General features: G+C 26.8%; 24 protein-coding genes and 1 pseudogene across 25 annotated transcripts in view; 11 read left to right on the forward strand and 14 right to left on the reverse strand.

Moving 5' to 3' along the window:
* The window catches only part of MKS88_001135 (secreted protein with altered thrombospondin repeat domain), a gene marked incomplete at both ends in the record, with an annotated part of 1514 nt that extends 23 nt beyond the window's left edge, over positions 1-1491 (reverse strand). The window contains 2 exons of the mRNA XM_067219793.1: positions 1-515; positions 1265-1491. The exon at positions 1-515 is cut by the window's left edge and continues 23 nt beyond it. Of these exons, the coding sequence (XP_067075064.1) occupies positions 1-515; positions 1265-1491 (742 nt within the window). The remainder of the gene's footprint in view (positions 516-1264) is intronic.
* A 2145-nt stretch (positions 1492-3636) lies between these two features.
* MKS88_001136 (uncharacterized protein) lies at positions 3637-14624 on the reverse strand (the record flags this gene model as incomplete). Its single annotated transcript, XM_067219794.1, has 2 exons — positions 3637-7989; positions 8175-14624. The coding sequence occupies 2 exons, from the start codon at positions 14622-14624 to the stop codon at positions 3637-3639; spliced, it is 10803 nt and encodes a 3600-aa protein (XP_067075065.1).
* Positions 14625-17094: 2470 nt separating this feature from the next.
* Positions 17095-29069, forward strand: MKS88_001137 (uncharacterized protein; the record flags this gene model as incomplete). The annotated part of the gene is made up of 3 exons (XM_067219795.1): positions 17095-22938; positions 23272-28374; positions 28548-29069. 3 exons carry the CDS (start codon positions 17095-17097, stop codon positions 29067-29069), a joined length of 11469 nt encoding a protein of 3822 aa, XP_067075066.1.
* A 1032-nt stretch (positions 29070-30101) lies between these two features.
* MKS88_001138 (eukaryotic peptide chain release factor subunit 1) lies at positions 30102-32289 on the reverse strand (the record flags this gene model as incomplete). The annotated part of the gene is made up of 3 exons (XM_067219797.1): positions 30102-31156; positions 31591-31745; positions 32213-32289. 3 exons carry the CDS (start codon positions 32287-32289, stop codon positions 30102-30104), a joined length of 1287 nt encoding a protein of 428 aa, XP_067075067.1.
* Positions 32290-34735: 2446 nt separating this feature from the next.
* MKS88_001139 (ribosomal protein L12) lies at positions 34736-36761 on the forward strand (the record flags this gene model as incomplete). Its single annotated transcript, XM_067219798.1, has 5 exons — positions 34736-35447; positions 35613-35651; positions 36039-36140; positions 36521-36558; positions 36738-36761. The coding sequence occupies 5 exons, from the start codon at positions 34736-34738 to the stop codon at positions 36759-36761; spliced, it is 915 nt and encodes a 304-aa protein (XP_067075068.1).
* Positions 36762-37692: 931 nt separating this feature from the next.
* Positions 37693-43578, reverse strand: MKS88_001140 (uncharacterized protein; the record flags this gene model as incomplete). Its single annotated transcript, XM_067219799.1, has 1 exon — positions 37693-43578. One exon carries the CDS (start codon positions 43576-43578, stop codon positions 37693-37695), a length of 5886 nt encoding a protein of 1961 aa, XP_067075069.1.
* A 1826-nt stretch (positions 43579-45404) lies between these two features.
* Positions 45405-48138, reverse strand: MKS88_001141 (GDP-fructose:GMP antiporter; the record flags this gene model as incomplete). The annotated part of the gene is made up of 4 exons (XM_067219800.1): positions 45405-45546; positions 46237-46441; positions 46906-47106; positions 47448-48138. 4 exons carry the CDS (start codon positions 48136-48138, stop codon positions 45405-45407), a joined length of 1239 nt encoding a protein of 412 aa, XP_067075070.1.
* A 1329-nt stretch (positions 48139-49467) lies between these two features.
* On the forward strand, positions 49468-51096 carry MKS88_001142 (pseudouridine synthase; the record flags this gene model as incomplete). Its single annotated transcript, XM_067219801.1, has 3 exons — positions 49468-49473; positions 49628-49707; positions 49905-51096. 3 exons carry the CDS (start codon positions 49468-49470, stop codon positions 51094-51096), a joined length of 1278 nt encoding a protein of 425 aa, XP_067075071.1.
* A 451-nt stretch (positions 51097-51547) lies between these two features.
* MKS88_001143 (asparagine--tRNA ligase) lies at positions 51548-53335 on the reverse strand (the record flags this gene model as incomplete). Its single annotated transcript, XM_067219802.1, has 1 exon — positions 51548-53335. One exon carries the CDS (start codon positions 53333-53335, stop codon positions 51548-51550), a length of 1788 nt encoding a protein of 595 aa, XP_067075072.1.
* A 2435-nt stretch (positions 53336-55770) lies between these two features.
* On the reverse strand, positions 55771-59768 carry MKS88_001144 (tyrosine kinase-like protein; the record flags this gene model as incomplete). The annotated part of the gene is made up of 2 exons (XM_067219803.1): positions 55771-58018; positions 58093-59768. The coding sequence occupies 2 exons, from the start codon at positions 59766-59768 to the stop codon at positions 55771-55773; spliced, it is 3924 nt and encodes a 1307-aa protein (XP_067075073.1).
* A 2446-nt stretch (positions 59769-62214) lies between these two features.
* MKS88_001145 (UDP-N-acetylglucosamine transferase subunit ALG14) lies at positions 62215-62838 on the reverse strand (the record flags this gene model as incomplete). Its single annotated transcript, XM_067219804.1, has 1 exon — positions 62215-62838. The coding sequence occupies one exon, from the start codon at positions 62836-62838 to the stop codon at positions 62215-62217; it is 624 nt and encodes a 207-aa protein (XP_067075074.1).
* Positions 62839-62868: 30 nt separating this feature from the next.
* Positions 62869-65522, reverse strand: MKS88_001146 (WD repeat-containing protein; the record flags this gene model as incomplete). Its single annotated transcript, XM_067219805.1, has 8 exons — positions 62869-62910; positions 63206-63292; positions 63574-63650; positions 63818-63890; positions 64022-64229; positions 64380-64794; positions 65071-65307; positions 65480-65522. The coding sequence occupies 8 exons, from the start codon at positions 65520-65522 to the stop codon at positions 62869-62871; spliced, it is 1182 nt and encodes a 393-aa protein (XP_067075075.1).
* A 1636-nt stretch (positions 65523-67158) lies between these two features.
* MKS88_001147 (GAF domain-related protein) lies at positions 67159-72044 on the reverse strand (the record flags this gene model as incomplete). Its single annotated transcript, XM_067219806.1, has 2 exons — positions 67159-71096; positions 71192-72044. The coding sequence occupies 2 exons, from the start codon at positions 72042-72044 to the stop codon at positions 67159-67161; spliced, it is 4791 nt and encodes a 1596-aa protein (XP_067075076.1).
* A 1867-nt stretch (positions 72045-73911) lies between these two features.
* Positions 73912-76567, forward strand: MKS88_001148 (beta-ketoacyl-ACP synthase III; the record flags this gene model as incomplete). The annotated part of the gene is made up of 8 exons (XM_067219808.1): positions 73912-74059; positions 74224-74315; positions 74734-74865; positions 75156-75291; positions 75433-75551; positions 75722-76102; positions 76232-76300; positions 76475-76567. The coding sequence occupies 8 exons, from the start codon at positions 73912-73914 to the stop codon at positions 76565-76567; spliced, it is 1170 nt and encodes a 389-aa protein (XP_067075077.1).
* Positions 76568-77290: 723 nt separating this feature from the next.
* MKS88_001149 (ubiquinol-cytochrome-c reductase complex assembly factor 1) lies at positions 77291-79139 on the forward strand (the record flags this gene model as incomplete). Its single annotated transcript, XM_067219809.1, has 6 exons — positions 77291-77514; positions 77928-78234; positions 78340-78413; positions 78642-78770; positions 78905-78975; positions 79066-79139. 6 exons carry the CDS (start codon positions 77291-77293, stop codon positions 79137-79139), a joined length of 879 nt encoding a protein of 292 aa, XP_067075078.1.
* Positions 79140-80068: 929 nt separating this feature from the next.
* Positions 80069-80845, forward strand: MKS88_001150 (ras-related protein Rab-5A; the record flags this gene model as incomplete). Its single annotated transcript, XM_067219810.1, has 1 exon — positions 80069-80845. One exon carries the CDS (start codon positions 80069-80071, stop codon positions 80843-80845), a length of 777 nt encoding a protein of 258 aa, XP_067075079.1.
* Positions 80846-81385: 540 nt separating this feature from the next.
* Positions 81386-84664, reverse strand: MKS88_001151 (uncharacterized protein; the record flags this gene model as incomplete). The annotated part of the gene is made up of 1 exon (XM_067219811.1): positions 81386-84664. The coding sequence occupies one exon, from the start codon at positions 84662-84664 to the stop codon at positions 81386-81388; it is 3279 nt and encodes a 1092-aa protein (XP_067075080.1).
* Positions 84665-96493: 11829 nt separating this feature from the next.
* On the forward strand, positions 96494-97357 carry MKS88_001152 (uncharacterized protein; the record flags this gene model as incomplete). The annotated part of the gene is made up of 1 exon (XM_067219812.1): positions 96494-97357. The coding sequence occupies one exon, from the start codon at positions 96494-96496 to the stop codon at positions 97355-97357; it is 864 nt and encodes a 287-aa protein (XP_067075081.1).
* Positions 97358-100231: 2874 nt separating this feature from the next.
* MKS88_001153 (uncharacterized protein) lies at positions 100232-102356 on the forward strand (the record flags this gene model as incomplete). Its single annotated transcript, XM_067219813.1, has 6 exons — positions 100232-100282; positions 100411-100454; positions 100564-100637; positions 100715-100855; positions 101206-101494; positions 101576-102356. The coding sequence occupies 6 exons, from the start codon at positions 100232-100234 to the stop codon at positions 102354-102356; spliced, it is 1380 nt and encodes a 459-aa protein (XP_067075082.1).
* A 1339-nt stretch (positions 102357-103695) lies between these two features.
* MKS88_001154 lies at positions 103696-104805 on the reverse strand (annotated as a pseudogene). Its single transcript has 2 exons — positions 104744-104805; positions 103699-104641 (listed from the first exon to the last, which is right to left on the reverse strand). Coding segments are annotated over exons 1-2 (1005 nt in total).
* Positions 104806-106804: 1999 nt separating this feature from the next.
* MKS88_001155 (protein CERLI1) lies at positions 106805-109964 on the forward strand (the record flags this gene model as incomplete). The annotated part of the gene is made up of 6 exons (XM_067219814.1): positions 106805-106818; positions 107307-107350; positions 107577-107761; positions 108292-108667; positions 109042-109229; positions 109494-109964. The coding sequence occupies 6 exons, from the start codon at positions 106805-106807 to the stop codon at positions 109962-109964; spliced, it is 1278 nt and encodes a 425-aa protein (XP_067075083.1).
* Positions 109965-110677: 713 nt separating this feature from the next.
* Positions 110678-114715, reverse strand: MKS88_001156 (uncharacterized protein; the record flags this gene model as incomplete). The annotated part of the gene is made up of 1 exon (XM_067219815.1): positions 110678-114715. The coding sequence occupies one exon, from the start codon at positions 114713-114715 to the stop codon at positions 110678-110680; it is 4038 nt and encodes a 1345-aa protein (XP_067075084.1).
* A 1126-nt stretch (positions 114716-115841) lies between these two features.
* On the reverse strand, positions 115842-116829 carry MKS88_001157 (50S ribosomal protein L33; the record flags this gene model as incomplete). Its single annotated transcript, XM_067219816.1, has 4 exons — positions 115842-115863; positions 116084-116174; positions 116286-116365; positions 116663-116829. 4 exons carry the CDS (start codon positions 116827-116829, stop codon positions 115842-115844), a joined length of 360 nt encoding a protein of 119 aa, XP_067075085.1.
* A 1443-nt stretch (positions 116830-118272) lies between these two features.
* Positions 118273-119978, forward strand: MKS88_001158 (monocarboxylate transporter; the record flags this gene model as incomplete). The annotated part of the gene is made up of 3 exons (XM_067219818.1): positions 118273-118704; positions 119037-119703; positions 119848-119978. 3 exons carry the CDS (start codon positions 118273-118275, stop codon positions 119976-119978), a joined length of 1230 nt encoding a protein of 409 aa, XP_067075086.1.
* A 57-nt stretch (positions 119979-120035) lies between these two features.
* On the forward strand, positions 120036-120443 carry MKS88_001159 (uncharacterized protein; the record flags this gene model as incomplete). Its single annotated transcript, XM_067219819.1, has 1 exon — positions 120036-120443. One exon carries the CDS (start codon positions 120036-120038, stop codon positions 120441-120443), a length of 408 nt encoding a protein of 135 aa, XP_067075087.1.
* Positions 120444-121896: the final 1453 nt, after the last annotated feature.

Genomic DNA, 121896 nt, shown 5'->3' on the forward strand with positions numbered 1-121896 from the left:
TTTCTTCAATTATGTTACGAGGAATTTTTTTTCCATTCCATAGACAAAAATTGTCATTGTTTTGGTTAGAACGTAAAACTTTCCTCGTTCGTCTTTGTTTTTTACCATCACATGCACTCCAGTTCGACCAGGGACCATACTGACAGTTCACATTGTCATTCTCAACTTTTCTACATAAATAAAAATTATTAACAGTACATTTACGAGGGACATATGTTAAATCTTTCTTCATTTCCTCAATAACATGTTCATTTGTAATATAACCAGACGCTCCGATTATTTCAAAATCCGCATTTTTGTTATCATGTTCATCTTTGCAAATAACAGCTAGTTCGTAATCTATGACTACAGACATACTTTTAAAACCTATCTCTTTTGAATTATCACAAAGCCTTTTAATCCATGATGGAGTTACCTTACTCCTTTCGTTTTTGTCTTTTATTTTACTTAGTTTTGTTTGCAAATCAAGAACGTCTTCTTCACTACACATGATATATCCTCGGGGGCACCAGCAACTGAGAATGAAGTGGAAAGCAGAAATTTTTTTTTTTTTTTTCTAGCTTTTACAAGTAGGTGGTGATATGCCAAAAGGGGGGGGGCATATACACACACGTACATACATATATTTATATACATGTATTTATATACATATATAATATATATATATATATATATATATATATATATATATATATATATATATTTGTACAACTCGTACTTCTCTAAATTGCTGTGAAAAGGTGAAATATTGTGTATATATATGTATACATATATACACATTTAATATGTACACTACGAGTAATTAAAAGGGAAATTCTGAACAGTGCATGTAAATGTGCGTGCATTTTGCATGAACTGTGCAGGATGTTTTACACATTTCATACACATACACAATCGCACTTATCAGAATAAAACAAAAAGTTTTAAAATGGTGTGGAACAAATAATGCACTCACAGAATTAAGCGAAAAATAGTCAGTTTTATTAAAATAATAATATGTAGATATATATAAACGAATTATGTGTACACTAAGCGTACGTATTTTTAAGAAAAGGTAAAATGGTGGAACAAATATGGTAAAAAAATAAAAGATGGCAAAATTGTGCAAAAACGAACAAAATTAAGCAATCCAACGAAGAGTTGTATAAAGCAAAGAAGAATAAAGCAAAACAATAAAAAAGCGTAGAATGAAACAAAATTATGCAATTTAACGTAGTGCAAAGCGAAGCAGAATAATGCAAAACAGAATAAAAGCGTTGCTCACTTTTGGGGGTCTCCCTCTATAGCTGAAAATATTACACATGTATCTCCATCAATCTCAGGTATAGTATCCATTTCTCTCATGCGTGTTCTTTTCTTTTCATTTTCTTCATTTTTTTCATTAATATTTTGAAAAGAAATTATCTTTGTATTTTTCCAACTGAGTTCCAAGCTACTATTCCGTGTCAAATAAAAAAAAATGGAGAAGAACAAAAAGCGACTGTTTTTCATCATATAAAAATATTCAAAAAAAAAAAAAATTTGTCATGCATTCTTCTTCCTTTAATCAAACTTTTACAAAGCACTTGAAAAAATTGCTATAGCTTGAATGTTAACATGAAAGCAGGCCAAAACATCGCTAATAAAATGTTAATGAAAGAACAAATTACGGTGAAAAGAGAAGCAATTTAAAAAAATAAAAAAAAAAAAAAAAGAGAGAGAGAGAGAGAGAGAGACTATTCTCAGAGTCAGTCATAAAATCGCTTTGCTTTTATATAATGAGTACATACATAAGTACACATATATACACATACGTACATATATATATACACATATATACACATACGCACACATATATATACACTTATATGTATATATACGCGTGCATATGTCCGTATACATGCCTGTTATGTACAACTATGAGTTTTATTGAAACAGTAAAGGTTCTGGTGCGAACTCCGCAACACCAGCACGAACATATTTAAATATACACATATGTATGTATATATATATATATGTATTATACTTTTACACATATGTACTTATATATACCTATACGCATTTACACATATACATATGTTCCCTTTTTAACATTACTAATTTTACTTTTTATTTGCCCATTTGCATTGAAGTATTAACATGAGGTGTCAATTTTTTCGTGTTTTAAGTTAAACTCTTTTTTTTGCATGCACAGTGTTAGAGATAGAGATGAACCTTTTTTTTTTTTTTCTTTTTTTTTTTTGCTCCTTACAACGGTTACACAGCTTATATTATAGAACAAAAAGTAAAATAAGATATATAAAAAGCTAATTAAAAAATGGGATATATAAAGTGAGGAGGGAAATGAAAAAGGCGAAATATAAGCTAAAATAAAAAACAGCAAAACAATAAAACAGTAAAACAAAGGGTCAGTTTTTTTTCGATTTAATTTCCATTTTTACACAAATTTTTTTCAAATAGAAAAAAAAAAAAAAAGAAAAAAAGAAATTCTCGATTTAGAGAAATAACAAAAATAAGGCTACCCCCTTTATTTATATATTTATTTATTCCATTTTCTTTTGTTTTATTTTTTTTTTTTAAATTAGCAGTAAACCAAAAAGCTGTTAATCCTACTACAAAAAAGGAAAAAACAGTTGAAGGAAGATTCTTTCTCTTTTGAAGGGATAAAAAAGGGATAATCAGGTGAAGAGAGGAAATTTAATTTACAATATTAATGTTTTAAAAAAAAAAAAAAAAAAAAAAAAAAAAAAAGATTTAACACCTCTAGGTGTGTACCATTTTGTACATAATGAAGAATTTATAAAAAGTGGAAATTATTTTTAAAAATATTAATGTAGTACTGTTTAAGAGAAGTTTCAAAAATATTAATGTAGCACTAGTTAAGGGATATTTTAAAAACATTAATGTATTGCTACTTCAAGAATGTTTCATAAATATTCATGTACAACCGTTTGACGAATTTTTCAAAAAAAATTCTCGTTTGAAAAGGTTACACATATGTATTTGTACGTGCACGCCCAACTTTTGTGCAGTGTACACATTTTTTCTTTCGTCTCCTTTTATGGCAAAAATTAAATTGTCATACGAGCAGATGTGGGAAAAAAAAATATGAACAAGGTCATAAAAATTGGCTCAGCAAAAAAAAAAAATAAAATAAATAAATATAACAAACATACAAGTGAACAAGCACAAACGTGAACAAACAACAGCATAAATACTTGCTTGGCCTGCAAATTTTGCGCAGTACCAATATGTTCTTAAAAAAATTAAAAATAAAATTGCAAAAAATTTGCAAAAGATTTGCTATAAATTTGCAAAAAATTCGCTATAAATTTGCAAAAAATTTGCTATAAATTTGCAATAAATTCGCTATAAATTTGCAATAAATTTGCTATAAATTTGCAAAAGATTTGCTATAAATTTGCAATAAATTCGCTATAAATTTGCAATAAATTTGCTATAAATTTGCAAAAGATTTGCTATAAATTTGCAATAAATTCGCTATAAATTTTCTACAAATTTTCTACAAATTCAAAACAAAACCGCCGTTTTTTCAGACGGTCAAGTAACGCAATGCGAAGGTATACGAACTTCTCCGTGCTGTGCATTTCTCTGTGTCCATATCTGACACTTAACACATGTTCCCCTGTACCTTATTCACATGTAGTTCGTCTCATTGAGAGTAATCCTGCATGTAATTTCTTCCAAGTATATTTTAAATTTTTTCAAAAACTCATTAATACTTTGAAATTCTACTATATGATTTAAAAATGGTATCTGAATCAGTACTTGATTAAAAGTAGCATATATATCATGAAAAAAAATTTTCAAAAGATCGACGGATGACTTTTTAATTTTTTCATTTACATATATAGATGAATCGAGAATGATACAACTAATATCATAATTTCTCGAAGCAGCATCAGAAGTATATTCAAAATAAAATTCTGCTCTTGATAACAATTCTTTTAATAGTGTTATTAAGGAATAATTATTGACATATTCAAGTTTACCATCTTTATCTTTTAAAAAATAGCCTATATTATTTTTTTCATTATAGCACTTTTCTTCATTGTAAAAGAAAAAGGAATTACTATTCTTATCTGCATTGATCCATAAGGTAAATAAGTAATAAATGATTATTGCTATTTCGTAATCATCTTCAAGTTGAGAAGCTTTTCTGTGCTTTAAACTGTTATGTATCTTTAAATATACATGTATTAATGATTTATAATCAACCTTATGATTTAACAACAAATTTGATATCCATACAATATAGAAACAATAATTTTTATAGCTTAACACTATTAACTCTGGGTGGTTTAATGATATAGCTTGGTCACGCTCGTTTTCATTGAAACAGTAATTCACGTTGTACAAGTAATACAAAGCTTTCCTATCGTTTCGGTCTATGGCCATGTTGCTGCTTTTTATTCTTTCTTTGAGCGCTTCCTCGTTCAGCTCATCCCCCTGGTTCGTGGTTGCGCCGTCTACACCTCCTGCACCGCCTACACAGCCTATACCATCAGCACGTATTCGCTCCTCATCCGGATGCTTATCGCGCTTATCATGCTCGTCCTGCTCATCGTCATCACTTCCATCATTGTAGTCATTGCTGCCACTGTCGTTACCGTCAATATCGTTACCTCCTCTATCCCCCCTGGTTTGATAATTTTCCGTGTAGTCGTGGTAGGAGTACACGCTGCGCAGATTGTTATTTACTGCCTTGCTGACTAGTGAAAAGGGAGATAGTTTAGAGAAAATTATTTTATCCTGATTCTTTTTGTGCTCATAAGACTCATTGATTAGAATGACATTCATCTGAGGATCTAAATATATAAGAGGTATACAATTTAAAAAAGAAATTAATTTCATGCGTTGGTTATATTTTCTATTTTTTAAAGCATCAATTTTGTTTTTTAGTAAAGAGCGGATTTTTTTAATTTCAAATAAATTGTTCATAAACTTATGCATTTTTATAATAACTAATAAATAGAGACAATTCTTAAAATTAAAATCATATAACTTGAGTATATCTCCTATGTAATTTATTATAAAGTTAATATTTTCAAAAGATATGGTTAGAGAGAATGAAAAGTCTAACAAGCGCTCAAAGCAAAAGGAATATTTGGAAAAATAAAAAGAACCACACCTTGAGTTATTCTTTAACATATTATTAACAGTTGAATAACAATTTGAATTAATTGTATCAATTTTATTTTTTTTTTTATCACATAAAATAATTAATTTGAGTAAATTAAATGATGGCAAGAAATTTTTAAAAAGAAATTTACTCTTTTGAAAAATTTTATTTTTTAAATCTTCTTTTGTGTACACACTTTTCTGGATGATCATTAAATAGTCTTTAAATGTATCTATAACATCTACAATACGAGATATATTAATTTTATATTCTACATTGTTTATCTTTTTATTATAATCAGTTATAACATCATCTATATGTTCATTTCTTCTATTAGACATATAATTATACATGTTCGAAGAAGATTTTCTAATCAAGTCCATCTCTTCTTTATTTAAATTTTCAAAATATGCAAGTACTTCAAATGCATCTTCTCTTTTTCCATTCATTAATATGTTAAAATAATTTTTCACAATATCCCAATGACAAAATTTGTATATATAAAAAACAAATAAGTTTATAAGTTCAACAAATAACAACCTTTGATAATTCAACGAAGTTTTAAATTTTTTTATCTCTTTTAAATTTAAATAATTACTACTCTGATTTGATAAATAATCCTTTTTCATTTTGAAAAAACATTTATTTTGGAAAAATAGCTTCTTTACAGCATTGGAAAAAGATGTATCATATGATATATTTTTATCTATTGTGTAATAATTTTTCAAAGTATCCTTCTTAAGAGTACTGTTAATGTTAAGCAAGTCATGCACATTGCTTTTTTTAAACGAATCAACAATATTGTCTAATTGGTCTATGTTACCCAAGTTGTTTATTTTGTTTATGTTTCTCTTCTTTTTTTGCTCCGTTGAAAATGAATCTTTTTCATGTTGACCATGGAGATAAGTATCTACAACGTATTCATTCAATAACTTGTTCTTCTGATAATCATTCTTTCTAAAACTACGCATTTTTTGAATAAGAAAAATTTTCGTCTTCATACAATTGTCCATGTATTCCATTCTTTTCTTCAAACTAGGAAAACAAATCATCCGCAAGAGATATTTGTAAATGTTATAAAATATTTCCTTAGTTTCACTATTGTACAACGGGTTCAACATAACGTAGCTATTACCAATGAAGTTCTCTTCATAAATATAATTGTTCCTTGACAACTCGCTCATCAAAATAGATTTATCAATGCTGTCCAAATTTTGATAGTAATCCCCATCGCACTTCACTGCAGTAGAGTGGAAAAGCGCACCCTCCGCGTTTGTTTCCTCCATTCCGCTTTTACAACTATCATTGATATGGCTTCGACTGGTGTAACCTCCATAGCTGTACTGCTGCGCCTCGCTTTTCTCGTCGTCGGCGAAGCGAGTTCTTTTCACTGGGGCACTCCCCCGTGCTCCATCCCGCTCATCCTTCCCGGATTTGGTAACGTCCGTAGTATTCTTCTTGTTATTTTGTATCGCATTCAGCTTCACTACATCCTTGTATATCGCTCCCAAGTTGAGATCACCCCCTGGTGGTAGCTTCCATGCGTAGAAGGCTTTCCTTGCAAAGTATATAGCCACATCCTGGTACTTACCCTCCTTGAAATAGTAAATGTACGAGTCTGCAATGTTTAGTTCATTGAATTTGACATAATAGTAAAGGTAGTGGGATATGGTTAGTTCAAATATAGAACATGGGAAATGATTTTTACATTTATATAAAATTAAATTAAAAATGAAGAAATGAAAATTTATATCATTTGAGTATTCTAACAGTTTAGTTAAAAAAATTTTAATTTTTTTTTTTTTCCTTTCATTATTTTTAAAAAGATATTTCATATAATTGACATGTACTATTCTTTCAATAGGTAAGAAGCAATTCGTATATAACACATAATAATCATAATTGTACTGCACATCTATGTTACTAATGAGTAGCTGCTTATTCGAATTGTTGTACTGTTCTATGTTGAACTGTGTATCTTGTATAAACGTTAAATTCTTCTTCTCATCAATAAAATGTGTATGTTCATTCATCTTTGCGTTCATCTTTGCATTCATCTTTGCATTCATCTTTATATCCGTCTTTGCATCCGTCTTTTCATCCGTCTTTGCATCCATTTTTTTATCCTTTCTTCCATTCTCTTTATCATTTATGCTCAATATTTTGTAGTACCCATCTATGTATAAACTAATTAACGAACTAGCACATCGGTAATAGTCCGCCTTATACAACAATATGAGTAATTTGTGTATATTTATACTCGTCAGTGCATCTTTCAAGTGTTCATTAATAAAATGCTCTGCTCTTTTTTCCGATGCCAGTAGTTCATCAAATTTGTCATATGTAGTACTAGTACTAGTATTCTCATTTTTTAAATAGTACTGATCATAATTTGGTCCCTTTGTTTTCATTTTTTTTTTTAAAAATACTTCTTCTTCTATTCGTTTTGTTAAAAATAAGGCTAAGAATTCGTTTTTGTGTATTATATATCCTTGGAAAAGTTCTACTGGTATATATTTGCCCGTTTTAATAATACTAAATAAACATTGTTTTAGTATATCTCTATAAGTCTTACTCAAATAGGTTTTCAAAAAATTGCATTTAATAAGTAAATCAAATAGTGTACTAGGTAGATATAAAAAATTTTCCTTAGACCCAATATTTTTTCTCTTTATAATACTCTTATTTTTATAATATTCACAAACAATAATACAGTAAATTAAGATATATTCTATGCTAAAATTAATAAAATTCAGAACTGCATAAAATAAATTTATTTCATTCAACATAATAACAGTGTAACTATAATATATATTTATAATGGATATATCTTGTATTCCTTTAATTTTATTCGAATAATCATTTTTCTTTTTCATTAAATTTGTTAAAATAATACTTACACATAAGCTCAAACATTTTAGTTTCTCTATCAAGTTTAAACAACAATCTAGGGGTACATTACCAATAAGTATAAACATATCACTCTCTTCATACATACTTCTACTCCTTTTTTTTTTTTTTTTTGAAAAAATAAATCTTCATTCATTCTTACTATGCAGAAATTTTTCATATTATAAAATGACTCTTCTTTTTCTTCATTCATTTCTTTCGTTATTACAGAAATGCTCATATCCTTTTTTAAATAATTAGATACCTTCATATATTTGGTACTCCTCATATGAATATTATTACTATTGGAAGTACACTTAAAAACATGTGTGTCTCTATATTTCTCATACGAAAATAAATGAATAAACATAATTGGTTTTAACAAACGACTAAGTAGTAACAATAACCCTCTAGAAAGCATATGTATCGAACTATTATACATATTTACATTTTTTAAAAACATAAAATCAAAATTTTTATTCGTTAAATACTCAAAGGCAAAATTACCACTCTTATTATTCTCGGCTTCCAACAATTTTTCTCTTGTCCTTTTTTTCTGATACATATTAAATAAATTATAATATCCTGTGTCGTTAAGCAATAATTTTTCATTCCCATTGTCAAACCCGTAAGATGCACCACTCCTTCCTCGATCATTCATGCTGGACCTGTTACCAAGGATATCATGGATATCGTTGTTATGACCACTGTACATACCGCTGCTATTCTTAACGAGATCGCCCTCCAAGTCATCCATATTATCATTAAACAAATGATTCATGCCCTTAATCTTTCTCGTTTTAATTTCTAATTCCATTGCCTTTTGTAATTTCCCCTGTTTCATAATATAATCTGCATTTTTATCTATAAATCCAAACTTAAACGGAGTAGGCTTATATATTTTATTTAATATATCGTACTCTATATGATTGGTGTTACTAATATTGTTGTGTGCATCCTTCAACTTTATGTATTTACCATCATCAACTTGATGCACATTTTCATTGAACATAATTACTTTATCCGAGTAAAGCTTTTGATCTCTCATGTTCTTTTTATCTAAGTTTAAAGAAGATGTCAGATAGTCCTTAGATGTTCCAGTTACTGCGGAGGCGGTCTTTCCTTTATCATCTTTCATGCTGAACCGTGATAAGAATAAATAAGGATTGTAGTATTCCTCTGCTTTACTTCTATTCATCATCTCCTTGTTGTTACTTTGGATGTTATTAAAACACATTATTTCATATTTATACACATGATTAAGTAACATGCACCACATTATAAACAAAAACTCGTCATTAGATGATATCTGTGCTATTTGGTTTATGAAATACTCGTACACTAACTCGTCATTGTTTTTTTCCTTCGAAAGGATCAGTGGATAAGGCACTTTCCCTCTCGAGTTTCTCCTCTCATGGTTGGCTCTGACCACTTCGACGCCATTACTTGGGTAGTTACTATCATAGTTACTGTCGTAGTTATTGCCAAAGTCATTAACGCAATCATTAACGCAATCATTAACGCAATCATTAACGCAATCATTACCGCAATCATCACCGCAATCATTACCGTAGTTACTATCGCAGTTATAATCACTACTGTAATATTTGTAACTGCCGCCTTCACTGCTACTACCACTACTGTCGTTGTCAAGGTTGGTCCTCCTATCACGCTCCCTATGACTTAAATTTTGCTGCATACCTTCAGTTAAGTGATCCATGCTGTTTTTCAAGTATCCCCTCATTTTCATCTCATTAAAAACAATGCTTTTTATATTTCTGTTTTGGAACGAAATTTTATACGGCACACAGTTATTAATCATTTTTTCAATTTTTTGCGTTTTAGTATTTTTATTAATATAATAAATATGACTCTTTGTTATTATTAACAAGTCATAATATTCCTGATATTCACTTACCGTATTTTCATATAAATAAAAAGGGGGGATGATACTATCTCTTTTTTCTCGTTGTTCCCTCATGGTCCTTTCATTTTCCTTGAACATAAAATTTTTGTTCATAATTAAATCGTTATTATTACTGTTCACTATGTTCCTTTGTTCATAAAAATGTGGCACGTTATTCCTTCCGCTATTTCCGTAAAGAATGTGCATGTTGTCTTCACCCCCGCAATTGTAATTGTAGTCATTGCCATAATTGTAATTGTAATCATTATCGTAACTATAATTATTGTTATAATTGTTATAATTGTAATCATTACCGTAATTGTACTTGTTATTGCTACTTCTGCGCATGTTCCCAAAATTACCTGCACAGTTCAGGTTTATTGACCGTTTTTCATTTTTTGCCATTCTACTGTTCACACTGTCATATTTCATCTTATCCATGTACAAGTCTTTTATTATATTATTATTCTGCGATTCTTCAAAAAATGTGTGCAAGTAGTAATTTTTCTTTTTATATATAACTCCAATTATTTCTTCATTAATGTAATATTCGTTTAAATGTTTAAAGACGAATTTATTTTTTTTGTAGTTCGACGACTGGCCAGTACTAGTGCTACTTCCTATTTCGTCTGCACTTGTTAATAATTTTAGTGTGTAACGCACTTGCTTCTTTGCAGTCCCGTTCTTGCTGTAGTTATCGCTACTGTCTCCACTACCGTCCTCTACTTCATCCCCTTCTTCATAATCACTCCCACTACCCATATAATGGCTACTATCTTCTCCTTTTCCCTCCCCTGTGTGCATTATATTTTTTTTTTTTTTTTTTACCTGAACGTTCATAATTTTTTCCGCATTTTTTTCTACATTTCCTTCCGCCTTTTTTCTCATATTCTCTTTCATAAACGCAAAATTTCCAACTTGCCGATGGACCGCACTTTCCATTCTATCCTTTTTAATGTCCCTTTTTTGTTGATCTGAAAATGTAAATGTATTTTCTTTTTTTTTCTTTTTTTTTTTTTTCTTTCTTTCTTTTTCTTTCCCCCCCTTTGGATGATCATTATGTTGCACCATTTTACCCTTATCACGTGGCTTACAATTATTATTTTTTTTTTCTTTTAAAATAATATATAAATTTTTCAAATGATGAGTAAAAACAACTTGCGAGTCCTTTTCATCAATTTTTAATCCTTTTTTGTGAGGAAAATTTTGAAAATCTTTCAAAATAATTTTAAAACTGTTACTATCCACATCCTTAACGAGTGATAAATAATATATGTTAAAATTATTATCAATCATTTTCAAAAAGATGTTACTCCTTTCGTGTACATAATTTATGTGCATATCTATGATTTTTAATTTGTTTAGTACACTTGGCTCTAAGTTCGAAGGATATGAAAATTTATTATCTTTGCAATTGGTATCATATCCCTCAATATTATTCTTATATATGTTAATGTAGTTATCTCTTTTGGGAACATTTTTTTTACGGTTATCATTTTTATAATTTTTCATATTTCTCGCGTTTCCACCATTGTTGTAAAATGGTTCATTATCTGCTTCATAAGGCGATTCATAATTATCTCCATTTTGCACGTCATTCCTTGTGCCATTTTTCAATCCATTTCTCATACCATTCCTCGCTTCTTCACCCTCGGAATACCCTCTCTGTTGAGAAAAACCACTTTCATCGACGAAATAAATATTACTCAATTCTCTTACTAGATCACTCTTGCTAAATACAATCGTTTCAGACAAATAATTTCTCGTATTATCTGACACACTTGACAATATTTTCACATAGAGATCGCTATTGTCATATAAAACATACAATATGGATCTCTCGTTGTCGACTAAAATCTTCTTCACTTTACTCTTAAAGAAGGAAAAGTATTTTATAAAATAGGTGCTAATAATTTTTTTTAAATAAAAATTTAAAGGAAACTGCTGTAAGTCATCACAGTATATATTTTTCTTATATTCATCTATATTTTCTCTGCCATTCAAAATAGTACAGGTACCTTCTTCTCCTTGTGTTTGTACATTCATACCATAATGACGACGTAGTACTGAACTGTTATGACTCTGTTCATGCGAATATGGGTGGTCATCTCCTCTAAGTGAGGATCCCTCGAGACTGTTATTAGTGATATTACGAGAAAAGATGGCTTTATTCACACTATTCACTAGTGTGCTAAATGAACTTACCACTAATTGTTTAAATAAATTTAGGGGTTTATATAAATCCTCTTTTTCATAAACAAACTCATATATATCTCCATCATCCTGTGCTAAAAATATGCGCTCATTCTTTTCATTCGATTGAATGTGTTCATATATTTTCTTCACTGGTTTTGGTACTTTAAATAATAGAAATAAATATATATTAAAATAAAAGGGGTATATACTTTGATATATCACTTGCTCACTCACTGAAATATTATAATCCTCTTCACAATTAAAGTATAAATGAATATTATAAAAATAAAAAGAATTTACAGTTATTACCATAATGTAATAATTTTTAACCGAATTGTAAAAAGAATCCAAAGGAATAAGATTATTTAAGAACACTGTATCTATACATTCTATAGGAGAATCTACCACTATTGTCATTTTTCGGCTACTCAGGTTATTTAAATTGTACAGGTGCAAATAATGCGTATTATCATGTTTATCATAAAACCACAGAAGGTTGATCTTTTCCACTATTCCTTTTTTTGTATAACGTATTTTTTCCAGCTCCTGATCTCGCTCCCATCTATCTGACCCCCCTACTCCTTGCTGTGTATCTTGCCCCATTTCCCCCCCCCTTTTTTTTTTTTTTTTTTTTTTTTTTTTCTGTTCATTTGTCCTTTCCAACTTGCGCTTTAAAAATAAAGCACCAGCATTCCTACAGTACACATTAAATAGAATATCTCGGTTCCTACTACTACTGAACAAATAATTAATTTTGTATAAATTATTATAAAATAAAATATTTTTCTTATTACCCATGTGGACCATCTTTTCATCATTTAGGATAATTCTACATATCCTTAAAAATAAATTAAAATCACACGTTAAATTTAGTTTCTCTCTTTTCTGTTTCTCACTTTCATCCTTTTTTTTCTGCTCTTCATAATTGTCTATTAACGTATCAACAGCACTATCAAATAATTCTGCAAATTTTTTTTTTATATCAATTTTATCCTCTTTACTATTCTCTTGAATATCCGACATATATAATAATGAATTTTCTATCACATTTAATTTTTTCTCCACCGAGTTGAAGTAGTCACCTAACTTAATTTCTGACAGCAAAATTTTATATTTATCATATATATAATTAATATTCATCATTCGTTTCTTTTCCATTTTGCACGTATCATACAAATTGTTGTTATACTTGTTCATTTCTTCATACACTGTTCCGACATGTGTGTCTTCTCTTATGTTTAAAGGCACGCTCCCTTCAACTACTACTTCTGCTGCTGTTCCTGTTGCTCCTACTGCTCCTACTGCTTCTGCTGCTCCTATTGCTCCTGCTTTTCCCTGTACTTCTACTCCATATCCCGCTTCTTCACCCCCACCACCTTTACCCTTCTCATGAGTACTTGCAAAATTAGCTCTGTTATAGTACATATCCATGTTATTCTTATCAGGCAGATTCAAAATATTCTGCATAATTGTTTCACTTTTTTTTAAATCTTCCTTTATCTTCTCTGTATCTCTCATTCGGTTATAATCATCCTTTAAATTTACTTTAATTTCATTCGAATTTGACAAAATATTTAAGAGAAATTCTTTCTTTTTGTTTATACTGTCCATACGTTCATTTAAAGAAAAGCTAGTTAACTCTCTACTATTATTATTCATTATTAAATTGCTACAAAACCGTTTAATGTTATTAATTATATGTGGATAATTTTCCCTTTCTAATGAACCATGTTCTGTCCTATTATCAATGTCTTCATAGGATTCTCTTTCGCTATCTGAGCGGGATACTTTGCTTTTACTTGATTCGCGTTCATAGTACCTGCTTTTCCTGTTACTTGTGCGACTATCCTTTCTATAACTACTACTCGATAAGTTACTTAACGGGGATTCACCCTTATCAATCTCTCCACCTTTATCAATCTCTCCACCTTTGTCAATCTCTCCACCTTTATCAATCTCTCCACATTTATCAATCTCTCCACCTTTATCAATCTCTCCACATTTATCAATCTCTCCACCTTTATCAATCCCTTCATCCCTATCACCCTGTTGCCCATAATTTTGCAGTCTTGAAAAAAAAGAACCGTCCGCACTCTCATCGTTAAAGATAGAAAGATCATACATGTTTTCATCATTGAATTTGTTGGCAAACATCTCTTCATTGTTTTTTACATTCCTCTTTTCAACAGCGAAAAAGTTTTCTTCTGACCCTGATTCTAAGGAGTTCTTTTTTTCCCCCTTCACCTTACCATATATACTACTCCTACCGTTTTTACCTCTACCATTTATACTACTCTTTCCATTCTTACCACTACTATTTTTACCGTTCTTACTACTATCATTCTTATTGCTCTTACTTCTACGTCCATGCGTAAAATAATTTTTAAAACTATCTCTTATCGTTCCTTTGTGTGGTTCATCTATTTGTGTATTCTTACCTGACTTCTTCTTAGCAGTTTCGTCTATCTCCATATTTTTTGTGCCTTCATTTTTTGTATCCTCATCTTTCATCATATTTTTTTTAGTACGTGCAAAGTTATATCTGTGGCATGTACAATCAAAGGGGAACAGTGGTACAGCGCCTCGTGTTTGTACACCCACATGTACTCGCATATAAATGCAAACATATGCATATGCATTTACATATACATGTACACATACACTTACATACAAGCATACAGTGTTAAAAGTGAGTCCCGGCTCTTATTTTCCTGCGCCAAGAAACGCGCGCTTTGGAAGTTAAAAGCGAGGATACAAGTAATGGGTACAGAGAAAAAGAAAAAGAAGAAAAAGAAGAAAAAAAAAAGATAAAAGATAAATTCGAAAAGGAAAATAAAATTATTTTTTAGGTCCTTTTTTCCCCTTTCGCATTCTCCTTTCATAAATCTTAATACGCATGAGCATATACATACAAAATTCATACATTACATACATGTACCCGTTAGAGGTCGCATTAAATGCGCTCCTTTAACGAATATTCAAATATGCAAGCACTTGCTTAGCTCTTTTTGCCCTTTTTAAATATATCTTTTTTTATAAGTGCCTAGTTGCACAGAACAAATTAAAAAAAAAAGTAAAAAGGCGAAACGAAAAAGGAAGAAAGCGAGAAACGAATAATGCTAAGCATATAATGCTAAAAGAAAAATGAGAAAATATTCAAAAAAAAAAAAAAGAACAAACATTTAACCAAACTGGCGTACATGAATAACTTATATCAGAAAAATGGCAAAACGAGCTTACGCGTATATGTAATCATGTAAACAATGAACGAAATAGTGAACGCGCACTTTTTTTTTTGAATTAAACGGAGAGCAACAGACGTTCATAAAAGTACGCATAAATATAGCCATAAGTATAGGTATAATAAATGTACGCATAAATATAGCCATAAGTATAGGTATAATAAATGTACGCATAAATATAGCCATAAGTATAGGTATAATAAATGTACGCATAAATATAGCCATAAGTATAGGTATAATAAATGTACGCATAAATATAGCCATAAGTATAGGTATAATAAATGTACGCATAAATATAGCCATAAGTATAGATATAATAAATGTACGCATAAATATAGCCATAAGTATAGATATAATAAATGTACGCATAAATATAGGTATAATAAATGTAAGCATAAATGTAGGCTTACGTGTATATTAAGTGTAAACATAAGTGTAAGCATAAAGTTAAGCATAAATTCGTGCGACTATGTGTACATATGTATATATATTTATGTATGTATACACGTATAATGTATATACATCCTTATGCACGTATACCCCTACACTTAATTTTTTTTCGAAAAAGGCTCCTACATACGTGTCGTATAATGCCAACGCGAGTTCAAATGAAAAACACAAATGCAAAAATAATTGCGTGTAACTTTATACTTTTTTCTTTATTATAAATAAAATCAATTAATGCTTACAAATGTTGACTTCAAGAAATTTCAAAAGTGCTCGATGAGCTTACCAAAATAAAATAAAAAATAAAAAATAAAAAATAAAAAACAAAAATAAAAATGAAAATGAAAATACAAAATTGTACATTCGAGTAATTTTACAAAGAAAATGGAATTTGCAAGATTTCTTATTTCGTTTTGCATATTTATTACCTAGTACTTCTTACTTCCAACTTCTTCCTTTTTATTTTTTCTTCTCTACACTTTTCAACATACATATAGTACATATTACACTGTACGCAAAAAAGGAGCGTACAATTTTGTATATGCATGGGAAAACGAAGCTATTTTTTTTTTTTTTTTAAGTGAAAACATAAAAAATAGTAGTAAGTGAACATTTTAATGCAATTGAGGTTGGAGGTGCCGCACTTATTTAGCTATTGCATGTACCCGTGAAGAAGCTCGTGAATATATGTATGTATGTATATATGTATGTATGTATGTATGTATATATGTATGTATGTATGTATATATGTATGTATGTATGTATATATGTATGTATGTATATATGTATGTATGTATGTATGTATATATATATATTTTTTTTTTTTTTTAATATTTTTGCATGCATGTGCATGTTACATACGTGGACATACATATAATATACGCACCACTCGGCTCAATGCACTTCCGGCCCCTCTCACTATTGAGACCCACAACATAACAACATAATATATAATCCTGATTAAGTTGTTATTACAATGATCTCATGATTTATCTTTCTCCTTCTGTTTCTCTTTCTGTTGTACATTCCTTTTTGAAAGGAGCCATCGTTTAATTCTTGCAAAGGATTATACAAAAGAGTGGAAATAGAAACACAACACTATATATGCAGCCGTGAAGCAATATTTGTGAGTAGCATAGTCCAACTTGTCAACAGCAGAGTAGGCCGATTTCTAATCAGCGGAGTAGACCCATTTCTAATCAGCAGAGTAGACCCATTTCTAATCAACGGAGTAGACCCATTTTTTGAAAAGCAAAAAAAAGGTAGTTATCTTAAAGACACACAGAAAGACGATGCGAAAGGTACTCCTGTCGAACAAAAAAGTTTATGAGTTAATAGCCACAAACAACTATAGAGGATATGAAGAAGATATTAAGGATATAGTTGAAAATAAATATGCAAAATTGTTAACATACCTGAGCTCAAATAACAAGTACCACGAAATAGTATCATTAAAGCTGCAGCAGTATATTAATGAACATCTAAGTATTAAAGAGTCTAAATCATATTTTTTCGGTTTTTCAAAGGAACTGCTAGTTCATTGTTTGAAGGTTTACTTTTACGATGCCCTGTACCACGAAAATACACATCATTTGAGGTGCGAATGCGCTCAAGTGGGGAAGGAGCTGCAAACAGATCAGAGGAATGGACATTGGAATGGAAAGCAAAATGGAAAGTCGATGGAGCAACCATCCCAGGAGGAAGCCCTCCTCAAAGAAATAGAACAAAACGCGCATTTGATTGAGATGGACAGGCTACATTTATTATACTGTGATGAGTATTTTTACATTTTTAAAAGCATCCTACATATATTGAAAGAGTGTAATATCTTTTATTTTTATCAGAACTACAACACAGAAGACTTTTCATATGAGCATAATTTTATGTATGAACTTTTTTCTATATTAGAAAGAAAATTAAATATACAGCAATTGATACAAATATATTTTGACACATATAAAGACACGAACAACTATTTCGAAATGATAAAACAAGTAGATTTAGAGAACAACGGGTATTGGGTATATAAATATATTTTATTATTTCTAAATGTGCAAACGTTTTGTATTAATATTTTTTTTTTTCTACAATTAAGATTAAATATATTGGAAAAGTCTAATATCAAGTCCATTCTTAGTATATTTTTAACGTTCTCTAGTATTAACTTATCTAATAGGTATTATGCTAACAATGATATAATAACGAATGCACTTCAACAAAAAGAATACTCAATTATATTTCTAATAGCATCTGTAAGTAATTTTTTAACGTTAGAAGATATTAATAAATATGTGAAATGTTCCTCTTCTATCAATTTTTTTAAATTAATTTTTCTTTTTAAAAATAATATTTCAACGAATAACTATCAGCAAAATGTACGGCTTCTGTCATATTGTCTAAACTACTTTGATGATATGCTTCAAAATTTTTCATTTATTGATTATAGTTGTGTGTATAAGAAAGTTCTGTTGAATATTTTGGATAACGCCCTTTGTCCCGACGAGATTAGTGAGCATCTAAGGGAGGAGGAGCACAGTGGGGGAGGCAATCCTGGAAGTGGTATTGGAAGTGGTACTGGATGTGGTACTGGATGCGGAAGAGCCAGCCAGACCAACAATGGTTATAGGAACGATGGTTGCAGTAATGACAGCGGCTCTGATAACACGGAGGAGATCGGGGTGAAGCAGCAATTCACTACGTATCAAGAAGAGAGGAATAGCAGCTGCTACGTTACACCCACTGGAGGGGTACTGGATGAACGTGGCTACGTAAGTTATAATGGAAGTGGACATTTATATGATAGCAGTAGTAACCACAGCACCATTGGTTATAGTATGCATTTAAGAGGTAAAGGTTTCATGTATAAAGAAGGTAAAAGGATAAAGGATATAGAACAAGGGAAAAGACATTCCCTTACTGAACGGGATTTACACTTTTCACTTATAAAAAATATAAAAAAACATATAGAAAAAAAAGAATTTTTTAAGAAAACAATCAATAGTAATCTTTTTTTAAAAATATGTATTAGTTTATTTAAAAAAGAAGATTTGCTTTTATTTTCCTATGAAATAAAAAAAAATTATAAAAATATAAAAACTTGTATAGATTATCTTCAAGGGGATGATTTACAGTATGATATATACTCGACGAGTTATTTCTTCTATGACTATAATTATCGGAGCACAGAAATTGTTATTACTGAGGAAGAAAGGAAGAAAATGGTATCTCCCTTTATTTCTATTGAAAGCAAAAATATTCTGCTTGAAATGTCGACTCTATTTTTTTCGTACGATTACTTGAAGGTTTATTCTGTGAGGGCGAATCGAAGTAGGGAATTATCGAGGGGGCTGGGGCGTCTTCGTTGTAAGAGCGGTAAACAAAAGAGAAGCATGCAAAAGAGAAAGCAGCATAAAAGCAGCAACATATACCATCCAGTCATATTGCATAATGTGAACCGACTTCTGTTAGAGTTCTTTTGCAGTAAAATATGCAATTCTTCTATTAATGCACTGATAATGTTTAACCATAACTTGTTATCGATATACAGAATTTTGAAAGCGTTAATAGGGACAAGCGCTAATCTAATTAACTTCAGTGAAGTTACTAAGGCTGTTCAGTCCTTTTCAAATAGATGTTATGAAAATGATGACAATACTGTTACAATTTTGGAAGATACAATATATTATAAAATATTAGAAATTTTAAAAAAGAAAAATTTAAATAAAAATAGTATTTATATTACATATATTGAATACTACTACATTTTGTTGGACTACTACTGCAAATTTCTGTATAGTAATTATTCGGATAGGAATGAGAGCAATAATTTTTCCAAAGATGGCATGTTTTTCTTTTTTAAAAATATAATTAATTTTTTTTGTAAAATTTTAAAAATAAATAAATGTTTTCATTTACTAATCGAAATAAAATTGAATAATTATTTTAAACTGTCGTATGATATTAGAAATAGTTTTATAAGTTTATTTACTTATCTTTTTTTTTTCTCCATAAGATTTAAAGAATTGACATTATTAAATTATGATATAGTAAGCTGTTTACTTTTTTTATTAAAAAAAATTAATATTAACAAATTAAATGCATATATTTTTCAAATGTTTTCTTATGTTGAACAAGAACAACTATTAAGGAAGGAAAGGAATGAACATCTTTATATAAACAAAGGAAGGAACATTTTCACTTCATCTGATGTAGATACAAGTAATGATCTTAATAGCAATTATAATTATGAAAAAATATGTACAAATAATTATAACGACCATAGTGTTGAAAGCTTTAATATTAATTATGATAACCTTACCAATTTTAAGTTGGAAAAGGATTATATCGACATAAAAGACAAATTTAGAATTGATATTTCCTTTTTGAAAATTTTCTTTCTCCTGAGTGAGGTCCGACGAGTGGATCTAACTGAGGATGGAGTAAAGACTAGTGAAAAGGATAGTGGAAAGACTAGTGAAAAGGATAGTGGAAAGACTAGTGAAAAGGATAGCGGAAAGACTAGTGAAAAGGATAGTGGAAAGACTAGTGAAAAGGATAGTGGAAAGACTAGTGAAAAGGATAGTGGAAAGACTAGTGAAAAGGATAGTGGAAAGAATAATGACAAGGATAGTGGAAAGACCAGTAACGATGATGGCAGCAAGACTAGTAACGAGCACTTGAAGGAAGACAATTCTTGCTACAACGTTAACGAGAAATACGAGAACAACAGCAGTAGTGGCAGCAACGTATGCAGTAGTGATATGAGGGGGGGTAAGCCTTCCCCCCTGTACGGAAGCACCGTCCACCCTATTATCAGAGTTCAACGTTATGATAAGCACAATGGTAGAGGTGCTACTGTATACCGCAGTCAGCAGGGGGGTAGAGTAGTTTCACCTTGCAGTTACAACAACAGCAGCGGAAGAAATTGTGGAGGAAGCAACGGTCGAAGAAGCGGTCAAAGCAGTGATCGAAGCAATGGTCAAAGCAGTGATCGAAGCAATGGCCAAAGCAGTGATCGAAGCAATGGCCAAAGCAGTGATCGAAGTAATGGCCAAAGCAGTGATCGAAGCAATGGCCAAAGCAGCAGTCGAAGCAGTGGAAGGCGTAACAGCCACGTTAATTACCGGCAGCAGGATCTGTGGAGGAACCAAGAGAACGCGAGGAGTTACTACACCACGGAGTGTATAAGCCTGGAAGAAATATTTATTATCACTCTTATGGAACTGTGTGCAGTGGAAAATTATAGGTTTACATTTGTAAACGACTTGTTAAGTTTGTATGAAGAGGAAAAAAGGAAAAAAATATATATTAACACAGAAATCATTTTAATATTATTTAAAAAGGTTATAAAGAGAAAAAAATTAAATTTTTTTTTTTTTAATATTTACAAAACTTTACAAAATAAAGTAAATCATATATTAGCAAGTATAAATATTTTAATAAAAAAATGGGTTAAGTGGACTTTTAAAAATTGTAATAATACATTTAAAAGAGAAAAGAATATTAATATAAAAAAATTGGTAAAATTATTTTTTATATCTTTTTATAAATTTGTAAAAAATTATTTTGTACAAATACATGACTTTATTGACAATTTGAAAATATATAATAGTAAAAACAATTTTGATGATTTTTTTTTTTTAATTTTTTCAAAATATGTAAACAGAGTGTTTATCGACAATTTCTCTGCTTCATTCATATTTAGCTTGTCCAAGTACGCAATTTTAAATGAATGTATGTCTATAATTAATTATATGATAAAAGTGAGTAGTAACGTGAATATTGAGCAAGTTAGACAAATACATGCGGAGGTAATGAATGCAGTAAGGAAGAAGCACCCCCAAATGGTTGAAAATGATAGCACACGCAATGCAATTAATGGAATTAATGGCAATGAGAACAATAATGGCAATGAGGACAATAATGGCAATGAGAACAGGGATAATAATCGTAACAGTTATAACTGTAGTAATAATAAAAATAAAAGCAGCAGCCGTAATAATGATATCAGTAATATTAAGAATAGCAATGGATATGGAAATGGTAATGGAAATAATAATAATAATTATTATTATAATGAGACAGCAGACGAGGGAGTACACCCCTTGTCAACGTACAGAATGACAAACAAAATGAACGAATTGCCTGTGAATCACACAGTGAAACCATATTCCACCACTACCTTCAACAATTTTATGAACAACATAATTATAAGTCATAAAACTCTGTTAAATAAACCTGATATGTACATAAAAAAAAAAGTAAATATATTTCAAATTGATACCATGAGTAATGACCAGTATTTGCACAATCATTATACGATGGACTATATAACGGATCTGTTATTACTAGAAAAGCAGGCAAAGGATGGACAGAAGGATTTCTGCACGCACCACGGGATGTTCCATGCGCACAGGAATTTTTGTAACATGGACAGTAATAGAAGCGGCGATATAAGTGGTAATAGGAGCGGCAATAGGAGCAGCAATTACAACATCGATTGCAAGGACAATTACATGAGCAATCGCAAGGACCTCCACAATGGAAATATTGAAAAACTGCTTCGACAGTCAACCATAAACTTTAATTTGATCGATGAATCAACGAACGAAAACTCCGTTAATCAGCATTCCATGTTCAGCCAAAGTGAGTACCTTACTAAGTACAATTTAACATTTTTTAAATATTTCTGTCATATAAGAAATCTATTAAAAATAATTTTTCAGAATAATTATGTATTTTTCTTAAGTGATTTTTTACTTATGAATTATGAACAGTCAGGAAAAAAAAAAAAAAAAAATATATTTTTTTTTAATTATAACCTGAACATGTCAGGTGATTGCTTTTCTTCTGTATTTAATCTTTTCATAAATGAATACAATGCAATTTATTACAAAAGTGGGCATGCCATTTTATCCCATTTCAAGGAGATAAATTACAGAAAGTTGTACGAACAAGTTATTAACCGAATATTACTCATGTATTCACTCTTGTTGGACCCTTGTTATCATTTCATATTTCTCAAGGAAGTAAAAGTTATATGGACAAACATTTCAAATCAGATATTCTCTCTATTCAACACTTCCCACCTTATAAGTAACTTGTTTTCAAAGGCGTCCTTCAGCATCATTCAGAAGGTGAGTCTGCTTCGGCTTCCTTGGGTCGCGTTTCCCTCGTGCATGTGTATTTGTGTGTGTATTTGTGTGTGTATTTGTGTGTGTATTTGTGTGTGTATTTGTGTGTGTATTTGTGTGTGTATTTGTGTGTGTATTTGTGTGTGTATTTGTGTGTGTATTTGTGTGTGTATTTGCGTGTGTATTTGCGTGTGTATTTGCGTGTGTAATTGCTTATGTATTTGCGTGTGCAGATGCATGTACAGCTACGTATAAGTATAAATTTGCATATACGTACACACTTACATATGCATACGATTCGTCGCATTTCATACGGTGTTTTTTCCCGCTTTACAGAACGACGTTGTGAGCAAGTCCATAAACAATGATATCCAGCGCATAGAGAAAAAAATGTTTGAAGGAAGAAGAGAAATATTGAGCATGTCTTTACTATATTTTGTTTTATATAATTTCAAGAATGTGTACATGTTATACGAAAAATTAAATACATATTTTAGGATAAACAGTTTTAACAATATTTATTTTTTATGTAAATATAGTAAAGGTTATTTACCTCTAGCAGATATTTTAAAATTGTTTACAGATAAATTGTTATACTATTTTGAGAAAGTGAAGGAAATAAATTTTATAAATTTAAAATATGAATATACAAAAAAAATTTTTAACATCTTAAAGTTTTTATATTTTTTTATAAAAAATAATGATTTAATACATGTAAGAATATATGAAGACATATATGATATTCTTTTTTACATAATAAAAGATTTTGTTGACCGGGACAAGTATGTCCACTCTTATAATATAAAGGAATACACGTTTAACAAGTTGAAAATTTTAAATTTGTGCCTGCACTTTGTTAATGATATTTATTTTAATCTGTTCAGTGATGATGCTAAGGGGGGAGGAAGAACAGAAGTAGGAACAGGAACAGAAGTAGAAACAGGAACAGAAGTAGGAACAGGAACAGGAACAGAAACAGGCATAGGTATAGGTGTATGTGTAGGAAGTGAAAAATATTCTGAAAAGAAAAATCATCTGTGGAATTGCATGGAAGAACTTCTCAGCCTATTTGCAGTTAGATTACAAAAAAATGCTTCTCTTTTTTTACATTCACAATTGTTTACTTGTTATAGGAAAGATATGAAGAAGGAGCTGTACAATTACATATATAACATGAACGTAATGAGTGAATTGTTGGAACTCATTATCAAGGGGATATATATAAAGGACAGTTGTATATACAAATTAATTATAAACATATGCTACGATAGAAATATATGTCGTATCTTTTTTAATATCAATTTTAATAATTTGAATGAATTGTTAAGGAAATATTTAGATATACATAAGAGAAAAAATGACAGTGCATATAACATAAAACTTCTTCTAAGTAACAATAAAAATATACTCATTGAAAAACATGGACTCATAAATGATGATGCGTTAATAGAAAACATGATAGAAGTGTTTAATGAAAAAAATATTTATTACAAGTATATACTCAACTTAGCTGAAAGTAAAACTGCGCAAAATGGACGAAGCGAACAAAATTATGATAACATTTTTGAGGATAATAATGACTATATATCAGTTAAAAATATGCTGCAAAAGAAAATTGAACTGCTGGATGACGATTATGTGAGTTTGAAATTTTTTGAGGGGAAGTCCAAAATTTACGGAGAAAGAAATTTTCTCTTTGACATAAATAATTATTACTATTTATTGAATGCTTATAATAATAGTAGAGTTTGTCAAGAGTGTTCATACGAGAATGATGATTATACTTACACAGATAACGACACCATTTTTAGTGGGAATGCAAACAGATTTGATGAATATAAGACAGATGATAAACTAAAAAAAAAAATTGACACGAACATTTTGAAAAATATGCACACCATTTTTCCGCATGACCATGGTCAGGCAAAATCGTCAAAAGGGGGAACCAATTCAGATGGGAAAAAGAAAAAGAAAGAGGAGGATATTACAAAGCGGGGAAATTTAAGAGGGGAAGAAGGGGGTAACTCAAGTGACAACAGTAGTAACGTTGCTCTTCAGCGGGATAGTAATAAAAATCGAAATGACGATTTTACTATACTAGTGGCCGGGGGTATATGGACGAATGATGAGCTAGGGAACTCGATTGGAAGGTATATCTTGAGAGATGAAAAATTAGAAAGAAAAAAAAAGAAAAAAAAAGAAAAAAAGAAGCATATATTTTATATTGGTAATCATGCTATACCAACAGTATTTATTTTTGCAAAATATTTTAAAAACGAGATCAACTGTATGAAATATATTAATTTAACCCAAAGTACATATGATAGTAAGCTTCGTTTATTACTAATTTTATATAAATTTATAATTATAATTAAGCATAACAAAATATTCGAAGATGACAACTACAGAAAGATGGAGAAATTGTATTTGCAAAAATGCCATATTAAAAATAGTATACCATTTCTTTTCTTTGTATATGAATCTATGATAACATTTCTTGAGCCGTCTGTGCAGGTAAAAAAAAGCGCGTTTTACTACATTTTAGTTATTAATATTTTAATAAACCTCTTTTCGCTGATGAATGTGCATGATCGGGGAGGGACTAAAAAGAGGTTCCCTCGAGCAAAAGGGAGGAAAGGTGAGAGTGAGGGTGAGAAGCATAACAAGAGTGAGAATGAGAAGTATAACAAGAGTGAGGGTGAGAAGCATAACAAGAGTGAGGGTGAGAAGCATAACAAGAGTGAGGATGAGAAGTATAACAAGAGTGAGGATGAGAAGCATAACAAGAGTGAGGGTGAGAAGCATAACAAGGGTATGACTTATGTACATGGTCATAATTCGGGCAAATGTGGATCCCCCACTGCAAACGATAGAAACGTGCATAATAAAAAATCCCGTGCAGAATTGATGGAGAGTAGTAGTGAAGACGATATGGAGAAATATTCGAACTACTTTGATAGTAGTGTAGACGAGGATGAACAGTATAACACGGATTCGTGTCAAGGCAGTTTCTACTGCGACCTGTTTATTGATAAGTCGTTTATTGCTAGCATAAAAAATAGGAAAAACAGTGCCGTATTTTCCATTCTGCATAACATGTCGAAGAAGGAAATTGACAAATACAAATTTATTGGAAAGGAGTTTGCTGGTAGTATATGGGATAATGATCACGAGGGGAATGGAAAAAACGAAAAAGAAGTCGAACATGTGTATGGAAACGTGCATGATAAAGAGGACGATAAGGCGGGTGGTAAAGCGGATGGAAAGAAATACAAGGAGAAACTAGCCAAAGAGAGAACAAAAAAAAATGGATTGGATAAAAATAGTTTAATTTACAATATGCCTCTATTCCTGTCCCTATTCGTTAGAGCCATTACTATCCATTTGCATTATTTTAATTTTTATAATAAAAATGTGTATATATTAAAAAATTTCAACGCCTTGCATGTGCCAAATTCTATTATGAAGTATATTTATCCTGCAAATCATTTTAACATCAACTTGTTTGTAAGCATGCTAGAGCTTTTTTATGTGTCTGCTAGGATTTATAATAATTATTTTATTAGGATAAACAGAAATGCGTCCATACGAAAGGGTATTGAAATAGAGGAGGTTGTAGACGTGGTGAAAACGAGAACAAAAGGCAAAAATAGTGTTAAGATGATACATACGGATTATTATAATACCACTAGTGAAGGTGAAAAAAGTAGAGAAATAGAGAAACAAAGTGGCGATAAAGAGTGCATCAGAATGAACAAAAATAGATCATTGAATGAACAGAACGGATATACTCCGGATTATACAGGAAAATCGCTTTACCTGAACATGTACATAATTACACTAAAAGAAATATTAAAAGAATGTTATGAATATCATGATATACATATGAAAGATGAAGAAAGCATTCGAAGATGTTATTATCTTGAGCACATGCTTCTCTACTTCTTGTACAATCGGGTTAATACCCTATACGAATTACTTTACAATTTTTTTTTTAAGTTTCTGAAGGGAAGAAACAGTAATATTTACAGTAGTAGCAATCACTACCATCTTCAACATCAACTCCAACATCAATATCATCACGAACGTCGACATGGGCAGCATCATAGTAGCAACGTTTTTGATAGCGTTAACGAGAATATATATTTGATTTTGGAAAATATTATATATGACCAAATAAACAAAATAAATAGCTTTTTGGACAATAACGAGTATTATTATTTTTACATAAATACATTAACCTTCATCACACTGAACACACATGTTTGTTTACATATGCTTAAGAAAGATATATTGACAAAATTAATTTATGTTCCTTTGATATATCATTCCCTATTTGACAAGAGCAAAAGCTTTAGTGCTATTTATTACGTTAGTGATGACCAATACATACGGAATAAAAATCATATTATTTTCTGTTCTTTAATTGTCTTAATAATTAAAATGTTGTACATATTTATAAATACTGTGATATGTAGTGGTGGTGCTGCTACTGCTGCTAGTATTGGTGCTAATAATTTATACTATTACTCCGAAAATGCTCCATATCACTTTAGAACAAATTTCATGTACAGCATGGAAGGAAGTCTTGTACCAAGTTTTGCTACTGCAGGGAATGTTATGTATAGTTTTACGTCGTCTGTAGGTGGAAATATACCAAACAGCAATGAGCTCGAAAGAAACAACAATTTTCTTAACAACACAAACATAAACAGCAATTATGCAAATCTTGATGAGAGCGATTTAAATAAGATGCAAGGAGGGAGGCAGATGAACAGAAAGGATGACAAAAATTACCACAATGATGAAATCCACCACAAGAACAAAAAAAAATGGGAAATAAAAATGGATGGACATCCCATCACTGACGATGAAATTGACTACTTCCTTGATGCTATAATAAATATAATAGAAAAATTATCAGATAGAATAAATTTTATTTTTTTAAAAATTGAAAAAATAAACTGTCTAGCTATATTTGAAGAATCTTACTTATATGTGGAGCTACTTACAAAGCTTTCTTATTATTGTACCATATATAATATAAACAATTTTCTTATATCATTAATGGACAAAGGGGGAGTAGAGCATCATATATATTATATAAATAGAATATTAGAAAAATTTATTTATGAAAAAGAGATTATTATTAATCCATATAGCCCATATGAAATAGCTGCGTCGTCAAATGTAGCACATGTAAAGGGAAAAAAAAAAATTAAAAAAAATGATTTCTCTTTATTTACTCAAAGAGTTTTATACATATGTTATAAGTCTATTCTAAATTATAACACCATACTGCTGAACATAATTCAAAGTCCTTACTTCACGTACTCGTACTTTGTTTTGCATCTTTACATCATGATACTTAAGTCTACTAGGCTCGTCACCACGTTCATTGAGCACTTTGGAAGGAGGAACACGACCCTCATAAGGACGGTAGGGCGAGCGCTAGCCTCACAGTGTGGTTATATGTATACCATTTTTCATGTGGTTATATGTATACCATTTTGCGTGTTGTTATATGACTGCATATTTTTTTTGTGCGTGTTATTCCCCCACCCTTTTATCGTCATCCGTACCTCTATTTCCTATGCTGCTTCCCCTTACAGATTAAGACCAATTCGGGGTTTTCCTATGTACCTATCTGCCTAGACATAGTGAACACGATGAAGGTAAAAAAGAAAGAAAAAATTTATTATACTAGAGGAACAAAGGGTAAATCGAGTTTCGACTATTACCTTAGTGAGAGCAAATCAGAAAGCAGTGAAATGTCGAATTATTCAAATGAAATATACCAATATAATAGATCGATTGATGAATATATGAACACGACAAGAATTTATAGGAATGATTATTTGTTTAATTTTTTACCAGAAATGATTCATCTAAAATCTTATTATAATATATTAAAAGAAATACTTGAAAGAAGTGCCTATTTAGGGGCTTATCTTTTGGATAAGTTAAAATACTCATGTGAAGACTCTTGTTTGAAGCAAATTTTATTTAGTAACGTTTGTTCTTATTTAATACATATCAATACAACCCTACTTCCGTCTAATATATGCTCGAATAATTTAAAAAAAAAATGCACAATTGTTTATAATTACGTCGTTAATATACACAAAAAGTAAAGCCTCTCCTGGTGAGAGAAAATAAAAAAAAAGGAGCACCATATGGATGGGCGTTCATATTGCATATTTGTATATACTTATGTGCGGTAAAGTGATACAGGTGAAGTGGGGGTGGAGGGGAGTAGCTATCGCGGAAAGCGATTACGCATCTTCCCCCCGAGCAATCATCCACGTTTTGGTCATTTGTACTGGTACACAAATTATTGAGCATATTTATGAACGCTAATATGTTAACCTTTTTACATTTACGTAAAATAAGTTCTTTTAAATAAGTTCTTTTAAATAAGTTCTTTTAAATAAATTCTTTTAAATAATCTTTTTAAAATAATCTTTTTAAAATAATCTTTTTAAAATAAACTTTTTAAAATAAACTTTTTAAAATAAACTTTTTAAAATAAACTTTGTAAAATAAATTGAAAATGTGACTTTTCACGCTTTAACAATTTTTCTGCTCAATTGAAAAATAAATAAAAAATTCGAACAAAGGAGGGGAACAAAATGGGACGAAAATACATAGAAATTATAAAAAAACATATAAAGTAAATATAAAGTTGATATGAAGTTGATATGAAGTTGATATGAAGTCGATATGAAGTCGATATGAAGTTGATATGAAGTCGATATGAAGTCGATATGAAGTCGATATGAAGTTGATATGAAATCGATATGAAGTCGATATGACGTAAATGTGAAGGTGAAAAAGATAAATGCAGCTCAAAAATAAGATATGGTAATAAGAAAACTAAACAAAACAAATGACAAAATAGGAGGAAAAAAGTGCACAAAATGAAGCATAATAAATGGGATTATTATTATGCCATACGGAGGAAAACCCCGCTGGAAGTAGCGCTGTTACACAGCTACACCGCTGCACCTTTACGCTGGTATTTTTTTCTCGTTTACAAAAACAGGCACGCACAAAATTATTTTTTTCCATTTATTTATCATCTGTTCACCTGTGGGTAACTAGGAAAGGGGATAACTTGCCACACGCACAGTTAAAAAGCTTCTCCCTCTCATCAACACCCTTTTTCAAAACAGCTTGACATCACTTTCCACATCTTCATCATACAAATTGAGGTCTAACTTATACCTAAGCATTCCTCCAAACCCACCAAACCCCTTCTGAAACTGAGCCCCTTCTTGTGATTTATTTGTAACAAAATCTAAGGAAGCCCCATACTTTTTATAATTGTTTATAACCCAATCAGTTAACGATATTTTTTCAACCACTTCTAATTCTACATTATTTTCTTTATATAAAGATTCTTGTTTTTCATCATGTGGTGATATATGAATAGTTTTTGTCTGATTTGTAACGCTATTTTTTGTAGTCAGCCTAATAATATCCAACCCTTCATAAAGAATTAATAACTCAACTGCACCTATTTCTAATGCTTTTAGAGTATCTTCTATTCCATACACAACTTTTCCAGTATCTTGTGCTATTTCTTCAAAAAATTTTCCTATTAATTTTTTTTCCTGGATAAACTTAACATTTTGTAAAGCTTCTGCACTTAGCTCAATAGCTTGATTAAATCCATTATCACCTCCATACGATATATCAACAATTTTTATTACTTTTGCAAATAATCTTTGGTCAAACATATCACTATGTAATAAATCATTTTTAAAATCTGCACTACCTGCTAATACAATCCCTGTAACATTTACTTTATCATTTGTTATAAATACAGATGTAGCTACTTCAGCCACTTTCCTTACATAGTTATGTCTTTTTTCTAATCGTAAACGTGCAAAACGTAATGCACTTTGACCTCCTCTACCATGTTTTTTTGGTAAATCTACTGTAAATCTTCTTATTACTTCTCTTGTATTCCCTTGAATTGTTCCAAACAATGCTCCATTACCATCTACTATTATAAACCCAAATTTATCATCACTCTCTAATAACTCTTTTAAAGCTTCAACGTGAAATTTATTATCACATAAATATAAACTCGTATTTATTGGTCTGAATGGCTCGAAGTCTATGGACATCTTTTTCTCTTTCCCATCTTCTGTTATGACTGTTCCGCAGTACACGACTAGTCCTTTAGGTGGAGTCTTGCTATATAGCTTTAACTCTGCACGGGTAAGGGGAGTAATCAAAAAAAAAAAAAAAAAAATTAACAAAATAACAAAATAAATAACAATAACAAAATAACAAAATAAATATCAATAACAAAATAACAAAATAAATAACAATAACAAAATAACAAAATAAATATCAATAACAAAATAACAAAATAAATAACAATAACAAAATAACAAAATAAATATCAATAACAAAATAAATAACAAAATAACAAAATAAAGTAACGATATTGCAAATGCGCGCGCATTTACATGCACTGGTCAGGTAAAATTTTTTTGCGCGCATACACACATATGCGGACAAGTACCAAACCGATTTGCATTTTAACGTTAATTTGTACAGTTATATATAGTCAATTTTTTGCCAATTTTTCACTTATTTTTCACTTATTTTCCGCTTATTTTTCGCCAATTGTTTCCTTACTTTGCTGCGTGGACGTAATAGCCGACAACACACTTAATCTGTTAACCCTGCTTTTAATATTGGACGCAGTTCCCAGTTCGTCAGCCAGCATTTTATTTATGCGTGAAACTTCATCCTTGTTTTTTATAATTAAGCTTATCATACTCGTTCCATTTCTTTAAAGCAAAAGTGAAGGGGAAAAAAAAAAAAATTTTTAAATAAAACAAATACAAAATAAAACATAACAGCACTGTACGTGCTGATGAATCGATGGTGAAATATGGATGTACAAACAATTGCAAGATATATCACATATATGAAAAGGAGCTTCTAAGAGTAACTAATACTGGGCATGTAAAAAGGTAGAGCAACAGTAACTCCTACTTGTTGCACGGACACACGTGCGTGTATGCATGTACATATATATATATTCATATATATGGTTACACGGCGAGCCTACGTAACTGCTCTAAATGCAATATAAAAAGCTAAAAATAAGCTTAACAAATGCTTTAAACATGCTTTAAACAAGCTCTAAGAGAGCTCTAAACAAGCTGTGGTCAAGCTTCATAACAGTTTCCACATATCATCACTCATAACGTTACGTAGTCATAAAGTTGTTCATTTAAATATTGTCCTATACCCTTTCGCATTCTCTAATTTTTTTATCAGTCTCTTTATTTTCCACTGCTCTACATTGGCATCACGATCCTCTTCCATTGTTCCAGATCTGTTCAGGTATACACTTTTTAATATTAAACAGAGTCAATATGAAAATAGTGTAAATGCTATATATGGTGTTAATATAAAAAATAGAGTGAATAGTAAATAATGGGAACGCAAATTGATGTTTATATAAAAATGATATCACTATTAATTATAATTACTACCACGTAACATTACTGCTACTCAGTAGCACGACTGTGTAACAATAATAATAATAAATTAATTATTTAAATGGGGGATGGAAGAGGGGGGGGGGAAAAAAAAATGCAACCGGAAAATAAACGAAATGATAATAATGGCATACAGTTTATCATAAAAAAATAAACAAGAATTTATGGGTTTAAAAAAAAGAAGAGCTTTGTAACTCTTATGGCATATAGGTGTTTAAATAGCACACATAGATACACATAGCTCTATACAGCTGCACACAGCTCTATATAGCTGCACATAGCTCCATGTAGCTGCATATATAATTTCTATATTTAAAAAATAAATAATATAGGATAAAAATAAAATCTATTTTTCTCTATATTTTGAAACAGTTCACATCTTCATACAAGCTATTTTCCTTTCAATAAATGACATTAAATCTTCAAGTACATTTTATATTTTTACGTATATATATACATATACATATATATATACATATACATATATATATACATATACATATACATATACATATACATATACATATACATATACATATACATATACATATACATATACATATACATATACATATACATATACATATATATATATATATATATATATATATGGGTGTAAAATAATTACATCTTGATATAAGATTTATAAATAATTATGATTTTAACTATGCCCCATTTGTTGACTTTTTATAAATTTTGTTCTTTTCTCATTTTTATTATTGCTGTACTTTTATGAGGCGGTTCGCTTTAACTTCAGTTTAGCTTTTGCTATAGCTTAAAACTTTGATTTCTTTTTTTTTTTTTTTAATTCATTTCAATGTTTTTGTTTTAAGTTTTTTCAATGCTATTTCGCGTTTTTCTTAATCGTTTTTGCTAATTCTTTTATTGACATTTACTTTATCTCATTTTGCGTTTTTTTGCTATATTTTGCTTATTTTGCTTATTTTGCTTATTTTGCTATATTTTGCTTATTTTGCTTATTTTGCTATATTTTGCTATATTTTGCTATATTTTGCTATATTTTGCTATATTTTGCTTATTTTGCTATATTTTGCTATATTTTGCTAAATTTTGCTATATTTTTTTATTTATTTGTTTGCTATATACAACTCACTGTTCACTTCTCATTACGTTTTTTAAAGAAATAGAAAAAAAGAAAGTAAAACGTTTGAAGTAAAAAAAAGAAATGCAAAAATGAATAGGTAGAACGAATAAATAGATTTATTTTATGTTTTCTAATTAATCTTTCAAGAAGGTTACAGTATTACTCATATATAATATGCGTATACAACGACGTAGTGAAAAAGAGAAAAAAAAAAAAATAAAAAAAAAAATCATGTTATATGTATAAATAATGTATACATAAATGTACATAACATAATGCTATGTACATATATAAAAAATTATACATTTATAAATATATTTCCACATTTGTTTTATTTAATTCTTTATGACATTTTTACTTTGTTGTATGTTAAGAAACAATTATCAAAAGACTTAAAAACTAAGAAGCGTTACGATGTACTAATAAAATATATAGTGTATGTTCGTAAAACATTAGGGGTATATACACATACCATTTGTACATATGTACATGCTTACATACGTACATACATGCTTACATATGTGCATACATACTTAAATATGTACATACATACTTACATATGCACATGTATACTTAAATATGTACATGCATACTTAAATATGTACATACATGCTTACATATGTGCATACATACTTAAATATGTACATACATACTTACATATGTACATGTATACTTAAATATGTACATGCATACTTACATATGTGCATACATACTTAAATATGTACATGCATACTTACATGCGTACATATGTATGTACGTATAATATTTACATATAATAAATAACATAATGTATACATAAAATACACCAAGTATTAAACATACTAAAATAGCTCGAAAAAAAAAAATTTTTTTAAATAATGAATAGTGTGAGAGTGGGTGGCCGTTCATATTATGTGAGTACACTTGTGCAAGTACCTACAAATGTAGCAAGCCAATCAGAATTACTATTTTAGTTCTTCTAAAGGGGGGCAAACCTTTTCTAAATTTCCACATACATAGGTATATATGTATATATGTATGTATGTATGTACGTGTGTATGTATGTACGTGTGTATGTGTGTACGTGTGTATGTATGTACGTGTGTATGTGTGTACGTGTGTATGTGTGTCCGTTTATGTATGTGTGCGAGTGTGCGAGTGCGCACTTAGAGAACGTAAAAAAGCAATGAAAAAAAGTAAATTCCCTATGAGGAAATATTTCAGCATAGTCAACCTTTACGATGTGATTGGATGTAACAGCATTTCTTCTGTTGACAAATGCAAAAGAAGTAGTAAAATAATTTTTAAAAAATATTATAGTAGTAGCTTCAATATTTTTGATAAGATAAAAGATGTTAGTGGTAACAATACAAATGAGAATGAAGAGGATATAGATTTAAAAAAAAGAAAACCATCTAAAAAAGTATTAAAACTAGTTGATGAAATTTTGAATTTAACTTTAATAGAAGCAGCAGATCTTTGTGATATTTGTCAAGAAAAGTTAGAGGGCAATAAAAATTTTAATAATTCTTATCTTGTTCATAGAAATCCATTTCCACACCCTTCTAATTTTTTTGGAGCAACACATTTTCCCCCTTTAAATAATAGCCAAATAAATATGAATAATAATAATAATAATAATAATAACAACAGTAGTGTCTATACGGGAAGTAACAGTGAACATATGAATATGGATACTACAAAACTGGAAAAAGATCCAACAGGAGGGACAAAAAAAGAAGAAAAAAAAAAGACAAAAAGCACATTCAACATTAAGCTTGAGCAGTTCGATGTTAAAAATAAGATTAACACAATTAAAGAGATACGAAAAATTACCAACGTCGGATTGAAGGAAGCGAAGGACATGGTTGAAAGCGCCCCCTTCTACATCCAGAAGAGTGAGTTACCATTGCGTTGTTCAGCTTATCATCGTTCTGCATCGCTTTGCTTCATATCATTCTGCTTTGCTTTTCATCGTGCAGCTACATTCCGCTTCTCATCATACGGCTTCACTTCTCTTTACATATCTTTCCCTTTTTTTTTTTTTTAAGACGTCCCGGCAGAAAAAGCAGAGGAAATGAAAAAGAGGTTTGAAGAATTGGGTGCAACAATTATTTTAGATTAACGGTAATTGTTTTTATTTTAAAAAGGAAAAAAATAAAATAAAATACACACATATGTGTGCATTATATGTATGTACGTACTGCATACGCGAGTCTGGTGTGTTCTCTTTTGCTCATCGCTAAATGCTGTTTTTCAGGATTTAAAAAACTACAATTAATAAACATGCATAAATGTGTTTGTACATATGCATGTAGGAGTGCGTAAAAGAAATTAAAGAAAATATATAAAATAAGGAAAATAAGGAAAAAAAAGAAGATAAATAAAATAAATAAAACAATTTTTTATTAAAAATTAACTTAAAAAAAACATACCATTAAAAGTATCTGTTTGTGAAGTTTTAAAATATGCAACATATTTTGCTACAGATTTTGTTACAGCTTTTGCTACAGATTTTGCTACAGCTTTTGCTACAGCTTTTGCTACAGATTTTGCTTCGGCATTTGTGGCAGCTCCTAATATTTACAAAGGTGCGCGTGCATATAGAATTCATGCGGGCGTACATACTCTTATAAACACATACATACTACGTACGTGCTACAAACGTACTACATAAAGGTCTACATACGTACACAACGGACACTAGTGGGGTTAATTGAAAAAAGTTCATTTTGTCATTGCAAAAACGTCGCATTTACGAAGAAAAAAAGGCAAAAAATGTGCACTGTTCATACGACGTATTTCTTCTCTATTTTTATACGTTACACACGTTTTTCCCTTTATTTTTTTTTATTTCCTTAAGACATCATCACACGGTGTTCTCACAAAATAGACTTCTTTCATTATTTATGTGTGCGTGTTTAAACAGTAGCTTTTTTTTTTTTTTTTTTGTTTTTTTGTCCTTTTGTAGTCGATGTGAGTAATACCTCGTACATGCATGCTCAAACTGTATGTTTTATGTTCACTTCATCCCTTTCGCTTTTGTAGTAGCCTTTTTACACTCTTTCACTTGACACACAACTTCAAATAGCTCCAATAAATTTCAAGACATTTAAAAATAATTCAAGGTTGCAACGAATTTTTTTTTTTTTTTTTTTTTTTTTTTTTTTTTTTTATGACATTAATAGGAAGGTAGCGATGATGAGTTGTGATAAAAAAAAAAAAAATAATAATTTTATTAAAAATAATTTTATTAAAAATAATTTCATTAAAAATAATTTCATTAAAAATAAATTTATTAAAAGTAATTTTTAAAAAATTGTTATAAACTTAAACCGCTGGCTTTACGTAAGTGCCTTGTTTATTGCGTTACTCCAAGTGTAGCATTATTTGAACTAAAATTACATAATATTTGAATTGAATTGAATTGAACTGAATTGCATTAAATTAAGTATACGTCAAATTAAATAAAACGACATTACAGTAAATCACATTAAACCAAATCAAACTAAATTAAATTCATGTTGAATTTAAGTTTAAATTAAATATAAAGCAAATATGGATTTGATTTTAATTTTTAATATAAATGTGAATTTACATTTTTATTTAATATTTAATTTTTTTTTTTTTTGCATAAGACCAACCTCTACACTACACCTTTACAAGGACCATTCGTTGTTACCCTTTGTACTCTTTTCCGTTTATCTTCATATCCATTTACCGTTACATTATTCGAATTTATCTTCTTTCTTGATCCTTTTTAAACACATTTTTTTTTTATATGTACATGACAATGTTTAACACTCTTAGTGAGCCTTGTCAGTTAACATTCTTCTCTTTCACTTTATATATCTCATTTTACAGCACTACAACATACTTGTTTAGCTTCTTTTATATGTTCCTTTCTTTTTTTTCACCTTTGATTACTCTTTTATGTTCTATCAAACTTGTCATTCACTTGGGTACGGTTACATTATTCGTAATGTTACTATTCTCTTCTATTTTATTTTTTTCCATCCATTTTTCCCTTCTCTCATTTGAATTATCTTCGACAATACTATATTTTTTAAAAAAAGCTATTATTTATTTTTTTTTTTTTATTATATTTTATATGTCCATATTTTTCACATATTTTTCCTCCATTCAGCTGGAGTTATTACGCTCCTTAATGTTATCAAAATTATGATTGTTAAGGCGATTTTCCTCCATCATGTTGTCAAAATTATGACTGTTATGGCGATTTTCCTCCATCATGTTGTCAATATTATGACTGTTAAGGTGATTTTCCTCCATCATGTTGTCAATATTATGACTGTTATGGCGATTTTCCTCCATCATGTTGTCAATATTATGACTGTTAAGGTGATTTTCCTCCATCATGTTGTCATTATTATGACTGTTAAGGTGATTTTCCTCCATCATGTTGTCAATATTATGACTGTTAAGGTGATTTTCCTCCATTTCTACTATTTTGTTACCATTTGAGTATATTGCAGTGCCATAATTTAAGAATGAAAAATTTTCCCCATTAACGCCATTTGTTATATTATCTTGCAGTGTGTTACTATTATAAGGAATATTTTTAAAATTTTCACTTTTGCAAATTATTTCTTTACATTTAACATTATCATCATCATCATTGCTACTACTGCTGCTAACGTTGCTGCTGTTGTTACTATGCATATCGGTAATCGGCCGTGCACTACTCCCGTATGTGCTAGCCGACAATTTTCCCAATTTTTTCTTATCATAGTTTTTTTTTACCTTGTCTTTAAATAAACAAATTCCGTCATTACTATAATTATTGCTATTGTTACCATTTACAATGCTATTGTTATTTTTTAAAAATTCTTCATCCATCTCTTCCACTTTCACTTGGTCCATTATTTCGTAAGTAGGCCTGTAACATTTCACAAAGGGAAAATGCTTCTCAAAATAGTTTCTTACTGCCAATTCATTCACAGTATTGAAATTAAAACTATATATATTTTCTAAAATTTTTTTATGCTTATTTATTATCCTCAGAACATATAAAAAATTATTGATAAGCACATTAATTTCTGAATGACTGTTTAATGAATTTTTTACATTAAAATTATTTAATTTACATTTTAAAAAATATAATACATTCTTTATACTATGATTAGCAAAATTATTCTGATCACAAAGAATACCATCATTATTTTTTATTTGATTATAATATAGTATCATTTCGTTATTCAATTTTTCCAACTCCTCCTTCATTTCATACGATTCTTTTAATACCATTTTCTGCATATTTTCTCTTGTAGTCCTTTCTTTATCCTTTACAATGTTAATATATGGATCAAAATATATTTTCCTTTTTCTTCCTTTACGTTTAACCTCCTTACAATCATTTCTTAATTCCGTTTTTACCGTTTTACAATCAAAACTTTTGATTTTTTTTTTTCTTCCTCTCTTTGAATGTTCCCTTTTCACCGGCATTACTTCCCCCAAGTCCTTAGCATCCACGGGGGTGCAAAGATTCTCCTCCTCTACCTTGGTCTGTGTTTCTCCATCTGCTTCTACCCCCCCATCAACTGCTACTGATACTGATATCGCTTCTGTTTCTGTTTCTGCTTCTGCTGCTTCTGTCTCTTTTCCTTCAACAGGACCTGTTTCATGGAGCTCACTTAATAGTGCTTCACTCTGTTCATGCGTTTCTTCTCCCCCTAGTTTAGTCTTCCTACTCTCACTCGGTTCAGCCACCTTTACCTCAACCACATCATTTATGTCTAACTCAACCAATTCACTCTTCTTCACCTCTTTCGACTGGCTCACCTTTTCAACTCCCCCACCCTTGGCATTATGCTTCTGTTTACTCTTACTTTTATTCCCCTTTACATTCATAGTACCCCCTTTATTACCTGAATTGTATTTACCCCTACTACCATGATGCCCCTTGTTGCTAATATTTTTTTTTTCTTCTAATGATTTTTTCCTTAAATAGGATGAACTGACATTCATTAAGTAATTCGTGTATGCTAGATTTATATTTTCATTAAAACTTTTATCCAAGGAATTTTTATTATTCCTTAGTATCATTTCTATTATGTCTTTATTTAATGTAATATTGCTATTATTATTGTAGTTATAGTTGGAAAGCCGTCCCTCCTGCAAATTGAGATTTTCCTTATTGCTCCTTGAATTTATATTACTCTGTAAGTTATGAATATTATGCACGTTGTTCAGGTTGTTCACGCTGTGAAAATTTTTTTCCCGCTTGTAATATATCGGACTGCTATTCATCAATTCATTTGCATTTGATGTATTGGGAACATTAGGGTAGCCCAACACATATTGTCTTGTAGTGGGGTCATAAAAATAATTACTACCATTGTTACTTAGACTGCCCACGTTCAGGTTGTTCAAGTTGCCTACACTGTTCAGAATTTCCATGCTGTTTAAATCGTCTAAATTTTCCAAGCCGTTATAATAATTAAAATTGGGATTACCCTCACTCAAACTTTTTATGTTACTCGTCCTATTTCTCTCATTTTCCACTGTCCTCTTTATTTCATCATTACTTTCTTTCTTTTTTTTCTCTTCTGCATAGAGATGGTTTCCTTTTGTTTTATTTTTCTCTAACTTGTTCATTGCATGTATGTAAGCATTGCCATCATCATGCAAGGAATCATAATTATTCTGAAAGGGAGGAGCATGTGCATGCGGTTGTACAGGTATATGCAAGTGCTGTTGCAAATTCGGAAGATGTGATGGATGAGAGGGGGGATTTGCCTGGGGCTGATACTGATGCATTTGGTTCATGTAATACGCTTTCGAATAATACTCACTTTTGTTTAATTCTTCCTTAGTGATAGGGGGTATATAATCAACACATGCGTTCATAAGGATGTTATTACAACTCATTCCCTCCCCGGTGTTAACTTTGATGTTACTATTACAATTAATATTATTCCTAATATTATGAACGCCATTACTAACATTGTGAACATCGTTACTTATATTATTACTGCTGTAGTTCAACATGTTATTACTACTGTTCATGTAAGAAGGGGGTTTTGCAATACCACTCATGTTATTACTCTTTATCTTGTTTTCATCATAAATACTACTATCAATATCACCTAATAAAATATTTGAGTCTGCGCAATTTTTATTGTTAAACATATTGCTATTATGATTATATGGGACGCTGCTATCAATGGCATAACTGTTCATCATATTAATGTTTCTATTAATATTCTCTACAATATTGTTCTGCTTGAAAGTATTATTCTGATCATAACTGCTATTCTTCCCTAACATCAATTTGCTACGATGATCACTATATAACGAATGACTGTATGGTAGTTCATTCGGTAGAGTGTTCTTATTACTACAACTGTTGACACAGCCTCCAATGTTAACGCACGTGCTAATGTTCATACTACTGCTTCCATTTCCGTTGAAGTTTGAATTACTGATATCGTTCCCACTGTTCCTTCCACTAACCTCTTGAGTAATTTTGTTGTTTTCATAAGTTATACTTGGGTGTGTACTATGAATCATTTGCGGATTCATAACTGTGCTATTTGACACTGTCGGAAAATTCATTTTACTTTTTATGTACGAGTTTTTTATGCTCTTATTTCGGATATTACTATTACTACTACTGCTACTGCAGTTACTATTGCTATTACTATGACTGTTACTATAATAATAATAATTAAAATTATTATTATTATTATTATTATTACTATGCACATTACTTTTTATGCTATTGTTAATGCTAATGCTTCCATTGTTACTACAACCCTCAGGGGGGGTAGTGTTACTAAACACATTATTATTACAATTATTATTAATACTATTACCATTAATGTTATATGATAATTTCGAATTATTAATTCTATCATTGTTAGGCAAGTAGTCATTCATGTAGAAAGAGCCATACTTAGTATTACTACCTAACTGATGAAAACTGCCTGCATTCATAATATTCTTTGTGCTATTAGTACTACTCATATTGTTGTTTACATGACTTGTTCCTACCATATTGTTTGTACTGTTCATGCTGTTTATATTTTGAATATTGCTGAACCCGCCTACACTACTTAAATTATTGTAGCTGTTTGACTTTCCCACGTGTTTTACACCGTTAACCATGCCGCTGTTAATTATACTGCTGGTCATATAGCCAGTCATGCCTTTATTACTTACACCGGTGTGCATGCTGTTACCATCAACAATGCTTACATTTTCGTTACTCACTAACTTACCATACTCACTGTCGTTTTTTAAATTACGAACACATGATGCTGCATTTGAATGAATACAATTCAAGTTCTGCATAGATGGGTTTGAATTACTCATGCTCGTGTTGTTATTAAAAGTGTACATATGATTTATTGAGTTAAAACTATTACTTTTATTTATATGTTCATTTATTTTGTTTACATCCCTTAAATTTTTATTTCCTACTGCATTTTCTATTCTATTTAAAACGTTAATATCATTTATGGTGTTATTATGCATATTGCTCATATCACCCAAGGTATTTAACCGATTCATGTTGTCCATGCGGTTCATACCATTTGCATTGGTCAGGTTGTTCATATTGTTTATGCCACTCGTATTGACCAGGTTGTTCACGTGGTTCACATTGCTAAAATTGCGTAAACTATTTACATCGTCCACATTTCTACAGTTACCAATATTATTTAAATCATTCATATCGTTTAAATGATTCAAGTTATTCATCTCATTGATGGCGCTTAAACCATCATATATATTATTTATATTCACACCCATATTGTTTAAAACTTGTAGATTGTTTATATTACCTAGCTCATTTAAGTAATTCATATTCTTGCTGTTCATATTATTATTACCATGAATGCTATTATTTTCACTCTTATGAACACTCAAGCTGTTACTGTTATTACTTCCATCATTGCTGTTATTATGCCTTTCCCTATTATTACTGTTACTATTATTACCATCCATGTTAAAGAAACTATTCATATTTGCATTTAAGAACTCTTCATGTACATTTTCATTCAGCCCATATTTGTAGGTATCGCCTATTCTGTTATTATGATAGCTATTGCTCGGCATGGCCCTTGACACACTGTTTGTTACTCTACCTACGATATTTCCCTTGATATTACCTACAGAATTAACTGCGCAATTAACTGCGCAATTAACTGCGGAATTAGCTGCGGAATTAACTGCGGAATTAGCTGCGGAATTAGCTGCGGAATTAGCTGCGATATTACCTACATCATTCCCTCCAACCCTGCCGTTGAAGCTACTCTCATCAGATATTCCATAGTTAAAATTTTTTAAATATGGGTTACCGAAGTAATTATTTTCGCCTGACATGTTCATATTATTTTTTTGAAACACTCCATTTATGTTATTTGGTAAAATATTTTCTTCTTCTTTTGTCCTTATATTATAATTTTTCATACCAAAATTTGTATGATCATTCTGTTCATTCATATAATTCGCATTCATTAAGTTTAATTTTTTGTGCATACTATTATTACTCTTTTCAAAATGTACATTATTGTTATGTATATTATGATTAAGTTCATTGTTGTTATGTGCATTATTACTGAGTACATTATTTTGTGTAATATTGTTGAGTATATTATTATGTGTAATATTGTTGGGTATATTATTATGTGTAATATTATTGAGTATATTATTACTATGTATATTATTATTATGCATACTATTATTATGCATATTATTATTATGCATATTATTATTATGCACATTATTATTATGCATATTATTATTATGCATATTATTATTATGCATATTATTATTATGCATATTATTATTATGCATGTTATTATTTCTTGCTTTCTTCATAAATTGAATGGTATTACCATTATTTGCAAAATTATTACTTCGTTCATAATTCATAAGTGTTTCCCTACTTGTCCTCATATCATTACTTGTTACATCCGAATTGTTTAAAAATATGTTTACACTGGAATCATCATTCATCGAATATTCTTGAAATTGCCCATTATTATTTCTGTATGTGTTCATTTTTTTTTTTTTTTTTACACACACATATATATATATATATATATGTCTGTATGTAGGGCACTTTTAATCTGTTGGTGGGTTCGGAGGGGAAGGCAAGCAATACACACCTATTGGAAGTGGCAGAGAAAGAGGTACAGAAGGAATAACAGGAATAGGAATATGATGAGGAATAGGTGATGGAATAGAAATTGGAATATTAATAGGACTCGTAACAGGAATCGTAAGAGGAATAGGAAATGAAATAAGACGAGGTCGAAAAGATGTACTTAATTCATTGCGTTATGTTATTCTCTTCCTTTGCAATTTTTTAAATTATGATCTACTAATCATTCATTAAAATAGCTTTCAAAAAGATGGTGATAAGATGATGAAAAATAAGTAATAAAACGGACGCGACGAAGGCAATTGATAAAGAACGAAAATGAAGGATTAATAATGCAATAAAATAAAAGCAAAATTTTTTTTAAAAATATAGATTATTTCAATTTAAAATATGTCAACAAAAATATATACACATATGTAAATAAGCATAGGAATAATATGTGTACTTATACGCGTGAATATATATATTACCTGTATATATGTGTGAATGTATTTGTAAATATATATATATATATATATATATGTATATAGAAGGGCGCATATGTAAAAAAAAAGTTAAAGTGAGGTAATAATATTAAATTAAAGTACGCATAAAAAAAAATAATGAGTGAGAAATATAAGAATATAAAAATGCATAAACATATAACTACTATAACTGATGTTTCACCTGCACATGTTAAGGAAACTTTCATTTACCGTGGCTATTTCATTCGGGGGGATATAACAAGGTTAAGTGACTTTACATCACAATGTACGTATGTAAGAGTATGTTTGTTCATTTATACATACGTACATATATACATATGTTTATTTATATATATGTATATAGATATGCAGCATATTTTTTTCTGTTTTATTATTTTTTTTTTTAGAATAAGAAAAATTTCACATTGTAAATAACAAAATTGTTGCTTTGTTCAAGATGCTTAACGCTTTTTACACAAAAAAAAAAAAAAAGAAAAAAAGAAAAGAAAAGAAAAAAAAAAAGGGGGATAACTATACGCATAGTAGTACGTATAAATCACTAGCATAGCAGTATGTTTACTACAATTTGTATATATGTTATTTGTAATATATTGTGTACATTTTTTTGAGAAGCGTAAACTATTCAAGATTTAACAGGTACGTATGTATTATATATATATACTGCTAAATAATATGTAAACAAAAATTAAAGATTGGAAGAGTAGTAATATAAAAGTACATATATATATATATATATATGTATAAATGTATAAATGTATTTATGTATAAATGTATTTATGTATAAATGTATTTATGTATAAATGTATTTATGTATAAATGTATTTATGTATAAACGTATTTACGTATAAATGTATTTATGTATAAACGTATTTACGTATAAACGTATTTACGTATAAACGTATTTATGTATAAACGTATTTACGTATAAACGTATTTATGTATAAACGTATTTACGTATAAACGTATTTATGTATAAACGTATTTACGTATTTACGTATTTACGTATAAACGTATTTACGTATAAACGTATTTATGTATAACAAAATTGTTAGTTAAAATGTGTTTTTGAACTTGTCATTATTCTTTTATTTTTTTCTTGGACAAATCAAAAAAAGAAAAAAAAGAGAATATTGAAAAATAATAAAAATAAATTAATAAATCGAGATTTTTTTTCTCTTATTGTGTTTTTCTTTCAGTTCATTCTTTAACCTTTTTTTACTTTTTGTTTCACTCTTTGTTCAATTTTTATTTTCTATTATTTTTTCATTCAACTTTTCATTCAACTTTTCATTCAACTTTTCATTCAACTTTTCATTCAACTTTTCATTCATCTGTTCATTCATCTGTTCATTCAGCTTTTTATCTTTTTTTTTTTTGTCCCTATTCAAAACATTATTTTATTACAAAAATGTTGTTATCATAAAACTTACACATAAAAAAAAATAAATAAAAATAAATAAAAATAAATAAAATAAATAAAATAAATAAAAATAAATAAAATAAATAAAAATAAATAAATTAAAATTAATTGAATAATTAAAATAAAGAAAATAATTAAAATAAATAAGGTGAAAAAACAAGGTGAAATGTTGTATAAAAAGAAGTACAGTATTATATTGTAATTGTGACATGACATCATATATATACATATACACATATATATATATATATATATATATATATATATATATAAATAATACATATATAAATAATACATATATAAATAATACATATATAAATAATACATATATAAATAATACATATATAAATAATACATATATAAATAATACATATATAAATAATACATATATAAATAATATATATATAAACAATATATATATATAGATATGCATACATATATATATGTGTATATGTGATTAAAGTGGGAAAAAATTAAATAATAAGAGAAAAAAAGAAAAAACAAAACAAATATTCATATATGTGTACTTATATGTACATATATATGCACAGTATTCTAAAGGTATACTGTTCAAAATTGATAGTAAATTGTACACAGTTTATGTAGATTTTTTTTTTTTTTTTAATTCTTTTTTTTTTTTTTTGGTGTACTCGCAAGAATATGTATATATAAAAGATCCTAGTGTAGTGAATATTATTCCTATCATAGTATATAAGTTCAAGTGCTCCGAGTTATAATATTTGCTTAGAAATGTTTGCATGGTGGATTTAACGTTCCCGAACATATTATAAACAACATTGTCCGTATAATAAATACACAAAAAGGAGGAAAACGTTACGCATATTGCTGATACACCTAGGAAAAAAAAACACGTACATGGGAAAAACTATAAAACCGTTGGCCTCACGCATACAGAGATATATACGTATGGATGCACGGATGTGTACTGTGCGTATAAGTGTACGCCCGTGTATATATATATATATATATATAAATATATATATACATATATATATATATATATATGTACCTATGTACGTATGAATGTATGTATATGTTCCACCTTTTCAATTGACCTAGCTTTTTGCATTTTTTTTTTCCATCGCCCCGTTTTTTTTTTTTTGTTCTTTTTTTCCTTTTTTCTGTTTCTCCTTTTTTCTGTTTTTCGCTTTTTCCTTTTTCGCTTTTTCCTTTTTCGCTTTTTCCTTTTTCGCTTTTTCCTTTTTCGTTTTTTCCTTTTTCGCTTTTTCCTTTTCCGTTTTTTCCTTTTCCGTTTTTTCCTTTTCCTTCTTTCCTTTTTTTTTTTTAAAAAAACTTACAAGATAGGAAGAGAAAAAAGGCAGCTCGGTAGTTCAGATTAAACACAGCAAAAATGTCTCTTGTTATGGTCAGGTAAATGAACAAAATGATAGATGAATATATCAAGTTGTAACGTAGCATAATCATTTTATTTTTGTATATCAGTAATTTTTGTTTTAATAAGTTGAGGTGTATGGCTTGTATTATGGAAACAGTTGTGCCTACAAGATGAAATGGAAAAAAAAAAAAAAAAAAAAAATTTGCATATATATATATATATATATATATATATATATATATGTACATGTACATGTACATGTACATGAGTATAAATGTAAAATTGTAAAAATATACGTAAAAGGCAGAAAAACAAACAGATATATGCGCGAAGAACGAAAAACAGAAAAAAAAAAATGGCTTAAAAGAGAAAAAAGAATTCTCGCAAAGAGTCCATAATGCGCAAATATTTTTTACAAAGAAAACGTTTGCATTGTACAACGTTTAAAACTGCGATATATAAAATCATTTTTTTAGTGGAAGATGAGTTCTTCATGGAATTTACTGCACTCATTTAGTCTAAAGAAATTGTTCTCGTCACGCTCCAGTGTTTTATCAGTTGCATGCACATATGTATTTATGTGCGTGTTCATGTAGTTATACTCATGTATGGGCACGCCACTGTATTCACGTATTGCATGAATGTGCAGGAGCATATGGCAATGTATTGGACAGTTCACCCATGCATTCGTTGTAGGCGAACCATATAAGACGGATCTGTAGTTGGTGTTTACGGCGTCTATTGAGAAAATGAAAAATCCGATGGAAACAAGAATGCATGAACATATCATTAAGATATTAAATTTAATTTGTTTAAAATAAAAATAAGAAAAAAAAAAATTAAATGGTAGTGTCATAGATCTAGCTAGCTGATAAGATGATATATTTGTATATTTTAAACAAATATTCCCCAAAATTAAAGTAAAATTAAATGATATTATTAATAACCACATATGTTTTATTCCTTCATATAACGAAAAATTTTCCCCTTCTGTATTATTATCATTTTGTAATTTTGTCAAATATTTTTTAAATAAAAATAAAAAAAGTAAACATGATAAGTGTTGTAACAATATTAATAAAACTGTATCAATAACATCATCCATTAACACATATTTATTTACGAAAACTGATGTTATTGACGACAGGAGGTACATACCTATTGAAAATAATACGGCAAGATCGCTTTTACCCATTTTTTCGAAATGGTGTAACAAAAAAGGTTTTTACTTTGTACACATTAAATATGTCTACGTGTGTATACCTAGTGCTTGTGCATACATACACATGTACATATATAAGTATCTATGTTTACACACAAATAAAGAAATAAACAAATACACATACACACATGCAAACATGCAAATTTGCTTATTGCTACTGTTCCCCCTGCTCGCGCGTAACTACAAATATATGTGTTTAAAAAATTTTTTATTCCAAAAATATTCAACTGCTTATGGTTTTCCGCACTTGCTATCTACATCATTTTTATTTAATAAGAATGCAAAGAAAAAAAAAAAAAAAAATGAAATGCAATGCAATGCAATAAAACGAAATAAAAAAATAAATAATGACAAAATATTCAGTAAAATAAAAGGCGGCCAAATAAAATGAAATAAAATGAAATGAAATAAAATACAGCTACATATAAAGAATAAAATTTTCCCTAAAACGTAAAATTTCTTCAAACATATGCTTGCTGCCCTGCAGAAGGTTTTGATCTTACCTTTATTTTTACCTCACTATGACTTACTATTTCCTCATTTACACATGATGAAAATTTGTTCGTATAACCGACAATTCAAGCGGATCGAAAACGTCAGCACAAATGTAGCAATAAGCTGAACTGTTCATGTAAAAGTAATTACGTTGCTGTATACAAATGTGAGCATTTGCACGTATAAATGTGCACACGTTCATCCGTGCACGTATATATACATATATATGTATATATATTTATTTATATATATAAATGTACACAGGGATGTAGGTACAATATGCATAATTTTGACGAAGCCTGCTTCATGAGTGACTCCAGTTATCGTTAATATTACAAGGGTAATACGGAATGCACTTTTTTTCTTTTTCTTTTTCTTTTTCTTTGCGTTTGCTTTTGCTTTTTATTTTTGTTTTTGCTTTTGCTTTTTGTTTTTGTTTTTCCTTTTTTTTGCCCTATAATAGTTTACTTTGCCAAAGTAGTCACATGCACTTTCGCGTAGGAATTCTTTTTTTTTTTTATGAAACCAAACAATTCTACACAATGAATGATAGTTTTATTCGTTTCGCTGTTAAAGAGCACTTAAGTAAAAGGACAAAAGTAAATATATGCAGATATGGGTACATCACAAACATATGACTGTTAGCAGTTATATATATATATATTATATACATGCATATAAGTACATATGTAATACATGCCCATACGTACGTGCTTATGCGCATGTGTTTGCATTTGTGCATGCTACGTTTTCCTCGTTTAAAAAGGCATACACCCACCCTTTTGTCGAAGCGCGAGCGGAGGATAAATGATGGTATACTTGTTTTACACATGCTGATAATTCGTAGACGTTTTATTTTTCCCCTTTGCTATTTCTTCAGTATGAAAGGAGTATATTACTCCTACATGTGGATAAAGTACGAACAATAATTATTTGAAAACTCTTTTTTTTTTTTTTTTTTTTACAGCTAAAAAGCCGTTTTGTTTTCATTAATTCGATTAGAAGAGGAATATCAAGCACAAAAAGTTCGCTTGACATGAACAAGCTGTAAGAAGCGGCTTGAAATAAAGCAAGGCTTTCTCTTTTCTTTTTTTTTTTTTTTTATTTCATATATTTCTTTTACATCTTTTCCTTTCCTTTTATTGCAAATTTTATTTGAGCACCATGTTCAACACGTGTGCAGAAATTTACACACACACACACACACTGATCAACTTCGTTCCGTTCGTTTTTCCCCCATCCAGAGTCCTTTATAATGATGATGATTATCTGGTAATTGACAAAGGGTATGGTATATCTACGTTTGGAAAAAGAAAAGAAAAAGAAAGCATAATAAAAAATCTTCATCAGTTAAATTTGGAGAATGCACATAATGTTAACATTGTATACAAATTGCATAGCAGCATAGGAGGGTGCTTACTTGTATGCAAAAATAAATTTATTAAAAATCATATGTATGAAAATATATTTATAACATTAGTTTATGGTAAAATAGAAAAAAAAAAGGATAGGGAAATAAAATTATATTTAAAATATTTACCAAATTCAAATATTATGATGCCTACAAATAATTATGAACATGTTCATAATTTAAAAAGTGTCAAATATGATGTTATTAGTAATACAATATTACGTAATAAAGAAAATTTTAGTCTTTTAAAAATTTTTACAAATGCTAATAACTGTAAATATATAAAGCCTTTACTGTTCTACTCCTTGAATACATGTATTGTAGGTGATAATGAATATATTAATGTACATAAAAAATTTAAAAAGAATTTTTTTTTCCCATTTCATGATGAAATGTACAGAAGAAATGTTTTCAAAAGCAGGAGGGAATTGTTAAAAAGGGTATATAACCCAAACAGTACTAATGAACAGTTAAAACTGCACCTCCATTGTTTTAACGTTACTTTTGAGTCCAAGTGTAATAAAATTGTATCTGTATCAGCACAAATACCGAAGCATATAAGTGACACGCTCTGTTTGTTAGGGGCCTCTAACTTAATATACCAAATTGGTGAAACTGTTAAAAATTGCGAAACTGTTAAAAATTGCGAAACTGCTAAAAATTGCGAAACTGCTAAAAATTGCGAGGGGACAAAGGACTTAAAGGATTGCCCCCATTCTCCTACCGGGAACAGCATACTAAGCAGAGTACAGACTAATGAAAATTTCTTAACAGCTGAAAACTCCCAACAGAGTAAGATGAAGTTTGATATGGACGAAAATTTAAAACTCTATGATATAATGCAAGACAGCAATATGGCAGAAAGACAAAACGAGGAACTACTAAACGAAATATATAAACAAAGTTATCCTAAACGTGAAGACAAAAGAAGGGAGAAAAGAAAAACGAGAAGGGGAATATTAGCAAAGGATGTTACGCAGCTATCGAAGTTCGATGCACCGATTTTCTTTGCACATGATCAGTGAGTTGGGACTATTGGTAGCAGCTACAGGGCATGCCCCTAAATGCGGTGTTCTTACCGATAGATATACCTCATAAGTACTGCGCATATTTGCGCTCATTGTTATACCGTTGCACGTTGGCGCATATGAACATTTATATAGGCACTCACATATAGGGGTTGGTTGGAAGGGGGGGGGGGCGACGTCGCCCCGTTTGTCTGACCAGTATTGTAGCTAGCGAGGAAAAAAGAAAAAAAAAAAAAAAAAAAAAAAGGAAACAAGTAATGAAGCTGCGAAGTTAGAAAGGCAGAATAAACGCACGAATGACAGCATTATGGAATGATGAAAGGAACGTAAAAGGGGTAATATATATATCATAAGGATACAGTGAGAGAGAAGGGGTCCAGGGCTCCGCCATGGGGTAGCTCTATTAAATGGAGCAGATAAAATGGATGCATTGATTTGAGTGAACTAGCTAAAACTCCGCATTCCCAGGGTATCTCGGAAAAGGAATGGTATCCTTAATATTATCGACACCTGTTACTAACATAACTAGTCGTTCAAAACCTAAGCCGAAACCAGAATGAGGATGGGATCCATATGTCCTTAGTTGTCTATACCACCAATAGCTATCCATATTTAATTTCTTTTCAATAATCATTTTGTCTAATATCTGTAAGTTATCTTCTCTTTGTGAGCCTCCTATAAGTTCTCCTATTTTGGGAACGAGTACATCCATAGCAGCAACAGTCTTTTGGTCATCATTTAATTTCATATAAAAAGCTTTTAAATCCTTAGGATAATTAAAAACGATTACAGGCTTTTTGAAAATTTGTTCTACTATAAATCGTTCATGCTCTGATTGTAAATCCATACCCCACTTTACTGGTACTTCGAACATGTACGAAAATTGTAGTAACAAATCAATAGCATTTGTATAAGTAATTTTTGCAAATTTCTCATCCAGTATATTTTTTAATCTCTTTATTAACCCGTTTTCCACATTTTCTTCAAAATAATATATATCATGAAAATTATTATTTAATACATACGATATACAGTATTTTATGTACGCTTCAGCTAATTCCATATTATCGTATAAATCAGAAAAAGCAATTTCTGGTTCGATCATCCAAAACTCCGCTAAGTGTCTCGATGTATGTGAATTCTCAGCGCGGAAAGTTGGACCAAATGTGTATACATCCCCCATGGATGAACACAAATTTTCCAAGGACAGCTGTCCACTCACTGTTAAAAATGCCTGCTTACTAAAGAAATCCTTCTTGTAATCTATCTGACTCTTTTCCCCACCTTCACAACCATGGGATATAGTGGTAGTAGAAGCAGAGGTAGCAGCATAGATAGGCGTATCAGTTGTATGAACCGTAGAAATGGTGTCAACTGTGGAAGCAGAAATTCCATCTTCGCGCTTTTCCCCCTTTCTTTTCGTCCTTGGGATCGCGTTAACGTTTCCATTTTCCGGAAGCAACGTGGTTACTGTAAACATTTCCCCTCCGCCTTCACAATCGGATGTGGTAATTAAAGGAGTATGAATATATAAGAAGCCTCTACTTTGAAAAAATAAATGAGTAGCTATTGCTAAAGCATTTCTTACTCGAAAAACAGAACTGATAAAATAACTACGTGGTCTTAAATGTGCAACTTCTCTTAAAAATTCTTTTCCATGATTTTTTTTTGAAAGAGGATATTTGTGTGGATCAAGATTTTCACCATATATTTCAAAAGAGTGTTGACTATTATCATTTAATGCTAATTCTACAGATTGTTTGATTAATCCTTTTTTTTCTTCATTTTGAATAGGTGATAATATTAATTTTCCTGTAAAACGAAAACAACATCCTACACCACATTTTAACAATTTCTCATAATTCTCTATATTCTGATTAACAATTATTTGTAAATTTATATGACAAGAACCATCATTTAGATTTACAAAACAAAATCTACCGCCTCCTTGTTTTCTAACTGCTTTACTCCAACCACATACTGTTATTACTTTGTCAATATATATATTTTTTCTTGAATCATCTTTATATTCCTCTTCATTTGATGGTATATTTAAAACGTTGCATATTTTTATTCGGTTCCTGCATCCTTTTTCACTTACTCTTAACAAATTCAAACCAGGACTTAATAACCCTTCTGTCAAAGGTTTTAGTTTCTTCAATTCGATCTCTTCTTCATTTGCTTTTTGGAATTTTTTTGCTTTCTCTAAAACTGCCTCGTCTATTTTTATACTCATTTTGCAAATTGCCAGAGAACGTAAGTGGTATAATATAACTGGGGTACGGACGGTGGAGGAGAGGATGTTATGAAAAATAAAAGCAGCAAAGTAGCGGCAGCAAAGTGGCGGCAGCAACGTAACGGCAGCAACGTAACTGCAGCAACGTAACGGCAGCAACGTAACGGACTGCGAATTGTGAACTACACTGTTCAGACTGGGATTATAAAGTGATTGGATGTATATGTTGTCAGGCAAAGTTGAACGACGATATGTCCAATGGCAAATATAATATATTTTTTTTTTTTCTTTAATACTAAGCCACGTCAAAACGTTACACCATAAAAGTGGTTTACTTCTGTATTCGGTGTTTCACAGTGGGTATATATAAATATATGTACGTAAACGCGTAAGTATATATGCGGGTATATATACGTGCACCTGTATATGTATATATGGAGGATATATTACTGCAACGCCATTACATTTGCTTTACTTAGCTCGTGTGAACTTCAGTGCATACATACATGTAGTGTCAATGTGCACTTATACGAAAGTACTCATGTATGCTTGTACGCATGTGCTCATGTACCAATGTGCGCTCATACCAAAATATAACGCAAAATGCAACTGCTTTAAAAACTTATTCTTATATTATGGATAAGTGTGTCATATAAAAAAAGAAAAAATTAATGCTCTATAAGGAGAAAACAGGGTAAAAAAAAAAAAAATAAATAAAAACTGTAACAAGAATGCGCCAAATAATTAGAGAAATTGATACAATAAATTCTTATGTAGTGGTATTACATACATGTATAACATACATATGTTTATTCTAAAAAAAAAAAAAAAATTCAAAATTAGTTCATTTTTAATTTTTGCAAAAACCCTAAAATAAATGTATTATTTTTTTTTATTTTTTTATGAGGGACGAGGTGTTAATATATGGGCTCGATTTTTTTTCTTTTAGCTCTCGTGCGATGCCTATTTTTCTTTGTATGTACTTTATCGCATTTCATTTTATTTCCTTTTTATCTTATTTTATTTTATATTTTTATTTTTTTTTTTTTATTTTTATATGCCCCTTCCCCGTTTTACGTAGATTTCCCCTATTTTTTGTGTTAATAAAAAATAAAAATAGGTGTACACCTCATCTCATACTTCTTAATAAACTTATTTTTAAAAAATTAAAACAGATTTTTTGTATTCACTCATTTAATGGAGAAATGTAGAATGTGCTTAAGGGACACGTAGAGAAAATAGAAACGTTACATACCCAGGAAAAGAAGTATTACATATAAATATTATAAAAAAAAAAAAAAAAAATTAAATCCAAGTTTTTTAACGGAACAGAAATTGTTATCATACATATAGTGTAAATCGCATAAATCGTATATATAACGCATTTATCATATCTATATTGCATATTCCCCATTTTGAGAAAATTTCACTTTACCAAATTGTTGACGGTATTTCAAGTTATCATGTAGCGCTACAACTCAAAATGTAGCGGTGTTTTAAATGAAATTGTCAGGTTTGTTCGTGCACGTGCGCGTGCACATGGTATATATAAATAGGTAAACATATATACGCATATGTACGCATATGTACGCATATGTACGCATATGTACGCATATGTACGCATATGTATATATATGTGCGTGTTGTGCGTGTCGTATATGCAACATACCCACCTAAACACACACCTTTTCTTCTCTTAACGTTTTTCACCAGTATGAAAAGTGAAAGGCCTCAACTTCAGTAAAGGCTCACAGCGGTGTGGTATCAAAAAGAGGAATATTTTTCAACAAAAAAATTAATAAATTAACTAAAAATAATTGAAAAAAGAAAACTTAAAAAAAATGCAAAAGCTCCACATAAAAAAAAAAAAAAAAAAAGGAAAAAAAAAAAGAAAAAATTTACAGAATACAAAAGCATTCTTAAAAGAGGAAAACAATTTTGAATAATGCACTAATTATGAGCCACATAACGGACACAAGGAAAACAAAAATGGAAGATGAAAAATGGAAGGTGCTAAAGGGTGAAAAGGTGAAAAGCAAAAATTGCTACGTAAAAAAAAGCAAGGCAAATGTTCGAAGAGAAAGGTGTGCAGCAAAAATCCTAATGCAAACCCTCTTCTTATCAAGGAACGCATACGAATAGAAAACAAAAAAATATTTTTATCATCATTAATTAGTGACATATTGAATATTCTTTTTGATTTTTTTTTTTTTTTTTTTTTTTTTTTTTCAGTACACAAAAAAATGAGAAATTCTTAACCTCCTTAAGAAGAGGACAAGAGGGCATACGTCTGGGATGCGCATACATACAAACAAAAAGCTCGCGCATATGCATATATAAATTATATGCACACACATATATACACAAAACGCATACAAACAATCCCGCCCATATAACACACGTTCGCACTTCCGCATACCGGTAAAGCAAACGGGCTAGGCAAAGAAAAAGTTCAGACGCTCCTCTACATCAACCGAGTACATTTTGTGCAGCAGGTCAAAGTACTCGGACCAAAAAAAAAAAGATTTTCTTTTACGTTTATTTCTGTGTAGGCATCTGTTTAGTATATATCTAATATTTTTTGGTAAGTTTCTGTTAATAGCTAGCTGTTTATTAGCATAACCAACATGTGCAATAATATCTAAAGGATGTTTTAAATCATTAAAAGGAATTCTACAATGTAACAACTCCCATAGAATTACACCAAATGAATATATATCTGCTTCTTGTGTATATCCCTCTCCTCTTAATATCTCGGGAGCTGTCCACTGATATGTACCAACAATTCCTAAAAATTTTGGTTTTTGATAAAAATTCTGAACAGACAGGCCAAAATCACAAATTTTTATTTCTCCCGATACAGAAAGTAAAATATTCGATGATTTCAAATCACAATGTAAAATACCTTTATAGTGCAAAAAACACATAAATGAAGTTATGTCTTTACACATTTTTATAATATCATAAATTTTTATTTTCACTTTATGTTTATGTATTATATCAAATAAACTACCACATCTTATATATTCTAATGCAATTCCTTGTGGACTTTTTAAACCACCTAAAAATAAAGAAACATTTGGGTGTCTTAAAGATGATAAAATTTGCAATTCTGAAAAAAATTCATAACTATATTTTTTATCTATACAAATTTTTAAAGCTATATTATTAATTGAATATTTTATATAAAAATAATCATTATATGTTAACAGCTTATCACCATATATACATCTGTACACATTACTATATCCTCCTCTTCCAATTAATTTTATAAACTGTACTTTTTTTTTATTTAATGTAAAATTTTTATCAATTATTACATTTAATCCTTTACTTTTCTTTTTATATTTATATTTTTCTCTTAATCTTAGCAAATATTGAATAGACAATAGTATATACTTTTTAATTATTTTATCATATATACCCATTTTTTTTAATACCTTATTTTCTAAGTATTTTAAGCAATACCCATCTATTTGATTTATTATGAAGATTTCTATTATTTTCTTTGGTATACTTATGAGGAACAGGAAGTAGCTTAACTCAAATACGTTCCAGTATACACAATTCTGAGCACGGGAAAGGCATTTCTGTCTTTTTTCCCTCCTCAAATATTTAGGCAGTAAACCCTCTATTTCTTTGCGCACTCCTTCATCGCTCTTCATATTCAAAAAAGAATTACTATCACGGATGCTTCGACTACGACTGCAACTGCAACTACGACTACAACTACGACTACGACTACGACTGCAACTGCAACTACGACTACAACTACGACTACCACTGCAACTGCAACTGCAACTGCAACTGCAACTACGATTACAACTGTAATTGTAACTCTTATTATTCTCATTATTATTATTGTCGTTACTACTACCGCTGCTGCTACTGCTTCCTCCTCCATTCCCATAATTCCTTTCGCCTTTACTACTCTTCCTCCCATATTTAGCCCTATATTTCCCATTCACATGACCAACACAACTATTATTCATCCTAGTTTTACCCCAACTACTATTATAACTGCCATTTCCATCATCAAAGCTTCCGCTCTTCCCCTGTCCACTATCCCTTTCGATTATATGCCCTTTTTTTTGGCAATTAATTCCGATATTATAATCAAAACAACTGTTATTACTACTGCTACTACTGTTGCAACTGCCACTACCATTGTCAATATAATCGTCATCACAGCCACCACTACCAACACACCCGTTCACTTCGCTCCCCACACAGCTGATTCCACTACTGGTGTTATTCCTTGTTGTGTCATTATATGCATAATTATTCGCATAATTTCTCTTTTTTTTAATTAAAACACTGGTACTGTTATTAATGCTGGAGTGTCTCACACTAGTGCAACTCTCCACATCTTCTGGGAAATCTATTTTACTATTACTCTTCTGTAACATACTATTATCTAGTCTACCTCCTTCTATTTCCATTTTTATTTCTCCTTCCATTTTTATTTCTCCTTCCATTTTTATTTCTCCTTCCATTTTTATTTCTCCTTCCATTTCTGTTCCTCCTTCCATTTCTGTTCCTCCTTCCATTTTTTTATTTTTATTTTTTTTCGATGAGATAAACTCAAAGTTGCAAAAGGACAAAGAACTATCATCACAGCCCTTTTCATTTTCTGTGTTACTTAGGACAGTAGGAGTTGCTATCTTTTCTTTACTAATAAAACTGTTTTTCAATTTATCATTTTTTTTTATTTTATATTTTACACAACTATGCAATTCTTTTGTATTTGTTTCAACCAAGGTAATAATTTTTTTTTTTTTTTTTCTTTTCCGTTCAATTCCTCCTTTTCCTCACCATCAACTAAGACGCATGCTTTCTTTTCATCATCTGACAAATTATTCCAGTATGCTATTGATATATCTTTACCCATATTATAAGAAATTATATTATTATATGTACTTTTTTCCTCATACTCCTTAATTTTAATCAAATGTTCAACAGATTTAGTCATATTCAAGTTATTATTATTACTACCACCCCTTCTAGTATTACCTCCATTACAAACTAGTGGTAAGCTATTATTTTCATATGTATCTTCGTTTTCTTTCATAATTTCGTTTGTTACTCCACTGGAAAGAAAATTATAAGCATTTTTCTCCTCATTAGAAAGTGGACCAGTTGATTTTATTTTTCCTATATATTCTATCATTCTTTTATTCACTTGTACATTTTCAAAATTATTTTGTAACTCCTTATTTAAAAAAAACTCATTAACCTGTTTTTTATAAAAAGACTTTTTTTCTTCATCATTTTTTTGCTCCATTACTTGTTCATGTGTTTCCTGTATGTTCATGCCATTTTTATACTTATTATACATAAGCTGCAACTTATTTGTACAACTGCCTTTTTCCTTATCTTTCCAATTTTTTAAAAGAACAGCATCATCACGTACAATTTTTTTTTTTTTCTCCTTTTCTATTTTCTCCTTTTCTTTATTCTCTTTTTTTTTATTTATCTTTTCTTTTTTCTCCTTTTCTGTTCTCTCTTTTTCTTTTTTTTTTTTTCCTTTTAAATCTTCAAAATATACCTCTTTTTTCAACTTGGAATATGAAAACAATTCATTGAAGCCTACCCTTTTCATTTTTTGCATTATATGTTTATAAAAACTGACATAATTAAAAATGTTCCTTTTATACTGATTCTCTATAAATACACATATATCGTTCTCTTTTTTACTCTTTTCATTCGCACCTGAACTGTTCATAATAATTTTTTTTTTTGCTCTATTTTTATTACTGTCTGTGTTAAGGTGTGCGTTAATATTCGCGTTCATGTTCGCGTTCATGTTCGCGTTCATGTTCGCGTTCATGTTCGCGTTAATATTCGCGTTAATATTCGCGTTAATATTCGCGTTAATGTTCGCGTTCATGTTAGCGTTAATGTTAGCGTTAATGTTTGCGTTAAAATTTGAAAAAATATTGTTCTCTTCATTTTCTTTTTTTTCATAAAAAAGGGAAAGCGAGTTCGATTTGCCATCCTGTGATGGGAAATTAGGAACTGACGAAAATAAAATATCTTTATATATTATCTCATTTCTTAGAAATATGCAGCTATACATAGCATAGGAGTTGTAATCAATTAAAATTCCATTTCCATGTTTTTTTCCTTCTTTATAACTGCCTATATATATATATCTATTTTCGTAAAGACATATATTGCCTTTTTCAAATTCTTCTTCACTATTTTCTTCTCCACTTTTTCTTTTATATTTATAATTATGACTGTATAAACAGCACAACAATTCTGAACCAAATAAATTTTTCTTATCATTTTCAAATAATCCCTCATATTTATTTCCATTATTATTAATATTTATACCCCAACCATTTTTTTTTTCATTTTCTATACATCCTATAAACACTCCTCCGCTTGTTTTTATATAACTGTTTGCACATCTTGTTCTTTTTCCCATATCATTTTTAATAAAAATAGTAAGAAGTACACTCCTTATTGTTTTTATAATACATCTTACTTAAATTATGTACAACATATACAATATACAAGCGTACTTATGTACATATATAAGCACGTAATATATTATAACTCGTACATGTTTGGAATAACTTGTACATGTTTTTTACGAAATTCGTCTATATATTTTGACTTGTACATACGCAATATATAGCGACTACTCACGTGTTAAGAAATGTACATATGTATACATACAAACAAACATATACATGCATACAAACAAACATATACATGCTTACAATACAAACATATACATGCTTACAATACAAACATATATATGTTTATTCCTCCGCTTTCTAACTAAATATGCCTGAATAAGTTAAAAATTTTTATTCTCCTTTTTTATAAATACGAATTTTCCGAGAATCCGCATATGCGCAAAATAAAATATATTTATGCATTCATAAAATTGAAAAAGAGGTTAGTTAAAAATAAACGCATAATATACTTAATATTTTATTATTTTTTTTTATTAATATTTTTTACTAATATTTTTTACTAATATTTTTTACTAATATTTTTTACTAATATTTTTTACTAATATTTTTTATTAATATTTTTTATTAAAATTTTTTAGTAACTTTTTTTAATTTTTATTTTTTTAATTTTTATTTTTTTTATTTTTATTTTTTTTATTTATTTTTTTTTTTTTTTAGCACTTAATATAACTTGTATAAAAGCTACTTTTTTTTCTTTTCTTTTTTTTGATAAAATCAATATACATCTTTTTTTTAAATGGCATAAAAGTAAAAGAATAAAGGGTTTAAACAAATATATATATATATAAAACTTTCTGTTTTTCTTCAAAATAAAATTTTTATTTTGTTTATATATTATATATTACAAATAATATATTAAATATATTATTTTAAATATAATATATTTCATATATAATATATATTTACTTATCTCATATATTACATATTATTTATCCGTGGTAAATTTGCATGAATGTTCATAATTTTTTATAACCCCACAAAATACGAGTGGGGGGGAGGAAACAAAAGCAAAAAAAAAAAAAGAATGCTAAGAAAATACTTTTAAAAGCAAATAATAAAAATAAAAAAATGCATTTTTTACGCATGATAAACCATTGTAAAAAACAAATATTTATTTTATTGAATCTCCATAAAAAATATATATTTCCCCTGTTGTTAGAGGAAACTATATATATATATATATATACAAATGGATAAATTAAGCGATAGATAATTTAAATAAATTTTATAATGTCTGTTATAATAACTTTAACGATCCGTATATTTTGGTATGTATTATTATATATATTATTACATTAAAAATGAAAGAAAGAAAGAAAGAAAGAAAGACCCAACATATTTTTTTACCACAAAATTAATAAAATAGCAGATTCATGGTTAATTATCTAAAATAATTTAACCACTGACATATTAACAGCTTAATAGCTTTTTAATACCATATATATTTTATTATTTTATTTTTTATTATTTTTATTTTATTTTTATTTTATTTTTATTTTATTTTATTTTTTTATTTTTTTTTTATTTTATTATTTTTTTTTATTTTATTATTTTATTTTTTTTTTTTTTTTTTGCATCCAAGTTCAAGAACTAAAAGATGAGCAGATAACGTAAAAATGAGTTTATGTACTAGTAAAATTCTCTTACGGAAAATACAAAAAATATATAGAATAAATTTTGTTTTACATAGTTAACTTTTGAAAAATATGCGCTAGTTTGCTCCATATATATATGTATATATATGCATATTTAGAGAACATTCTCAAGTTCAGAACAACAAGAATATGTTTACGTAGGGTTACATAGTAACAGTAACTGTCCTACTTGTCCGTACTTTCCAAAAATTGTATTATATGTCAATCTGTATATATTATTTTTTACATATATATATGCTTGTATTTTATGTTGAACGGTTTTAAGGTTAGATCGAATTGCCATGTACCGATTATTTTTGCTCCCTCTTGTTTTTACATAGCATTTAGGGGGGGAAGAAAAAGGGTATTATATATATTATACAATATGCATTTAAACTATGTTTATTTGTTTAGTATATTAAAAATTTTCTTTTTTTTTTGTTTTTTTTTTTTTGCAATAGATCATATGTACTACAATTTAAAAATACCGTAAGAGTCTTTTATTTTAAGTATATGAGTACATAATGTAATAGTACTGATAATAATGCTTAGGTATATTTTAATTAGCAAATTATGAAGACAGAAATTACATACGTGAAAAACGTTTTGTGTTTTGCTGCAAAAGTTCATATGGCTAAAAACAAATATGCGTGCGCATGTATATCATTAAAGATATAAGCACATATACATATATATACATACATACATACATACAAATATCTTTTAAAAAATATATAATTTTACAAAATGCCAGCTAGAACAGGTAACCATAAAATTTAGCTTTTTTATATTTTTTCTGTAAGTGCTCAGAAAAAACAACAAACAAATCGCTAAAGTAATATAGAAGTTTGGCACTAAGGGATAAGGAATATATTCTGCAAACACTCTCTAAGTAAACTATTTTAATTTGTTTTAAAAAAATATATTTTCTGAACAGTAATGAAAAAACAACAGGTACGCATGTTCCTGGACCATTTACTATAATTAAATTCATATTATTCATTTTATATGTTATAAATATACAATAAATAAATGTAATAAAAAATTTTACAAATGATAATAGATATGATTCACCAACATTTCGACACCTTGGAATTGGTAAAAAGTTCTTTTTATAATTTTTCAACGTATTCTCTGCTTTTATTTTACTAAAATTATCATTACTTGCGTAAAATAAATGAAAATTTATATTACTATTTTTTATAATCTTCAATATTTCCAATATTTCAAATGTGTGTCCACCTGATCCTAAGACTACCCCTATTTCGACATCATGGTTTTGTACTTTATTTTGGATATACCAAAATTTACTTTTCAAATAAATTAAAATAAACCATAAAAAAAAAAATACATTAACGTAAAGGAAAATGATACTCATTTTTTTTTTTTTTTTTTTCTCCTTTCATTATTATATCTTTGATATATTCCATAATTTTATGTAGCCATCATTCTGTTAAAAAAAAAAAAAAAAAGAGAGAGGGAGAATAAATATGAGTATTTAAGCCATTTATATTTATGCAAAAATTTAGTAATGCTTTTTAACTTCATTTTATCCGAAATCGCACTAACTTTTTTTCACCCTATTACATATGCACGTAAGTATGTAAGGAAGTATTGTAAGTGTGTGCAATTATGCGTTCACGTGTTCATATATGCATATATATATAAATATATATATATATATATATGGGCACTGTTTTTCTTTTTTCTTTTTTTTATCTGATCTATTTGAAAATTCAACTTACTGCCCATGTAAGAAAAAGGGAAGAATCAGGAATTGGGAGGACCCCAAAAATTTCACACGCATGAGCATTAATTATTTTATTTACGATCTGAAAATTGTTAATATATGTATATATATGTATATATTATATATATGTATATGCATATGTATAAGCACGTATAAATTTGCAGAAGGTGTTTTATATATCGCGTACTGCACTATTGTTAAACAGGAGGATATAGAGACGTACTTGCACTTAAAAGCTAAGCGAATATGTATACATGTATGAGTAAATATATACTTACATACGTATACGTATATACGTGTATGTGTATATGTTTATGTGTGTTTATATGTAAACGTATATACGCGTGTATGAACGCAACGTACTTGTAAATTTTCCTGCCTCAGAATTATCAAATGAAGACCAGAAATTACAATTAAATGGTTGGCTTCACCAGACATACCTACGAAAGAAAGTTGCGTAATAGTTAATAAAAAGAAACGTATCATTAAGAAAAAAAAAAAAAAAAAAAAAAAAAAAAAGACTTCTATATAAGTTGATATATACATATATATATATATATGTGCACGTATATGTATATGAAAATGTATATATTCATATTTGCAATACAAATTCTTGAAAAATCCTCAAAATTGTCTTCCTTGAGGTCCTTTTGATACAAAATTTTGGACTCTTCTTGCAGCTGAAAAAGTTAGGGAAAATGAATAGCTTATGTGCCTATTTTGTTTACGCCTGAATATATATATATATGTTTGTTTGTATACACCGTGTGCATGTATATACGTACGTATTATATTAAGGATAAAGTTATACCTTATATCGTATGTTCAGGTTATAAACTGCTAAAATTCCATTCTTGTCAATAAGAAATGCTTTTTCTTCATTATTACTAAAACATAAACATTTTGTCCCTGATTTAGTTTTTAAGTCTATAACTTTCTCTATATTTTGAAATACATTTTCTTTTAGTTTTATCTCAAATACTTTAATATCAGCTGACCAACAGGCAACACCGAAAAACCTTTAAAAAAAGTTAATCGTACACGGATGCACGTAGTCGTGTACAAATATATATATATAAATATATATGTGGTTATGGAGGTACATGTTCACAAAATTCGCTCCTGCGCATGTATTTTCTATACATTTTTGAGCAGTTTAAAATCTTTACCTTGGCGTTTTGGATATAGCATAATCATGATTGTATACTTGTTTAATACTTAAAGTTTTTAAAAGCTCTCCTTTCATATTCCATAGTTTTACTTCTGTGTCATCTAACTCTGCTCCCGTAAGAATAAAAGAATTATTATGAACATAGAGAAATTTGACATTTCTTTTATGTAATTCTTTTCTTCCATTTAATGTTAAGTGTAGGTTTTTGATTCCATTTTCGGTTGTCTCTATTTTGAATATCCTTAATGTCGAATATAACTCACTAACAGCAATTAAATGACATGCATCTTTATCTATATCGATGCAGCTAAACACTTCATCTAATTTTTTCGTTAAAATAATGTTGTTCGTCCCTTCCTTTTTAATTTTATAAACTTGTAAGTTGCCATTGTTACAGCTGACCGCAATGATGCCTACGTGGTACAAAAAAGAAAAAAAAAAAAAAAAAAGTAAAAGTAGTAGTATAGTCATAATAACAGTGGTGGAAGTAGCAGTAGGAACAATATGAAAAAATCTTTTTTTATATTTAATTTTTTTTTTCCCTTTTTTCCTCTGTTCCTTTGTTCCATTTGTTCCATTTGTTCCTTTGTTCCATTTGTTCCTTTGTTCCATTTGTTCCTTTGTTCCATTTGTTCCTTTGTTCCATTTGTTACATTTGTTCCATTTTTTTCTTTTTTTTTTCTACTAACCATATTTTCCATTTACGCATACACTCACAGGATAGTTGTTTCCCTTTAAAGAAGCAACACATCTATCGAACATAGAATGTGGAGTGCTATTTATTGCTGTTTTTGTAATCGAAGCATTTTTATTAGTACTAATGGCTGTCATTTTTTTCTGTTTAGGTAATTCTGTACTTCTACGCTTAGTTTTATTATCTGTTTTTATCTTATGCGCTTTTGTTCTCCTTTTGTCAAATAGAATTCCTAACAGAATAGTAAATATAATAATGCAAATGCTGAATATAAAAATTGTCGTCATTTTTATCAGAAGAAAGGAGTTGTTATTACTGCTGTCGTTGCTTATCAGCTTATCGACTTTTTTTTCTTTTTCTCTTTTTATGTATTTTTTAAAAAGCGTATAGCAAAATACATTTACCAATTTTTAAACCATCATTTTTTATTGCACAGTTTTTCTGCATACGTTTCTTATACTTTTTCTTCCTCACAAAACTGGAACATATTTGCACAATGAAAAAGAAATCTTAATGAGAAGGAAATTTAACAAAAAATTTCTCCTATTCAATCGCAATTGCATTCGGAAATGCTTTTTTTTTTTTTTTTTTTTTTTTTTTTTTTCTTCCGCCTTTTTGAGGCTTAAAATTGCACATCGTTTAAATGGCTAAAACAGATATATTTCTAAATTATTTAAAAAAAAAAAAAAAAAATGAAAGATTGAATGAAAGAAAGGACAGAACAGTAACCGCAAAAAAGGTAATAACGGAAGGAGCAGCAAAAACATGAAGAACATTAAGAACAGACAAAACTGAAAAAAAAAATATTCTTAAAATAAAGTTTCCCTTTCCGTTCTTACTATTTGTGCATTCTTCTTACATGTACAACATCTGAAATTTTGAAAAAGACATTAAACATAAAAAAAAAAAAAAAAAGAGGATACACACACGCGTATGTGTATGTATATATATATATACTTATACTTATACACATAAAACGCATCTTCTTCAATTTAGTATACGTTTAAAGAATTTTAAATAAATGCAGAAAATGAAAAAAAAAAAAAAAAAAAAAGAACAGTTAAATAAAACGAAATTATGATATAGGGTATCACACATGTCAAACAATGTACAATGACGAAAAATTGGGAAAATTAACAACAAAAAAAAAACAAAAAAAAATGGAATTATGTAACATAGAAATGAGACAAGGTGCGATACAACATGTTTTATATAAATATGGTAAATGTAAAGGCATATTTCTTGTAGCATAAAAAAAAAAAAAAAAGACTAACTTAAATTTAAAAGAATGAAGTTGCATATGTAATTGCACAAAATTTACGCGTTTACATATATTAATTTACAAAAATATAAAATAATCATATCACGGAAAAATTGCAAAACAAAAATGAAAAATAGTATGTGAGAATCATAAATATATCGACATAAACAAAATAAACTTAAGAGACATAAGAACATAAGTATATAAACAAATTTTTTTTTTTTTTCTTTTTCAAATTGGGAAAATGAGAGTTCTCCTGATTTGTGGATGAAAAGAAGGAGAAAATATCCACGAGCATTAATATATACATATAAAGGACCCCCGAGTGCACTTCGTACGAATAAACAGGCACAAATCATTTTTTGCCATTAAACGAAAACTGCTAAAAATAAAAAACTTCCATCGAACGGGCGTAAAAAATAGGACGGGGGGGGAGAAAAAAAAATATTAAGAGATATTGGGAAAAATTATGAACTGTTACGAAATACTGGGAAAAATTATGAACCGCTAAGAAAAATTGGGAAAAAATGTGAACCGTTAAGAAAAACTGAGAAATTTTATGAACTGTTAAAAAAAAACTGGGAAAAATTATGAACTGTTAAGAAAAATTGGGGAAAATGACGTATTAACATTTGTGCAGAAAAACGTAAAGCGATATTCCCCTTAAGTGATAGAAATACAACTCTTGCCAATTCTATAACTAGTATATTAGGGGGACTAATGGAACAAATATATTAGTATATTTCTGAGAGCCCAATTTATGGTGTGTTTTTTTTTTTTTTTTTTTTTTCCTCCCCTCCCTTTTTATGCTTTAATACGTCTCTACCTGTCTACTGTAATAATTTCACTCTTCTTTCCCAAATCGTCTTGTAATATCTTGGGTACCTTTTTCGTGTGTGTATTTTGTCCAAAAAAATTTTGGGCTATATATAAATCTTGATAGTTGTAATTATAATAATTAAATCTTTTTTTTTTTAATTTTTTTTTACAATAGTAAAATATGAAATATTTGTAAATAATATGGTTCATTGTCGTTTTATTACAAAGATACAAATCATCTCTAAAGAAAAAATCAATCGTCCTGATGTTACAACATGTACTTGGAGTAATAAAACTAACGGCTGCATTTTCGTAAATTTTATTTAATATATAATTGTTAATTAATTTAAAATCTATTATTCGTGAATTGTGTAAATTAACAATAAAATTCAGGTTTTTGTAAAATAATTTTTTCAGTTCATTTTGACAATATATAGTAAACCAGAAATGACACAATTTATATATATCAAAATATTTAATGGTATAACAAAATTTCTTTAATTTTTTTTTTTTCTTTATTATAAAATATTTATAATGGTTACTAAATATTTTATATACATTATATTTGTATATATTTTTTACCATTTTAAAATTTCTTATGTCCATTTTTTTTTGAGATGATACATAATTAAAGACTCTTCCAAAATTTATGTAAGAAAATGTTTTTTCATTAAAAGGGCTAATATTATGTACTTTTATAACATTATCTAACATTATTATTTTTTTTTTAAATAATAATTTTTCCACATGTTCCAAATTTTTCAAGTATATCTTAATCACTTCTTTGTTAATCCTGTTAATAATTCCAAGCGCACAATTTATGTGTACACTTTGCACACCTTCGTTCAGAAAAACATTTAAATTGTAGTTGTAATTCTGCTCGTCCTTTTTTTCGTTTTTCCCTTCCCTCTCATTTACATTATTGTTCTCTTTACTCCCCCTTACCACGTTCATGTAATTATCATCGATACCCCCAACTTCAATATTAACCCCATCCATACCGCAACCATCATCAGTTCTTCTATACGTCTCTACGCACCCCCTTTCATGTACATTATTTTGGTTCCATACATTACTTTCAAAACTATTTCTTCCATTAAAAATGCTACCAAGACCACTACATATTTTCCATTTTTTAGACAAATTTATTTTCTCTTCATAATTCTTTAAATAAAATACGTAGCTCCTTTTCTTTACATTAATAAAAAACTCATCTATATTTTGAATGATACTTACTAAATAAGAATTAAAACATTCATTGTACTTATTAATATCATATATTTTGACATTTGAAAATTTAGAAGGTCCATGCTTTTCCTCTTCCCGGTAAATGTTAGCAGTACTATTACTACGCCCCATATGGCGTGAAGTATGACTCAAATGCATATATCTATCCTGCTCCATTAAATGTTCGTTATCTTTACTTCTATTAGCAATCCCATTTCTATTTGAAGATGCAGCACTGATGGATCCAGCGTTCCTTGGTGTATTTTTCAGTACAAACGCTTCTTTCTTTGATTCGTAGTCTGATTCTAAACATTTCACCTCTTTCAACAAATCATCACTTAGATTACTATTGATATTCAGGATGGGTACGTTGTCTCCCTTGTTTTCCCCATCAGACTGAACTATACCACTAGAATTTAATACTCCACTAGAATTTAATACTCCATTAGAATTTAGTACGCCATTAGACTTGATTACTCCGTTAAACTTTGCTACTCCGTTAGACTCTACTATATCCTTTGGCGTGATTGTTCCCTTTTTGTTATTTATGAAATTTCCCCAATTCATGTATTTGTTACTGACACCAAAGGAATTGCTTTTCTCGTTACATTCGCTCGATTTGTTATCATTATAATAACTGCTATCATTGAAGTAATTTTCCACTAACATGTAATTAGACATTTCCTCATCATTTTTTCCTGCCTGTTTTTGCTCTTCGACTGCTTTATGTTCAATGTTTTCTTCTTGGACTGACTTGTTCAGTATTTTTTCTTTCCCACGTATTGTCCAATTTGCTTCCCCATATGTCGTCCCATCTGATGAGCCACGTTTTCCCGCATCTAATTTTCCAATTTCTTTGCTTCTCTTCATTTCCTCTTCCCTTGGTTGCCTTAATATGTACTCGCTATCCCCATTTTCCGCAAATTTCTTTTCGTTTTTTTTCTCACTTTCGTATATCGTTTTTCCCTCATCTTCGTGCTCCCGCTGATGATGATCATGGTCATGTTCCTGTTTCTTCTCCCGCTCCTGTTCTTGCCTCTCCTCCTCCTCCTCCTCCTCATCGTCATCGTCGTCGTAATCTTCATCATCATATACATCGTCTTCCTCATCAAACTGTTTACCGTTATCATTTTCATTTCCTTCGTCGAAAATCTTATCATCATCATCATCCTCGTTTATTTGTGAAATACTATAATGGCTTATTTTATCTTTGTCCCTTTTTCTTTTTTTTACCTCTTTTTTTTTGTTTTCTAATCTTTTTCTTTTCACATATTCCTCATCACTTACTATTCCATTTTTTGCTGTGTCGTTTGCTACACTTTCTACTACATCGTCTACACTTTTTTCCACTAGCATGTTAAATTTAGTATTACGTCGTTCAGATTTCTTCTTTCCCCTGTTTGATTTCTCTCCTTCCATTGCTACGTCTACTTTGTCTTCTTCGTCTGTTTCGTCTCTTTCTGTTGCTTCATCTTCCTCCTCCTCCTCCTCCTCTTCCTCTTCCTCTTCTCCCTCCCCCTCTTGCGAATTACCCTTCTCTTTATCAAAAATAATCATTTTTTTATCCCCCTCACTGATATAATTAAACTTTTCCATAAAGATGGAAATATGTTTACTCATCATTTCAGCTAATTTCTCATCATTTGTAGTAAAATAACCACCATGAGACCTTAATTTATTTAAAAACATAAGTACACCAACTACTTCATTGTTTCTGTCTAAAATAGGTGCAGCTAAAATTGTTCTTGTTTTAAAATTAAATTTTTCATCATGTGCAGGATTGTATAATTCATTATTTAGTACATCCTTACAATTAATAATTTCTTTATTTCGGAGAACCCATAGATTGAAACTTTTCTCATTACTATTAGCTGAAATTTTTATAATATTTTTCCTACCATGAATAGCTTTACTCCATAATTCATTTTTTGCTTTATCATATAAAAATAAAGTAGACGTTTCACAATTTAATATATTAGAACAATCACACATAACCATTTGAAAAATGAAATCGAGCTCTTTCTTTTTTTTCATCCGTTCACTTTTAGTAGTATCAATAAATATAAGTTGTAACATACCAAGTGAGCAACCAAGTAATATTCCTAAAACTGACCCTATTAACGTATAATATTGATATACTTTATTTTTTATATCAAATTTTGTAGGCTGTATAACCTTATATTTCTGAAGTAAATAATTTATAAAACAACCAAAAAATATTCCAAACGTATCACTGCAAAGTTGACCTATAGATGCTGCACACAGAGTAGAAATACCAAATGATACACCAATGGATGCATCAAACATATCACCTAAACGAATCATAATAAACTGATCTACAAAACCAAATCCTATCATAGGAATAGATGAACAAAATATAATATTTAGCACTTTTTTTATCTCGATATTCTTTCCCTTCAACTCGTCATCTTTTCCCTCCAACTCGTCATCTTTTCCCTTCAACTCGTCATCTTTTCCCTTCAACTCGTCATCTTTTCCCTTCAACTCGTCATCTTTTCCCTTCAACTCTCCATTCTTTCTCTTCATCTCATCCTTTATTCCATCTCCCTCTTCATTGCTCCTGTCGTTATCATCCCTCTTTTGTTGTTCCCCATTTCCGTCATTCAAATTTTCCGATTCATTGTATACACGTTCATTATTTATAGTTTCTTCCCTGGATATTATTCCTTCGTTACTTTCTCTACGACTGGTAGCTTCTTCCCTCTGGAAGTGGTCACTACTTATTGTGTCCTTATTATTATCATTATTATTATTATTTTTTTTTTTTTTTTTTTTTTTTCCGCCCTACTGTCTCGTTCGTTATTCGATTTTTCCTTATTTGAATTGTTGTAAAGATACATTATGTCTTCCTTTTCTTTTTCAGACATACCAACTTGTGTACCTTCCTCTCTTTTAATAGTTTCCCCTGGATTATTTTTTCCTTCCATTTCATAACTACCCTCATTTAAACTACCATTAAATACGCTACCACTAATTATGCTACCATAACCAACATTCTTTTTTTCTTTTTGGAAATCTCGCTCCCCATCCTTTAATCTTTCCCCTGCACCATCGTCATTTGTAAATGTTGAGTAATAACTCACGCGCCGTCTGTTAAACGAGGTACTAAAATTATTATTATCACTGGTACTATTACAACTGGTACTATTACAACTGGTACTGTTACAACTGGTACTATTACAACTGGTACTATTGCAACTGGTACTATTACAACTGGTACTATTGCAACTGGTACTATTGCAACTGGTACTATTGTTATTGCTACTATTACTGGTAGTATTCTTCTCTGCGTGTAAAACATGAGTATCTTTATCAAAATGAAATGAACAGAACTTCCCCTTAAGACAGCATGTTTCGTAAGTAGTGCCGATTTTCAAGTCGTAATTTCCAACTTTACAACTTTCTTTTGGGCATTTGCTCTTTTCATTGTTCATGTGTACTATGTTGTGCGGCTTTGTGCTCCCGACTCTTCTCACACCACTAACACTGCTAATACATACAATGCTACTTTTTCTTTCGTGTAGTAAATTAGTACAATATGATATTTTTAAAGAGGTAAATAAATTCAAGTTCAAATTTTTTTTGCTTAATAGACATGATGATTCACATCTCCAAATATTCTTTAATATTCTTTCATTCATAATTTAAAAAAAAAAGAAATTTATATATATACAGTTCTCTTCCTTTAAAGGAGAACAAGTATAAAATAGTTTCTAATAACATTATATTTGCATTATATTAAAAAATGCTTCCTCTTTCGATATGTTCATAAAATTAATATAATCTCTCTTCTTTTGTTTTCCTATTTTTTACACTTAAATCAAACATAATTCCATATATACATTTATTTTCTCAGGCATACACGATAAAACGTATCAATATTTCTTTGCCTTTACCCAAATCCTTAATTTTTCTAACTCCCTCTTTAACACATTGTAAATGGGGTAACATACACATATTTTTAACAAAGGGAAACAAAAAAACATAAAAACATAAAAACTAAAAAACTAAAAAACTAAAAAACTAAAAAATATAAGAACTAAAAAACATAAAAACTGAAAAACATAAAAACTGAAAAACATAAAAACTGAAAAACATAAAAACTGAAAAACATAAAAACTGAAAAACATAAAAACTAAAAAATATAAAAATATAAAAACAAAAAAACAAAAATATAAAAAAATAATGAGAAATGTTTTTTTTTTTTTTTTTTTTTTATTTTTTGCTTTATTGTTATGGATACATATACATACATATACATATATATATATTTTTTTTTTTTTGCAAAAAAAATATTTGAACTTTCATTTTCGTCTCCTGGTCCTCTTGTCACAAATATACATAGCACCTTTTACAAGCGTAACTAGCTTCACATTGTATGTAATAATTATTTCATCGTGTAATATAATTTTTTGATAACATATAACCCTTTTTCTCAGAACGCGTGACGTCATATATGCTTTATATATTAGGATACAGGTATTTTTCCTTTTATGCTTTTGATAAATTCAACAAATTATCATATTTTACTGCTAAAAATTTATTTTTACGTAATATAGAATTAAAGGGAAAAGGTAGTTTCATTGTTTATGCCTAATTTATGAAGGAATATACCCTTTTTAATTTTTTTGTGCTATATAGAAAAAACTGTTTACAGCAAAATGAACATCTTTAACTAGTACTTTTTATTTCGTAAACTAAAAAAATTTCTACAGTTCCCTTTTTTTTTTTTTTTTTTTTGAACATTATGAATATGTATAGGTAATTAAAATGGATTATTATTTGGACAAAGAATAACCTAATTTTGGTTATACTCTCATGCATTTATACATATATGCTTGTATATATATTAACACTGACAACTAAATAATCTTGCTTTTTTTTTTTTTTTTAACCCATACAACTTACACATTAAAAGATACTGTGAAATACTAAATAGATTTCAAAAAAAAAAAAAAAAAAAATCATAACAGAGATGAAACAAAATTAAAATAAAATTAAAGCAAAATTAAAGCAAGATTAAAGCAAAATTAAAGCAAAATTAAAGCAAAATTAAAGTCAAATTAAAGCAAAATTAAAGCAAAATTAAAACAAAATTAAAACAAAAATTAAAACAAAATAAAAAAAAAATTAAAACAAAATAAAAAAAAAATTAAAACAAAAGGCAACAGATCATTATGTTGACCGCACACATGTTGAACTCTATTATCCGTAATTGCAGCCACTTTTATTGCATTTTATTTTTTAAATAAAATTGGAAATAATAAACACATTTTTAAATTTACGAACAACTGTCAATTAAAAAACACATATTAAGGAAAATGTACTATATGCGAACATGTACATTTCCTACTCTTCTCTCGTTTTCATGTTCTTTTAAAAACACAGATATAACAGTAATATATACATATATATATGTATTTTTTCTTTTTTTTTTTATATTTTTTTCAAGAACTGTTAAAAAACATATATAACCGCACATATATACACAACGAAAAAGAAAAAAAAATGCTTCTTTACATTGTTATATTTTTGTTTGTTCATCATGGTGCCTTTTTTTCTACATTAGAAATAAATAAAAATAATAAATATACCTTTATAAATAATGTTCATAATATACAACATACAACAAAATTACGCGCCACAGGAGGGAAAAGTAAGATATAAACAAAAACAAAATTGCATAGACAGAATGTGGGAGATGTTACAATATATGCCTACTTATGAGTAAGGACTTGAATGTATGCATATATATATATATATTTATTTATTTATATTTATACATATATTTATAATATTCCTTCTTTTTCCCCACATTAGTTGGAGGTAAGATAATAGGATATGGTCATTCTTACCCATCAAATGAAATTGATAATGACGAATTAAGAAAATATGTTGACACAAGTGATGAAGTAATATTTATGCGTCTTTTTCATTTTGCTTTTCATACTCAAAAAAGATAAAAAGGAAATAAACAATAAAATAAAACAAAATAAAAAAATGATAAAATTATAAAATGATAAAATGATAAAATTATAAAATGATAAAATTATAAAATGATAAAATGATAAAATTATAAAATGATAAAATGATAAAATTATAAAATGATAAAATTATAAAATGATAAAATGATAAAATTATAAAATTATAAAATGATAAAATTACAAAATGATAAAATTACAAAATGATAAAAATATATAACAGAAAGATCTGCGCGAAAATTTGAAACCTGCACTGTTCATAACAAATGTTTATAAAATCAGATTTAAAAGTTGGCTATTCTTCATGTTTACAAATGCACACATATATATATGTGCACATATTTTGCAGTGGATAACAAGTAGAACAGGAATAAAAAAAAGGAGGATACTAAAAAAAAATGAAAATATATCAATGCTACAAATAGAAAGCGCTAATGAGGCTTTTAAAAGTTGTGCATTAAACCCCCTAAATGTAGATATGGTAAGAATATATAAAAAGATATTTATTTATTTTATACATACATACATACGTACATATATATATATATATATATATATAAATGAGTTTTTTCACTTCGTAAATATAATTTATTTTCAGTGAGGATCTCTGTTTTATTATAAAAACAATTAGTTCACTATATTTTAAAACGCACCCCTTTTTCTATTTTTTTTTTTTTTTTTTTCCTTTTTATGTCTTTTCTGCAATTTATAAAAAAAAAAAATATATTTGAAAATAACTACCTGAACAAATTTATATGTCTTTATTCTCAGATTATCAATGCATCTTCTACACCTCAAAATTTATTTGGTGATGCAAACAATATTAGCAACAAACTTGGGTGTAAAAATAGTGTTAATATGGATTTAACAGCTGCTTGTACAGGATTTGTTTTTGCCTTTGCTACAGGTTTTTTCTTTCCACTACATGTGTGTGCGCGCTTATATATATATGTATACATATGAAAACAATAATTTGGCTAGCTGGGAATTTTTTTTTTTTTTTTTGCCTGTACCATTTTTTTTTCCCTATTTTGTTCAAAATTTTCAGCATATAACTTTTTGCCCAGATATAAAAATATTCTCATAATTGGCAGTGATGCACTGAGCAACTTTGTTGACTGGAGAGATCGTAACACTTGTGTCTTGTTTGGTGATGGTGCAGGTTATGTATATATATACAATTTATATCAAAATAAAAAGCGCACCATTATTTTGTCATAAATCAACTATTTTCCCCATACCAAAGATTACATAGTCCGCTACTATAAAGCTGTTATTTTGTGAAGCACTTGTTACTCTCATTCTTTTTTTGCCTTTTTTTTTTTTAACATTTTTAGCACTTCAATGACGCGAAATTACATAACTGTGTCTTATTCTTTGTAGGTGCTGTTGTATTGCAAAGAACAGACCCCAATGAAGAAAATAAAATTTTTAATTATTACCTTGGATCGAATAGTGAATTAAATGATCTATTAACTATAAATTTTGAATATGATAAATATAGCTTAGACAGTCCTAATGCAAATAAGTATGGAAAATTAAATATGAATGGGAAGGAAGTATTCAAATATACCATAAGCCATATACCTAAAATTTTACAAAAAATTGCGCAAGATTCCAATATAAAAATGGAAGATATAGATTATTTTATTTTCCACCAAGCTAATATAAGAATTATAGAAACTGTGGCAAAAAATTTAAACATACCTTTATCAAAAGTACACATTTGTTCCAAACCATATGGATATATAAATATATAAACATATACATTACTGTTCTTTTGTTTTTCCTTATTATCATTATTGCTATATTTTAAAATTACTTTTTTTTTTTTTTTTCCTGAACAGGTTTTAGTAAATCTAGATGAACATGCGAACACTTCTGCAGCTTCAATACCTTTGTGTTTCTCAGAAAATGTAAAAATATGCGACAAAAAAAAAAGAAAAAAAAAAAAAAAGAGCTTATTAATAGTATGTATAAATATAAAGTAAAAAATCTATCAAATTGTTCATAACCCTAACTTAACACGTTCATTATAACATTATTCATAACTTTGATTATATTTATATTATTTTTTCCCCTTTTCACAGATACATAAAGGAAAAATAAAAAGGAATGACATCATTTGCATGTGTGGCTTTGGAGCTGGGATGTCTTATGGATGCGTTATATTTAAATATTAATTAAAAAAAAAAAAAATTCGGTCAAAAACACTAGATTTTTTACAACTTTTAAAAAAATATTTTTTTCTGGATAAGTTTGAATTATGTTGTTTTTGTGTGTTTACAATTATTTTTAAAAAATTATTTAGAGTAGTTGATAATAATTTAAACACGCACAGATAATAAAAAATTAGTGAATGGTTCGATTATTCAAAAATCTTATTTTTTTCATTTAATTTTTTTTTTTTTTTTTTTTTTTATATTTTATTGTATCATTTGGTAATATTTTGTCACAATTCATTTTAACTACAATTTTTACGTAGTTTGTAATATTACAAATATTTTGTTTTTTTCATATAATATCTATTTATTTCACATTTCACAAATTTATGTATACATATTTCATTCTTTGTAAAATAAAGGGAACCTTATTCTTATAAACCTCAAAATATATTGGGAATTAATAAACAAACAATTAAATATATGTACATCCATATATATATATATATATATATATATATATATATATAGTACGTATGTAATTATGTATGTACTAATGTATGCTCGTATGTACATAGATGAACTCATGTTTACCCAAAGAAAATTAAAACAGATAAAAGCAAAAAGGAGACGAGTCTATGGAATATTGAAAAGAAATATCAGAGTTTTTTTTAATTTGTGAATTTTCTCATTTTCACGTTCTTTTTATAATTTTTTTTTTTTTTTTTTCTTTACTCCTTTGTGATGTGGAATAAAATTAGAGTATTATTACTAAATAGAAGATACTTGATATTTCGATATTTTACAAATGAAGTAAAAGTTTATGATAATTTAAAAATTGCAGAAAGTAAAACATTATATGAAGACAAAAATACAAAAATTAGCATTCGAGAATCCTCAAAATATGCTGTACCCATACCTCAGTGTGACCGTTCCATAATAAGTTCCTTTATTTACAGAGTATTCTTGTAAGGCTGAATTATGTTCATGTGCACTGGATATATTTATATATATATTTACGTACACATACATGTACATATACATGTACCTTATTTATTTAGTTAAATATACCGAAAAATGCGCAAGCAGAAAAACAAGCGCACATATTGTTATTGCCTGCATATTTTTATGAAACCGTAAGAGTAAAAATGTCTATGTGAAAGAATGCCCCTGTTGTAATGACACACTTATAATTGAGTGGATTTCAAAAATGGAAAAAATGGAAATGAGCGAACAGTATGTTTGTCTGTTTATCTTTTTTTCCTTATATGATTACTTCTTTTTATCCCTTTATCTTTCTATCTTTTTAATTATTTTCTTATTTTTTTCATATTTTTTTCATATTTTTTTCTTATATATTTTTTTTCTTATAAAATCTTAGAAAACATACCGAATATGGAGAATGTGCATGGAGATTAGTTCATCTAATTATTGAAAGATTGGAAAATGAAGAAATATTAAAAATGTTTCATATTGATGAATCTTTTAACATGAAAATGTATTTTTATATTCTACATCTATGGATAATTAACAAAAGATTAAGACATGAAAATTACCAAGGAGAAATAATAAATACTTATATTTTTGATATTACCTGGAGAATTGTGCGAGATTGGATGCTTCTAAAAAATGTACCAGAATATTCTTTTAACGCGGAGCTTTTAAATTGTCAAGAATATGCCTTTGGGGTATGTTATTATTTTTTTTTTTTCTCCACCCATTTGTTATATTAATCATATTTTACCCATTTTCAAATATATAACTTGTATTAATTTACCGTTTTTTGAATTTAGTTTTTAGTATCCTTAGATGAAGCAGCTACAAATGTGGAAATATTCCCCGCACACTTAAAAGACATATTATGGGAGTTAATTTACTTAAATCGTGAATATATTTTATATATATGTATGTATGTATGTATATATATATATATGTATGTATGTATATATATATGTATGTATATATATATGTATGTATGTATATATATATGTATGTATATATATATGCATGTATGTATATATATATATATGCATGTATGTACATACATGTAATGTAAAACAAAATGATGATAACGGCACCCCTTATTTTTTCGCAGGCACTTATATGAAAGAAAAGTAAAGAAAGGAGGGGACATAGTCACAGAGTTGAGTAAATATAGTGTATTCCAAATGAGGCATATTTTTAATTTTCCTAGTGACCATTTTTTACAGGCATATTTTATATGGTTCGTATTTTTTTATAATATAATTTATCATTAACATATTTCTACTGTTTGGTATATAATCATATATACAATTAAAATACATGTGTTTCAGGAAAAAATATTATCTTGAATTTTTTTTTTTTTTTTTTTAATAGGGCTGATTTTTACAACCAAAAAAAATCAAATCGTCGCTTACCCTCCTTATGCCAACAGATATCATATGGAGGTAATACAAAGCAGAATTTCATAATCTTAGATATACAACTAAACATATAACTTTTTTTTTTTTTTTTTTTTTTTTGCGACAATGTTTCAGGCTACCGTCCTAAGGAAAAAAGCAAATATCTTCCATATGATGATGGGAAAAAATTATTACCAAGGAATTATTAGGAAAAAAAAATACATATAATATAATTTAATATAACCCAACAATTTTCCTTCTATTCATTTATGTGTATTCAATATATATTTTTTTAAATAATGGAACACACATTTTTTCCATATTAAATATGTGTTTGGTATTACGCATCAATCGTTCAGTTATTATTATTATTAATTTTTAAACATGAAAATACCTAAAAAAAAATTTGGAATTATCCTTAATGAGAAAAATACAATATAACAAAATAAAGTAAAACAATCAGAAATTTTAGTGATATATTTTTATCTTTTCACATTTAAAAAATTTATTTTTTTGTAAACTGCACTTTTTTTTTTTTTTTTTAACAATTGTACATGTATATTTAAAAAAATAGTAAGTTTTAAAATATACATTTATTTTTTTAAAAATGTGTATTTTTTTTTTTTTTTTTTTTTTTTTTGTTTTAGTACAAATAGCATTTTTACTTCGATTATAATTTTTTTCATTTTATTCTTTTCATCATTTAAATGGTAGTTTTATGTAAGTGTAAAAAAACGATAATTTGTATTTTAATTTTTTTTTTTTTCCTTTGTTTTCTTCATATTTTTTTTCACTTTTTTTATTTGCCTTTTTCTTTTCTTTTTTAAATATATAAAAGTAGAACACTTTTCAACCTCAGCATTATTCACGTTATTTTTACATTTTTTCCTTTTTTTTTTTTTTTTTTTTTTGGCAACTTTGGAAGGATATATAAATTTTATATTCGTTAACATTTTTTTTAATTCTTTTGTGTTTTAAAGTAGTTTTAATGTTATATATCATCACTACATGATATAATATATCGGAACTTTGCATTTTATCTTACTGTTTTTTTTTTTTTTTTTTTTTTTTTTGTGTTACTCCTTTCTCGATCTTTTTTTCAGCGTTTATAAATAATGTTTTAGTTTAAAAATGAAAAATGGAAAAGAAGAGTAGTTACAAAACCGTGTTGCTAGGAGAATCATCAGTAGGTAAATCAAGCATAGTTTTACGTTTAACAAAAGATACGTTCCATGATAACACAAACACAACCATAGGTGCCTCTTTTTGCACATTTGTCGTTAATATAAATGACTTAAAAGGGAAAAGTTATAATAGTGGTAGTAACAATAATAATAATATAAACACAAAAAGTAATAGTAATAGTAATAATAATAATAGCAATAGTAACAGTAATAGTAATAGTAATAGTAGTACTAACAATAATGACAGATTTACGTTCAATGAAGAAAATTTAAAAAATAACGAAAGTTTATATAATATAAAATTTGATATTTGGGATACAGCGGGACAAGAAAGATACGCGAGTATTGTTCCTTTGTACTATAGGGGCGCAACATGCGCCATAGTGGTTTTTGATATTAGTAATTCGAATAGTTTAGATAGAGCTAAAACGTGGGTAAATCAGTTAAAAATTAGTAGTAATTATATTATAATTTTAGTTGCTAATAAAATAGATAAAAATAAATTTCAAGTGGATATGTTAGAAGTGCAAAAATATGCTCAAGAAAATAATTTACTTTTTATTCAAACAAGCGCCAAAACTGGAGCTAACATAAAAAATATTTTCTATATGCTTGCGGAAGAAATATATAAGAATATTATAAATAATAATAACACCTTAGACAGTAAAACAATAAATAACAACTTAATAAACCTTGATAGTGAAAAATACCCAAAAAAAAACTGCTGCTAATTGTTTTATATGTATGTATGTATATATATATATATATATATACATTTTGTACGTGTGTGTAATAACTAGTTTGCAATTGTTTAGAGAAAATTTTATATTTTCTTTTTTTCCTTTATTTATTAATTTGTATAAAACAGTAGATTAGTTCATTTTTTTTTTTTTTTTTTAATTTAAAAAATTTATTTAATTAAAATAAAACACAGAATTAATGTCGTTCTACACTGCATAATACGCAATTCATGTTTTACGTGTATTTATATATATAATATACATATATATGCACACTTATATAATTTATATATATATACACATTATAAAATGCTTCATATATTTAGATACATTTGAACACAGTTTTTTTTTTTTTTTGCACAAGAATTTTTTTATACTATTTTGAATATATAAATATTTTTATATACTTTGATATCATTAATATACCGAAACTGTCTTTTTATACTTTATAAATATATAAGTATATGTAAGTATAAACAAATTAAATAACATACTAGGTTAAAATAATTATATTTTTCTTCACATATTTACTCACAGCAGTACTATATCGACTGTATACAAAAAGGCACCTTCCTCATTTTTAATTTGAACATTTTGTAGGCATAGCAAGTACCTTAAATTCATGTTCTTTAAAATATTAAACACTTCTATGTGAAATGCTGACGATGATGTATTAGATTTTTTAAATTTTGTGATGGTAGTAAGATATAAATAAAGTTGAAATAATATTAATTTTTTTTTATCTATCTTTAAAAATTCAAATATGTTTATTATATCACCTATAAAAATATCAACGTCATCCCTCTTCTTTTTTAGATTATCCTTATTTGTACTCTTCTGATAATAATTACTTATAGCCCCTACGTTAATAATATTATTTACAGTGTTTTCAGTACTCACATTATATGTAGTAGTAACTGTTTTAAAATTATTTCCCTCAATGCATCTATTATTGTCTAATAATAATGTATCAATTTTTTTATTGCCCACATGCTCTATTTTAGCAAAATAGGTGTCACGTATTCGACTAGGGCTTAACACATTTTTGTGTTTTTCACAATTTAAAGTTAATAAATAATCATAATATAACATAAAGAGGGTATTTGAAATTTCAATATAATCATCTTCCGATATATAACATATAATTTTTTCGAACACCTTATTTTCTACATTTTTATTAAAATTATATGAAAAATTTTTGTATTTTTCTCCTAATGATTTTTCCAACATTACACATACATAGGCATATATATGATATATATACAAGTTATTAGCTATGTACAGCAATTTTTTAAGTATATTTTCTTTCAAATGTATATTGCAAAATGCTTTCTTATATAAATATAAATACGTGCTTCTTTTTTTTAAATATAAAAATATATCTAACTTTATTAAGCATTCTATAATTTTACTCATATTTATAAATAGGCTATGCTTCATATATTTAGTATTATTTTCTTCCAACTTTTTATTTGAATTAGTGAAACTTGATATGCAGCTATATTCATAATAGCCTTTTTTTTCTCCCTGAACTTTTATAATTTCATTTTTCAAACTTTTTAATAGTAAAACTTCATTAATTTCATATCTGAATTTGGAATTCGATAATGATATTAAAACTTTTGACAAATTATCTAAAGAGATATATTTATATGTACTTAAATAATTTTTAGTTAAATCATCAATGATCCTATACTTTATATCCATCAGTTCCTTCCTATAATATCTGCTATTTGAATTATTTTCTATAAAAAATTGAAATTTAGAACAACTTAAAAGAAGTAAAGAAATTATATCTTCATTAAACATTGTATTACGCTTAAAATAATTATATGCTTTATACACATGACACCATATATTCCTTGCATAATCAAAAAGAACAATTCTTTCAAAAAATATATTATTCAAAAAAATTAAAGAACACACATACTGATCTCTCTGGAAGTTATTTTCTTCATGAAGATCTCTAATATAAAGATTACTGACTTTTATAATATTTTGACATATCAACTCTCTAATATTACTTAAGATTAAATCCTTCTTTGTACCTATACTTCTTATATTTTTATAAACAAAAGAAAGATCATTTAAAATATATATATATATATCATTAAACCTTCTAATCGTTTTCTTATTTACCATAAAATAGTACAAAATACATGAAATATTATTGAACAATAAATAAAAATCATACGAATTATACACTTTATTTATTTTTATAAAAGAGCTAGACAGAATTTTAATAGATAACAAATCACTAGGTTTTAATTTAAAAATGAAATCAAAATAATTTTCTATTTTATAAAAATAATATTCACTTCTATTTATTATTATTTCCTTCATATTTTCCATACATACATTATTTGATGTAATATCACTTGAAACAACATATGTTGCACCTTTATTTTTTGTATATATGCATCTCTCTAGGAAATTATTTGACATACTTAAGCTGAATTTCATAGTAACCGAAAATAATACATTATTTGTATGATATTTATTTTTTAATAAAGTAAAATAAATATTTTTTATAGAAACGAGAGCAATGGATAGAGAATGAAGTTTTACAAATTTTATATCTATTAAAGTTTTTAACAAATACTCATAAAATAAAACGAAGTTGCTGTCCACCACTTTATTTAATATACTTTTATCATTTAAGGAACTTAATAATATGCTATAATGAACATCACGTAGAACCTTTTTCTTGTTTTTTTCTTCTCTTAAAACTTGGAAAATGCATAAAATCAATTCTTTTAATTTGGAAACTAATAAAGCAGTATCATATTTCTTTTTCTTAATCATAGTACAATATATATTTAACAATTTTACAAGATATTCAATATTTTCATTTATTAAATTTTTATGAAGATTATCGATAAATTTATGTTCTAAGTTAACACTGAAAATTAAATTATCAACATATAGCTTTAAAATGTTTAACACCTTATTATTGTCAATTTTATCTATGTTTTCAGACAACTTCGTATAACACTTCTTGAAAATTTCATCTTTGCTCATTTTAATAGCATAATTTTCCTGATTTTTTAATTTTACAAAGTAGTACACATTAAATACATTTTCCCCCATTGTGTATTTATCAAAAACCCTGTTCGAATCATTATTAATAAGATATGCGTTTAATATGAAAAGAACCTTGTAAATTTCGTAATCGAAAAGATATAAATTATTGAAAACATAATTGAAATAGAAATTATAAAAAAGAATTAAATTTTTGTCATTTTTGCTCCATCTAAAAAAATAAACGATAAAATGAATTAATTCATTTCCACTCACTTCATGCAGACATTTAATCAGTTTGTTGCAAATTTTACCTAACAATTCTCTCTTGTGGAAATTTAGATCCTTTTCACTAAATTCAAATTCATTTATTTTACTTAAAACAGTTTTATCTATGTTCTTTACTACTATAGGAAAATCACAACCATTACTAAAATTTTTATCAAGTTCATCAAGTATTTTTATACTTTGAACTGTATCACTAAAATCTATAAAATTAAAACATTTTTTGTATTCATTTAACAAGTATTTATATACTACATGACCACTAATTCCTTCACGTTTTTTACTTCTATCATTCAGTAGGTTTTTAAATATTCTTAACCTATCATATACATTTAAATTGCCATTAAAAATAGATTGTACGTTGTTTTTCCTGTTTTCTTCCTTTTTTTTAACATTTTTATAATTCAATTTTACACTAACAAAATTTGATTTGGAATATACGAATTTTAAATGAGATAAACATTTATTTACATATGGCACTTTTGTTTTCTTTAAAATAATCATAATGTTAGCATCTGTAAGTCCTTATAAAACCAAATATATGTTGGGGGACTTTTCCATCAATATTTTTATTTATTTTTTTTTCGTTCTTTTGATGTTCATTTTCTAAAAACAAATTGATAATAGCTATTTTACTTGAAAAAATAAAAAAATAAAAATTTATAATATTTTTCAGTATAAACATAATGTTATTTTTGTTTTATAGATCATTTTCATTATATAAACTACGTTCATATTTTTTTCCTTTTATTGCTCATATATATAATTTTTTTAGTCGTTTACACGAATTCCAATAAGCAAAATTAACACAATTATTAAATCTGTATATAATGCATATAAATGCAAAAAAACGTAGTAAAATATAACAGATGTACAGTGTTCTCTGTAATTTCAGTGTACTACAGCTAATATAAAGTAAAAAATAAACTATTTTTTTTTGTAAGTTTATAGGATAAACCAACATAAATCAAGAACTGCATAGGTTTTTTTTTTTTATTTTGCTTGTTCATATAGATAAAATTTAATTGTAATACTCATTTGTTTTGTTATTTTATATTATTTTGGCCAAAGAAACATATAAAAATAAGCTTGTTTAGATATTTCTTTTTCATTATCCATTCCAAATATTATTTGCAGACTAGTGGAAAAAATTGTTTTAATGTCTTATCACGAATTATAACAATGGTATTAAGAAAGAAAAAGATTATAATATGACTTTACATGTGTAATATATCATATGTATTTACGCGTACCATGCAAATAAAAATGTATTGTGAAATAACGAGATAAAACAATATATGATATAAACAGAAGGCGTGTTAAATAAAGGAATGCACTTAGCAATTCTGAAGTTTATGAAAAAATTATGTGGGATATAAATTACAGAAAATAAAAAGGGGTAACATAATAATAAAGAGCAAATCTTGAAAATGAAAACTTAATTGAATGTGGTGCAGTTACACAACCTCAAAAAAATAGAAGTAAATTACTGTTAATTTTTTAAACCCAAAAAATTAAAACATTTCTTAAAATGTTAAAAATATAATTCATGAAAGAAAAATTTCTACAAAGGTATAAAATTATTTTTTATATATTATTTTGACGAAAATTGAGAATGATAATAGTCAAAAAAAAAAAGTATATAAACAAGTTTTCTGAATTAATGAATGACCTTTATTAAAAATAAAATTCAATACATCTCTTTAAATACTAATGTCTCATGTAGGTTGACTTCACTAAACAGTGAAAAAGTATATTTTTATTATTATCATGTCCTTAATTTTCTTTTATGTTCTTGAATTTTTTTCGTCTCTTGTATTTTTTTAATTGAATTAAGATTGGAGAAATTTTATGTTAAAATTGCATCATCTATGTTTCTTTTATTTCGTTTAGTTAATAAAAAGTCATAATTTATACTTAGGATATCCTAACATAAAAATATATGTTAAATTCCCAGTGTTAAAAAAAAAATTAGCATATCTTTCATACGAAATCAATTTAAAAATTATAATTAAGTTTTACATATACCTTAATTCAGAAAAGTTTGTAAATTTTTTGTTTTGATATAAAATTCTTTGTACAACATTGCTTTGAGTGTTCTATGGTACTAATATATCATATACATTAATTTTTCCTTTTCAGGAAAAATAAAAAACTTTAAAAAGACAAATTTCATTATTAAAGTGATAATAGAAAAATACCTCCTTTTAATCATATTTTAGTATATATTTCTAAAAATAATGGTTATATAATAAAATCTGACGAATGCTTATGTGTTAAGATAAATTCTTAAATTCGTAAGTTTCACTCTTTTAAAATAAGTTTCTCTTTTTTGTTTTCATAAAGAATATTTGTAAGAAAATGTTTGGACATAAATGCTTGCTTATCTTCAAATGACTTATAATTGCTTGATAAGTATTGTCAACATATTCAGTTGCTAGTACTCTCCTAATTTCTTTCAAATGGTTAAGTATTTCATCCTTCAGTAGCATATGATTTATTGAAGTTTATGCTATATGTCATGTAAAATATCCTCAGCAAAAAATTACATTCATTCTTATATGTTTATAATTAAAGAATAAATAATTTATAAAGGAAGGTCTATTTAAGCTTTATTTTTCTTATCTATGAAATATTTACGTTGGAAAAAAAAATAGTAATAAACATTACGCAAAATGTACACATTAAAATTTTCTAAATTAATCATTTACATAAATTCGATATATGGTACGTAGAACCGTAATTTGATTATTATCTATTTCAAAAATTAACATTTGTTACATCTTTATTATGTAAAATTATATGATACAAAATTTTATCAAAAGAAGTATGATTTCAAGGATATCTATTCATTATATTCATTTAGCTCTATATCTTCAATTTTGTATGTCATTAACATAATTTCGTAATACGAAAGAATTATTCCATTCTTTTATATATAACATTAATAAATTATATTAAAACTTTGTGCGTTTATAGTGTGAACCTTTCATATGTTTTCATAGTAAAAATTATATTTAATAATATTTATATTTATAAACAAAATATGTTACAATAAAATTATTAATAACAAAGAGTTAAATATTTTAAAAAATAAAAAACTAATAAAGTACAAAACAAATAAAACAATATATATATAATGTAAAAAAAAACAAAAAACAAATTTAAGTAAATTAATAAGATTATAAATTAGTAAAAACAAAATAATACTAAAATAATTATAAAAAAAAACGAAAATTAAAGATAATATATTAAAAAAATATATTATACTACACCTATAAAATAATAATATAATTAAAAAAAAATAATAATAATAATAAAATAAATAATAAGTTAAACATAATTAATATTATTATTAAAATAATATTTAGTCGTATTATTTCAAAAATAAATAAATCAATAATTTTAAAAATAGCATAAATTATAATTAATATTAAAATTATTATTAAATATAATATTTAATATAAATTAATTGTTATATTAATTATAAAAATAAATAATAATATATTAATTTAATTAATTTTTATAACATTATATAAAATAAAAAATAATATATTAATTTAATTAATTTTTATATTATATAAAATAAAAACTAATATATTAATTTAATTAATTTTTATAACATTATATAAAATAAAAAATAATATATTAATTTAATTAATTTTTATAACATTATATAAAATAAATAATAATTTATTAAAATAAAATTAAAATATATATATAAATTAATTTATAAAAACAAAAATAATTATATTATATTAATTGATAAATAAATATATGTATTAAATTAATTTCTAAAATATATTAATAAAAAGTATATAAAATTAATATAATATAAGAATAATTAAAATATATTAATTAAAAAAAAATAAAAGATATAATATATTTATATTAAATTAATTTATTAAAATCATTAAAATATATTCATTTAAATATATATATTATTTATATATATTATTTTCATTAATAAATATTAATATAATTAAAAATATTATATTAGTTAAAATAATTTATATATTAGCTTATAAAAACTTAAATAAATAAAAAAAATATATTACTATATTATATGTTAAAAATAAAATATAATAAAAATAAAGAAATAGTTTATTATAATTTATACATAATATATTAAAGGAATTTAAATAGTAAATTTTAATTACTTAAATAAAAAAAATATTATTAAATAAATTAATTATATTTTTAAATTAATGAAAAAGCATATGTATATTATGTAATTGTTTAATTAATAATATATAAAAATATGATAAACATATAATAAATATATATATATTCAAAAAATAAAAATTTTATAATTATAAAATATAAATATTATATTATTAATTAATTAAAAACAATAAATAAAATTAATATATTTAATTATATTATAAATAATACTTATAAAATATTTAAATAATTAATAATTTTAATATTCGTAATGAATTAATTATATAATAAGTAAAGAATAAAAAAATTATTAATTAAAATTATTTTATATATACATAATATTATAATAAATGTGACACTTTATTTAATTATTTATAATTAATTATTTATTTATTATTTAATTAATTTAATTAACTAATTATAATTATCATATTTAAGTAAATATATATATAATAAAAACAATTAATTTTTATTTATATAAGTTAAATAATTTTATAAAATTATTAACATTATTTATATACATATGATTAGTAAATTTAATTAAAAAAAAGTTATTTAATATTTAAAACAATAAATAATTATATTTTAATTGTTATTATATTATAATAATTAAACTAATTACTTTATATATTATTTATTTACATTTACTAAATAATTTAATTATTATTATAGAACTTCAATACTTAAACTATTCCATTTGGAAAAGTGATAAAATATTTAACGTTTTAATATATTTATATCATAATAAAAAATTAAATGATTATTTGATTTATTTCAATACATAAAGTATATGAATTAAATTATAATTAATATATGTTAATATAAATAAAATAAATATGTTAATCTATTAATTAAAAAAAGAAAATATATAATTAATATAAATTTAAATGAAATTATATTACTGTGAATTCTATGTTAAATAACATACAAATATTTAATAAATAAAACAATTATTATATTATATATATTTATTTATTTAAATTAATTAATTAATTATCAAACGATAAAATATTATTATAATCAAATATATATAGTTTAGTTAATTAATTTGAATAATTATTAATATATTTAATATTATTATTAAATATATTTATTAAATATAATTAATTATTTATATAATATAAAAATATATATATTAATTATAATTAATTATTTATGTAATATAATAATTTTTTTAATTATAATTAATTAGTTTTATATATTATATTAAATATATTTATTAATTATATTTTTTTTAATTATTAATTTTATTTCATTATTACTAAATAAAATAAAATTTGTGTTAAATTAGTGATAAATAAATAAGTATAAATTTATTTTACATGATAAAGTCAGATTGTGAAATTAATTTAACATATTATAAAATAAAAAAAATATAGCAAATTTTATGAAAATTATGTGCTTTCTTAAATTTAGAATTTTAACTAAATGATTGTATTTTTATATTGACATAATTAAAATACATTATAATTAATACAAATAGGTTATATTTATTTTTATACAGTTAAAATAAGTGATGAACATGTGGAAAATTTTAAATATATTTTATATTTTAATAAGTATTAATTTATAAGATTTATTTTTTATAACCCACTAGCATATTGAAAAATTTTATCTTATATGAGTATAAATAAATTCAAAATTATTCCTTTGAATAAACATATATAAATTATTATAGAATTAATGTGATAAACATTATATTATAAGACAGTATGACACATAATAAAAATTTTGAAATATAGTAAAATTAGAATAGATGATATCAACAGAAATAGAAAATAATATTGTATGTATACTTTCAGAGTTTTTTTTTTTTGTTTTAATAGATAATAATAGTTTTGAAAATATGAACTTTATAGTTACAAATCTATTATATTGTATATACTGCATTTCTTCTTTTTTTTAATAGTGCCATAATATTATTACAAAATTGTACAATAAAATTTATATTAGTAGATTATTATAGAAATTTTGTTAAATATAATTCCTTCTTTCTATTGAATAATATTTTTGTCTAGTCTTTTTTTGTATGATTCTATGTGAAACCTTATATTATCAATATTTTAAAAGTAATACTATTTCAAATTATGAAGTTTTTTATTCACAGGATTTTTTCCATACATATTTATAATAAATTTATTAATATAAAAACATACATTTCTCTTAAATGTAGATTGTTATAATATTATAATAAATTTATAGACGGGTAAAACACAATGCTAAATTAAGAGCACATTTGCTAAAATGGCTACATATTTTATTTAATGTCAACATATTAAAAATCTATATAATTATGGACGTAAGCGATTTTTATTTTAAACTTATTATTATTGTTCAGAATAAAGATAATGATAATGAACAGATGTTTCTGTGAATGTCAAAGTAAAATTTTAAATTAGATAATTTCATATAACTTTGTGAATAACAATGTCCTTATAATACAAAAACAAATTAAACAGTAAATACGTATTCCTCTGAATGATATTTTTTTAATAAATGTAAACTTTATTAAAAATAGTTTACTGCAATAAATATGCAAATGAACAATAATTTACATTTTTCATAGTTATAATAATAATTATTTTTATCTATCTTATTTGTTAAGATATATTTTGCATGGCATATGAAATTCGTGTTACCTTATGCGATATTTTAATTTTAGAAAAAAATTGTTAAAGCTAAAAATTCTAATTTCGGTAATAAACTACCGCAAATTAAAGTTCAAACTTTAAAAATGAAGATAGTACAAGGATGAAGTTACTCATGAATTACACGTGCAAAAATGTTATTAATATTTTCTTTTTTCTTAAAATAAAACATATCTTATCGATTAACGACGGAAAATGATACTTATATTTTTATATATTTCCAAATTACAGAAATATTCCCCTTTATGAAATTAACCGTATTATTATTGTTTTTAAAAAATCAGAACATCGTAAATTTATTTATGTTTTAATAAATTGACAGTGGGGTACATAATTTTGTAAAAATACGTATTTTGTTATACGCATAATGTTGTAGGCATAAATATTGCACTATATAACAGATATTATAGTTCATTTAAAATATTTTTATATGTAAATATAAGAAAAAATCCTACCTTTAAAATAAGAAAAATAAGACTAAATTATAATTTCAGCATAAATAGTAAAAGTTAATTATAGAAATTAACAAATGGCATTAAAATTTTAACATTTATATGTTAAATATTACATCATAGGTATATCACGCGTTTCTAGAACATATCTCTTGCGCAAATTTTCCACAATAAAAATAAGTTGCATATTTGTAGGTAAATTATTTTTTCAGAAATATAGCAAAAAGTTAAATTTTTTAAATTTCTAAAGTACACTGCACAATATTTACATTTATAATGCTATTTAGAATATTAAGAACTTTTAAGATAAAAAAATACTTCATAAAAAACACTAAAACCACATCTACATTTAAAAAAATATAAACTTTTCATATAAAAATAGACACATCGTTTTCGTCTTATAAAAGTTACTCCAAAGGACCTTATTTAGAAAAAATGTCTTTTTTGTTTAATTAAACTTTAAACATAGCTCCATAAAAGTCATGCAGAATATTATTTACTACTAGGTGAGAACATCGGATATTCTTTTAAAATTTAATGTGCAAAAAGGTTTTTGATTTATATTTTTTGAGCACATATCCTCAAACAATGGAATGTGTGTTATTTACCTTAAGAATTATTTTTTGTATATGCGAAAAATTAAAATTTTAAGCCGTTCTTATGCTTCGTGGATACAATTGTTTTTTCTTATATTTATTGTTGATTATAATATTTTTTTATTAATAACATTTGACTTGTCATTAATGTTCCAAGTGTGTACACATTTAGTATATTTAAGATATTTTTTATTTGCATTAGAACTTTTAAGTGTTCTTAAGGTAACCTATATAAAAACGATATGATAAAGACGTCTTTAAGAATAACGTTTCTATATATGTATATATGTATATAGGTAGATGGACGGATAGATTTAAGTTGTTCTTTGTTAAACATAAACATATAAATAATAAAATATGTTATGACAAAAGAGCTTTAAAATTAAAACCTTTTATTAGTAATATTGTTTTGAGATATATATAAATTGCTTTTAAAATTATTTTTACTAGAAGTACACTACAATGAAGAAATTGTTATTTGAAAAATATACAAAATAAATAGTTCTCTATGTGTTCTAAGGAATTGTTTTTGAATAAATTAATATATTTTTTTTAATTAATATAGAGCACCTAAATTTATCTAATCTAACTCTGTATGACATAATATAATGATTAATATATTATTAATTTTTGAAAGTAAATATAAAGGTTACACACTACATGCTATATATTCACAATATATTAAAAAATTATTTTTTGTATGTAATGAATTATTAAAATATACTGTCCGTCTATTTACGAATATTTTATTATTTTTGATATAATTCTGGTATACATATATTTAGAAAAAAACACATAAATTTAGCTAAAACTAATACAAAAATATGATTCTTTTATATTTTTATGACAAAGTAATACAACTATTTGTCTTTTATTAACATTAGTAAAGAGCCTTTTCGTGTTCTTGCAGATTTTCTTTTTAAACGAACTTTTAAGTTTTAGAATTACATAACTTTTTACATTTTTCTATATGACAAATATTTAAATAAAACAAACTGTAGTCCTAGTAATATATTTAGGTATACATTATTTTTATATTATACGTTTGAAACAAAGAAATTTTATGTCGTTCTATTTAGACACATTTTGATATATATTTTTATATGGAGCTCCATAATCTTTGATGTACAACTGTTAATATATATGCGTCTTCATAATACACTTTAAAGTTATCTATTTATTTTTGATTTCAACATATTAGATTTCATAATGAATAATGAAAAATATGATATATGCATACAAAATTATTTAAGGTTTATATGTAGGCTTTTGTGATAAACCACGTTTTTGGAATAAATGTAAAATAATAAAAAAAGGATATTAATTGAAACAATAACAGTTTCATAAAAGGGATACAAATTATCCTTTCAGAATTATATAAAAAGAAATGTTGATTTTAATAAATAAGTTATAAGTCTACTAACACGAAAATAAAGAAAATTTTCTTATACGTAACATAAACATTAAAGAAAATGAGTGGTTACAAAAGCTTCATTCAGCAATATGCACAATAATATTTATATATATTTATAAATTTTAACAAATGTTTACAGTATCTTATTTTCTTTAAATAATTAAAAGATATATACTGTAATAAATATATTTCTTTAAACAGAACCATTTAAGAAAACCCTTAATAATGTTCATAATTTTTATTTTAGATGATTACTCAGGATCATTGTGTTTGGAGAAATGATATACATACGCATACATATATGTATTGTTTATGACTAAAAAAAATAACCATGTACTTTTTAAAACAAAAATGTGATGGTAATGTGGTTTTGTTTATAAAAAAAGAAATATAATGAATGACAGTATTCTTTAAAAGTGTTGCATGCTTGTGAATAGACACGTCGAGAGATATTGTTGTTAGAAGGGATGTGTGAGGGGGACACCTTTATTATGCTTGGAGATATTATGTTGCTTCATCGAAAGGTTACATACTATAATTTACTATATAATGTGCAAATTGATACTTTTAAGTATTTGAACAAATTTCTAGATATCGTAATAGAAAAAAAAAATATATACGTCTAAGGAGGGTATAAAAATTATATTAAAATATAAAAAGACATTTATTAAACAAAATTGTTAATTATAAAAAGGGTAATGTTATATGGATATTCATGGTATATACTGCATGATTTATATAAGTAATTGCATTTATAAATGAAACATTTCACAACTGAAACGATGTCCTTTAAGGAACATAAATGAGTGTATATATGTAAACACTTATACGGTAAAACAAAAAAATGTTTTAACATATTTTTAAAATGTTATAAAATTTTTCCCAAAAGAAGAAACAAATAAAGGCAACTATACAACTGAATGGCATAAAGGTTAATACACCAGGAAAAAAGAAAAAAACAATAAATTTATACGTGAGGTATAATATATTTTCTTTATATGTCCTTTTGGAATTTATGAAATATAAGGTATATATATATATATATATATATTTCTCAAGATTATATATCAACTAACAATCTAGTACTAATATTTTTAATTCTAAGAAATTATATATAAAATACAGAAAACTGTATATAATAAAACTTCTTCAAATTGTATTACAGTGTCATTTAAAAGAACAATATCATATTAAAATAAATATTCAACAATGTTTTCCAAATAAACAATATTTTCCAAACGGTTTACGTATATTTAAAAAAAAAATATATATACTTCACCTTCTATATTTCATTTTGCTACAAGTTTTTCTTTGGTATGTACCATTTTGGAAAATTTTCTTTAAAACAGAGTTTATATTTCGTGTTCAAATTTTAAATTATTTTATTTTTTTATAACTTTTGTTGAATAAGAAATATTTTACAAAGCCTCAGAATAATACTATAGTGTTCTAATTTATAAATATCATAATGCCGTAAATATTATATTTTGATATCCTACCTTTTTGCTACTTTTGATTTAATAGTTTAATTTTTATTTTTTAAAAAATCCCATTCTGTTATTACTAAGTGTTTTCACTTTTTCGATAATTTTATAAATAAATTTCTTCTTTCCTTTTTAACATATTTTATGAAATATTTTTATTCATCAAAAAAAAAAAAAATGGTTTGACAAAGGGGAATTAATTTGTATAATATTTAATATTATATACATATCAAAATGCAGTTTCAGAACGTAATAGCATATTGTTTACAAAGAATAAATTGGAATAATTTATGTAATATTTGATTACAATAAAACAAAAAATAATGTTACAGATCTCATTTTTTTTTCTCATCAAGGAGCCTTTTTTTTATATCTCATTTCAAAAAGAACTATAAAAAAATTGCAAAAAGTTTAATGGAAAAGAGCAATTTAAAAAATTCACTTGTTATGCCCTTTAATTTATTTTTTTTTTTTTGTAAATTCGATTGTAACATTTAAACTACAATGAAACAAAAATATATATTAAATAATATATAAGACACTAATAAGGATGCTCATACAAATGTACTTATACTTATTTTATGTATACTCATGTTATTTATATGTTATACATTTACATATTGTGCACATAAGAATAAAATAAATTACCAAAAAAATAATATAATAAAAAAAAGTATATTTTATATACATATGTATATACTACATATTATGAAGTACATGTACTTAAAAAAAAAAGCAAAAAAAAAAATAAAGTAAAAAAAATAAATGAAAATAAATAAATGAAAATAAATAAATGAAAATAAATAAATAAAAGTAAAATAAATGAAAGTAAAATAAATGAAAGTAAAATAAATGAAAGTAAAATAAAAAAAAGTAAAATAAATAAAAGTAAAATAAATGAAAGTAACATAAATGAAAGTAACATAAATGAAAGTAAAATAAATGAAAGTAAAACAAGGTTGAAATAAAACAAAACATAAAAAGAAAAATGAAATTTTTCATTTTATGAAGTTTGAGAGTTTGTTTAAAACAGAAATTCTTAAAGATGAAAAACAAAGATCTAGCAAAATTAAAGTAAATATAATTTTACTTAAAAAATAAAAGTATATTATACATAAAATGCATATTTTATACATAAATACGTATATACATATTAAACTTATATATATAGTACTTAACAAATAAAGGGAATTTATATTATTTTGCTTGTTTCTCAAGTATTTTTATATTTTGAGCATAATTTGTGTCATTTTAACCTTTTTTTTGCATTAATTTATGAATATACTTATTGTTTTATGTATATATGGTACATGTATTGTTTTGTTTTTATATATATATATATATATATGCATGTACTGATTTATTTTTTTCCATTACACATTATCGTGTAATAACAATTTATTTTTGTTATTACTACATTTTATTAACATCCTTTTTTTAATAGCGTTTTTTTTCCTTTTATGGTATATGTACATATATGTATATATATATATGCACATGACGCATAAATTGGTGTACGCCTCATAAATTTTCGTATTGAATATACATATATATATTGATCCTTTTTAATAAAAAATGAAAAGTGAACAAAATGAAAAAATAATGGACTATTTGTCCTGCCCTTTGGATGATGTAGTTCATAGAGAAAAGAAAAGCGGAAAGAATAGTTTTTTGAATGTAAATAATACAAAAAAAAATGAATTTAAAACAAATTTTTTTAAAAAGAAAGATTTAACACAAGGCTCAAGTTTTCGAGGAAGAAGAAGATCTCGATTTTCAAGTAGAAGATCAGGGAGTTTTAAAAAACCATTTTTTAGTAACAGATTAAGTAACAATCAATTTAATAAATATAAAAGCAGAAAATTTTATAGTAGTGGTAGAGATTATTTTAAAGGAAGAACTAATAGTTATAGTTCACATTATGGTTATGATAGTTATAAAACTCCCTATAATAAAAATTTTCTTAATAGAAGAACTAATAATAATATTAAAACGTCAGGTACTATATATAGGGGAAATTTAATTAAAAAAAAAACAAGAAAAGTATTTAAAAATTCAGCTCCTTCTAGAACTATAATAAGTCAAAAATTAAATAGCTATAAAACAGTACCTGTTCCAGCCAAAAAGTTTAATAATTTAAATATATCACTTTATCGAAAAAATATGTCCTATGGTTTAGGTGCTAAGCGATCACTTAACACTGCTGTAGTAAACAAAAGTAAAATAATCAGAAAGGGAACAAAAAAAAGTAATGTTATTACAAAAAGTAGAAAAAGTGTAAATGGGTCCAAGTTTAAACCGTTAAATAAATATTTTTTATCAAAAATTAAAATTGTTACTTCTTTAAATAAAATACCATCTCCTCTGAAGGAACAAAAAGACACAGAAGTAAACCTTCCAGAATCGTTGAATAGTACAAATATGAGAAAAGGAGAGTAAACGTGTAAAAACGCAAAATAAGACCAGAGCGGATAAAAGAAATAATAACGGAAGGAAAGGAAATCACAAGAGGATACAAATATTAAAATAGACGTTTTAATTTATAAATGTACATAATGTGACCACTGTGTTATTTCTGTTTTTTATTGTTGTGAAGTGTTTATATTGAAAAAGTAAAAGAAAAAATAAAAAAAAAAAAAAGAGAAACTGCAAGAGATAGAGATGTCGATAGAGAGAGAAATAAAAAAATACTTAATGATATTCAAAATAAAATAAAACAGTAACTGTAACAATAGTGAAGTAAAAAGAAATATAAAAAAAAAAAAAATTATATATTACTAAAAAGGTCAAATTTTTAAAATACACCAACCCCGTGTAGATGTTAATATATTGAAAAATTAATGAATTGAAACTAAAAAGTTCCTGTGGTATTTTCAATATTCCCCCCTTGTTATGTTTAATATTACACGTATGTATGTATATATGTATATATATTTATATATACTTTTAGACAAGTATATCAAAAATTTACCGAAAGTATATTTTACCAACGACGAAACACAACTTTTATTGTACGTTAAAATTAAGTATTGCGTCTAGAAACATTTAAAACAAGAGGTTGCATATTTTAGCGAATTTATAAGCCTTTTTAATGTGACAAAAAGGGGAAAAATGTATTATGAAAACAAAAAATCTTATAGTAATAATAAACACAGTAAATGGTCTTTTGCAAAAGATTAAATAAACGTTCATGAACAACTTTAACAGTAGTTATAGTATGCTTTACTAAGTAGAAAAAAAAAAAAAAAAAAGATAGAAGCATGAATATAAAATATATAGATATGCTACTAAAATTTGTATTATCATATGTAACTTCCTTTAAAGATGAATTATAACGGTTGAATACTACTTAGTGGAAATTTTTTTAATATATTGAACTGAACTGAACTGTAATGCAATGAATTAATTAATATATATATATATATTTTTTTTTAACTTTGATTTAAATTGTTCCTCATAGAGAAACTACATTAAAAAAACGGTTGTGTATTAATGAAAATATTCTTGCTGTTGCAGTATATACAACTGTATATGTATATATATATATATATATATATATTTACATTTGTAAAATAGGGATGACTTGAAATTCGCAAACTTTATAGGCGAAAACAAAATAGAAAAGCATATAATACCACTACGTTTTGCGCAACTTTCAAATTACAATAATTAGATACAAAAAGGGGAAATAAGTGGTTAGAGGAAAAATCAAGTTAATAATAGTTCAGGGATAAGTATGTTGATCTTTATGTCGTTTAACGAACTCATTTTTGATTGTATGTACTGGAAATTTGTAGTAATTCAGTAGACAAAAAAAGTCAAATAAAAGTCACCAGCTTTTCCTTTTTTTTTTTTTACAGAATTTTTTAAAAATATTCTTTACTCCCTTGTGAAAAAATTCCATATATATTTTTTAAATTATTTTTCGCAAGTTCATGGAAAACAATACCGTACCTCTGTTCAATATTTGAAGTTAAAATTCTGATAAATAAATCTCCTTTAAATTTTAAATATTTGAAAATATAAAAAATGTTTTACTAAATAAATTAAGTAACATTTTTTTTTATTTTCATTTTAAATTGTATTTTCAATGGTTATTTTTATTTTAATTTATTTATAATGCTTCACATTATGTAAGGGGGTTACTAAATATGCCACACCTCCTATATATATTTTAATAGGTCTATACTTAATAAATTTTATGTAATATCTCTCCTCATTTTTTTTTTTTTTTGTTTTTACTGCCTTTATCAGCGTATGAGAGTGCAAAGAAATTTCGGTGTAATTTTTTTTTATTTTTTATAGTGAAAATAGCACACTCTTTATCGATATTTATATATGTGTGTATTCTTTTCACCTTTTTTTTTTTTTGTATAATATTTTTTGTAATTTAAGTTAAATAAAGCTGTTTCTATAAATCAGTTACTACCTTTTTGCGCAATATTTTGTTGCAAATATTTTGTTGTTTTTTTAATATATATATAAACACCATATAAGTTTATTTTATTTTATTTTATTTTATTTTATTTATTTTTCTTTTTTATGAACAAGCAATATAATTTACAAAAATTACATTTCAGCTTGTTCATTTATGAACCACTTTTTATAAAGTGTTTAATTTAGTAATAAAAAAAAGGATCCAGGTCTCTTCAAAGGCATATATCACATGTAAAAAAAAAAAAAGAAAAGAATAGTTAGAAATATATGACAAGACAACTAGATGTAAGCGAAATTTGTTGCTGTTATAAGAAAGCACAAAATTATTTGATAATTCAAGAAAAAACTATTATTTTTCCTAAAAATTTTATTATTTTTTTTTTTTTTTTTGCCCCTTTTAGCTATTATATATATTATGTACACTTGTAAATTATGAGTAATAAAACTGCTTACCTGTTTAGACTTCCTTAGAGTTAAACATAAGAACGTAAACATTCTTTTTACATAAATTTACGTTTTGAATATAACAATATATTTCCTCAGTATTATTAAGCTGCATATTTACAGCGTATGGAAAGGAGAAATTTCTGAACATATCAGAAATATTTATGCGTCGTGTTAATGCTATACCTTAGTACTACACCTTAGAACTACTTCATATGATTGTGCATATACAATATATGCATTATACACATGTACAAGGATACATATGGGTACTCCAAAAAAGTTAATGCATTTTTTTGGGTGTGCTTAAATGCCAATTATAAAAAAACGGATACTTAGGTCAGGAATATTCACGCACTTGTGCAAAAAAAAAAAAAAAAAAAAAAAAAAAAAGAGAAAAATATTGTAACATTTAGAAAAATATTGCAACATATGGCAAAACAAAAAGCAATGGAAAATGCAAGCAGTGTGAAACCACAAATAGTTGAACTATTTTAACCTGTACAAAATTTTTTCAATTTTGCTTTTTAAAGGCATTAGTAGGGGTACGAAAAAGGTTAAAGGTTTAACTGTTTATATATCACATTTTACCAAATGTTAAAACGCGAAAGATTAGGAGTATGAAAAATATGCTCAAAAACGAATTAAATGAAAGGTGAAAATAATTTTCCTTAGAAAAATAAAGAATCGCTAAAGGGTTCATATATAATAAGCAAAAAAAAAAAAAAAAAAGAGTTTTTTTCATTTTCATTTTACTTATTAAGGGTAGTAGAGCTACATAAAATATTCCTGCATATAGAGAAATATACCCAGATAGAAATTACATGTAGATATGCAGGTATGCAGGTGTTTTCTTGCATGGGCTCACAAACTATGCTCCTTTTTAAGCTATATAAAGAGACATTGTTTCTTTAGGCAAAGGTGTGGAATTAACAGGTGTGGAATTTGCAGGTATAGAATTTGCACGTGTGGAATTTGCAGGTATAGAATTTGTAGGTGTAGAATTAACAGGTGTGGAATTTGTAGGTATAGAATTTGTAGATGTGAATTCAGCAGGTGTGAATTAAACAGGTGTCAATTGAGCAAGTGTGAAATTTGTAGGTGTGGAATTAACAGATGTCCAATTTGTAGGTATCAGAATTGTCGGTGTGGTATTAGTAGTTGCCCTATTTGTAGGTATCCAAATTGTCAGTGTGGAATTAGTGTATATACGACTAGCGGATATGCAACTAGCGGGCATATAACTATCTGAAATGAGACATATTTCAAATAGGAAAACTTAAATTCGCATTTTACATTTTTGATATTGATATCATGAGGAAGGGGCAATGGGTAAAAAATGAATATAACTTTTATTAGAATAATTTCGCTTTTTTTGGCGTTATTTTATGTAATAATACATGTAGCAAATTGTTTGAAAAAAGTATGTTTATTATCACCTGTACATAATAAAAATAAAAATAGGGAATTTCAAAAGGCAGCATATCACATTATTATAAAGAAGAACTATTTCAATTTAAGCACTTTAAGGAAAATAAAAATAAAGTACAGAAAAATGTATGCATTTCAAGATATGGTATATACAAATAAAAAGAAAAGTATTATTAACTTAGTTTACCCAGATATGATTAAGAAGGAAAAAAAATATATTGCAGACAAATTAAAGGAAATTATAGAGAAACAAGAAAACGTAAGGTACCCAATGGTTTTTAATGAATGTATAAACTATTTTCATTCCAACTTTTTCTTCTATTATGTGTTTTTTTCCTTTTTAAGGATTGAACGGTATTTATTCCTTCTTGAAAAAATGAAAAAATTATTGTTAAAAAAATTGTTAACAAAAACATGGTTCGCAAAAAAATTAAAGGCTTGCTCGTTAAGTAACGTAGTTCCAGATTTAACCTTATTCGAAAAGAGGTATATATGGAACGGAAGAAAAGTAAGTGCACTTTTTAAAAACAATTTTAGTATACTTAATAGAAAATTAAATGTACTATTAGACCGATATATGCAAAATGATAAATATTACTATAATACAAGAAACATAAAAAAAGATGATTGTAATAAAAACCTTGTAATTAGTAGTCCACTGCATATTGCGTATGCTTTACAACTATACGGCATGTTCAATAATAATTATTTTTTAAAGAGCATAAACTCCACTACACGATTAATTAACATAAATATGCAATTTTATCTTTTAAAAAATTATATAAACGATACATATTCATCCGAAAAAATTTTGTACACATATAAAACCTTTGTTCAATTAACAGTTAAGAAGAATATGATTCCTTTATTTAGCTCGTTTCAAGATAGTACAAAATTAATTAAATATTTTGAGTCTGCATTAGACGAAATAGTGAAAAGGCAACTGGATGTTGATATACCTAACTTAAAAATTATGAACTTGTTAAATTTTTCAGTAATACTACTAAATCTTTTGTTAAGGAAAGTAATTCAAGTTTTATTTTATTTTATTTTATTCTATATCAAAAAAAAGATATACGAAAGGAGGAAGTTTATGAAAGATGTATATTCATTTCCGTTTTATTGAAACGAAAGATTTGTAACGTGCCATCCGGAACATATATATACTCGTATATTTTTCATATGTGCATTGGGTGTATATATGTATGTTATATAACTAGCGAACTTTTGAACATACAGTTTAACTGGCAAAGTAAGGTGTAAAAAGGTTGTCTTCATCCACAATGTACAATTTGCATTCCACAAACTTTGACTTCATTATGATTTTTTTTTTTTTTTTTTTTTTTTTTTTTTTGAGCCCCAAATATTTAAAGAAAAAAAAAAAAAAAAAGAATTAGCCAAATTTAACATAAAAAAAAAAAAAAAAATAAAAAAATAAATTTTAATTTGTAAATAGTAATAATGTATTTTTTTCGAATAAATATGCAAAACAATAACAACAACAAAAAAAAAAAAAAAAAAAAAAAAAAAAAATGTGCTTATAGTACATTATACATAAATGTTTATTAATTCAGAATTAATTTAATTTTGTAAGAATATATATAGCAAAAAGACAGATAAGATATGTTTATTAAATAAATGTTGTACATAAATATGTATATGTGTCTGTGCATGTACATAGCATATATATGCCAATGCAACATACTTCACATTAAAATGAAAAAACATACTCTTTGCAAATTTTACGAATGCTGCTAATGGTGTCAAATACATATATATATATGTATGTACTTATGTATATGTATACACTTATGAATATGTATACACTTATGAATATGTATACACTTATGAATATGTATACACTTATGAATATGTATACACTTATGAATATGTATGTACTTATGAATATGTATGTACTTATGAATATGTATGTACTTATGTATATGTATACACTTATGAATATGTATGTACTTATGTATACGTATGTACTTATGTATACGTATATACTTATGTATACGTATGTACTTATGTATACGTATGTACTTATGTATACACGTATGTACTTATGTATACGTATGTACTTATGTATACGTATGTACTTATGTATACACGTATGTACTTATGTATATGTATGTACTTATGTATACGTATATACTTATGTATACGTATGTACTTATGTATACACGTATGTACTTATGTATATGTATGTACTTATGTATACGTATGTACTTACGTAAATGTGTGCACGTATATGTATATTTACATGTTGACAAATTGAATAAGGCAAAAATTTTGGGAAAGAAAACATAAATTTTTTTTATTTTTTAAAATGTTTTTCCTTCATAGTAATTTTTTGTACGTACAAAGGTAGTATCCTATATTTACCCCCACCTTTATTCCCCCTTTTTTTTTTGTCCTCTGCACCATGGTCAAATGAGCAGGATTAACTGTAACAGGCGCAACACCTAAATGAGCCTTACCAAGATAGGTAGACATGCTATCACAATAATGATAATTACACCCATAGTTATGTAGAACATCCATTTTGAGGTAGATTTTTGTATATTTCTAGCATCAATCAAATCAGCATTTGCTTTTTCTGTAAAATGTTGAGCATCATCAATATTATCATATATATTATTTATCACGTCATCATTCATTTCAATTAAAGCTGATAACTCTAAAATGGTTTGATGTAAATCATATACATTTTTTTCTAAGGTTTTCACATCTTTATATTTTGTTTCTACATCTGTTAATGCATTTTTTAAATCTTCATGTCCTTGTAATTTCCATTTAACCAAATTTTGTGTACTAATATTTTCATGATTTAATACATAATTAATATCATCTTCATTATAATGGGGATACATAATTTTAATATGCCTAGACATTTTATCTTTCATACTATGATGATAATCATTTTGTACTTGTTGATAATTATGTAAAGCTTTTTTAAATACATAAATTAAATTATCATGTATGGCTTTTTTTATAACTTTATTATCTTTCGATTTTAATAAGAATTTTTTCCGTAAATTTCTTATATCTATTTTTATGGACTGAATAAGGTTGTTTGCATTTTTTATTTGCATATTTAATAACACACTTACCTCATTTTCTTGTTCTCCTGTTATAGCTATATTTATTTTATTTTTTAAAGCCAATATTTCATCAACAATAGAATATATTTTTTGTATTTCCTCCTTTATTTTATCAACTCCATCAACATACAGTCTTAAATCACTGTTATCCTCACTTGGAAAATCAATTATTGTTTCTTCATTTCTATCAACTTCATTTTCAATAATAACATCATTTTTAAAAATTAACAATTGTATCATATGTTTCGCATTTTTCTTATTTTTTTTTTCAGCTAGCTGTTTTATATTATCAAATAAATCAATCATTCTTTTTTAAAAAAAAAAAAAAAAAAAAATTAGAGCAGCTTACGGGAGGATGGAGCGTGAAGAGGGGAAAGAATAAAATGAAGAGGATTGATAAAAGAGATACTAATTTTCCTTTGAGTCTTCTTCATTATTTATGATAAATGTTTTTTTAAAACCCATAATCATGTGTCTGCTATAATACTGGCTTGTATATTTTTATGTCTTATTTTGATTTTATGTATTACATGCGTGCGTAGTTGTTGCATACAGTTGTTCATTTTTTTTTTATTTTAATTTGTATTTTTACTTTGTTTTTTTTTTTTTTCTTTTTTTTAATTTATACGAATTCTTTATTTTTTATTTATGTTCTTTATTTTTTATTTATTTTTTTTTTTTTTTTTTTTTTTTTTTTTTTTTTTTTTTTTTTTTTTTTTTTTTTTTTTTTTTTTTTTTTTTTTTTTTTTTTTTTTTTTTTTTTTTTTTTTTTTTTTTTTTTTGTAAAATCCTGAACTGTCCAGAAAATAACGCAATTTATCTGCTTTTTATAATTTCGGTCTTTCCTAAATTTGTCCTATTTTGACAGCATACACACCTTCTATTTTTTTGTTTGTGCGTCTGCGAGTCTATGTGTCTATATGTCTGTTTTTTTGCGCTTTGGTTATTTTGTATTTCTTAAAATTCAGAATTTCCCTTTTTGACTTTTTAAATCTATTAGTGTTAATAAAATTAGCATCTATATTTATAAAGCGTAATACATTCGACGAAAAAAAATAAAAAAAATAAAACAAAATAAAAGTACACGTACAGGTATACATACAAATGCACATACAAATACAAGATTCAGTTTTAATGAAGTGGGATCATAAGTTTTAAATGTTTAATTTTAAAATATGAATAATGAGTTACTGTGAAAAACAAAACAAAAAAAAAAAAAAAAAAGAAAAGAAAAGAAAATAACGATAAAATAAAAGAGCGGGGATATAAAATAAATACAACTTAAATAATTTAATTTTTATGTAACTTTAAAAAAAAAAAAAAAATTTCCTTATTTGAATTTTATTTTACATTGCGTATAGCGCAAACTAATTCTTGCCCCTTTTCCTTTTCCCTTTCACTTTCAATTTCACTTTCAATTTCACTTTCAATTTCAATTTTCGTTTTCTTCTACTTTTTCTTTCTTTTTTCCTTTATCTTCCTCTTTTCCCTATTTTTGTTTATAATGCTAAACGAAGGGAAAGCATTATTTTACTTTGCAAAAAAAAAAAAAAAAAAATATATATATAATATATATATATATATAAATGGACAAACTTGAATAAGTGTATTACAATATATTAAAACATATTAAAATATATTAAAATGAATTAAAGTATATTAAAATGAATTAAAGTATATTAAGATGAATCAAAGTATATTAAGATGAATTAAAGTATATTAAATTATGTTAAATTATATTAAATTATGTTAAATTATATTAAATTATATTAAATTATATTAAATTATATTAAATTATATTAAATTTTTTTTTCAAATGAAGTGAAAAAACAAAATAGCGAAAAAATGAAATAATAAAGTGGTAAATCATCTTCTACATTTTTCCTTTTTTTTTTTTTGCTAAATCGTTCATTAAAAAAGTATGTATATTAAAATATGTTTAAAAGAGACAATGTTCATATTGATGTTTTAAAAATAGAGAAGTATCAACGGTAATTTTATATGTCAAACTTTTCTTTTTTTTTTAAAGGACCATTTGAAATAAATTGAAATGAAATAAATATTTAAATGAAGAAACGTGTACATATATTTTATATGCATAAAAATGAAATGAGTTTTTCCTTTTTATACATTTAGCACTTGGCTGCTAAAGAAAAAAAAAAGAGGAAAAGTCGTTTCAGGAATTTAACTATTTTTATCATATTCAGAATTTCGCACGTGTTTACTATTTTTAACTTGTTTAACCTGATAAACACGTTTGATGTATTTAATATTTTTACCTAGACGAATAATTCCGTCGATTGATTAATTTCTAACTCCAACACATTTGCACACACTTGATTATAGTTGCAATTTTGTTTTTTTCTTTTTTTTTTCTATAAAAAAAAATAGGTGCGTAATTTTTTGGAATATTTTCCATTTTTCAAATTAATCTTTTAATGTTAATAATTAACAATACAATTTTAAACAAATGAGCGAATTGAGGTAAAACTACGTAAATTCTATTCTTTCCCATTTTGTTTTATTTTGTTTGCTTTATTTTAGTTATTTTGATTTATTTATTTTGGTTGCTTTATTTTATTTATTTTGTTTGTTGTTTTACTTTATTTATTTTGATTTGTTTATTTGTTTATTTGTTTATTATTTTTATTTTTTTTTATTTTCCTATTTTTCCTTCTGTTTGTTCTCTTTTTTCGTTTGTAAAATTAGAACAAATCAAAAAATTGATAAAGTTGTTTATCTGTTTATTTGAATATTCGCTTCCTTCTTTAACTTTTTTTTTTTTTTTTTTTTTTTTCTTAAAGATGAGCATGTCTCTTTCAAACTTCAATTTACTGTGAATGTAAACACTCCTTCTTCATAATTATTTTGTAAGAATATACTTATTTAATTATGTTTTATTTAGATACACACAATTTGCTCTATGTTGGTAGTTGTTTTCTTGCGTCAGTATGTACTCTGTGTGTATGCAGAAATCGAGAATTATTTCCTCACATAAGTGAAAATAAACCTATTGGTAATAAAATTAGAAAAAAAGAACATATCAATCAAAGCGTAGTAAATTTTAAGGGGAATCAAATTTTTTTTCTTTTTTTTAATCCATTTTATATTTTTATGATTTACACATTTACAATTTAAAATTTGAACAAATAGGAGCATTTAGAGCACGTGGGATGCTTTTTTTTTATTTCATCATTTCGTTATATCGTCATTTCGTTATATCGTTTTTTCCTCATTCCTAGGTCAGTTATACCGTCTTCTTAATATTCATAAATATGAATCATTCAGTATTATAATTCAAATTCATCACATAAATTTAAAATTTGGCGATGATGATAATAGCAAGTATATTGTTCATCTGAAAATAGGCAATAGGTATGCCTACACCCACTACTACAAGCAGTACCTCAATAAGATACACATTGAAGTAAATAGAGAGAAAAAAGAAAAAGAGGAAAGACAGTGATAGTGATAATGATAATTCAGTTTATTTTACATGCTTGTACACTGCACTACTTTGTTGTAACTACTCATTTTGTCGTGTACTGCTTCATTTTTGAATGCTTCAAAAAAATGTATGCAAAAAGAATGGAAAGAAATGTGTCTTTAATAAATAAATGGGGAAAAACACTTATTTGTTTTATTTTATTTGTTTTATTTGTTTTGTTTTATTTGTTTTATTTGTTTTGTTTTATTTTATTTGTTTTGTTTTATTTTATTTGTTTTGTTTGTTTTATTTTATTTTATTTGTTTTGTTTTATTTGTTTTGTTTTATTTGTTTTGTTTTATTTGTTTTATTTGTTTTATTTTATTCGTTTTGTGTTATTCCATTTTATTTATTTATTCGTTTATTCTTTTTTTTGTGTGCGGGAAAACTTGCACAAAGTCTGTTGCTCTTCCTATGCATTTTTGTGTAAATTTTATTACAATATAAAATTTGTTTTTTAACAAGAATAGGAAAGAAAAAACTTGGCCGTTAAACAGAACAACACTATATTAACAGTAGAGGTTTATAAAAAAGGGACTTTAAAAAATACCTATATTGGATCGGCTGAAATTCATATATATACAGACATAATAAAAAAATTATTTCCTTGCAATATGTATTTTAATATAGTTAACAAAAATCAGATTGTTGCTACAGCTTGTTTATCTTTCCACTATATTAATTTAGACTGTATAAAAAAGGATGATCAGATATACACTTCTCTTTTCATTGAAACTATAATATCTGTTCAGAAAAACCAAAGTAAAAATAATGAGAAAATAGAATGGCTTATAAACGAAGGTATGGAGTACTTCGACGCGATTAAAGAAACGGACGTTAGCTCAAGTAAGAATTTTGAAAAGGCGCGTCAAGCCCGCAAGTGTATGTGCATAATGATACATGCATACATATATGCATACATATACACATACATATACACATACATATACACATACATATACACATACATATACACATACATATATGCATACATATACACATACATATACACATACATACATACGTACATACACATATAGATATATACACACGCACATATATATATATATATATGTATACATATGTATGTACAGAATAGCCGTAATGTAAATAACTAGTTTCATTTTCTCAAATTGTGTGCAACATTAATATCGACATGTACATGCGATATATAATGTAAATGTGAATATACATTTATTTATTTTTTTTTTCCTGTACAGCCATTTATAAAAACATATCAAATCTAGCGACTGAGGATAAAATTCGTCTCTTCTCAAAGAACCTGAATGGATATCTACTGCATAGCAATTTCTACATAAAAAGATTTTATAACAAGTATTACTTTTACTTACACTTTTTTAAAGGAAAATTTTACTGGTGTTACTACAATGAAGAATCGGACGCAAAGGTTATCAAATATCTGTATACTTGCATACATAATTAAAAAAAAAAAAAAAAAAAATTAAATCATTGCTTGTATGTTCCTGTTCTAGTACTGTGCCTTGCGTTTCTGCCTAGCGTTATACACTTGAAAATACACACACACATATATATATATATATAATATATATATATATATATATATATATTATATATATATATATATATATATACACGTATATCGGCACGTATACATACGTATGCACTTTTGTGGGCATTTGCCTATTCACAGGTTGATACGAACAGAGTTGGATACATACGACTGGAGTACGTAGTCAACGTGTACAGCGACGTTTACAGCCACAAATACTTTTACATAAAGTACAGGAAGAAAAGAGAAAAAAAAGAGAATTATTTATACTTAAAAACCATGGATAAGGATAGGAATATATGGGTGAACGTTATTCATGATTTTATAATTCTGACAAGTAATTACAGGAGAGAAAAGAAAAATAAGAGGAATAAAATTAAAGGGCTTCAAAACAATTACGAAGAAGGAGGAGCTTCCAAAGAAGTAGTTGAAATAAATAATAAATTATCTCATTCTTTATCAAAAAATTCTATGAAAATTAAGTATTTAAATAAAAAAAATGTTGTGGAAACGTCAAGTAACATTGATAACGAAGAAAATTATACAAAATCGCCTGAACTGGGTCATGTTGTTAAGGATATGGGTAAAAACATGTATAATTACAGTGACTGAGATTTTTTTTTTTTTTTTTCATTTTAATTTCATTTTTATTTTCCATTTTATTTTCCGTTTCCATTTATATTCTTACAAAAGGAAGAAGTATAAAAATAAATTTTTTTTCCTTAATAAATAAAAAAAGACGCTTTTTTTTTAAAGAAATATTGCTAATTATTTTTATTTGTTTATGTAATTCTTCACATTAATGTAACATTACAGTACGGTACCCCTGCATTATTACAGTGTTTTATTAGTTCCTTTTTTAGCTTTTTTTTTGGCTACTTATTTGATGCTTTTATTTTTTATAAACCCTTTTTGGGACATTGTCGCAACACTAACGCATTACAAAATTTTAAAGTTCATTAAAGTACATTTTTAATGATTACAAAATTTGCATGTAACTTAAATTTCATGTTTCCTTTTTATTTTCATTTATATACGCACATGTTAACTCTTTTTATTATGCATAAATTTGTTGAATCATCCTTATATTTTTTTTTAAAAAAAGAAAAAACTTATTGTATTTGCAATATGGTAGTTCATTTGCTACACGCGCACATTTGCACATGGGAATGAAAACTTATGAGATGTTTTCTTCTAAAAGGGAGATATTCTCAAAATGTGCGGCACAAATATGCACACATATATACTCGCATATATATAGTCCCGTAGGTATGTACATACGTACATATATGTATGCTCACAAGGCACTTCCAACCGCCACTTCATTACATCCCCATGATGTGCTCTAAAATAAACTCTATTGCGTTTGACTTAATATCATTATTAAAAACATGTTCACACACTCTTTCAGTTTTCACTTTTTCATTTTCATACGTTGAGAGTGTAATAAACTGAGTTGTGTCTACAATACTGAAACGAATATTTTTTGGAAATATTTTTTTTAAAAAATTATAAATAAATAAAATTTCGGTATGTATCAAAGGAGAATCGTCATATTCATACTTAAAAAAGGAAGTACCATCTTCTCGCACACTTACGATTGTTCTTTTTAATTCTTGAGGATAAAATAAAAGAAAATGATAAAATTCTTGGTTTTCTTTTTCTAACTCAAACATCATGTCTACCGTTAAAAAGGTACTTAATTTATAAAACACTTCAATTCTTTTTAGGGAATACTTACTCTCGCGACTCGCACATATCGCCTGGTTATATTTAAACGTTTTGAACACTTTTGATAAGGACCTAATGGATTCCTTCACGCTTTCATACTGATACCGATAATATGCATAATGTGCATAGTGTGTGTTATTTTCATGCAAGGAGAAACTATAGCAGGGTGTGTGCTCACATTGGAATTCATCTCCTGCTACTTCATCGCGCTCAGTGGTATTACCCCCTCCTGCTAAGTTTATAAATTGCAAATCTTCTTTTCGTAAACGAAAAATCTTCTTGTTGTGATACGCTTCACTTTTGTTTGCTGCACTAGGGGAACTAAAATTTTTCATTTTTTCTAATTTCATTATATCTGAATAAATATCTTCGTTTATAATTTTTATGAAATGCAAAATGTATAGCATCTGAAAAATATGTAGACTACTTTTTTCATTTCCTAGGTAGTCCGCAAAAATTAGGAAAAAACGAACAATAGACTCTTTTCTATTGAGTATATTTTTTTCAACCCTTTTTGAGTATTTTTCTAATACTTCTTCTTTCCCCCCTTCAGAGAAATGCATTAGCACAATGCTGCTGTTACTGCTGCTGTTACTGCTACTACTACTACTACTCCCCCCTTTGGAAAAAAGCGCGCTCAGTTCAAAACACCCATCAGCATTACTCTTCTGGGTGAGAATTAAGAACAGCGAAAAGTTTAGGTAGTCAAAAAAATGCAAACTACAAGGAGTAGATTCTGTTCTTTCTACTTGTTTACAAACTGATTCGTTGATTCTTGTTGAGGAAGATGCCTTTTCCTTTTTTCCCTGAACAATGGTAGCACACTCACTAATTCTTTTTTCCTCACTCAAACTGTTATCATCCCTTGTTGCACCATTATAACTTCTATTATCCACTTCATCATAGTTTATTATGGGAAAGTTTGAACATATCTCTACATTTTTAAAATTTTGTTTTAATTGAGTTTCTGTTGGGAGATCCCATGTACTTGTCGGATTAAAATTTTTTTTTTCTTTCAAATTTTCCTTTTCAAATTTTAGTTTGTTATTCTCCCCTTCATATAAAAATAAATGAATAAGTTGATTTCCTTTTTGGGTATTTATTTTTTTAAAAATAATATATGACAATAAATTTATTTTTATTTTCTTCTTATCTTGGAGTAAATGAAAATTTTTATATATTTGTTCAAGTAGGATTTCCAAAATTTCATAATTGAAAATTTTAAATTTATACCATATCTTTATGTACATATATAAACTGTTCAGTGTAAAGAAGTGAAAATTCTCTTTAACAATAACCTGACAATATGCATGTAAATTTGTAAATCTTACTTCGCTGAAGGAGAGGCAAAGCATTAAATTGTGCAAAATGTATTTTAACTTCTCATCATATAAATTGTTCTCAATTATAATTCTTATTTTTTCACTTACATTGTCCCAAAATAATTCAAATTTATTTTGCTCCCTTATCTTTTTACTGCTAACCTCGTTCTGATCTACATAGGGAAGAAAAAAACAATCGTAATGACGATCATTATCATCATTACCTTTTAAGCAATAATTTGAAGCGTACCTATACACCTTTTTGTGAACCCACTCTTTGTTTAATAAGCAAACGGGGTATCCTTCATCGAAGTAGACATCTTCAAGTGGGCAATTGTTTGGACGGGTATACTGCCCAACTTGTGGATTCTTATCTTCGTTCCCCTTGTCGTAGTGATGAAAACATGTTATATGCTTATAAACGAAAATTTTGAAGGACTTTAAAATTTTTGATATCACATCCAAATGGTTCACTAAGTTGTCTAGGGTATGCTGCCCCTGGATCTGTTCTGTTTCGCTTGTTACTCCTTCCACTGCAGTTACGGCTTCCGTTGGAGTGAATACCTTTAAAAGGAGGGCATGGAAAAAGTCGTACTTCATGTAATTGCACTTCAAGCAGCTGTTTATAATGGTTGTTACTTGAAAAATGTTAAATGTGCTAAAGATGTTATTCATGCATCTATTCTGTGTATTTTCATTGGTTGGACTGCATAAGTTTTGTTCTTCCTTCATACTGCTACTTGGTTTTTCCTTTTGAGGAAAATTGTACATAATATGGGTAGACAGTTTTTCAAAAAGGTCATATACTGCACTATCTGCATTAAATTTGGAAAAGGCATAAAATATATTTGTTATATGGACTGAGTTATAAAAATAATAATTCTGCATTATAATACATTTTAATTTCTTATATAACTCTTCATTGTAGATATTTAAGTTAGCCAACTGTAGGACTAACGATGGTGTTAAGAAGTAATTTGCATTTATTAAATTTTCATTCAACATCTGTACTAATGAACTTTCAAATATACTATTTTTATTTATTTTCAATTTATACATTGAGGAAAGAAAGTATAATACATCCTCAAGACGAAATTTGGTCCTTAAAAATTTACTCACAATTTTTTTTATATGTTCATCTGTCACTATGCAATTCTTCATGCTGCTACTGAGTTTGTTGGCAGTATCCTCTCTGCTTGTACCTATGCAGAAGCGCTTTTCAGTATTTTGGTAATTTCGATTGTTTTGGCTATTATCAAAATTTGCATAAATTTGATAGTTCTTTGCATAAAGGTGCAATATGCTACAGAAACTTCGAACGTTGAAGTTCCTCATCTTGGTATTAGCTGAAATCTGTTCACATATAATGGTGTAAATAATATCTTCATACTTTTGGGTTTTATTCCATTTTTGCAGTAAATACAAAAATATGCTCAATTGATTTTTAGTCATGCTTTTAATTTTTTTTGCTAAAATGTCTATATATATATAGACGATATCATAAATATGTATTTTTTTTTTATAATGTTGATGAGTTATATCATTCTTAATAATAGTAAATGATGATATATTTTTTACATGTTCCTTGCTTTTTGTTATGCCTAGTAAAAGCATAAAGATACTTTTTAAATTTATAAATTCATAATATTTTATTTCTTTACAAAAATCTATTATATATTTTTCCCACTCCTTTTCATTCTTTATTCTGTTTATACCTAAATAATATATTTTTCTGCACACAGTGTTAAGAACTGCCATTTGGGTTTTATCCCCTCCATAGTTTGTATCATCTTTTACACTACTGCTCTGCAGGGGGGGTCGTCCATCAATGTTATTGTTCTTTCCATCATTACTGGTACTATAACTGTTATGTAAATTAGAGTTAGTACCAATAAGGGTGGTAGCTACTACTGTAGAAGTGGAGTTATATTTTTCCGTTATCAACTTCCAGGTAAGATACTTACTAATAAGGGAACTATATTTTTGCTTTTGTTTTATAGGAAACCCCAACATGTGCTTATTACAAATAGGAAGAAGAGAACCCCATTTTATAGGGAACAATATGCTAACTCTTTGATTGTGTAGTACATTATGTTTACATAATATAGACTTTACATTGATGGTAATGCAATCCTTTGAGTTGTTATGACTATATGTTGATAAATATGTGTGTAAATTTGTATTTATTATAAAATTTTGTTTATATTTATCAACAAATGAAACGAAGAAGCTGTTATTTATTTTATTAGTGAAAGAAAAATATTTTAACGAAACAGCTTCTCTTATGATGGATAATGTTCTTTTCCTCATATCAAGTTTATGTTATTTTGTAATTATAACTACAGAAGAGAACTACATGTATGCGTCATTCTCTTATGTTTACATTATCCTTAAGCGGGGAAAGGCCTTCCCTTCTTTGCACATCATTATCGCTGTTATTGCGTATACATACATATAGAAACATACGCATATATACATACGCATATATACATACGCATATATACATACACATATATACATACGCATATATACATACACATATATACATACGCATATATACATACACATATATACATACGCATATATATGTTCACATCCCACACCTTTTATTGTTACTTCATGTATATTTTTTTTTTACCTAAACTTGTTATATTCTTAGAATCGTTCAAAAAAAAAAAAAAAAAAAAAAAAAAAAAAGGAAGGAAGGAAGGAAGGAATAAATGAAGGATGGACAAAAGGAAGCATATATGTTTACATTTGTACGAAATACTTTTTACAATTTACAATTAAAAAAAATAAATAAAATTACAAAACGAAAAATAAGATAAAATGTAATAAAACAAAATACGCTACAACATGATTTAATTTAATAAAACAAAATACGCTACAACATGATTTAATTTAATAAAACAAAATACGCTACAACATGATTTAATTTAATAAAATACAATACGCTACAACATGATTTAATTTAATAAAATACAATACGCTACAGCATGATATAATTTAATAAAATACAATACGCTACAGCATGATATAATTTAATAAAATACAATATGGTTTAGTGCGATATAGTGAAATATCACCCGGGTACAGTGTATGAAGAAAAATGAAATATCAACGTATGAGTTAAAAGGGCAATGTAGGTCTTACGTTTTTCCATTTTTATTTATGCAGATTGACAGCTAAGCAAATTTTTTATAATTTTACGAAAAGGGTACAGTACACACAATTCGAAATTACAAAATAATATGTAGCTCCCTTTTTTCCATCTTTTTAAAATAATATATATTAAAAATTTTCAAAAATTTTTATTTTGTCATAGGGATGAGCACAGATTGAGAAAAAATAAATGCATCCATATATAATTATCATAGGAGTAATAACAGCATTAGTTAGAGTAGTGGTTTAAAAAAAAAAAAAAAAAAAAAAAAGATCAGCTCATTCTTGGAAGACTCCTGTAAATTTTAAATTTTGGATAAAAAAAAAAAAAAATAAATAAATAAAAATAAAAATAAAAAATACATAAAGTATGATTTATATATATGCTATAATTATATAATAAACGTTACGCATATTTGTGTGAAGTACATTCTTTTTTTTCTTTGTCACACCATTTTACACGCACATTTGATGCTTATACAACGCTTGTACAACTTATTTGCTCTTTAAATTTACCTGTAAGTGTTGTCTACTAGTTTGTTGAATTTTCCATATAGATATGACTTCTCTACTCTTTTTAAAAGGGGCCTTAAGTTCTTGTTCTTCCCTAAGAAGAAAAAAAAAAAAAAAATATATGCATACATCCCAGTACAAGTATATACATAATTTTCTGTTCATCGGAAGGACGTGCTTTCAAAGAGCATCAAGCAGCAGATACCTGTGAAACGCGCGTAGTTAATTCCGTGCAACGTTAATTTTTTTTTTGTTTTTGATTTTATGTGCTTCTGGTAAAACATCCTGCAATGGAGGAGAAAAAAAAAAAAAAAAAATAAAATTTCTAAAAAGATTAAACGCTCAATTCGTGTTTAACTAGGTATATATACGTATATGTGTACGTATAAGTATATCTATATGAACACATATATATAAAAACATAGACATACAAATGTGCGCGTTTACGTAAATTCATATACTATATATACACATGTACAAATGTGTGCGTGCGTGTACGATGAACAGTTGTTAGGGGGTGTAGCGATAGAATAAAACACATTTTTGATTTTTGTTTTTGATTTTTCACAAAATTTTACGAACACGTGTCGGTTAATAACTGGGTCATGTTTCCTTAATGCCAATCTAAACTTGGATTTATTAGGAGAAATATAAGTAGAATAAATATAGTTACTTGCACAGGAGGATACTAAGCTCACATGAACTCTTTTGCTTCTTGACCGAAAGAACACATTGCTTAAAAAAAGCATTTTTCATGGATCGGCTATAAATAATGTACACACATATGTAATAATGCAATATGTAAGTAAACTTCTTAATCATACACAGGTAAGGATGTGCACATTTGGAGCCTTAAACTGGGAGGAGTTATTGAAATGTTTTCAAAGAGTTATTAGATGAACCTGTTTTAAATGTGCACGCATAGCAGTGTTTTGTTCACATGCTCTCACAGTATATTATGTTTCTTTTACACTTAATCTTACTATTACTCTTACTCGCGCTCTTTCTTTTTCTTTTTCTCTCTTTTTTTTTTTTTTTTTTTTTTGGGGTACCTTTTATGTAGAAAGAAATAAGAAAAAGGCAAAAAAAAAAAGAAAGAAAATAAAACACTGAAACAAAATTACCTTAAAATGAATAGTTAAAAATTGTGTTCCTTCAAGTCACAATGCTAACCTTCTTAAATAATATTTTTAAGCCCAAAAAAGAAAAAAAAAAAAAAAAAAAAAAAAAAAAAAAAAGCGCCTTCTACTGTACCCAATTTTTTCCCCCATACTGTGTAGAGATTTTTTTTTTGCTTCATTAGGGCAAGGAAAATAAAAATTGCATTAAATATACGTACATATAAAAATAGGCATATTACGAATATATATATACATATATATATATATATATTTATACATACAAACATTTATGTGTATTTATTATTTTTTTTTTTTTAGTGTGCGTTGGAGAGCTAAACTTTATGTTCTTTTGTAGAGGAATACTTATTCTCATATAATAATGTAAAAAAAAAAAAAAAAAAGAGAAAAAAGAAAAGAAAAAAGAAAAAAAAGAAGCCATTCATGCCAAAGAAACAGAAGATGAAATAGAAAAAAAAAAAAATTTTCCTATAACAATATAATAAAGGAAATGATTAACTGCTGCTGGTAGGCAAAGACATAATGATATTAGTGTACAAACTGAAAAAAAAAAGAAGCGAAGAAGCTGGAAAACTGGCAAACTAGAAAACGAACGAATGGGCAAACTAGCAAACGAACGAATGGGAATACTAGCAAACAAACGAGTGGGAATACTATCAAACGAATGAGTGGACATTCAATAAACCATTCATTTGAGGTTTATATCACTATTTCTCTGCGTTTGAATAGAATATTTGCACATTGAATTGTACATATTTGTTTATAAAAAAAAAAAAAAAGAAGGAAATATATATGGCAAAAAAATAAAAATAAAAATAATAATAAAAATAATAATAAAAAAAAAAAAAAAAAAAAAAAAAAAAAAAAAAAAAAAAAAAAAAAAAAATTAAGTAAATAAATAAATAAATAAGTAAATAAAAAAAATAAGTGAGTATATAAAAATAAATATATGCGCCAGGTTAAAGGAGTAGCATCTTTCTGTTCTATTTTTTTTCTTTTCCGCTTTCCTTTTCCCCTTTTCATTTTACCGAAATCGAAACAGCATATTTAGAGATGAAACAAGAAGAAAATTCGGAAGCCTGGTCAAAATATAAAATAATTTTAGGAGGTTTTTTAATACATTGCACATTAGGTAGTATTTACTGCTTCTCAAACATAAGTGTGTATGTTATATCATATATGAAGATAATAGGATGTTCTAATGTTACGTATAAAGATAGTAGTTGGATATATGTATTAACACTAATATTTCAGTGCTTCTTTGGTTTTTTTGGGGGAATTTTAAATCAAAATTTGGGTCCTCAAATAAGTGTCTTATTAGGAGGATGGTTGATGTGCCTAGGAATTTTACTATCCTATTTTACTGTATTCAATTTCTATCTATTTTTAATGACTTATGGAATATTGTGCGGGATAGGCTGCGGGATAGCATACCCTATCCCCCTTTCTGTGGCTGTTAAGAAGCACTACGACCACAAGGGAGTGGTGAGGAATTACTCTTTGCAAGTGGTGTGCGTCCATTCGTGTGTGTTTATGTATATATTTACACACCAACACACATATAATTATTCTTACATACATATATACCTACCAACACATCCATATGCTCATGTTTATTCACGTGTGCATAATCCTCAACGGGATGATGCATACACATAGATACTCTGCAAGTTACATGTTTCTGTTACAACAAATTGAGTTTCGTTTGCGAATTTTTTTTTTTTCTTCCCTCTTCTCTCTTTTTTTTTTCTTTTTTTTTTTTTTTTTTTTTCCCCTTAATCCCCATTGCCAAATATTTTAACTGACATATTTTTTAGATAAGCGGGATAATTTTCCTGGGACGAGGATTGGCGGTTTTTATAATATGCCCCATGCAAAACTATTTTATAAATAAATATAATTATATGCCTGATTATAGCCCAGAATTCGAGAGTACAGAGGAGAAATATTTTAGTAATCTGGACATTTTAAATAAAGTACCATATTTATTTATATATGAGGGTATATTTTTTGCCATAATTCAATTCATTGGTGCATGTTTAATTTCAGATACAAATGATTCTTCAAAAGAATTTATGGCATATAATGATAAAAGTAGTAAATTATTATATTGTGAAAATAAAAGTTTTACTTATAAAAATAATGGGATAACTAATTCATTTAGGACATTATCAAATACATCGAATTTTTCATTTCGAGAATCGAATAGTACATTTATTAATCGTGATTTTATTTTAATATGGTTAATGGTTTTTTTTAATTGGCAAGCTATTTCTTATACTCAAATATTTTGGAAAATATTTGGTTTAAATTATTTATATATAGATGATAGATCTTTATCTCTAATGGGTGCTGTTTCATCTCTTTTTAACATCTTTGGAAGACTTTTTTGGGGGTTTATAAGTGATTTAACAAGTTTTAAAACTGCATTAATATTAATGAGTATGTTAATGAGTTTCTTAACAGTTACCTTAACATTGTCAGGTATTTATGGAAGAATTACTTACTCAGTTTGGGTTTGCCTTATTTTTTTTTGTCATGCAGGAACATTTTCCATTTTTCCATCTATAACTGCACACACATTTGGAACGAAAAATTTTGGCCCCATATTTGGTCTACTTTTTACAGCTAGGGCTTTCTCGAGTATCATTAACGCAATGATTTCCGCAGTCATTCTAAACAGCGTCGGAAATATTGCCATGTGTGCAATTGTTTCCCTTTCCTCCTTTGTCAGCATTATGCTCGCGCTGGCCTTCTAAGAAAAAAAAAAATTAAAAAAATGAAGCGAGTGAACAAATTATTAAGTGAAAAAAAACATGAACAAAGTGAGAAAAATTAACCGAGTTATAAATATTATGAACATAGTGAAAAAAAACATGAACAAAGTGAGAAAAATTAACCGAGTTATAAATATTATTAACATAGTGAAAAAAAACATGAACAACGTGAGAAAAATTAACCGAGTTATAAATATTATGAACATAGTGAAAAAAAACATGAACAACGTGAGAAAAATTAATCCAGTAATAAAAATTATGAACATAGTGAAAAAAAACATGAACGAAATGAATAAAAACATGAACGAAATGAATAAAAACATGAACGAAATGAATAAAAACATGAACGAAATGAAAAAAAGCATGAACGAAATGAATAAAAACATGAACAAAATTAACGGAGTGAAAAAAAATATAGCAGAGGGCGCATTTCAGTTTTTCCATTAGAGCATAAATATGGTTAAGATTTTATTTGTAGACATACATTGCATGTACTCCTTGTCTTTTCACCTTTTATGTAAATTTGTGAAATTCTACTACTGTGAACGGTTTTTCCTTTAGCGTTTTCAAGTATAACATTTTTCGTATGTGCATTTATAAATAAATAAATAAATAAATAAATATATATATATATATATATACATCCATGCTTGAATACTTGCATACTTGCATATGTTTGCACACCTGTGTATACGCATGTACGATGGAGGCGATGTCTGTACCTTAAGCGGCCGTGTGGGTGATACGTATCCGTTTTCATTTTTTATACGTTGCATAATAATTAGAAAAAATAAAATACTAAAATAATCACCTGTGTGTATAGGTGATTTTTACATTCCTTTCCATTTCTGTAGGTACCAAATAAAAAAAAAAAAAAAAGATTTATATATACATATATATTTATATATATATTTATGAATGGTTCATATTGTACCTTCTGTAATTCTTATGGAGGATTGGCTTTAATTAATATTACTATTTTTATTTATTTAAACATTATTTTATATGTCTAATGCCCATAATTATTTTGTTTTTTTTCTTGTGCATATGTATATATATATATGGTTCACAAAGTAGTAAAAGTAGTTTTCGGATGATGTTCCACGCGCCCACATACATATACATATAATATATTGTTAACCTTGTGTCTTTTTTTTTTTTTTTTTTTTTATTAATTTTTTTGTCTTTATGTACCATGCTCCTTTTTCCATTTCAATTTTGTTTTATGTTTTATTTCCACCATTATGTCGAAAAAGAAAAAGAAGTTACATAACGCTATGTGCATGTTCAAATTACTCACACAAATGGCATAAATATATATTATTTTTTTTATAGTTTTCAATTCATTTTAACCTCATATGTCAAGAAGTAAAACAACAATTCATAAATGTAATTTTATTTTTTTTTTTCTTTTCAAATTTTGTTCTTATGTTTTAGACGGTCTTCAAACGATTTTGTTTTTCTTTTGTTAAAATTAAAACTGGTTAATATATAATTAAATGATGGGAAAAAAAAAAAAAAAAAAATTATACGTAAGGAAAAATTAAAAAAAAAAAAAAAAAAATTGTAGGCTATTTTGTTAAGCGGTAGTATGTGGTGGTAGTAATAGTGATAGTAATTATGGTAGTAGTAGTAGAGGCATTCCTTTACAGCATCCACTTAGGTTATCTTTCCACAGTTTGTGTACTAACGTTCACTTGGTAAATGTATAAAAAGTTAAGACTGCATTTAGGTACACATGAATTTCATTTATATAAATAAAAGTCTATTTTGTGTGAGCTGCAAATGTGAGTGTAACACATTTTTACGAATTGATGGATTAGCTAGCTATTTTGTCTTTTATCCTTTTCATCCGATCTCTCTATGCAACAGTATTAAGGGGGAATCCCTATATGTAACT

This window comes from Plasmodium brasilianum, chromosome 4 (assembly GCF_023973825.1).
Source record: "Plasmodium brasilianum strain Bolivian I chromosome 4, whole genome shotgun sequence".
In the NCBI taxonomy this organism is placed as follows: Eukaryota; Apicomplexa; class Aconoidasida; order Haemosporida; family Plasmodiidae; genus Plasmodium; species Plasmodium brasilianum.